This window comes from Papilio machaon, chromosome 13 (genome assembly GCF_912999745.1).
Source record: "Papilio machaon chromosome 13, ilPapMach1.1, whole genome shotgun sequence".
In the NCBI taxonomy this organism is placed as follows: Eukaryota; Metazoa; Arthropoda; class Insecta; order Lepidoptera; family Papilionidae; genus Papilio; species Papilio machaon.
In genome coordinates this window covers 5,231,519-5,350,908 of record NC_059998.1, presented here as the reverse complement: position 1 = coordinate 5,350,908, position 119,390 = coordinate 5,231,519, and the positions used below count along the sequence as shown (strand labels likewise).

The 119,390-nt window shown below is 33.9% G+C and overlaps 14 protein-coding genes across 19 annotated transcripts; 7 read left to right on the top strand and 7 right to left on the bottom strand.

The window, feature by feature from the left end:
- Positions 1 to 14,384: 14,384 nt before the first annotated feature.
- LOC106710643 lies at positions 14,385 to 21,442 on the top strand. 2 transcript variants are annotated; one of them, XM_014502769.2, is made up of 4 exons: positions 14,385 to 14,672; positions 17,077 to 17,159; positions 20,058 to 20,233; positions 21,007 to 21,442. In XM_014502769.2, exons 2-4 carry the CDS (start codon positions 17,100 to 17,102, stop codon positions 21,119 to 21,121), a joined length of 351 nt encoding a protein of 116 aa, XP_014358255.2. In that variant the 5' UTR covers positions 14,385 to 14,672; positions 17,077 to 17,099; the 3' UTR covers positions 21,122 to 21,442. The 2 variants fall into 2 exon arrangements, with proteins under 2 accessions (XP_014358255.2, XP_014358254.2); XM_014502768.2 differs by lacking the exon at positions 17,077 to 17,159 and having other exon boundaries at positions 14,394 to 14,672.
- Positions 21,443 to 23,106: 1,664 nt separating this feature from the next.
- Positions 23,107 to 25,863, top strand: LOC106710594. Its single transcript, XM_014502688.2, has 7 exons — positions 23,107 to 23,285; positions 23,620 to 23,746; positions 23,955 to 24,053; positions 24,178 to 24,294; positions 24,506 to 24,651; positions 24,848 to 25,025; positions 25,305 to 25,863. Exons 1-7 carry the CDS (start codon positions 23,214 to 23,216, stop codon positions 25,466 to 25,468), a joined length of 903 nt encoding a protein of 300 aa, XP_014358174.2. The 5' UTR covers positions 23,107 to 23,213; the 3' UTR covers positions 25,469 to 25,863.
- Positions 25,864 to 27,387: 1,524 nt separating this feature from the next.
- LOC106710601 lies at positions 27,388 to 29,513 on the bottom strand. 2 transcript variants are annotated; one of them, XM_014502692.2, is made up of 6 exons: positions 29,393 to 29,513; positions 29,129 to 29,227; positions 28,796 to 28,918; positions 28,432 to 28,577; positions 28,099 to 28,276; positions 27,388 to 27,996 (listed from the first exon to the last, which is right to left on the bottom strand). In XM_014502692.2, the coding sequence occupies exons 1-6, from the start codon at positions 29,427 to 29,429 to the stop codon at positions 27,830 to 27,832; spliced, it is 750 nt and encodes a 249-aa protein (XP_014358178.1). In that variant the 5' UTR covers positions 29,430 to 29,513; the 3' UTR covers positions 27,388 to 27,829. The 2 variants fall into 2 exon arrangements, with proteins under 2 accessions (XP_014358178.1, XP_014358179.1); XM_014502693.2 differs by lacking the exon at positions 29,393 to 29,513 and adding an exon at positions 29,295 to 29,314.
- A 1,488-nt stretch (positions 29,514 to 31,001) lies between these two features.
- LOC106714032 (transcription elongation factor SPT4-A) lies at positions 31,002 to 32,192 on the top strand. The gene is made up of 4 exons (XM_014506958.2): positions 31,002 to 31,224; positions 31,297 to 31,403; positions 31,592 to 31,647; positions 32,023 to 32,192. The coding sequence occupies exons 1-4, from the start codon at positions 31,156 to 31,158 to the stop codon at positions 32,139 to 32,141; spliced, it is 351 nt and encodes a 116-aa protein (XP_014362444.1). The 5' UTR covers positions 31,002 to 31,155; the 3' UTR covers positions 32,142 to 32,192.
- A 519-nt stretch (positions 32,193 to 32,711) lies between these two features.
- LOC106710592 (TP53-regulated inhibitor of apoptosis 1) lies at positions 32,712 to 33,755 on the bottom strand. The gene is made up of 2 exons (XM_014502685.2): positions 33,468 to 33,755; positions 32,712 to 33,380 (listed from the first exon to the last, which is right to left on the bottom strand). The coding sequence occupies exons 1-2, from the start codon at positions 33,612 to 33,614 to the stop codon at positions 33,282 to 33,284; spliced, it is 246 nt and encodes an 81-aa protein (XP_014358171.1). The 5' UTR covers positions 33,615 to 33,755; the 3' UTR covers positions 32,712 to 33,281.
- Positions 33,756 to 34,140: 385 nt separating this feature from the next.
- LOC106710533 (ESF1 homolog) lies at positions 34,141 to 37,859 on the top strand. Its single transcript, XM_045680578.1, has 8 exons — positions 34,141 to 34,654; positions 34,862 to 34,985; positions 35,294 to 35,396; positions 35,615 to 35,729; positions 36,010 to 36,200; positions 36,348 to 36,549; positions 36,840 to 37,046; positions 37,180 to 37,859. The coding sequence occupies exons 1-8, from the start codon at positions 34,213 to 34,215 to the stop codon at positions 37,857 to 37,859; spliced, it is 2,064 nt and encodes a 687-aa protein (XP_045536534.1). The 5' UTR covers positions 34,141 to 34,212.
- A 187-nt stretch (positions 37,860 to 38,046) lies between these two features.
- LOC106710532 (DNA (cytosine-5)-methyltransferase 1) lies at positions 38,047 to 44,386 on the bottom strand. The gene is made up of 8 exons (XM_045680796.1): positions 44,131 to 44,386; positions 43,687 to 43,789; positions 43,046 to 43,427; positions 42,315 to 42,528; positions 39,214 to 42,220; positions 38,957 to 39,137; positions 38,282 to 38,463; positions 38,047 to 38,167 (listed from the first exon to the last, which is right to left on the bottom strand). Exons 1-8 carry the CDS (start codon positions 44,208 to 44,210, stop codon positions 38,087 to 38,089), a joined length of 4,230 nt encoding a protein of 1,409 aa, XP_045536752.1. The 5' UTR covers positions 44,211 to 44,386; the 3' UTR covers positions 38,047 to 38,086.
- A 471-nt stretch (positions 44,387 to 44,857) lies between these two features.
- Positions 44,858 to 46,844, top strand: LOC106710531 (serine--tRNA ligase, mitochondrial). The gene is made up of 4 exons (XM_014502612.2): positions 44,858 to 45,469; positions 45,583 to 45,770; positions 46,265 to 46,432; positions 46,538 to 46,844. The coding sequence occupies exons 1-4, from the start codon at positions 44,858 to 44,860 to the stop codon at positions 46,842 to 46,844; spliced, it is 1,275 nt and encodes a 424-aa protein (XP_014358098.2).
- On the bottom strand, positions 46,842 to 48,046 carry LOC106710561 (KRR1 small subunit processome component homolog). The gene has a single exon (XM_014502641.2). It carries the CDS (start codon positions 47,893 to 47,895, stop codon positions 46,876 to 46,878), a length of 1,020 nt encoding a protein of 339 aa, XP_014358127.2. The 5' UTR covers positions 47,896 to 48,046; the 3' UTR covers positions 46,842 to 46,875.
- A 2,132-nt stretch (positions 48,047 to 50,178) lies between these two features.
- LOC106710572 lies at positions 50,179 to 52,731 on the top strand. Its single transcript, XM_014502658.2, has 2 exons — positions 50,179 to 50,826; positions 51,603 to 52,731. Exons 1-2 carry the CDS (start codon positions 50,494 to 50,496, stop codon positions 52,068 to 52,070), a joined length of 801 nt encoding a protein of 266 aa, XP_014358144.1. The 5' UTR covers positions 50,179 to 50,493; the 3' UTR covers positions 52,071 to 52,731.
- Positions 52,732 to 54,624: 1,893 nt separating this feature from the next.
- On the bottom strand, positions 54,625 to 74,956 carry LOC106710615 (NFX1-type zinc finger-containing protein 1). Of its 3 annotated transcripts, none has more exons than XM_014502710.2 (28): positions 74,580 to 74,956; positions 70,956 to 71,003; positions 70,001 to 70,054; positions 69,384 to 69,542; positions 68,390 to 68,991; positions 67,873 to 68,098; positions 67,630 to 67,675; positions 67,270 to 67,495; positions 66,534 to 66,710; positions 64,946 to 65,890; positions 64,440 to 64,589; positions 63,962 to 64,109; positions 63,743 to 63,826; positions 63,350 to 63,618; positions 62,740 to 62,886; positions 62,176 to 62,350; positions 61,670 to 61,812; positions 61,255 to 61,406; positions 59,674 to 59,863; positions 59,289 to 59,417; positions 59,017 to 59,139; positions 58,641 to 58,799; positions 58,052 to 58,292; positions 57,705 to 57,864; positions 57,415 to 57,526; positions 57,044 to 57,261; positions 56,536 to 56,819; positions 54,625 to 56,333 (listed from the first exon to the last, which is right to left on the bottom strand). In XM_014502710.2, exons 2-28 carry the CDS (start codon positions 70,981 to 70,983, stop codon positions 55,603 to 55,605), a joined length of 6,078 nt encoding a protein of 2,025 aa, XP_014358196.2. In that variant the 5' UTR covers positions 70,984 to 71,003; positions 74,580 to 74,956; the 3' UTR covers positions 54,625 to 55,602. The 3 variants fall into 3 exon arrangements, with proteins under 3 accessions (XP_014358196.2, XP_014358197.2, XP_045536734.1); XM_014502711.2 differs by lacking the exon at positions 74,580 to 74,956 and adding an exon at positions 71,405 to 71,440; XM_045680778.1 differs by lacking the exon at positions 74,580 to 74,956 and adding an exon at positions 71,265 to 71,347.
- A 4,763-nt stretch (positions 74,957 to 79,719) lies between these two features.
- On the bottom strand, positions 79,720 to 88,066 carry LOC106710631 (serine protease persephone). 2 transcript variants are annotated; one of them, XM_045680582.1, is made up of 11 exons: positions 87,433 to 88,066; positions 86,617 to 86,689; positions 83,789 to 83,883; positions 83,469 to 83,495; positions 83,031 to 83,063; positions 82,763 to 82,854; positions 82,316 to 82,425; positions 81,577 to 81,720; positions 81,243 to 81,358; positions 80,683 to 80,840; positions 79,720 to 79,936 (listed from the first exon to the last, which is right to left on the bottom strand). In XM_045680582.1, exons 1-11 carry the CDS (start codon positions 87,491 to 87,493, stop codon positions 79,760 to 79,762), a joined length of 1,086 nt encoding a protein of 361 aa, XP_045536538.1. In that variant the 5' UTR covers positions 87,494 to 88,066; the 3' UTR covers positions 79,720 to 79,759. The 2 variants fall into 2 exon arrangements, with proteins under 2 accessions (XP_045536538.1, XP_045536539.1); XM_045680583.1 differs by lacking the exon at positions 87,433 to 88,066 and adding an exon at positions 87,008 to 87,067.
- Positions 88,067 to 90,320: 2,254 nt separating this feature from the next.
- LOC106710529 (serine protease persephone) lies at positions 90,321 to 100,035 on the bottom strand. Its single transcript, XM_045680584.1, has 10 exons — positions 99,649 to 100,035; positions 99,498 to 99,573; positions 98,939 to 99,036; positions 95,799 to 95,837; positions 93,690 to 93,781; positions 93,225 to 93,334; positions 92,185 to 92,328; positions 91,458 to 91,573; positions 90,938 to 91,095; positions 90,321 to 90,692 (listed from the first exon to the last, which is right to left on the bottom strand). Exons 1-10 carry the CDS (start codon positions 99,713 to 99,715, stop codon positions 90,525 to 90,527), a joined length of 1,068 nt encoding a protein of 355 aa, XP_045536540.1. The 5' UTR covers positions 99,716 to 100,035; the 3' UTR covers positions 90,321 to 90,524.
- A 373-nt stretch (positions 100,036 to 100,408) lies between these two features.
- Positions 100,409 to 103,012, top strand: LOC106710555 (circadian locomoter output cycles protein kaput). Its single transcript, XM_014502636.2, has one exon. It carries the CDS (start codon positions 100,680 to 100,682, stop codon positions 102,225 to 102,227), a length of 1,548 nt encoding a protein of 515 aa, XP_014358122.1. The 5' UTR covers positions 100,409 to 100,679; the 3' UTR covers positions 102,228 to 103,012.
- The last annotated feature ends 16,378 nt before the right edge of the window (positions 103,013 to 119,390 follow it).

Sequence of the window (119,390 nt, the reverse complement as noted above, 5' to 3'; positions counted from 1 at the left end):
TTTGAAACTTAGTAACTCTTTATATTACGAATTATCGAGTGTTTGAAATATCAAATGGTTCGAAATTTGTGTGAGAAAATATATAAAACTCCGAATTATTAAGTGTTGATCAATCAACTTATTTACTGCTACTAGGGTTGCCAGGTCGGCAAACCTACTAGCCGGACAGACCAGCCTGTTTGGCATGACATTTGGGTAGAAATGTCGGACACCCTGTATTATTTAGGATTTTGTCTCAGTATTAATATAGTATAAATAAAGGTACACTCGTTTGCAAAGTGTAAAAAGCCTAACAAAAGCCGGACAACTCAGAGACCGTTTATTTTGGCCGGACACGCAATCTAAAAGCCTACCTATGTCCGGCTTTATCCGGACGCCTGGCAACGCTAACTGCTACCAATGAAAGAGTAACAATTACTGAATGAAATGACAAATTAATCGTAACAAAAATAAAGGCTCCTGTATGTTGATACGTTGATACGTTGAACTTGTCGCAAAATGTACTTACAATCTTTCCACCTATTTCTCTCTGGAAGTTTGAATTGTCGAATGTTGGACGTCTATGAGTTCGAATTAACGCGTCGTTTTGTTATATAGCAATGATTTTTTCATTCGAATTACCAATTACATAAAAAAGTATTGATTTAATTGGAAATATAAAGATTTTAAATTATAGAGAGTTTCGAATTATCGCAGGTTTGAATTAACTAGAGTCGACTGTATTTGAAAGTTTTACCTTTGAATAATATTAAATTAAAATTTATCATTCGATTCTTCATGAAACTTCTCAAAGCCATAGCTTTAAAGGTTAAAGGTTAAGGAATTGATTAATGTTGTTTAAAGTGTTGGAAGAATGTTCATATAACTTTGTGATACAATATTATTTTCACTTATAATTTGTAACCTTTCTTAATTTTTTACATTATAACAAGAAGGCTAAAAAGGTGCCATTTCGGTCTAGACAAGATCTATCAACATGACACATGATCTGTAATTTTTAATCAATTTTTATATAAACATTTCTAATATTATCGCGATCTCTATAACTTTAGAGGCTTTTTAAATTAACGATGTATCTTTTGCCAAATTTTTGTCTATTCAAATATCTAGAAATTTACATTCGCCTCTACAAAATTTATAATTTTTTATCAATAATCTATATATATAAAAGAAAGTTGTGTTAGTTACACTATTTATAACTCAAGAACGGCTGAATCGATTTGACTGAAAATTGGTGGGCAGGTAGCTTAGAACCAGGAAACGGACATAGGATCATTTTTATCCCGTTTTCTATTTTTTATTCCGCGCGGACGGAGTCGCGGGTAAAAGCTAGTAACTTATATTTAAGGCCATATAAGTAAGTGATTATATTTGCTTATGTATGTTTTGTAGTAAACCAAAGAATTTAATATTTATATAGGTTACACGATTTTTTTTGACGTTATTCTCCTTATACTAATTTCACACGAGGGCAGAACAGTAGACAATGCAGTAGTCCTATTATTTGATAGCAACTGTCAAAACAGTACTTTTCTGTTTTGTTGTACCTTAAAACAATGGTTGTATTTTCTATAACTCTGCCTCCCTCGTGTGAACTAGTATGTGGAAAATTTTCGATTACCTTCATTTTGTCAATGAGTTCCGCGCAATCTTTTTTAGATAAATAAGAATAAAATATGACATTAAAAAGATATGAAAAATAAACTACATAAAAAAAATGAAACAGTGAGTTGTAGTTATAAAAATAATTATTATATTTTACATCGACGTTAGCCTTAAATTAACGTTAATATATTCTAAGCCTTCCTAATTATGTAATAGCTTAAATCGTGATATAAAGAAAAAAAAAATAATTTTTTTCTATTTTTGGAAAAAAAAAAAACATTTTTGTTGCCTATTTTTTTTTTTTAGACAAAATTATGTATCAACATAATATTTACCATCTTGTATATGTTCAAACAATAAAAAATCGAACATAAATTTATAGTTAAAAAAATTAAGAGCCATATTCGTATTTACTCGAATAGAAATCTTATATCTACATAATATTACTATATTTGAAAATAACAATGCGATGTTATTCTAAAATAAAAAAAAGCCTATGAAAAGAAATTAGTTAATATTATGAAACCTATCGGCATTCAATGTGTTAATGAAACGTTCACATTTTACGTTTTTGAAATCATTAATTATCTTTAGAAGATACTTTACGATTAACTACTGAATATTTTATTGTATAATTTAGTAAAAGTCAGTTTTACTATTTACTTAATCCTAGAAGGATTGTTATAAATACATTCCTGTGTTGATTTTCTAAAAGGTATGTTCACACAAACTTGGCCATAAATTGCAAAATTTTTGGATTTTAATTTTAAAAAAATCATTATAAAATTCTAAAAATATAGTCGCTTAATGTTTTGTTAATTTTACAAATACAATTTACCTGTGAATTTCCTTTATCGAAATCTGTATAAATAAAAAAACATTATTATTTTTGTTTGTTTTTTCGAAAACAATGTGAGTTACAAAAATTTTGTACAAGTGTTTTGACAATGGAAACTCACTGTAGTATTGTTACATATCTACTTATATGTTAAAATTAAATAGTAAGTTCGGTTTGAACATTACCTTATACTCATTCCAAAATTATTCGCATTTAATTTGATATCTTGGTGGAACTACGAAATAATTTTTATTAAAATGTATAAAGAATCTCATTTTAAGCTAGTGAGTAAAATATATTTTTTATAATTTTTTTCTTAATTTGTTAAGATTTATAATCGATTTTATTTCACTTGCCATTTAATCGATGTTTTTACCATATCTAATATTCGCCTTTGACTTCAACGAAAAATGTTTTTATGAAATAAAAAAAAAATGGTTTGGAATTTGCCATCGATGTAATAATTCTGATGTTAATATTATTAATGTTGTTGTCTATGAATTAATCGATTCTTACATTGTTGTCTATGGTAAAATGTCACATATACCTATATAAATGTCTAATATACGCTTATTAAAAGGCTCGTATATATTTTTCTTTAATATTAGCTAGATATTATATTTGTTAGCGTATGTGTTAGTTTTTTTTAATGAAATATATACATAATAAATAATGAAACGACTATTCTGATTTTCTATATTGTAATTACAATATAAATCGTTTAATACGACATCAGGTAAAATTACATATCGATTATGATCCTTTTATCACCGGATATTGCGACTAAATACAATCAGTTCTTACTGTAATAAATGATCCTTTTATAATAAAAAACTAAATTTATTTACTAATTTTATTAAATGAATTGTATGTTTCCTTGTTTCTATTTATATGAAGTTCAGAGGGTCTAAATCAGAGATTCTCCAAGGGGTCGATATCGAACTTAAAGCATTGCTAATTCTCACTCTGTCTTCTATTGACCTAAGTCTTAATGAATAATAATAAAAATAACAATAATTGATCTTAAAAGTAGATAATTTGGCCATGGGGGTCTGTAGAAACGGTTCATTTTGGAATAGTGGGTCACTTGTCCAAATTAGTTTGGGGATCCCTGGTCTAAATTATAATATGCGTTCTGTTATATAACTTACCATAATTCTGTATAAATTGGTGCTTATAATCAAATACCGGTTTTATTTAATCTCTTAATCTTCCATTATTGTTACCTTTGTACCAATAGCTCATACGAATTTATAATAATATTTTTTGTATGTACTTCAAAAGTCTATTTTTGGTTTTACTCGTACGAAACGAATGTTTCGAACTTGCACTATAACATGATACCTGAAGATGACGTCACAGTGTACTTGTTAACAGAGTGTAAGAGTCCAAAGTGAGTGTTGCATTTCAAATTAACGCACTAAATTAATATTGAAAACAGATTATAGTGCTTTTCAAATATCTTGGCGGCCCTAGTTTTTGGCTCGCTGCGCAGTGCATTCCCCCCGCGTCCCGTACGCCCTGCTACACCTTAAATTGTGTTTTGTGGAACGACTTGTGCGAAGTTAAGAGCAGAAAAAATATCTGAAAACTACTATAACACTTCAGCTATTATGCTATTATATTGCTTCTATTATTTTATGGAAATTATGATAAATTGAAGCTAATTTGAGAAAACAATGTTACAGGAAATATTTAGGAATATACGAGTTTTAGAGTTAAATGCGCAGTTTGTCTATATTTCTATGAACTTAGTGGTGTGCACGCATTACTTGGGTCTCATGTTATTGTGTTGGAATAGTACCCACATACAAATATATTATGATGTATGATAATAAAAGAATAATTTGTTGTATGAGAATTCTATCTCAAGATGTTTTTACAAATACTCTGTTAGGCTGTTAATGTATTAATCGATGTAATTAGTCGTATTTGAATATAACGTTTGAATTATTGTCGTGTCTTTTTATTTAATAATCCTAATTGAATCAAGAATAACACGTGTCTGAGCGAGATCAGATTTCCAAACTTTTTCTTTTTAAAAGGTTACTAGTTTCGGGAACCTCTTATTATTAGATTTGTTTTTTAACTCGTGAATTCACAGCTTTTCTCCGCCGGTTTCGCGACCGAAGGTACATTATTTGTCTCTCTTTTCTCTCCAATTATCATTGGTAATATTTATAAATGGTCACATTAAGATAACCAAATCTTTGCGCACTTTAAAAAAAGTAAACGTGCCACGAATACTCATCTCAATCGAGTTGTGATCGGATCAGGAATTCGAAAGTTATACACGTTGTTCACAAACAACAAACGATTCTTGATGAAGTAAACAAACAAAATAGTTGTTGAGCGATCGCCATTTTGTCGCGAAATACCATGGTGTCATTAAATACCATTGAACTCATAATTAGCTTTGAGTATAAAACATGTTTACGATCTATGAGAGGTTGTTTTCCTTACTCATAATTTATTTTATTTTATCAATAACATATTTTGTGAAGAATGTTATATCTAAATTTTAAAAATCCTTGTCCTTGTGTTCCTCACGAAGGTTGTGACTAATTCCATCTATAACCTTGTTTGTACAATTGTCATCTGAACTTATTTTCGGTTACCACGAGCCAGACAATAATGGAACTAGACTTTAATGTATTATAATTTTGTACAATGTGAGAATAGACATTTAGATGATGAGCATTCATACATCATACATTCAATTTGTATCAACTTGATTGTAATTACATATATATCATTCCCTTGTCATGTTATTCTAGTAATTTTATTTGAACAAAAATGTAGTCAAGGCTACTCTCTGAGTAGATAAAAATTAAAAGCTCAAACCGTATTTATATTTTACTACAACATTAATAACTTTATTTGAATGAAATAAAAGCACATTCGAGATTTTCTTATGTTTTTTTGCAGGCAAAGCAAAAGTTTTGAGGTAATTGCTTGCAACCGAGAAAGTTGGTCATTAGTGATAAAGTTAATTAGCCTGGTGAGTCATAAAACCCGGTTTCCAAATATAATGCCTCTCAAACTGTGGAATGTGTAATTGGTAGCAATTTGAGATGTGTTTTACAACATCGAATTTCAAAGAGAAAGGTTGAGCAAAGGGTGAAAAGATGATCTTTTATTTTGCTCGCCCTTCCAACAACCGTAGTAATAACTTTTGGAATGTGACCCCTTGAAGGAGAATTACTAAAATAAATTGTAAAATAAAACGAGCGTGTGCCTGCTTTCATATTTTATAAAATTTTTAAAAGCATTGCGATAATGTAACTTCGAATATACAATTTTAGAAACTCAGTGAAAAGTAAGTTTTTAATTTATGGTTTTGTTTACGTCTCACATTAATTACACAAATAAACGGATGGTAATGTTTTTTTTTTAATGTATATATTTTATATGACATTTTGTTTTGTCAGACATAATATTGTCATCCCTCTCATACTCTTACAAGAATCAGAGATAACAACACCTTTTTACAGAAGTTTTGCTATTGGAAAGGCATGATTCATAAATTTATTGGTGTTAGTTGTTACGTTTGTCGATACAGTAGTAAGACGGTGATACACATGGAGGGCGTATAGTAGATGCGTTGCGTGCGTGTGCGTCGCGTCGTCGGTGCGGTTGCGGTTGCCAGCGCCCGGCTGTCTCGCTGGCTGATCGTTTTACTGACACGTGAGCCCACTGCGAGAGCAAGGACTCGCTAATTGACCCGTTTACGTCAAAAATTTTAAATTTTAATTTGTAGTCAACTTCAGAACAAAAAGATAATAAAAAAAACTAACTTAATGATATTTTTTGAAATCCAAATTTTTAAATTTTTGTCTATCTATCTGTCTGTCCGTAAAGCCTCTTTTGTTCCGGATAGTCTATGAAACGGATGGACTGATTTTGAGAGGAATTTTACTAGAAGGTGGCATATGTGTGCGAGAGTACCTAAATCTATTTTTTATTTTGCACTGACGAAGTCGCGGTCGCGGGCAACCGCTAGTATGGAATATAATCTAGTGATTTACTTCGTCTAGTGATGCGCTGAAACATGAAAAACTAAATGTAATATCGCGGTCATTGAACTGCAGTGATGGATGTTGATTCTCGAGCCAAGTTTTTGTGGGTCAGGCGTCGCGGTGCGGTGCCAGCTGCAGCCAGGTGGGTGCGGCAGGCACTAGGTGCCAGGTGCCAAGTACCGGGTGCCTTGCGCCAGGTGCCCGCCGGTGCATATAAACAGACGCGGCCGGATGTTTAGTCTACAGGCCGGCCATCGCTTTTCAAATCTATACATATAACATTGGAGTATGTATGAAAAAATATTATATTTCGCGCACATTATGTATGTTATGCACGTTATGGGGAGGCCTATACCCAGCAGTGGGCGTAACGAGGCTGAATGGATGGATGGACATTATGTGTTTGCGTCAATCCAATTTTTTTAATTTTTGCCGATCTGCTCGTCCTCAAATCCGCGATTATTTAATCATGTGGACGGATTTTGATGGGTTTTTACCATTTCCTTCACGGTACCTTTTACAATACAAAGTTATCAAAGAAACATAAGAGATCAGTTAAGTGGATAACCGTCAAAGTGTATCGAACAAACGTGAAAACTTAGATAGTTCTTGACAAATACTCGCATAAGTTTACTGCAGGTTTATTAATGGTATGATTAGACATGACGTCTTGTGTCATTTAATGTTTTTTTCCATAATATATCTAATCTCATGGAAGATTTATTTACACTTTCCATTAGGAAAGATGCCAGAAACTTTTTTAAGTGTGAGTACGTTAGCTCATCGCGGTTCTGCGCAGTTTGTATCTTGCTATATGTTTTCGCTTTACGAATGTCGAAATCGCGAGCCAATTTACCTGTAAGTAAGAGCAATTGAAACTTTATTCGTCCACGACTTCCTTATAAACTCATGATTAAAAGTTTTAAATTGAGACTTGTCTCGCTCGCCTCGGATGGTACAAGGGGCGGAGGATATTTGCGGCTACCGCGCCCGTCGCGCCCCAATACAATTGTGTCAAAGCCAAATATAAATAGTATAAAGTCACACGGCATCGGATGTCTCGAATCCAGACAGAGCTTTCGAGAGATTTTATGCATTTAGATGCAACTCACTACATCATTACATGCACAGTACATATATGTAACTAGAAAAGTAATTTAAACAGTCGGTAACTGTGATTGTAATTAAACATTGGTAGTGCTTAATGCAGATCAGCTATTGCACTTATGTAACTCTACAGAAGTATCATGTGTAGGTACATGACAACGAATTTGAATCGCCATTGCTAGGGTGAGGTGCTTTTCCTTTCTTCCTTGTAAAATGGGGAAGTAAACCCTCATCCACTTTCGTGTGCTTCATAACGTCGAAAGGTCCATTATTTTAGGACAAAAAGATTTTTTACAAAAGCAAACCTTAAGTAATTTATAGTATGACTTTTATATTGGGGGGTTACATTTCAAAAATGTGCCGCAATTTTGGGATAGTAAAATTTCTATCCCAAAATCGCGCACAGTACGTAACCCAACACGTTGAAACGAAACTATGGGGTTACGTTCAAAATTTCGAAAGAAAGTGAATTTAAGTCCCTACTTAAGTATAAGAGGTACTCAGATTTTTCCAAACAATGAAAAATACTAGTCATTGTTTTACAGGCTTTATTGTGCTAAATAAATAGCGAGTAAAATTCCGAAACTGGCATAAAGACAGTTTTATTTCATTCGTTTAATCGATTGCGCTTTGATAAAAGCCGCCTCAACACATGCTTACTACTTCTTCTGTAAATAATGTCAAACGTTAATGAAAGATACTGATTGAGACAAAATATATTGTCAGAAAACAGCGAATAGCCAAATATTGTATTATGTTTTGCCGTGAATGCGGGAATTAGTCACAATTATTTTAACCGCGAAATCTGAAACCGCGGATTTCGGAATCGCGAACAAGTCTTTACTGAATTTCAATTATTAGGCTTGATTCAAATAAAAAAATAGGGCAAATGACATAGAACCGTATAAAAGGTTATACATACATTGTCAACAAAACGATAACATATGTGCGTCTTTAAATGATAAACTACAATCACTTATGCGTGATGATAAAAAGGGTGAAATCATTGTTATACATTTAATGTTAATAATAATACATGAGATTAGTTATCTCCCTTCTTAGAATTAACTCGACTAAATTATATATGAGGTATATAATCATAAATACACGAAAATATTAAACCAAATATAAATCAAAATTTTAAAAAGTTTCTTCATGTGTATCAATAGTGAAAACCCACACTTATTGTATGAAATGACTTTATGAACCAAGTGAATGATAGTGTAATTACGATAGATCATTACGCGTACTCCATTTGCATGTGAAATGCAATGCCTGTATTTACTAGTGTGCATGCACTACATTTGCCGGTAATAAAACCACATGACGTCATGTTTATTAGTTACTTAGCATCGTACGACAATTGAGAACATTTTACGAGTACCCGCATGCGACTCTAATGCCTCGTAAAACTTTTCGCGCGCTCCCGAACCGTAAAATTGATGACCAATTTAGAGAGGTATACCGTTTATTTTCGTTACTACTGATTTTTTTTACGGTAACTTGTTTAGAGCTTTAGTTACAATTATAATCTAAACAACTCAATATAGAATAATAAAGACATATTTATAAATATCAATACCAATAATACGTTTAGTTTTAAATTTTTGGTAAACGAATATTTTCCTTGTACGACAAAAAGTGACCAAGTCCATCTTTCAGTCACATTATGAATATACAATATTATTCGTTCATAAGACTTGCGCCCGCGCAGAAGCTTCGGTCTGACTCACTCAAAAACCGTAGACGGGCGTTCAGACAGTGAGATAAATGAGCAGCTTTACCGTCTTACCGATCCCGAAGCGCGCCTCACGACAACAGATTTATTGCACCAACTTCGGTTTGTTTGGGTGCGATCAGCGGCTGACGCAGACATCAAAACGATATCTGGCACAAATCCAGGCCCTTTCGAACCCCCCGGCGGGTGGCCAGCGACCAAACGAATGTTGTTTAATATTCGTACTATTTATTCAACTCTTAGGAGTATTTAAAAATATATTTATTCTATGAATGAAACAATATTTACGCGTATGATTTTTTAGCGAATGAAATGCGCTACGATAGCCACTCAAAAAGTTCTTGCCGAAGCTTAGTACCTACTAATAAATAACTACGTCGTAATACGTCATACAGACAATCTATCTTCTATCAAGATAATGTATATTCAAAAGGTAAATTGTTTGATTGATTGACAGATATATCAACTACGAGGCCTAGAGGTTTGAATATAAAGTAAAGGTGTAAAAAAAAGTGGATGGATATCTAGAAATATTTTACCATATCTTAGATATGAAGCCTAGAGGCTTAACATTAAAACTTATCCAAGGGGTTTCTATACCTAAGTCGGTGGGCATTGTAAAAAGCTTTGACGACATTCTTCCTATAAGCGCCTAAAGTCGTTTTCAAATTTTGTATAAAACAGAAATTTTTCAACAAAATTGAAAACCAACATAAACACTCTCCAGAACAAATAATGAACTACATGTTTCAAGCTTTTTAAAATTCATGTTGTAGAGGTCTAAACTGAGGGGGTGAAAGTTTGTTTTAAACTTTTGAACTCTACGATGACAAAGTCGCGGGAAACAGCTAGTTCTTTATAAATATGAAAGCTGCCAAATTTCTAATCAATGATGAATAGCGCAATGACATAGCGCTCGGGTGATTGCACTCAAACGCAATATTTATTATGATGTCATTTTTGTTAACATAACATTCACCTCACCTGTATTCGCTGAAAATACGATGTAAGCATTCGTATTGCGCGTAATTTAACGACGGTTTTCTTAGAAATTTAAATAATATTGTTCGCTGATTAGACTATTTCGAAATATTGCGTCGTCCGATACTAGGAACCGTCCGGAGGTAAGTACATACGATTTAGTACGTGCGTCAACAACATACCTTGTCCCCCCGCGCCTGCTTGCTCTGCTTTAGAACGTTTCTAGTGACTTTGATATTTATAGAGTTGTTGTAATAATGTGAACGGTTGCGTTATGCACTTCAATGCACTCCATTAAGCCCGCTGGCGGCCGCGCTATTCCCGGAATAGACCTCCCTCCGGATACATTTTCCATGGCAGTGACTGTATCAAGGTCTCGTCTCAGACGTCTTCATTTCGCCGTATGCTTATCCTTAATCTATCCCAAGTGAATCTTTTTCTTTGCAAGTTGACTATCTCTAAGGTAAATTGTCTGGTATTAGACACGAAATAGTTAATTTTAAAACCCTATTAATGAAACAAATGACACCTTAAACCTTTAAAATTAATCAAATATGTAGGATACTATAGAATATTCCCGAATATATTTCCTCCCAGTTGGGTTTTTCTTGCGATAACTTTACTTGAATTCGATTCCATAGCTCGAGACGCAATAGCTAGTTTACTAACCTCTGGGTTAAAAGGTCGTCTGTTCATTGTTTGAGAAATATTTTTGTTTTCTAACTACGTCAAATATGTTTTGTGGGCCCGGATCTGTTTACATATTCTACACACATATACACTTTGGACTTTTGGCGCATTAGTTTAAATAAAATCTATTAAATTACGTCATTTTATTACGCCGTAGAATTAACAATCGATACTATACAAGAACGTTATCAATTATAGTTCAAACATATTAAAAACGCTGCTTTACTTTGATTAATAAGGGTCATTTATTCAAACAACATGTTTTTAATAATTAAAATCTTCGCAGAAGCCATTTATATGTGTAATCTGTAGAAATCTGTCATATTATTACGTTGACTGAAAAGCTTTTTATTCATTAAAGAATGTTTAAAATCGGTTTATTTAAACTGACTGAAATTACTGAAATATAAAACTGAATATTGGAGTAAAAGTAGTTACTAGTATTGGGGAAAGTCAACAAGAATTTACGCGAAGTTTTGGAAAAAGACAGAGTGGCATCAATACTTCGTGGTTAATTTATGTTTTTATATTCTTTTTCTACATTTATATTTGGGAAGTTGAAGGCAATGAGGAAAAGAATAGTGTATAAACGCAGCGAGAGTTTTGTTGGTACAATAATGGTGCAGGTCAATTTCTTTGAATGAATTTATCTTAATGAGAGCCGAATGCTTATCGCGGGGTTCACAGAAATGGTGTCGAAACCTTGTGATTCATGCTGATAGTGTAGTAACGTGTTTAAAAATTTCCTAGCATAGATCATAGACCTTTTAACTAATGCGTAGTTAAAGTTCGTTCGGATGTGTGATATAAAAATATCACTGAATTGTTATTTGTAAAGATTTAGTAGTTTAATAGCTTTTAATTTTAAGTCTGTTAATAATATAAGAAATGATTGCAATGATTTGATTTTCTTTTCATTAATCATTACTTTTGAATATCAGAAAGAGTGTAGCAGATACGAATGAATATCTCTCACGATAATATAATGTCTTCCTCCGCCAAGGGAACTGCAAGTAACTCGATTGTACGAGATCTAAGAAAAGATGGATGACCTATGAAGATGACGCAACTACCACGTCAGATGTTGCTTGAGTGTATTTATACTGCCATAAATCACCTCACATGTTATCGTGCACGAGTTACACTATCGAAAAAAAAGTCGATTTATTTTTATAATGTTTTTGAACATAAATGTGACAAAAGATGCTGCTGCTGCTTATACTATGGAAACCTTTGATGAACTTAACCATCATCATCAACCTTCCCTTCCTTAAGGAGGGTCGGCAGAGTTTGTACTGTTTTTTGATACATCTTTATCAGCCGTCATATCTTAATTAACTCTCTTCTTACGCATGTCCTTTCACATGATCCGACACTAATAATGTTTTGGCTTTTAATTTTTTTACATGAACGTTTTAGAATTGGATACGCAAGCAGCAAAATATGTAACTGTATATAGTTGAATAAAACTTATTCTTTTATTCAGAATACGTGGAAAACGTAATATCTACAAGAAAAAAGCGAACATTTAAAGTAGGAATTTTAATTTAAAAAGTAACATAGTTTTATATATTGCGGTGCAGACTGAAATGAAAATGGTAAGAGGGTTGGCATAAAAGTGTCTGTTTTATTACTCGGTCGGCATAAAAGGATGATGCAACTCGCGAGCGCGCTTCGTAAGGCTCTGTGTGACGTGACGGGGACGGGCCGACGATGCGACGGGTGTGTCTCACCCCGTCCACTCTCGCGACGCGACGCTACGTGTGCATCTATTATTACTCTTTATCTATTCTATTATGATATATCAAAATTTTACAATTTTATAGCTAATACTAGCTGTCGCCCGCGACTCCGTTCGCGCGCAGTTAAAAAAAATGAAAAATAGATGTTGGCCGATTCTCAGACCTACTGAATATGCTCACAAAATTTCATGAGAATCGGTCAAGCCGTTTCGGAGGAGTACGGGAACGAAAACTGTGACACGAGAATTTTATGTATCTATATATATATAAAAGAAAGTTGTGTTAGTTACACCATTTATAACTCAAGAACGGCTGAATCGATTTGACTGAAAATTGGTGGGCAGGTAGCTTAGAACCAGGAATAGGACATAGGATAATTTTTTTTTTTTTTTTTTTATTCCGCGCGGACGGAGTCGCGGGTAAAAGCTAGTCAATCAATACATAGTATAAAACAAAGTCGCTTTCGCTGTATGTCCGTATGTATGCTTAGATCTTTAAAACTACGCAACGGATTTTGACGCGGTTTTTTTAAATAGATAGAGTGATTCTTAAGGAAGGTTTGTATGTATAATAAATGCATAATATAGTAGAGAAACACTGATAAATTTAAAGTTTTCTAATGTGAACGCTGTGAACGTTGTGTATAAGGACATTTTGTAGTAGGTATATTTTGCATTGCACCCGTGCGAAGCCGGGGCGGGTCGCTAGTTAGATTATAAATGCGAATCTTTGGATGGATGGATAGACGTTTGTAAGAAGGTATCACCAGAACGGCTCTATGGATCTGGATGTAAATTGGCATGGATATAGAGCATAGCATGGAAGAACATACAGGTTACTAATTAAGTTTGATTTTAAGTTCCGCGCGGACGGAGTCGCGGGTGATAGCTTGTTCTTAGATAAATAGTTGCGCTCCCTTTCGTCTGGATAGCTTTACATATTGCAGGTGAATAATGATAAAGTCTCAAGCTTTATTTTACAGAAATTTATCTGGAGTGTTATCTTCTGGATAAAACGTATTCTGTATTACTAAATGAAGAATTAGAACTTGTTATGCAATTTCAGAGTTTTCATGTTACAAACAACCAAAGCTTTTACCTTTTTTAAATGTTGTATACTTAAATATTTTGTGAATATCTGTTACTCTAAAAGATTCGACAATATTTAATTCTAATGGTTGATATTACAAGAAATTCGATGTGACCTTTATTGTATTGAGAAAACTGAATTCGCATTCGTTATCCGTTTTCCACGAGAGGCCCCGAATATTTCTCTTACGATAATTTATTATTTTTACATAGTAATTTAACTTAATATTTATTATTATCATACGAATGTGCTATTGAACTTTATTATTTCTTTTTGATAAACCTACCCTGTATCATACAGATATACTTAGAGAAATTTACAAGTCAAGAAAAAAAAATACGATAACAGTGTACATTGATGATATAGTTTTGTTATTGAATACATTAATGCAGTGAGTTATCGTAAACCGTATACATTTTGTTGCGACTCCGGCGCGTATCGTATCGCTTATAACAATAACAAAAACAACATTCTCGTACTGATCGATCGCGTAAGGATCAGCAAGTTGATTCTCTTACGCATTCATTCATATATACTGATCGAATCTTTTCGATAAACGTAGTACGTCGTAGTTTCGGTTAGGGCCGGTGTCTATATAGATGGTACTCTGTATAGATTCACGTGTTCGGCGCGGGGAAGGCGGGGAAGCTGAGTAGGTATAGTGAGTGCTACATATAACCGCGCAGAGCCGCCTCGTTGTCACTCGTTACCGCTCCGTCGAACGTTGAAGCGAACGCGCGTTACGACTTATTTTTTTGCAACTTGAACCCTAGTATTCGCGCACATCTTCAAATATGAAACGACAACTAATTATTTTGTTGGCCGCTGTCACATTCACCGTAGCCATGGTGCCCAAATTAAGGGTGAGTTTTTTTATTGTTATACTCTAAATTATGAAAAATTTAAACTTCATGAAGTAAAATAATAAAAAGGCAAGTTTTTTTACTTACATATTTACTTTATAAATTCTTTTATATCTTGTAAATATTTTATAAATGTTTTCAATTAATAAAAAATTGCGATGTACACAAAAAAAATAGTGAAAAAATGGCGGAAGTTTAAGGCGAAATGTTATGTTAGGAAAATAATAATGATTTAAAAAATATTTCTAATAACAAAGAGTACGCGACTTTACAATTAGCTAAACATTGGACACTATTTTGGTGGAAAATTGGCCAAAAATTTGTTTAGTGTGTGCAGGTAGGAAAAGTTACGTCCTGCTAACAATAATATAGAGTGCGACTCTTACATCTCGCAGGAGTTGATGAATATATGTCATAGTAATATTTTTCAAATTCTATCTTCATCATCGTTATTAAAACTCAAATTGGCTTGCATTTTTCATCATATTTCAAATAAATTTAATGTTTAAACATTTTTATATAAACTATTCTGGACTGGAAAAAAAGGAACATTATTTAACGTTATCTTTCTAATTAAGTAGACTTTATTTATTTTGATAATATAATGAACGGAATTATAATTTAATATTAAAGTATGGCGAATAAATAACATAAATAACTTACAAATGTAACTTAAAACGTTTTCCTTCTACCATTTTCCTTTCGTTATGTTCACAAGTATTGTCAAAGCGAAAGTTCTGTTGTTAATATAAGTTAAACTTCTAAAATACTTCTAAATCTTGTAAGTTACTGTACTTGGTTAATTACTCAAAAATAATACACCACCAGCTTAAAAAAACTCTAACAGTTCAATAAAGAAAAGTACAAGTTGCTTTTAAAGATATGGAAACTAACTTAAGTAACTAAGAAAAGCACCACGCGTTACATAAAATACAACGAAATCTATATAAAAGAAAATGAGCTACAGTTGCGTTACATGCATAGAAATTGCTAGAAAACTCTTGAAGAATCACAAAAGTCGAACACACAAAACAAAACTACTGTATTCGTGTATTCTTATCTCTTAGGCCGGCGGGCAGTTATTTAAAAGCAGGTAGTAAGGGATCAAAGGTTAATTGGAGCTTACGTCTTGACTAAGGGAACATCCTTGCATTAAGTATTAGAAGATTTCAAGCTCGTACGTGGTTAGCTGCAAGCGCATTATATCTTCGCAGGGCCTACTACTAAAGGGTTGAGGACCGCGAGCGCACCGTTGTGCCCCAAATGCAATTCTGTTTCTCAAAATTCTGCGCTCTTATGAGTCATAATTTTTTATTTTAGAGAATAGAAAAATTCTTGATGTTTAATCGCTTTTCACAACAATTTGTATTTAACTCGCAACTACGTCCGTACGAAATTAAAAACTTTAATTAGTAGTCTAAGTGTTCTTCCGGCCTATATTCTACATCTATGGAAAATTTCAGAGAGAAATAGTTGATCAGCTGTCGAGATACCGTCTAACAAATATCCATCTAAAAATCCAAACTTTCGTAATTATATTAGTAAGATAGTAAGATTAATACGTGAAGCCTAACTTTGTACCCATTTTTAAGGAAATTACAGGAACGGATGGGCGAGAAATTAAAGTTAATGTAGAGAAAAAGCGCAAAAAAACTATTTTTAATCAAAAATAAAACTTTGACTATGAATTGTAGTCGAATATCGACCTAGTAATGTTTGTGTTTGGCAGTGAATAGTTTTAGATACAATGCGAAGTACGAAGTGTTTCTATTTCCGATGATCGTATGCATTTAACGATCCTTTAAATCCCGGTCCAGTGTTTGTATGATTCACGCCCGTGGCCCTGACTCGGCTAGATGTTTTTCTCATCGAACAATGTATTTTAGTGAGAGAAAAACATGTTGGTCAACGACCCAGTGTTCGTGGAAGGTGCGTTGCTTCCTGTTTACTGCCGGCTGACGCGTGATATGCATGATTTCGCGATACCATGTCACCATTGTAATCATCCTTAGTATTAATATGATCTCACTAAAGATATTGTAATCTGACGGAAAATAGTGAACTGACCTAACCATTTACAATATTATTAGTTTTGTTATTATAAAACAAAACCTATTAATTTGACTATTGTCAAACGTAGCAAGCATAATGTACTTTTATTCAATAAATGTATTTTAACGATAACTTTTATATGTAAAAATAATAAAACCAACCTACAATTAAGGGCAATTAACTAACTCCTGATTATTAACATCAGTCTACAATTACACAATTTGACGGCACCAAAATTTTATGTACTAGAAAAACACGTTGAATTGTAAATTGTGTTTTTTCACAAATATTTCCTAACCTGCTGTCAGTTCATTATATCGCTAGTGGGATTATAAACTAACGATGTTTACAGGTTTACGGTGACATACGTTCAGAATGGGCGGCTACGTAAGGCGTGAGGCGAGACCGGACGCCGGACGCAATCAAGGGCGCGCGGTATGTCGTACGACACTCATTACTATCGAATTCCTAGCCGTCGTGGAGGGGAGGGGATAACTGTCACGTACGCCTAGGGCTGTCATCTTTCAGTAAACTTACACTCGAACAAAGCGGCGAAAACAACTAGTGATGCAACGGAAGTGTCTTACCGGAACCAGAAACGGAAACAGATGTCAAAAATAAATTTTAGCAGAAACGGAAACGGAAACGGATGCGGAAACAGAAGTGTAAATAATAATAAAAAAAACATTTTTACAAAAATTTTTTTTTTTTGGAAAATCAGTTTGTATTCGTTTTTAATTTATTAAGGCATTGGATATCGGTATCCTTTAGCCTTCAATGTATGTATTTTTACTGTGCTTCAATAAGTTAAAATACGTGTTTTTTTTTAAAATTTATTTTCAGGAAACAAAATTACACTATTTAAAAATTAATGTTCGCCAAACCACTCGTGTTGAAAAACAACAAATATATTTTTTTTATTAATACATTCACTGCTGACCACTGTTAAATACCTCCTGAAATCCATTTTGCTCTCCCTTCATTGCCGCCTTCAGAGCTACGTTAGGGATGCGATCCATACCCGGCGCCTTCTTATTCTTTATTGCGTTGTATGCGCCTACGAATTCCTCGTTCGTGATTGCAGGGACTTCGGCGGCGTTTGCGGGTATTTCGTAGTCCAGCTCTTCTTGTTGTGGGAATAATGTAGTAACAATGCTATGACACATGTGTGTATGTGTATGAAATGTTACAAGATCTTGAACCGAGAAGATAAAAGCTGGTTTTGATTAGTATCCTTCAGGTTTTACTCAATATTCTGGAATTTGATGAAAAACTTGACTTTGTCAAAATCTTGTAACATATTAGTACATAGAAATGCAATAGTGGAACAAATATCTACATATTAGTGAACTAAACCATTGCCATCCCTAGTGCTCAAAATGATGATCCCTAGTGCTCAAATGCAAAAAATGTGGTTTTTTTTTAAATAATTATAATAACATTATTAATTTATCTATATGTTCAAACATTCCCAGATACTAAATAAAAATTCACCATAAAAAGTTTTGGCTCCCAGCTGTTACCTTTTTTTATTTTGTAAACAGTGAATGTGCCAAGTATCAAATACACCAAATCTAGATTAGAAAAAGATATAATTATTAGGCGTCGGTGGCTCGTGGCACTTGACTTGCAATCTGCAGGTCCTGGGTTCGAATCCCGCCATGTACCAATGTGTTTTTCGATTTAGATATGTACATTTATCCGACGTTCTTACGATGAAGGAAAACATAGTGATGCTGCCTGCACATATCTGAGAAAAAATTCAATGATATGTGTGAAGTCAACCCGCTGTGGGCCTGTGTGGTTGACTATGGCCTAATCACCCCAAATTTGGGGTAGGCTCCGAGCCCCTCAGTGGGGATGTATACTGAGCTGATGATAATAATGATGATGATATATTGCATGGTTATCACTTATTCAAAAGCACATTTAATAACTCGTAAGTATGAAATAGTCACATTTTGCCAGTTGTCAAATTTTATATGGACAACAACTAGACAGTCAACTCCAGCAAGAGAAGCTGATTGTTTCAAACAGCAGCAGAAAATATTACGCGCTTAAATTCACGAAAAAGTACGTAAACAAACAAATGCGACAAGTGCCGAAAGGCCGCGCGCGGACTGCGCGTCTCGCGCCGCGCATTTAGATCTCTCAGGTGTCGTAAAGTTCCGTTTTATCTCCGTTATAAAAGTTGCGGAAACAGAAACAGAAACGGATGTTGAAAAGGGTGCGGAACTTCCGCACTTGCGGAAACGGAAACAGACATCCGTTGCATCACTAAAAACAACAAGGCTAAGCACCATCTACGCTCTGCCAACTCAAGCCTTGTGTCGCTACATTGTAAAAAAAATCGGCGAAAAGAAAAACGAAGACCAATGCATGTCAACCTCTTTGACAGAGGCCGAAAAAAGTACATCCACCCTTGATTAGCGGACGAAAAAAAAAACAAGATTGAGTGACTTGTTTCACACCATTCATTCTGATCCAAAGACGTCGAGACATCCGTAGCGCAAATAAGGGAAAAATCTTCGTATACCTAGCCCTAAAAAAAATCATAATCTGTTTTCAAAGAGATTATTTACTTTCCAATTGCAATTGTCATTTATCAGTTTGCTTTTACTTTTAGTTACACAAATGCTTTAGAAACACTTTGGAAGGAACATTAAAGCAATATTTTATATGCTGCGAGTAAATGGTTAATTCATATGCGATAGGTGAAAAGCGGATGTTTCGATTCCTAAGATTAATCCGTTTAGTTTAAAATAGACATGAAAGCTCCTTTATAATGTTGCGTAATACACTTTTTACTATCATGAACAACGATTAGGTCGCATTATAATTAGTGATAGCAACTTTGTAGTGAATTATCGTACAACGTTTTGTTGTTCAAATTAAAATTGTAATAGTGCAACAATAGCTAGTTGCAATGGTATGACGTAATAACGCTTGAACTCTGCATTCAGATATCGCAGCCTTGTTGTTCTTTAACATATCATTTATCTTAAATTGCTTACTACAAATGATGTAAAAATCTCGGTCGTTCGCGTATTAAGGCTACATTAGTACATTGAGTACGAGATAAAACCACTATTACGTATCAGTACTTACGGGTCACCTCATCCGAACCCTCGGGGTGATACGTACACTCAAGTTATTAATTAAACATGGCTCTTGTTTCATATTTTCATAGTGTAATTGATATGAAAATATGATCAGTAGTAGCAGTACAATGTATGCAATTATGTTGTAAAAATATCCAACAAGGAAAAAAAGAAACACGCAGTGGGCAAAGTAATAAAGTGTGTGATCACAAAGTGAATGTTTGATTCACAGCGGGCAGTGAACTTGGAGGAGGAGCTGCGGCAGACGATGGCGAGTTCCGCTTCCACCGTTGCTAGTGGGGGCGCCACCTCTGCCACGCTGCAGGTCTGCAAGCCGGAGACACCCTGCGCCTGGTCCATCTACGTCAACAGGCAGAAGATCATCGACACAAATATTGTTAATACGTAGTAAGTTTTACAATTAGTCGTATCGTCTCCACGTACCCTTTTCTTTCTCTCCTAAGTTCAACAAAAGCATATCATGGGGCTGTTGCTGATATCGATTTTCTTTGTAAACATAAAGTAACGTAAATGTGAATCTTTGATCTCTGACCATACTAGATAGTCGCGTAATTGCTTTGTTATAAGTAATACAGTTAGTTGCATTGATAAAATGTTTGTTTATAAAGAAAGGTTCAAAGAGATGTAAATATGACGCAGTGGGCACTATAGTAATGCGTAAATATTTCTCTTGACCAATCGTCGTTATCACTTTCGAAGATATAATGAGCCCCTGACACCGCGACCTACATAACGTTCAAACTACTTTGATGGTTAATTCATTCATAATTTACTGGCTGTATTTATTTGATTTTATTTTCCTCATAAGTGTTTAAAATTAACAGTAGGCGGTTGGAGTTACGTAGGTTGACAGGAAAATGACAGACTGATATAATACTAATAATAATAATTAATTACGAAGTAGTAATGTAAAAGGGGCAATTATTTTTATGGAAAGAGTAACGGGCATGCTTGATGCAGTTTATAATACTCGTTTAGTTGGGTTGCAAATGAGTTTCCACTTTGTGTTGTTAAAAAAAGAATTTAATTAAAGGGTCTGTTCTAATCTAGGATAAATGTACTTAGACTATTTACTCACTCATTGTAAAAAAAATAAGGGGTTATCAGAACATTGTCAACCACGCTAAATAATATTGACTTGAATATAATTTGTTTTCCAGTTGCAACTGTAAAGTCGGCACGGAGTGTCAGTTTGATGAAGACGATGAGAACCTTAACGCTTTCATCCACCGCTGCCGACCGACGAACCACAACGAAGATAAGACGGAGAGCTAGCGCGCACAGAACACAGGGATAGATCATCGTACACTAACGATAAAATCATACCATCGATTCTAACACTTTAATACTATCACGGTATAATAGTTTCACTGTGTCTTATTGTGTCACTGTTGCATCATGACATAATTATGACATTATGAGTACTATCAAGTCAAGCTATTAAGATATTGTGATGTGTTTTTGACGGCAGAATTGAGCGGTATGAATAAAAAATAACGTAACGTTACCACTTGTATTATTGTGGATAAGGATAGTCGTAACCAGACCTCGCGTTTTGCATTATTTTTAAGAAGCTACTGGATGTAGAAGCTTTTTTTGGATAAACTAACATACCAATAAATAAATAAAATCATGTCTACTAACGTATCGTAGATATTGTAGATGTTGTATGTTACTGCAGTCTTCACCTATTGATAGATTCTTTTTGACAGAAATAGTCTCGCAATTGTGTTTAACTTTTAAACTAAACGCCGTAGTTTGCGTTTTAATATTGTTTTGCATGTTACTTTGTACATCTTTAAAATTTAATCGTAATAAATAACGTTATATCGTGTTACGTCGTCGCCTTTGCCTCCTTAAAAATTTTGCTCCTAACAATCTGTAGTAATTTTTTTTTCACTTAAAAATAGGCAAAGGTTTTCGCTAAACGCCCAATTTTTTAATCGTACTATTTCCGCCTTAGTTTGATATTTTTTTCCTTAATTACGTAATATTTTGTACATATTTATTACGTACAATAGATAAGGACATAAATTTAAAAGTACTTATTAGATTGTAATCAATGTACCGTTGTGCGTATAATTTTTAATCTTTTATTTTTCGTAATTGAAAAATATGCATTTCAGTCAATTTTGTTTTATTTTATTTTATTTATAAAAATTTTTAATTTTAAGTGGCTAGTTTTAGTAATAAATCATTGCGTCATAATAAATGTTTAATAGATTTAAAATTACAATCTGGTATTTGTCTTAATAAATAAGTAAAAAAACTATTGTGTTTTATTCATTAGCTTTCTAATTAAACTTGTCACTTGTAGTCCTGACTGTAATTTATTCATCATCATCTCCTTGATGTTGTCCCACCTACGTAGGGTCGGTGCACCAAGTTTCCGTCCTCCAAATCAATCTGTCTGCCGTCATCTCCATTGTCACCCCCTTCTTGATCATGTCACCTTTTATGCAATCCATCCATCTCTTCCTAGGCATAACTGTAATTTATTGCAGTTGCCAGTAATTTAAAATTTAATAAGAAAAAAATCAATACAAAAACAAATATACTTATGAGCATTATTTTACTTTTAAACAATCAAATAATCAGTTAAAAAGTGATCAAAAGTTATTTTGGTAACAATCTAGTTGACGAAACCGATAGAAAAGTTAAGAATTTAGTTATTTGCAAAAAACATAATTCTGTGAACTTAAACTCCAAAAATATCATAAAGATATTTTCCTAGTAAGTACATTTCTAAACCGCCTTGTATTTTTAATATTTTCTTCACAATAAATAAAACAGTTGTGAATCCCCAGTCATGTAAAATAAGTATATGGGATCAAATTACATTTACAAATGTAATTCAATATAATATAGTGATATTTTTTTCATAGAAATCATTGAAATTTGAATAAGCATATTTGTCTTTAAAAGTTTGCATCTCGAAAGCAATTGACAAAAGTTAAAATATATATATATAAAAGAAAGTCGTGTTAGTTACACTATTTATAACTCAAGATCGGTTGAACTGATTTAGCTGAAAATTGATGGGGAGGTAGCTTAGAACTAGGAGACGGACATAGGAACTTTTTTATCTTGTGTGCATTTTTTTTATATTTCGCGCGGACGAAGTCGCGGGTAAAAGCTAGTTATATATAAAAACAATTCATCGTACCGTCTATTTTGTTAAAATTTGAGGGTAGGATGATATTAACACGACGCAACTGTCATTACTTAATTACTTGTATAGATGTATACTAATGTACGAAGCTGGTATAAATTGTGCGTTACCAAACGGCGTAGATCATTTCATTTGCGAGTTATAAAAGTGACTTATAAATTACAAAGTTATTTTATTATCATTTTGTTTATAATAATGAGTACAGTTAATACACATTTGATTCCTGAAATGGATAAGATTTCAACAGTCACATCAACTACGATGAACGTAAGTCTTTGTTTATTTATTTTTATTTAACTAATTAACTAATTATGGTTATAATGTTAAGAAACATTTCAATCTGTGACGAAGTATCTAAAACTTCAGAAATTTGTTGGTACTGTTAGTTTGTTTATAATTTGATTTGTTCATGTTTATATTTTTCACTCGTTGTTTAACATTACAGGGGAGATATAGTTGTTTTTGCTGATCGAAGAGGTGGATGGGATACACTCTTATAATTACATTGTCATCCAATATGGCCGCCAGTCCAGAAAACATTCGATACTAACTAATTCTTTTTAATTGATTTAAGTAATTAAGATAACTATATATTTTACAGAAAAATCTAATAGGGTCGGACGAAGGAGATGCTATTCAAAACAGCTTGTTCTCACCTTTGGCACCGCCATTTGAGAGTCGTTTGAACAATCTACTTCAGAATTCAGTTCAACATTCCACTTTGGCAGGTAAATTTGTAAATGAATTATTTTGTAATTTATGATGTATCATTTTGTGGATTAATATATGTGGATATATGTAACTCGGTCGAAATACACCTGCAAAACATAGTGTCATCCCACTCATTCTTTTTACAAAAAAGTAAGTCAACAAAACGTCGTTACACAAGTCACGGCAATACAATGTAACAGTATCTAACTATATTATTTTTGGTAGGACCAAGAAATTTTTCACAACCAATGATGAGCCTGAGGACAGACCATTCCGACGCAATATTCGACGACATAGGCTCCAGGTCTCAAAACTATTCGATTAGTAAGTAAAATTAATTTATAACAAGTCTATAGCACGTTATAAGTTGAATATAAACGTAGAGTTATTGTTGTTATATTAATTTATTTGATGTATTATTTTTTTTTTTGTTATTTTATCAAATTAGATGACAACGGCGATGCGAATGCGCGTGCGCAGAATGTGTGCAATGATGGCGTCCCTATTGGAGACACTGCGGCTAAAAACGAAAACATTTTCGACGCTTACGACTTCTTACTTAAAAGTGAGCATTTAGAATAACTTTTTTTTAACATATCTTAAAGTTTTTAAGTAGCTTTTCAACGTGAATGTGATCTTTGAGTGAGGCTTCTTGGAGAAGGATCTTTGGAGGAGGACGGATGGAGTTATTTTAAAAAGACAAAGATCAAAAAACATGTCGACCGTTACTGGAGACTTATAACATTTTTATTTAATTTTAATGATATTCTTACTAGGTATGAAGTCAGCACACATGTACATCTCATTACTGAACCCCGAGCAACTGGCTGTGCTGGGCGCGATGCGGCCAAGCGTGCTCTACGAGTTTCTGCAGGGCATACTGAAGGCTAAGACCGGCAAGCGTACCAAGCGACTGCCTACTGTTAGTACCTACACTTTAATACATACCTAATTTGTGTATTGTTACGGTTTTATGAAAGCCTACATGCTTACAACCGTATATTACCTACTAATCGTAAACAACCTGATTCAAATTCAATAATTTCGACTTATTGCCACTTAAATTAGACTTTATTCTTAATAAATTGTTTGGCTCTAACATAATTTACTTTCTATAGGAGTGCGCATTTTGCAAAAACAATGGTGAAAGCGAGGAGTGCTACATGTCGCACCCTCTGAAGGATTTCCGCGGGCGCGTGCTGTGTCCCGTGCTGCGCGCCTTCCGCTGCCCGCGCTGTGGCGCCACCGGCGACCGCGCTCACACCAAGAAATATTGTCCAGAAAACCCCGAAAACAGTGAGTATATATTCACACACTCACACACATTCTTCTAACATAAAGACACACATTCTCAAACACTTCCACTAAAACAAAACACGTCCACCAAAAACATAGAATTCCATTCCCTTAGAATATTATGTTGGGATAAAGAATTTACGAAGTCAGTCGATAAAAGGGCCGACAGTAATAAATAAACATCATTACGTTCTTACTTACTTCTAGTTCTACTACCTTACAGTTCTTACTTTCAATACAAAATAAAAAGGAAATTTCTAAATGTATTTTTTATTGCAGGTGTAAATCGTTCAGGAGACTACCAGTACCAACGCCGCCTTTCTTCCGCGTCTTCATTCTTCATGAGCGATGGTGTCCACGCTCCGGCCGCGTCCCCGCCCATGCCGTCTGACAACGACACAGGCCTGAACACACATTTGTGGTCAAGCTTCACCTTAAACTAACTTAGGAAACATTGAAAAGACTAACCATGCACAATTTTAACTTTGAACTGACAGCATTGTTTGAACTGAAATTGTTGACCCTGATTAGGTTTAGTCTATTAAAGTATTTATATAGGTTGTTATATTGGAACATGAATATTTTCGTACTGTAGGTAAGTATTTAGTATTAGTTGAGGTAGTGCCCGGCGAGTTCGTCTTGCTATATGATATAGTGTGCGCGAAGCTCACCCGGCGCAGGCGCAGGCGCACTCGGCCGCCGGTATGCAGGACATACCGTGACTGACTACATCATACTGAGCGCACCGCCCAAACCAAACATTACCTTTTATTACTTAAATTTTTATTCTTTAACTTTCACTAACTAGCGGAACAGATTCAATATTTTGCATTCTAATCTCAACCATAATTAATTGTCATTTTTATACATTTATTATTCCAAACTAGCTTTTACCCGCGACTCCGTCCGCGCGGAATAAAAAAAAAAAAAAAAGAAAACGGGGTAAAAATTATCCTATGTCCTATTCCTGGTTCTAAGCTACCTGCCCACCAATTTTCAGTCAAATCGATTCAGCCGTTCTTGAGTTATAAATGGTGTAACTAACACAACTTTCTTTTATATATATAGATAACAATGGTCAATTCAAATAGATTCTGTTAATTTTTTTATATGAATTTTGCAGCCATCATTAAAGGCTTTTAAAAAGAATAATAATTTAATACAAATTGTTTACTTACATTTTCCATAGTTTTTCTTTTATTTCATTGTAATACTTTCTAATGCAATCCTGTATACAGTTATAGTAAAATTGAGATTGTTCGAAAATTAATTAAATCATTATTTATGAATAAAACGTATTGCTTATTGTATTCAAGTGCACGAAGATCATAAATATATTAAATCTGTTTCATGAAATAAAGTCATTAAAATTGATTATGGGGTTTTATTATATTTGCCTTTATAAAAAAATTCTCCTGTGGCTCAGCGACGACAAGACTAACTTGTCCCATGTTCCAAGTAAGCTCTAGGAGGGAACCCCAGGAGGCGACAACGTCGACCAATGTTTAAGGTAAATCATTTTGATTGTATAAATCATGTTTTAGTGGGTACTCAACGTTATTTTTTGCCTGACTGACAAAATGTACGTACTCATGTTGTTTCCACCCTTTTATCAAAAACGTCATGTACTTATTAGCAATTCATGTATTTATTGCGGATCTAGGTAGCGGTAGTTAACATCAGGTGATTATGTTCTTAGTCAGCTCTTTTTATTTAAAAGAAAACCCTGAAATTTCTTCCATTTTCCATCTTTCATCCTGGTAGGTCATGGTCAAATAATACAATAAATGAAAAACTAAAAATTTTTACAGAATTTAATTAACGAAACAAAGGGAACAAAGTTTAAAAAAATCTATTAATAGTAACACCAAAACCATAAGAATTTTTTATTCACAAAATAATTGTTAAAAAAATTCGATATCCTAGAAAAAAATTGATCAGAATTAGAACAAAATTATTTGCCAAATGAATGAGGAGGAGCTATAATAAATGCATTAAAATCTTTACACAAAAGTTAAAAATGTTCAAAATGACATCAAATTGATTTATAAATACACACTGAATTCAGTTCAAAGGCCGATAAAATATAATTACTAAAATTGAAATTCAAGTAAAAACCATAACCAAATAAAGAATTTTCTCAAAATTATGCCAAAATCTAAAATTTTACAAATCAAAAGTCTTAGGACAAAATACAAAATGACGCATTCGAAGAAATAACAATTAAATTCAAAAGAAAACTGCTATTATTTTCATTATATTATAATGCACATTAATCGTTCCTTATTTTCAAAGTATCTTTTTTTTGTTGTTTTTTAAGCAACTGGAAAGTAAAATGTTAAATCTTTTTCGATACCCAGTGAAAGTTAAAGAATAAAAACATAAATAATAAAAGGTAAAAGGTAATGTGTAGTGTGGGCGGTGCAATGTCAGCCGCGGTATGTCCCGCATACCGGCGACGGAGTGCGCCTGCGCCTGCGCCTGCGCCCGGCGAATCTCGCGCACACTATCTTACATAGTAAGACGAAATCGCTGGCCGCTACCTTACTAACATTACATACAAACCTAAAGTACCAACAGTACTCATGTTCGAAGATATCAACTTATAAACACTAATCTCCTAAACGTACTTAGGGTCAAGAATTTCCACTGTACAAAGTACACATTTCAAATTAAAACCTGACAATAAAACTGTTCCAAGGCTGATGCTGAGCTTTGCTGAAAGACTTAAACGTAATACCTAACATATAAAGGATACTCCGCAATATCAAGTTATTAGATAAGTCTAATTAGAATGTTGTCAGTCAGTTCATGGCGAAGCTGGACCATATAGAGGAGCGCAAGTTGTTATTGCTGGCAGAAGGAGAGACCGGAGTGGCGGCGGGAGCTGCCTGCGCCGCACGCCCTGCCTCGTTCATCAGGAATGTGGATCCTGACACACGACGCCGGTATAGGAAACCAGCAGAACGCTCTATGAAAATAAAAAGAAACAAATAAAATAAAAATTTACAATTATGTACCCTTAAAAATGTGTAAGTGACAATTCGTTTAGCATAAATCGAAGTGGACATACCAGATTCGGGATTTTCCGGGCAGTACTTGATAGTGTGAGCGCGGTCGCCGGTGGCGCCACAGCGCGGGCAGCGGAAGGCGCGCAGCACGGGACACAGCACGCGCCCGCGGAAGTCCTTCAGAGGGTGCGACATGTAGCACTCCTCTTCCTCACCGTTATTCTTGCAGAATGCACACTCCTGTGGTAAATGTTTACGATATATTTGGCCATATTTATTTGAACGTAGAGCATTTTTGCATGCAAGTCGGACTAAAGCTGTGGTGACTTTAAGAAAAGCTTAAGATAACGGGAAGTAGACTGCTGAAATACTTCGTAAGTTTAAAGTAAACTAACATTAGGCAGGCGCTTGACGCGCTTGTTGCCGTACGCCTTGACGACCTCCTGCAAGAAGTCGTAGAGCACGCTCGGCCTCATCGAACTCAGCACCGCCAGCTGCTCCGGGTTCAGCATCGACACGTACAAGTTGGCCGACGTCATACCTGACATCACAACACAACACATTCATATAGTACATAGTAAGGGTGCTCTTGTTCACGACGTGCTAAATCAAATGACGGTTAATAACAATTCTAACTTTAGGTGCGCTAAACTTCAAGCGGTTACAAGAAGGTTATCGTATCATATCCTGTCATAAATTAACTACTACTATTATAATAAATAAACGAAGACATTTTACAATATTAATTTGAATACTAACTTTTAATTAAGAAGTCATATGCACCGACAAAGTTTTCGTTCCTTACAACAGGTGCGTCAGTTACATCTCCACAAACGTTCTTCTGGGCGGCAGAAGTCGCATCACCGGTCATCGGGTTGCCATCTAAAAATAATAATGTACAGTTATTAAGTAAAATCAAATTATATTTGTCTCTCATACGTTTCTAAACCTCTGGAAAAATTTAAATACCATGACTAAACACCAGAGATTTACTTTCTAAAAAATAAAATTTTGTTTGCACTAAAACATTATTTTGATTATTAAGGATTTCGACTTCATGAAAGTAACAAATAATAAGCTATGTGTACTCACTCAATGTATAGCTGTGAGAACTGGAACCGATGTCGTCAAACTGCACGTCAGAATTATTTGTTCGCATGTTCAACATTGGCTGGTCAAATTCTCTGTTAGCTGTTATGACAATGTTTTATTAAAATCGAGAAATTTAACTGAACGTACAATATTCATATATACATACTCGCAAGATATTACCCTCCTGTCAGTATGGCAAAAGATAATATATAAAATTAAACACATTTCAGGTAACTAATAACAGTGGCTGAAAGTGCAAATCACCTGAAGCATTAGGATACTGCATTTGGGTCTGATGCATATTGTTCAAACGACTCTCAAAAGGCGGCGCTAAAGGTGAAAAAACACTGCTCTGTGTCGAATCCACTATCTGATCAGTAGTTGTGCTATTCTGTTGAAAAATATATAGTTGAGTTAAAAAACTTTGGCATCTGTTTAATTTTATAAATTAGTATTTCATTTGTAAATAATGAAGTAATAACAATGATTACACTCTGGGGACTGTAAGAAAATCAAACAAAGTTATAATTCTGCCCTATTTACCTTACCTTATTTAAATTAGTGGGTACTATATTGAATGAAGGAAAATGTTTTCCAAGCTCAAGTTAATGTTCAAGTAACGCAAAGATAACGATAACACTTTTAATTAAAATAACCGACTTTTAGGGTCAAGTTTTGTGTATAATTTTTTTTTTCATATTAGTTTAAAGTAAAGATTTTTTAAAACAGAGTTTCTTACCTACCACCTACTGAATAAAATTAAAAGATAATAATTTCAACTTACGGTAACCGCAACAGATGTAACTACAGGTCTATTTTCTTCCACTTCATATGTATACTGAACAGTACTCATTATGAAATATATAAAATCAACAATATATTAAACTTTTCTGTATTTACTGCAACGCAGACAAAAATGTTAAACACTAGACCGCATAAGAACGCTGCATTTATAGCTAACGGATGCAAAGTTATACATATATACGGGTAATTAGTTAACGATACGCACTCTTCGTAAGATTTAGTATCGATCTACCCTCAAATTCAAAAACACGCACTTCAACACTCATAACTTTTCTTAATCATTTAACATTTAAAAATACCCTCACGTAAGCAGCTATCAATTTAATAATTGTGAAAACATTTATTTCAGGCAAAATTATAATATTTATCACTGTTCGGAAAACAATTGGTGTATTTTTAGAAGTCATTAAGAATTATATAGCTATCATTATTTAGTTTATAATTAATGTATTCCTAATAATTCCTACTAAGTAGGGTTGGCGACAAGGACTACTGTAAAAAATGAAGACAAGACTTTAATGTTTATAAAACTTTGTGCGCCGACCCATGTGAGTGGGATAAGGCCAGAAAGATGATGACTGTTCGAAAAAAGCTTGTTTTCTTCGTGTAAACAATAAACTCAATCTCAAACGTTACAACATATAAAATGTTTTTCTATCAATTTAATGACCTTTATTATCAGAAGATTGCGAGGTGCATAAGTATTTTTATTCGCAAAAATACTACTATACAAAGAGTATAGTAAGTATAGTCTATATATTTTTTGTACAAAATAAGATTTCTTTTCTACTTGATTTTTTTAAGCGCCATCTACACATTAATCATAAAAACCTGTTAAATTGAATGACTGCAAAGTAAATCATTCACCATTTCAGCAATAGAACGATTTCTATCGTACTCAATTTAATAATTATATCAAATATCGTGCATTAAAAAAACCTTTTTAAATCTATAAATACATATTTGAATAACTTTTTTTAACTATCTTAATGATAAACCATTGGCATAATGTTCACAACTTCAAACAGACAAATACGGACAGTCCCAAAAAAAATTGTCAACTGGATTAGGTGACGTTTGACGTTGACATTCCAAGAAAAAAACAAATTAAAAACCGAGGAAACAATTTTGTTGCGTGTGAGCACGAAAATATTATAATTTTAAGAAATTAAGAAATATTTTATTGCAACTTTAACTTTAGTGGATTGTTATATCAAACAATTATGTCACTTAATGTGGTACCCAAAGATATAAGGGGATTGAGGGCTTGTTTAGTGTGTTCTTTAATAAAGGTAATTACAGCAAAAGATTATTAAATATCGAGTTAAAAATTAAGACTATTGATTAATAAATGATCTTTGCAGACGTTTGAACAATTCGAATACTATGGCTGCGATAATTGTGACGAATTTCTACGAATGAAAAGCAACAAGGACAATGTTTACGACTGCACTAGTAATAATTTTGACGGGTAACTCTTTCCATTTCAATTTAATAAATATTGCCTTGGATTAGCTTAAAATATTATTTTTATTAATGATTTTCAAAATTAATTATGTAATGTTCTTTAATAACAGCAATGATTGTTAATAATTATAATAAGAATATTTCCTACTATTCCATGAAATGTTTCATCAAAATGTGTTATTTAATTTACAGTATGATAGCAGTTATGAGCCCTGAAGATAGTTGGGTTTGCAAATGGCAGCGAATAAGTAAGTGACACCTCTTTGCTGTTTTTGACCTGTTTACCTTTATTGGCAGTCAAAGTATTACTGTACAAAAACTCTTTATATAATCTACTAAAGTAAATAATAAAGTAACCTTAGTACACATTCTCAAGTACCAAATGAGAAAATACCTCAATATGTTGGTTAATTCTTAAGTCAATTTTTTTACTGTGCAAGTATTCATTAACAAATTTAGTACCACAGGCTAGACAAATAAATTCAAGTGGGATGGATTGTGTTTTGTGGTACCCAAGTATAATATTTACAATATTTTTTTAACTGTTTTTAGCTAAGTTGTAAAAAGAGATTGAAGTATGTATGGTTTTTATTTATTGTGTTGTATGAATAAATTTTGTGCAGGTCGATTTTGCCCTGGTGTTTATGCAATATCAGTGTCTGGTCGTCTTCCCGCCGGAGTGATTAGAGAAATGAAGAGTAGAGGTATTGCATATCGTCCCAGAGATACCAGCCAGCGATAATATTGTTATCAAAAGAAGTTTCAATGTATCATATAAAGTAAATTAAATAAATTCAACATAAATATTTGTTTATAATTTTGTAGTGTATGATAATGGGTTTCTCATGTTTATTTTTGCCACTACACACTACAAGATCATAGAAATTTTCAATTCGAACTTTAATAGGTTTTCAAATATGTAGATTTATATAATTTTAAATACACTCCTTTTCTGATTTTTGGTGAAACATGATAAAAATAGCTGTCACCCACAACTTTATCTGTGCGGAATTTAAAAAAAAATTTTATAAATAGCCTATGTGTTCTTTCAGACTATGTTCTACATCTGTACAAAATTCCATCAAGATCCGTTCAGCCTTTCCGGAGATACCTTCAAACAAACATCCATCCATCCATCTAAAAATTCGCATTTATAATATTAGTAAGATGTAATTATATCGCTTTCTGAAAAAAAGTGAGATCACAAAATATTTCAATAGTGCAAACTCAATATATTTTTTAACCAATCAGAGTTCTTTAAATTATTTTTTTAAAGCAAATATTTCTTCAATCAAACTGCAAATTTGCTAATAATCATTTACTACCACAATTCATTTCCAAGCTTGACTATTACAAAATATTAAATGTAAATTTTTACATATGTAAAGCAGGAACAATCCAGTAACAGGTTACAAAGATGGTACTATATTAGTGCATCACTTTTATCTTAATAAAATGGAATGATTTAGCCTTAGCATTATCAACCCTAAGTTAGGGTAAGCTCCAAGCCACTCAGTGGGGACATATAGTCAGCTAATGATAATTACCCAAAAAAAAAAACAATATAATTTTGTCTACTAAATGTTCACTTTCAAATAACTAATGCATAGCCACCACAATTAATTCTAATAATAACAGCAAAGAAAATACTATCATGTTAAAATGATAATCTACACTTTTGTAATAACATTCAAAGCCTTTGACTAAGACATATTTTTAAAATGTTTAACACAAAATTAGAAGTTCATCAACAATTACTTTGTATTACATTGTTTTTTCTGTTAAATTAATACACTGTTTACTCTTGACACTTAAAAATATCCCCGTTTTTAAATACGCAATTCATAATAGGGGTGAAAGTGCACATAACACTGTATTTGTGTCAACTGCTTTCCGTTGGTGGTGCTTTGAATTCATTATCAGTGCCCAGAACGTCCTTATCAATTTCCTTAAAGTCAATATTTTGCTGTTTCATGGCATTCTAGAAAAGAAAAATAATAATTGAGAAAAAATAAAAACTCAAATAAATATCATATAAAAACAAATTAATTACGTAAATATGCACAACCTTTACGCAATCTTGATAAACTTTAAAAATACCAGAACACACAGAATCGTCATGATCGCCTTTTAAAAATCTCTCTGAAAACCAACTATTGAAGCAGTCGTCATATTTTTTCTTTAAATCGGTACACTCTTCGCCTATACTATTCATGTTTAGGATCAATCAATAAATTAGTGTTCTATCGAAGAGTATAAGGTAAGTTTATTAAATCGTGTACTATACGAAACGAAATTAACCTCAAAAATAACTTGATGACATTTGTCTTACCAAAAATTAGATATATTTGACAGTTGGACCTTTGTTTTTTTTAATTTATTAAGGCATTGGATATCGGTGTCCTTTACCCTGGGACCTTTGTTTCGACGTAAACAATTGCTAACATTAAAAACTTAATAAAGCACTACAAAAAATAATTCTCTATTTCGTAATTGACTTTGGCAAACTAAAGAATGTAATTTTAACTTCAACTAATTAAACCGTAATTTCTCGTGAATAGATAAGATAAAATTATATTTGTCATGATTGTATACTGGCTGCGTAGTGTAACATTTTTCTGGGAATGTCGGGAATGTCAATATGGCGATTGTTGTCAAATGTCAATGTCATTTTAACCTGCACGTAGTGCACTGCATCGATGTTGTTTTTAAGTTTTTAGGTTAAATATTGAATATAAGTAGTACCAAAGTGTTGTCTAAAATTATTAATTAATACCATTTCATACAATTTAAATATATTGAACTTTAAAATCATGAGTGATATACTGAAAGACAGTCGTTTTGCAAAGTATCTTAACGATCCTCGATACAAGCAAATACCTAAACATGAGAGGAAAGTTAAAATTGACAAAAGATTTCAGTCCATGTTCGAAGATGATAAGTTCAAAGTAAAATACACAGTAGACAAACGTGGTCGACCAATAAACGAAACATCCACAGAAAATTTACGAAAATACTACGACATCGAGGATTCAGAGAGTTCTGCCGAAGAATCTGAAGATGAAGAAAAACAACTGGAGGAAAAAGAAGAGGAATCTGCGTCGGCAGGTCGTTTTGTACGAAGAGCACCGAGTGAGGACAAGGAAAAACATGAGGAACAAAAATTAGTTAACGATAAGTTGGTTAGGGGAAAATTGGACAAAAAGATCAAGAATAAATTGCTTGATTTAGATATTGATTACGCCCGTGGTGAAGGTAGATAAACATCTTACAATAAATTAAGTCTTAAAACAACAATAATTACAATATTTATTGCATAGTGTTCTGCAAATTGTTGAATATTTATTTTTAATCATATTTTATATTGTTTTTATTGATATTTAAGATGAATTGCTTATATTAAAAAAAATTGGATATATTTCCTTAACATATGATATACTAAAAAAGAAACAATGTTTGCAGGGATACTCCTGACAGACAGCTCCAGTGATGAGGACAGTAGTGAGGAGGAGCAGGATAGTGATCTGGAACATGAGTGGGGGGAACTGGATGCTGATGCTGAGACCACTGATGAATCTACTAGAAGGTGATTTATAGTAGAATGATTTATTATATCTAATATACAATGTATAAAATGAAATAGTCAAATGTGAGAAGGAAGCTTTTCTCTGTAGAGGAGTAGCTGAGGCTCTTTGGAGTTACACAGAGTTGTAGAGAACTTAATCTTTACAATTTGCCCATGCTTGATCAACCCCACCTGTTTTTAAGGATATCATTATAATCCTTCTAAATAAGCTCAAATTAGAGAGTAATTGAACTTGCAATAAAATAGATTTTGCTAAACTTTATAAAATATGTAAAAATAATAAAAATTACATCTTTATTTGTTGTCAGGATAGCAATATGCAACATGGATTGGGACAATATAAAAGCTTCCGATATAATGGTGTTGCTTAGTTCATTTCTACCACCTGGAGGTATAATACATAAGATAACTGTGAGTTGATTATCATCAATTGTAATGTAATGCTTTGAATTCTAGAATATAAGATAATTATTATCTAAAATTACATCTTGATCAATACCAAAATATGGCGATAGCACAAATAAACTAAGCCGTATCACATTTTAATTCTTAGCAGTGATGGTAATTAAAGTTATTACATTCTGAAAGCTTAGTTATTAGTACTTATAACATTATTACTGAATTTCTAGATTTATCCATCTGAATATGGTCTACAAAGATTAAAAGAAGAGGAGGTAAGAGGGCCAATTGAATTAACAGAGGAAAAAGTTGATGAACTATCAGATGATGGGGGAAATGAAGAAGGTAAGTTTTTACTTTACTTTTTTATTCTTAAATTTTAAATCTTTCATCCATAAACTGCATAGACAATGGTAAAAATATACTACAAAATATTTCATAACTCATAACCAAGTGTTGGAATGTCATATTTGATACAAATTGCTATTTTTTTGTGCACCATATATGTTATAGTATACCTATTTTTACCTTATAGTACTTCTTTGGCGGGAAATATATTAGCTTATATTATCTACTAAGTGAGTGAGGTTTTTAGGGCTAGATCCACTTATATAAATTATTCCAGGTTCAACATATCATATGGAGAAACTCCGAAGGTATCAATTAAACAGACTCAAGTATTACTATGCGGTGGTTGAATGTGACACGGTAGCCACCGCAGACAAGCTGTACAGTGAATGTGACGGAATGGAGTACGAGAGTAGTGCAACCAGGCTTGATATGAGATTCATACCTGATGACGTCACATTTGATCAGGTATTCAGAGCACTCATAGCACTTGCTATAACACTCCATTAAAAAATAAAGATTATATAAAAATGTTTTGTCTTTTCTAACAAGTGCATAATGTAGAGTATATTTGTGTGTTATGTTTAAATATTTATCTAATAACAATATTTGTAGGAGGCGCGAGAAGAGTGCACCAAGCTGCCAGATTTGAGCAGATACAAGCCTCGCCTGTTCACAACCACTGCATTGCAACAAGCCAAGGTACAGCTGACGTGGGATGCAACCAACCCCAACCGCACTGAGGCCATCAAGAGTGCGCTTGACGGGAAGATTGATGATCTAGACCTCAAAGATTATTTGGCTTCTAGTAGTGAAGGTAACATTAACATTTTTAATACCCTTTTTTATATATTACGTTAACAGGTAACTATGGAGAACTTTAATAATTTGATTGAACGCAGTAAGTTATTAGTTGGTTACCTAAGGAGACCGAGAGTGTGACAGAAAGTGATCATTGCTATTTATCAATATAGATCTGAAGTTATAGATGTATTACTTGTCTTTATAAAAACTGAAAGGATAGTTCGTGATAGTAAAAAAAATTAGGAAAGATTCTAGAACTGCTAGAGTTTATAAAAAAAGTAAAAAAAAACTATCAAATTGCAGAAGACGAAAATCAATCCGATGAGGAAGAAGATTCACAAGAAAACGTCTCAGATAATGATGACCCAATTCAAAAATACAAAATGTTGTTACAAGACATTGAAAAGAAAGAAGAGAAAAAACAAAATAAAGATATGGAAATGGAAATAACTTGGGGACTTGGTATTAAAGATAAAGCAGAAGAATTAGTTCAGAAGAAACTAAATGAAGGTATGCATTATACATATTTTGTTTTGTATAAAGTTTTAAATCAAAATATTGCATCACTTCTTAAATTGGTTGTTTTAATTTAAAATATTTTATACTATTTTTATCTTCATTTTCATAATTTTACAATTTTCAGACACTAAGGACTTAACACCTTTCGAAAAACTTTTACAAAAACGTAAAGAAAAGAAAAAGCAACGTAAACTGCAAAGGAACCAAAAAGAAAACACCGAAACAAATTCCGATGACGAGGAATCTGACGATATTCCTTCAGACATAGACATGAACGATCCATACTTTGCAGAAGAATTTGAGAATACTGAATTTAAGAAGAAAAAAGACACGAAAGTTAAAAAAGGTAAAAAAGATGAAAAAGATTCCGAGGTCGATGAGGAAGAAGAAAAAAGAAGAGCTGAATTGGAATTACTACTGGATGATGAGGATGATGGTAAACAACATTTTAGTTTAAAGAAAATACAGGAATCAGAAAATATTGATAAGAAATCAAAGAGGAAGAAGAAATTAAAAGCGAAAATGAAAGAACAGAAGGAATCATTGCCTGATTTTGAAATAAACCTTAATGATCAACGTTTTAATGCATTGTATAATTCACATTTGTACAACATTGATCCGAGTGATCCTAACTTCAAAAAGACTAAAAATATGGAAAAACTTATTCAGGAGAAGCTAAAACGACGGCCTACAGAGACCCCCGCGGAACAGAGCCAACCTAAGAAGTCTAAAGAAGATGCTGAATTGAGTGTACTGGTAAAAAGTCTGAAACAAAAAACAAAAAATGTGATCAAAAATAAATAGTGAAAAAACGTTATATTTTTAATTTTTTTCTGACTTTTTACATTTGTAATGTTATTATATTATCCCACTTAATTTTAACTAATACTATATTAATAAAAAATAAAAAATCTTAGTTTGAGGGTAATAAAACTAATTAGTTAAACAATATATTTATTCTCTTAAAATATCATAGCAAACGATGGTCCATAATTAAAATATCAAATCAACATAATATTTACAACATTTTATTACACTTTTGATATACTAAAAGCCTTCTTAATTTCACGACCCAAAGCAGCCCCGAGCGGCGGCGGAACGGCGTTGCCAATCTAGAAATGAAAATATATTTTATCATTCCTTATTCGTTCTTTCGCGTTAATTATTATTTGTGTTATACATTCTATGTTGCGTCCATCGTCCATCTGTGAAAAAATGTTAAATACCTGTCGATGTTTATCTTGTACGGAGCCTGCGAAGAGATATGAATCGGGGAATCCCTGCGAGCGCGCGCATTCCCGTACCGATACAACGCGGCTCTGCTCCGGGTGCAGTACGCGGCCCTGTTTGCCCATCGGCTCGGGATCAGTCACCGTCGTACTGAAGTACCCGTCCCAGCACAGCCGGCCTGCCAATACCACGCTCAGGTAAAAATAGAAATGAAGTCAAGGTCATAGATATCATTATCTAAAAAGTGCCATAAGATCCTTGTCAGAACTGTATACTCGGACAAGGATATCTGAACCGGTGAGAGGCGCTGCCGTCTCGGTTTGTTCTGTCAGAATATACATAGAACCTACTTAGACATCGAAAATGACATGACAGCAAAAGTACAAAGAGGATCTTGTGACATTTTTTTGTCATAATTTATTTTGACTCATTGCCACCGGTTTAAATAGCTTTGTCGGCCTGAAAGTGTTTATGGTATTATATCATGTATGACAACATCACTAATCGGGTCTGATAAGTTTGTGAGACAATATTTTTAGATTCAAAGTTTCGGTTCATGAAACTTTTGCAACAAGTTGTATTGACTAGATTTTTTGGAAATTGCTACACCGGTTCAGCTACTACGCAATGAAGCCAAATTGTGTTTGTGAGTGTATGAATGTACGACTGACCGTAGAGCCCGGCCCAGTTGTTGTGGCGGTTGGCGGTGTGCGGCAGACACCAGGGTATGAGCGTGTTCTCCTGCTTGTCATGCGGCGAGCACGCGCCACCGCTTGCGCACGCGCACACGCCGCGGAGCGCACCGCTAGACGAACGACCGTTCTTCTTATCCTCATACCTGTATTGCAGGACCTGACGACACAATCATTACATAGCGCCTTAACAAACACATCGATTAATGTGCCATCTACAAAGAAAGCATTCTTACCTTGCACTTTGTTCCATCAGACAACATGACCGATATATTAGGAAGATCTCTCCAGTCCGAGCCCGGAGTAGTCGGTATTCTGGCAATTCGTGCCTGGATCAGAGGAGCCATATTCTTGCAAATATGATCTCGTAGTTTCTTGCTTTCATCCTTACTTCTGACTAAACGTTGGAAGTGACTTTCCGGCATCGATCCGTACTCGATTTCTATTTGGTTTGCGCCGTTCGCTATAGTGGGTAGGTCGCTCATGGCGTCGCGGATGGTGCAAGTACGCCGCGGTGCCGACTCGTCCCATTTCATATTCGTCACGAATCGTTTGCCATCGATGGTCGCCGTTAAAGAACAAGCTCGTCTACTAAACACATGAGTCGGCTCCGGATACATAGGTAGCTTGTAACCGGGTGCCGCCGCTAAAATTATAAGCCTCCGCCTAGTTTGAGGTACGCCGTAGTTGCCCGCTTGGAGTATACCGAACGTGCACTGGTAACCCATATCCAGTAACGCACGAAGAGTCAACTTTAAAACCATTCCCTTCTTGAATGCCACAAAGTTTCTTACATTTTCCAGAATAAAGTACTTGGGTCGATAGTAATCGCAGTAGGAAAGGTACGAGGCCACCAGAGAATTCTTGAAATTGGAATACTCGCGGGAGTTGAATCGGTTCATGCCAGAGAACCCTTGGCAAGGCGGGCCGCCGCAGAGAAGTTCCACCTCTCCTTGCATGGGCAGCCTCAGGCCGCCTTTGCTATGCGTAGCTCCGGACATAACATCTTTCAATAGTGCGTTGCAATCCTCATTATAAACTGTACAATTTCTATTATTCAAAGAATAAGCGTGAGCGGCCGCCTCGACGTTCTCGACGGCCCATTTACATTCAGCAACGCCCGATCGATGCAAACCTTCCGATAGTCCGCCACACCCGGCGAAAATGTCGAGGGTTCTTAGAGGTCTTATTTTGACTTCTTCGTGTTTGTTAATATTAGTTTCCACAGGTTTAGAAGATTTCCCTTTCCCTTTACCTTTATCTTTGCCTCTGTCAGTTCTACCGACGGCCGCGGCGTGATGTGGTACATCTTCTATTTCTTTAGTCGCCTTGTTGTAGGCCATTCTGAAGTAAAATCTACTCGGATCTCTTTCGAGCCATTCATGCAGCGTTTCCTGATGCGGTACATTCCTTTCGTACACCAAATGACACGGTCCTACTACAGAAGAGAAGGAAATTTCTTTGATTTCGTCGCTCCAGTACACGACATTTAGATCTTCCTGTTGAGGAAAACGATTCGAAGTGTTTTCGGGTCTATACAAAATATTAACTTTGATATAGATATCTTGTGGGACGACGAGAGGGCCCTCGCCGGCCGCTGTCACAGCAGCGATGTGACCCAAACAGAATGGTTCGCCCGTGTCGACGTTAGAACCGCGTAAATTACTATCACTCTTGCGATAATACTCCGGATAAACATCCTCGTCCATCTTATCCAATTTGGTTTTATTGTTTGTATTTGCATTAATAAAGTTATTCTTAAGTTTAAAAGTGCCAGGTTTAAGAAAAACGCCCATTCCCTTCTTATATTCATAATCTTGCCATCTAACACAAGTCCATTCAGTTCTGTTAGTTTCGGTTACAAGCGATGATTTTTCCATCAGCTTTCCGATCACTTTAGGAATGTCTTTTGCATCCTTCCTAGTTTTTCGTTCACAAGACGGACAGTATCTATGTTTTCTTAACTCATTAGGACAAATCGGATCCTCCGGCAAGTCTTCGAAGCGAGCTGAAAACCTTTCATAGTATTTGTTGTAAAAATATGTTTTTCCGTCATCATCGAAAAATTCATCATCGACGCTTTTACCGCCCAGTTTGAACCAATCTTTAGCGGTCTCTCTTCGCTCAACATTAGCTTTTCTTAAAATCGAAGACAGCGGCGCTCCGTGACAACAACGATCAGCTAAGTATACTTCTCTTGGATCACCCACTTCACCTAACACTGTATCAGACGATCTTATAAAAACTTCGCCGTGAAAATAACCACTCTTTAGATTAATAGATTCTTTCCACATATAAGTCACTCTAGTAACTAATGCTGGTATGTTGGCTTGAGAAGTTTCGACCATCACAAAATCACCTATGCAAAGCTCTGAGCCGTCAATTTCTACTTTCTCATAATAAACTTTGGTAGCGTCCGCTTTAATTGGTTCTCCTATCCATGATATCTTTCTATTACTTGAGCCGGTGAGTTTGACAGGCACCGCGTCATCTATTTTATCGCGTTCCTTCCGTTCTACCATTTGACGATATTCTTCTTCATCTTCCGGCTCCGAGTCCTCGGCTTGTTCTACAGCCATGTTGGGGCAAAGTCGACGTACGCAAGCTTTCTTAGTACGTCCATGACCCCCAAACTTGGCCATCGCACGACATGCGTTACATTCACCGCAATCTGGCAATTGGCAAGCTTCACAAACACCACATCTCTTTCTTCTTAACACCAATTCATGGTTTGTTTTGTCCAACTGATTAGAAAAGAAACTTTCAAAGGTCTTCTGAACCAGTGGGGTAGTAGTAGCCTTGGTCCAGGCCTTTTTGTCAACTTTTTTGTAGTCGATCTTTGCTCGAATTTTTCTCTTGCCAAATTTAATACCCATCAGCTTAATTAACTCTCTGATGCAGGGCAAAGTAATCAATGGCTCATCATCTTCTCCGGTTTCCAAACTAACAACCTGGTCACATACAAACTGTGCATGCTTATGCAACATTTCCTCTGACATTTTTTTATCATTAAGTTCAGGAATCACTGACTGACATATAATGCCAACCAAGTCTTCATACGTAGGTTGAAGATAATGATTTTCTTCCAAATATTCAACCACAACTTTACTGAGCCAGATTTTCTCATATAAATTGTCCATTAGGGGTGTGTAAGCCTCGCTTGGCTTTAATAAATTATATTCACCAAATTCTGTAGATAAAGTTATACAATTTCTGGTGCCACCATCAAAGCCGTGAATGAACCTGTAAATGACATCATAACATGAGTATTTTTTTTAAAATTCACCGTCATTAATAGATTTAAACTTAAAAAAAGATTAATCTTGTTAGAACTTACCACTCAATAATTGGACCTACATCTTTAACTGGAATAGAATCCTCATCAATTTCCTGAGAGTCAGCACAAATAGATTTTAAGTACCCGGACATGTAGATCCTAACATCACTTTCAACCAAACCACCATCAATTGGACAAAGGTGTCCATGTTGATCAAATATTGAGAACCCCGTTATGTTTGTTTGTGGTCTTTCCATTATGTCTCCATCATCACCTGCAAAAAATAATATCAATTTAAATTAAACCCATGTCATGCTATAAAAGCTATGTTACTCTTTATTATTTCTAGCTGTTTAGGCTGCAGAACATCAAAATCTTACTAATATTATAAATACAAATGTTTGGATGGATGAATGGATGTTTGTTTGAAGGTATCTCCAGAATGGCTCAATGGATCTCATTGGAATTTGACATAGAAGATCATAGTCTGAAAGAACACATAGTCTACTTATTATGTTTTTTTTTAATTCCGCACGAATGAAAATTAGTGGGCCCTAAAAACATACCCATTATATATAATTTCCTATTGTCAATAAAACAAATATCAGAAGTTTTTTCTAAATTAGTATCTGGCTAGAGCAGTGATTCCTAAGTCGTCCAGATGGACCAAGTAAGATAGACAGGAAAATATTTCTTAAAGATGTACAATGGCAGAAAATAAAGTTGAAACTTAACAAGTTTAAAATAAAAATGTCGCAGTTTTAGACGCAGAATTGGTATTTACAATTTACCTGAGGCTAATAATAACTTTTCATTGGTCAGTGCAATAAATTCTTCAACAGCATTTTGAGGATGTCCTTGATAATAAATGATATCTGAATTGTTTAAATATTGTCCACAAATATCACATCTTTCTGTGTCCGCAGGTTTTGTTGTGCAATTTTTGTTTATATCAGTAATTACTTTAGCATTTTTTAATTCATTGACATTTTCACTACAATCACTATTATCGTTATTAATTTTTTCATTGCTGTCATCTTCGTGTTTACATATCTCATTAGAATTCGCTTCTTTAACTTCAATTTTAGCAGTATTATTGTCAACCGTAGTTTTATTTAGATCATTTATCTCATTATCTTCAATGGTATCGGAATCATTACATTTGATCTTTTTCTGAAAGTTGATAATGTTTATTCAAACCAAATGATTACAGTTACATATGTAATGTTAAATGTTATCAATCCACAGCAGTCAAAACACATGCCGTATTTTTTAGAATGATTTTGGTCAGATACCAAGCCTCACTTTTTCATTATGTTTTTGTGTTATTCACAGATTACACAAATCAAGTTCAAAAACAAGTAACACCTTATTTTTAAAAATTCAAAGCATTTTTTTCCAAAAGACATACATATATTGATTAGTTACTTACTTTCTCACTATCTTCATCCTCTGCAGAACTTCTTTTTCGCTTAGCACCAAACATATTTGTAATTTTTAATTGTATTCCATTCTTAGTAGATTTTTGTGCGGAACTGGAACATAAAGCATAATGAGAGTTGTTAAAATCATTATTTATATTTTTTGTGATGTCTAACATATTCATTTTTATAACTATATTTCAGGAGCAGTATCCATAAGAGAAAAGACTATAAAACCGAATCCAGCAAAACTTTGCTTCTGCCTAGAGTCCAAACTCAAATACCTTTGTGATTTAGTATGTAATATAGTACAATATAACTATTTTCACCTACGGCATACGATATTACTTAAATTATATGGAAGAAAATATATGGAAGGAAGACAATATATGGAAGGAAGGAAAGCTATTTTATTACTTCACAAACAAAGCTATGTAAGAGTTTTTGTATCTTACCAACTTGAAGATGTACTTTCTGTATCACTATTGTCAGTCGTGATACTTTTATTAAGACTAGTTTTGATAAATCCAGGCATTTTGAATAGAGTGAGTATCAAGTAACTCTAAGTTCTGTCAGGAAACAGGGAAAGATATTTTTAGGTTACCCAAATTATAAAACATGTTATAGCTATGACTAAACGCTATGAACGTTAATTTAATAAATTAAATTAGACACTAATAACTTTAAATTCTAATACCAAAAAGACAATTTACAATTTGAGTCAGATTGTCAATGTCTAAATTGGCGCGCAATCTTAAAAAAAACAACAAATTTTGAAGTTTGGAGCAAAGACATAGAACACAGAGTGTTGAAGATTGCACTTTTGGAAACATGAACTTAAAAAAAAGACTTGAAAGATTTCAGTATTTGCAATATTGCTTTTCTCTCTCTTATTGTTTTTCCCAAGAGTCGTTTTTTTATATATCAAGGCCGTTCGATTAGAGAATTTGGCTTTACGATTTAGATAACACTAATGCAATACCAAAGTGGGCACTACTACTATGCGTGCAACTTAACATACATTGATTTTACGTGATGCTGTCAATGTCATCTACAAAATTAAAAAAAATCTAAATAAGGTTGTAATAGCAATAATATAGGTGTATAAACCTATTTCTGAATAAATAAGGAAATAATTCAGTCACATCTTTGGATATTTATAAATAAGAAGATATTTTTGCAATGATTACACATAATATTTATAGGTGCAGTAGTTTTAGTTGGAAAATCAATAATTCAATCAGATTATTTTCGTCAAGTATACTTCCTGATATTGATTTAAACTATTACTGCAACATTGAAAATATAAATGAAATTAAAAATAACATTAAAAGAAGGAAAGGTATAGGGGATATTGATAAAGCTTTCAATTTGTACAATACTTTGAAAACAACTCCAAATGGGGATAATTCTTATGACTCAATAAAATTAGACCTTTTCAAAGAATTAAATATTTTACCTAATAGAACACATCCGATTGTCGGAAATTATGCTGACGAACCACAAGTCATTCTGGAAATAAACCAAAAAAAGGACTTTGGTATGCACAAACCTCTAGAATTTAGTAAAATCACTGAGCTTTTAAACCTAATGAGAACAGATAAATTAGGAAATACCTGTGGTAATAAAAGTTACTATTACTTTGGAGCATTAGCAGAATTAGAAGAAGCTTTAATTAAGTATACAGTTAGTACATTAATAGGCAAGGATTTCTTATTAATATCAGTACCAGACATATTACCAAGGAATTTACTTGAAGGTTGTGGAATGACTATTAACACCGATAGAACCCAAGTAAATATATAATTCTTTGTGTATAATAATCAATTAAATTTTTTAATAATTTTATTTTGAAATATCACATGAATATATATTTAAAAATAAATATATTTCATACATTTTTACAGATATATTCTTTGGATCCTTATCATCATGGACATGATATGTACTTGTCGGGAACATCAGAAATGTCCCTAGCAGGGTTACTGTCTAATTCTGTACATAGTGCAGAGAAACTACCCTTGAAATTAGCAGCTGTGAGTAGGTGTTATAGAGCAGAAACATCAAATGTTGTCGAGGAAAGAGGTACATACAGGTGTGTAATTAAGAACAAGTAGTTTGTTTTCAATTTAACTATGGTTTATTTACCCAAGGCAAGCAGTCTGCTGCATCTTCCCAGGTATTCATTAATGCCCTGTCACAAATAAAATTATGTTCTACATGACTTGTGCTAAAGTCAAAATGTTTTATATGCCCTATCATCATCAGCTCACTATACGTCCCCACTGAGGGGCTTGGAGCCTACCCCAAGTTAGGGTTGACTACGCCATAGTCAACCACACTGGCCAAGTGCGGGTTGGTTGACTTACACATATCATTGAATTTCTTCTCAAATATGTGCACTTTGTCATGATGTTTTCCTTCACCGAAAGAACGTCGGATAAATGTATGTATGTAAATCGAAAAACACATTGTTACATGGCGGAATTCAAACCCAGGACCTACAGATTGCAAGTCAAGTGCTTAGCCCCTGAGCCACCAACACTCTTATTACTCCCTTATAATTACTCTTATTTACTTCTCTTCTAGAGTTCATCAGTTCACAAAAGTTGAGATGTTTTTAATAACTAAACCACAAGAATCTGATGAGATGTTGGAATACATAAGGAATATCCAACAAGAGCTGTTTACACCGTTAGGGCTTCATATGAAAGTGTTGGATATGCCACCTCATGAGTTAGGGGCACCAGCTTATAGGTATTAAATATTTTTCTGATAATTAACAAATTGATTTAACTTCCAACTTTATGAACACTTATCATTATGTAACTTATATGTGTAAATATAAAACTATTATTTCAGAAAATACGACATCGAAGCCTGGATGCCAGGACGGAATTCTTATGGAGAAATTTCAAGTTGTAGCAATTGCACAGATTATCAATCAAGGAGATTACATATTAAGTACACTGAAAATAACCAAGAAAATTATGTTCACACTTTGAATGGTACTGCATGTGCTATTCCTAGAATGCTGATTGCATTGCTTGAAACACATCAAGATCCAAAGGGTAAAATAATTATACCCAAAGCACTACAACCTTTTATCAATGGAAATACATTTATTGGGAAAAATACTCAAGTACCAAAATTAAAGCTACGGAAATAAAGTTTAACAAATTATTTATTGAATTGTAAAATCATGATTTTGTTACAAGTTTTTGTTGCTTGGATGCTTTTTTCATTTTAGCCTTAAATTTATTTATATCAACAGTAGGTTCATTGGTATCAGGGATACTGTCTTTTACTTTTTCTTGAGGTGGTATGTAATCTTTCTTTCTCTCTTCTTCTCGTACTTTCTTATTTTGCAATTGTTTTTCTTCCTTTTCATGTCGTCGTTTAGCTCTCTTCTGTTCATCCTTCAGGAAGTATTCTCCACTGGCCAGTTGTTGGTCAATTTTACTTTCAGGCTGCGGTGGTGGGAATGGAGTGTAAGGCTTCTTCTTGACCTTTTGTTTCGGTTGCTTCCTAGGTACATTTTTACTCTTAAATTTAGGCAAGAACCTATCCCAGCTTTCATTTTTTAGTCTAGGGTCTTTCATTAATTCTCTTTTAATCATTAAACTCTTAATATTGTACATTGGGTGAATGTTTTTCATAGTGTCTTCTACAATACGCCTTACTTGAATAAGGCCTTTATATGGACCAACAGCTGAAACTGTGTTACCTTGCACAAGAACATAACATTCAGTTAATAGTTCTATAGATTTAAGTGTCACTCCATTTGGACCAATAAGACGTTGCCTTCTTTTTAAAAATGTTTCCTTTTTGCGAACAAATGAGTTTATTTTGATAATGTCACATCCAATTTCATCATCAAGTACTCTGGAAGCTTGTTCGAATGGTACACTTCTAGAAAGCAGTTTCATAAAGTCTCTTGCTTTGATAATAATATAAGGATCCCATGTTTTCTTTGTTGTTTTAACGGTTAGGCTTCCTTCTATGAGATCTAATTCTGCTATTATATGATGCTCTTTTAAAACTTTTTGCACAAGTGGCCAACATTCTTTTAAATATTGTTCACGATATTTAGGAAATAAAGTCGCAAATTTGCTTTCTTCTAGAAGACCATGAGGATTATCTTCTGGGGTAAATTTCGGAATTTTTATCGCCCACGCATTATCAACAGGCCCTGTCTCTGCCGTAGTCTGATCTTCCATTTTTAAATCAAACTCAGCTACGCTAATAATATCAATTTTATATATAATTCATTTTCACAATTTTAACTTTTATGAAAAACTGTTAAACTTAACCTCACTTTACTCAACCATAGATAAAAAAATAGCTATGTTTTTTAATAATTTTGTGCTGTTCCAACTCAGATGAAGAATTATATAGATATGGCATGCGCGTTCACCCGTAAGGGACAGATAGAGAGTACTATAGACTATATCTATATATATGTAAAAGGATTGGGGTTACCAGTTATTTGTTTTGTCCCGAAAATGAATAATTACGATATAATTTAATATAGACCAATTTATATATTCCCAATTAAATTGTAATTAATAAACGTAATAAATATAAAAAACATTGCGTAATTTTTGTTTATGTGACTAAGATTACATAAACAGATTTTTTTAGTAATACTTAGTCAGGTCATAAATTCTGTTACATGTTTAATATAAAATAATTGAAACAAGTTTATTCATTATGTGACCATTTATATACCAAAATGAACTTAACAAAACATAGATTCTTATGACACTAAAGTTTATTCAAAATGACATCCGTGATTTTGAATACAGGCCTTCAATCTGCTCGGCCAGTCGTCTATCACAGCACGAACGAGGTCCATGTCAATATCGGCGGCTGCCTTAATCAAGGATGTCTTGAGTGACTCCAAAAAAAGAATTTCCCGATATTTTTTTCCCGCGTACTGCTTCAACAAAGCGCGGCATCTCTTCAGTCTTAGGTCCATTAGACGAGCATTCAAACGATGTCCTATTTTTCTTCGATATGCACGAAGCCCTAAGTCTTCATAAAAAGCTACAAAAAACATACCAATATTATAGTCATATAATTTTAAATTACTCTGTATATCATTACAGTGAACACTACATGTAAAACTACTTAATATTAAACTATTTTGATTGTAATTTCTAAGAAACAAAATTTACATGGGACAAATTAAAAAGCATACTCTTTAAAATCAACGGGATAAGAAAGTATCAAATATTTAAAAACACAGCATATACCAGAATTAAAAACTCCTTTTGAAATCTGTTGAAAATAGTATAAAAAATGTGAATTGTTTCATTTATATACATTATACATACTATAATTTATTTCCCCTAAATTCAGGGTAATTTTTACAACAAGATGGTGGTATTATTTTTACGGGTAATAACCAACCAATTTGAAAAGAAGTTTAATATGGCCGCTTGTTTCCCAGATCTACAGTATATTATTTGACACAAATGACATCTGCGTTTGGGCGCATAATGTTCGAAAAATACTATTTTATTTTAGCTGATTTTACCCGTATTTTAACATATTAGTTATTACAAAGACTGTAAAGAACAACTAGTTTGTATTTTCTTCCTTATTTTGTATGAATACATGTGAATAAGTGCGTAGTTTCAGTACTTACGAGTGAAAGGTTATGTTTTTCTCTTTTCGCTCACTACGGCTTTTACAACCGACGATACAGCAGTATACCATGTTTTATAAACTTTACCTTACTAAAACTGTAATATCAAAATATTTTTGCACAATTACAGCCACTAAGTACTCACAATTTTCGAAAAATAGCACGAATGTCAAACTTTGTTAGGGACAACCTAGGTTGTTTGTAGGGGACAACCTTTGTTCCAAACAAAGCCCAAACCCTGGTACGCAGAAAGGGACGGAAGATAGTTATCCCTGTCTTTGTCACGTCACAGGAATTGTGTATAACTGTATCTCTCTCACTCACGGTATTATTATTACCGTGTCATAGACTTGTGTTCCAAGGTTACCAAAGAGCAAATAAAAATTAAGTGATGCTTAATTCTTAATCTCAGGGATGCTGCCTTTTTTTATCTGTGGTCGCAACTTTGACAATAGATTAACGGACTAGGCATAGAAGGCATAGAACCACCCTTGCATTTTAACTTTTGAGTTTAATTTTACGCGAGGTGAGGAAAAGATGACATTCACACATGTGCATATCATACTACACTAAATTGAAATTAAAACTTCTTAATGAAGGCATGCATACAAAAATCGCTGGTGTGCGCGTTTTTTTTTAATTTTACAACTTTTTGTTTATATTTGACAAATATTTCTTCTTCTTTTAGAATTCGTATTTTGAAACGTATGTATAATACCATCTCAAATAGAATATTAACATAAAAGTTCATTTGCTTTTCAGATCAGTCTTGTTAAAAAATGTTTAAACTATTTCAGTACAGACATTCATTCATATCACTACAGTCTGTAATCTATGGAAGCCGGACTTTTGTTTTTAACTCTTTCTCTTTGGTTTACTGTGAACTGTGAAGTTACGAAACACACACATAGTATGGAAAAATTTCATGACATGTTGTGATTGTGTTGTGAGACTAGTTTCCACCTCGTACAAATGTCGCTATTTTGATTTGAATATAAAATTTGTCGATATCTCATTCCCTCTTTTTGCTTTAGCGTTGATAAAGTACATTTAAAATATAAATCAAATAAATGAATTGTTATTGTCAAGTTTGACATTCACATTGCACTTTGATTTAGTCGAAACTTGTTTGAGAACGTGTTTCTTTTGTTTACGCAACGTCGCGATGAACATGGAGTGGACAAAAGCCGAAACAATAAAATTTATAAATCTTTTAAAAGGATTTCCATGTTTATGGAACAGTCAAAACAAAGATTTTAAAAACCGACAGAAACGTCGCGAGGCTTTGGACTATATAGCCCAAGAATCAAATACAGATACAAGAGCTGTGGAAAAAAAAATGGTATCTTTAAGAACTCAGTACAATAGAGAGATAAATAAAATTAGAACGAAGACACATGCGGGCTATGAACAGCCAACATCCAGTTGGTATGCTTATGATCTTCTGCACTTCTTAAAAGATAACAGTAGTCCCAAACCTGCTAAAGATTCGTTTACAGTAAGTTCAAATATGTATGTACAAAATTGCGTGATAACCAGCCTATGCAATAAATAACCTTAGAGGGATTACTTGTAACAATAGCATATTATCAGTAACCATAAAATTGATGGTTTGTACATAAAGATTAGTTTTCAAAAATTTTCCTATTAGCTTAATGTTATTTTTTTTAATGAACTTGTTCAAAACTTCTTTGTTATTTTGATTAAAAAAAATTACAACAAATTTTAAATTTCGGTTGTTTATCGTAAATTGCTTTTGCATAGAGCATACAGCATACCTAATGGTAATTTGTAAGTTCTGTCTCCCTAAAAATTGTATTAAAAATATAGGACTATTAACATAGAAACCAACAACATGTCTGCATTAAATATGTAGATTTTATTTGACTTATAGATTAAATAGTGTTTATTCAAATATTCCGCCGTAAAATTAACGGTTGCTACTTCAAGCACTGGGTATTGTTAAATTTTGAGGTTGTCATTTCTCTTTTGGCTTTCGGGCCACAAAATCAACAAACCCACGTACATCTGTTCAAACAATCTGAATAAACACACCTATTGTTGCTGCAGGTTACTGTAACTTCTTACTGCTTTTGAATTAAGTTATTTTGACGCAAATATAGTTGGGAAAAATAAGTAATATACTATTGAATGTTTTTTATAACATATTTTTTTCAATTAACTAGAAAAAACTAGATAAACTTCTTTTCACCCTGTTAGGCAAACTTGATTAAAATGAAACGATTTTATAAAATTAATATTTGTTATTTTCAGATTACATTCACTCCAAATAAAAAGGAAGAATATGGTGATCCTTATGACTCCAGCTCAAATCTATCCCCAACAAACACACAACAATCACAGCTGTCGAGAAGGTCAAAGATGAGAAATAGTGTGAACCAGATGAAAACATTGAATTTATTAAACCATGCATCAAATGCAATAATAAACAGACAGAAAAAAGATGAGTTTTCCATTTTTGGAGAAGCAGTTGCGAGTGAACTACGTGATATAAAATCAAGAAAAGAAGTGATAGAGCTGAAAAAAAATATAATGGATATGATTTACATTACGAAGATGAACATTTTAGACACAGAAAAATCCACACCGGCTTCACCTCCTCCAACCACAGAGGCAAATTTAAATGAAAAAGAAAATACATCTGGTAGTTCTGATATACATTCAATTTTAGGAAAGGTTGAAGTAGCTATGGATGGTGAATGGATGAATGGAGACTCATAAAATATGACTTGTGTATGACAAATGGTGTGGTACACTCTTACATTCATATCACATACCCAGTAGGTGTCGGCCACATGGGTGCTGTGGTAGTTCTTTGTCCTTAAATTAAGGAAAGGTTCATGAGAAATAACTACATAAGTCTAAGATTTATTTTCATCTTATCGTTTAATATGAAAGAATTGGTCTAGATGTCAAGTCAGATAGCAAGATCTGGAGGAAAGATGTTGACTTACCTTTCAAAATGTTTTAGTAATGGAATAATTTATGATTTAATAAGTATTAAGATTTTTATTATTTTTGCTCCACTGACATGTAATGTTTTTATGTATCTGTTCATATTATACAGAGCCCCAAGCTAATCTGGGTCGGAAAAATCTTGTGTCTGTTTGCAATTCTCAGGAGGGCGCTAGTGGGCTGTCATAATTTTAGTTTGATTTAGGGTCTGATAACGGTCTTTCTATAAATATTATTTCAAGTCAAGATTAAAACTGTGTAAATATATTGTCGATTTAAATAAAGCATTGCTTAGAACTTGAGTTGAAATGTATGTCCATTTCATTTGATCTGTAGCTCAAATGATGTAATCAAGTATGAAGTTAATATGATTTTGCTCACTAGCATTTTAGGGGCACCTTCAGTGGGGTTGTTTTTTTAATGTTAACTATTTCTTGTTTAAGTTATTCTTACAATATGTAAAGTTATAATAGTAAATTAAGTGAAATTGGAAGTTTTTTTTCACCTACCTTAGTTATTATGCCTGTCTGACAGGAAGATGTTATTCTTGCATGTACCCATTTCATTGCAACTAATAGTCAAACAAGGATATCTGAACTTAGAACAATATATATATATATATATATATATAAGATGCCCAGCGATTCAGATAGTATTATCGGCAAAACATCGAGACCAATTTTGAAGGTCTAGGTTTCGTTTTATATTCTTACGTGGACTTATTGTCGGTTAGTCGGGCTTATTCTTATTTTTATATCATTTTGTAGGCACTGGGTTTTTTTGACTGAGTAGTCACTGTTTGCCTTGAAAAGGGCGCAGATGGCGCTTAGTCTTAACTTATTTTAAGAGCAACTAGGCTAGAAGGCTCGCTTAGGAGCCTAGGCTCGTTAATTACTTATTATTACCGGATTGAGAGGCCGCCGGACAGCATTGTCGAATACCATGACACTTGAATACATCTTACTATTATTATAAATGCGATGCGGCATTTCACTAGTGATGGGTTAGTAAAATCGGTTATGAATCATTTCGATTTCTGAAGGTTGTTCTCATAGAACTTGCAATCGAATATTGTGAATCGTGATTGTTTTTGAATTACAATATAAATAAAATTGTTTCTAATCCTACTTTATTCTTCAAACTACATAAAAAGTAAATCATTAAACAACATTGAGGTGTTGGCAAACAAAAAAGTAATGTATTTAATGTTTTTAAGTTTAGTGTGCGCACATAGCCAACTGTAATCAATTCAAAAACTAATAAAACACCTTAATTGTGATACTTATTTTTTAGATTATTTTTTTTTACAAGACAGATTCTCGATAGTTCGTAGTTGTTCGTTATGCACACACGGCCGACACTATGACAACCGTCCAATAAGTACATTTAAACCTCATTCAAAATTAATTCGATACTTCATAAACATCATCAAAGTAAATTAATCATCCTCAGAGACACTATAATCTCATTGCAAGAACACCTTAAGATTCTGATTTAAAAAAAAACCAATATAGTTGGTATGCGATGTGGTATCCAAACTGATGAAGATTTAAGTACAAGTACAGAATATAATGGCCAAGGTCAGTTCACTATATGTATAGTAATATCATATTGTGATTTACATTTTTACAATGTATATCACAATATGATATAAAAAAATTAAAAAATATTTTTTTCAATTTATTAATTTTATTTAATCACTTACATTATAATTATTACATTTTTTATAGTAATTAATAACTGTTTAAAAATAGAGCAACCTAGGATTTTCAAATATTTTTTATAAAACTTTAAATGTGCTTTTTGAATAACTGAAGATAAAAATGATGCATAACATATAAAAGTGCCTTGCTTGTGTGTTAATTTATTAAAGTGGATAAAACATTTGTTGTTTTCAATAATTATAATCATAAAATATCTGAAAAATATTAACTTGTACATAATGCCTAATTCTAAACAGCAGGCTTCGCGAAGGTCGGCCATAATTTGTTATATATAATTTTTTAATAAAATACATTTTTATCTATAGATTATTAAATATGGAATATTATTAGTTTTATGATTTTCTAAAAGATGGCGTTAGAAGTAGAATAAAATTCTAATGAGATAAAAGCTTCTTTTTTCGTACTATAAAATAGATTTTTAAGATAGATAAACCAAATCTGAAAAAGAAAAATTTTCTTTGTAAGATACCACAAAACTGAAAACAGTGTGGGCTAGAATAAGGCTCGTTGCTTGCTTTTTACCGTATTAAAATATTTATTATATCGACGCCGGAAAGCATAAACGCTGTAACCTTTATAGCAACTCTTACAGGGTTACAGCGTTTATGCTTTCCAGCGTCGATATGTACAATTATGTATTTAATTTTCAAGTCTATCTCAGTCAAGTATACTGAATTAAATTGATACTGCATCTATGTGTATAAGTAAATGACTTTTGTATTAAACAGGAAGACCGAAAAAAGTATGGTTGAATTGTGTAAAAGCTAATATACCACAGAAAGAAAATAAGTCATATGACGGCTGATAGATGTAAGAGTAATATATACTATGACGTCACTTTATAGGAAAAAGGGAGATAATGAATTGACGTAAAGTAATAAAATCTACAGACTTAGTGATATTAAAAATAGTAATCATTTCGACGCTCCCAGCCAATATGTCCGTAATCGCAAAATACAAATTTTATAGGAGAGACGAAAAACTGTTTCGATTCATATTTATTTAACGCCTGCAAATTATGATGACAATAAGGCATCAAATGAAAGCTAATTTTTTGGTCTATCTAGTCATACGTTTAATTTATCTCAATAATAGAATCCAAGCTATTAATTAAAAAGCATAATAAAAAATATAAAATAAATAAAAATATAAATGCTTATCATTTTTGACCTAAATAAAACACAGGAAAAATACGAAAAAAATTCACAAAGGTGTATCCCAACCCGTAGATGCCAAATTTGATATAACAGCAAAAAGTCCGTAATAGCACATTACCGACTTGTTGGCTGGGGGCTTCGAAATATAGATACAATATGGACCGAATTGAGAGTACCGATTTATTTTTTATCGCACCATTTCTACAAAACTGTAATATTTAAATGAAAATTAAAATAGTGTAGAGCCGCCTTATAATTTTATCGATATTTGTTTGCATATTTAGGCCTTGTCTTGTTAGAATGAACTAAATTAATAATCTACGCTAAATACGTTCTAGTCATGGTGCCCTTACTATTATAATATTTAAAATTAAATGATGTAATAATAGGATAACATTTGAAAATGTCTGGTGCAAGTTAATCGATTAAAAAGTTGGCCATATTATTATATTGTTCCGACCAAGCTGCGTATGAAGAGCCATCCATCTCAGGCGCGTGTCTGTTGGTGCCGAGTAACCTGTGGCTGGAGCCGCCGATGCGAGCTCCGCACTCCACACATTGACCCACTTCCATGGCCCCGCCACATTCCCCGATGCAATAGAAATGGCCGTTAGGGCATTTGTACCAGTGACCGGCTTTAAGACCTATAGCTTTAACGATCAAGTCGCGTTCCTCTTTGGTCACAATACCGGAAAGTTTTACTTTTTCTTGTAGTTGTCGTAACGCGTTCAGTGCTTTTTCTTCGTCAAAAACATTCCATCCAAGTATGATTCGCTTTGCCGCGACCGCATATTCCACCAGTGCAGAATTAACCGCAACCACTCTCTTGTATTCCAAATGACCTGTTATTTTGTTAAGTTGAACTATGTAATTCAATCTCTTTATTTCTTTTCCAATATCTGTTTGTTGCTGTTGGCTTATTTTCTGTGTATTTGTGATTAAATATTGACATATTATTTCAATGTGCATCTGCAGGTCCGCTTTCGATTCATTCATTTCAGTGGCAAGAGATTTATCGTAAACATCAGATATCATATCCAATATTTCTAGAAAAATGAAATCCATCTCCAAACTTAACAGTGATCTCTTCCTATTTTGATTACATTTCGCTATTAACATTGAGAGTGATTTTTTCCATATTGGTATATCTGAAAGATTTTTTTCTTTTATAATAGGAAAGAAAAATTAAACATTCTATATCAAGAAACATCAATTTTGTTTTTCGTCTGACAAGTTAAATATAAGGATTTCTTTAATATATTACAACCAAAATCTTATGTTGCAACAATTTAATAGAATAAGCAAATGTAATGTTTAAATCACAGTTTTAAAAATAAAATAATATGTTACCTGAGCTAATTGCTTTATTTTTTGCTGTAAATTCTCTCAGTGCTGCTTTAAGTTCATTCTGTTTAATTTTTATCTGTTCCGTGGTTCCATAGACACGTTCTTTGACCGGATTGATTTCAAGAGCGAAGGTTCTGTTGACGAGATCCTTGTATCTGTTGGTGTTGATGATGGGCTTCCTGCAGAAGGGGCAGGTACGGATGGCGATGGTCTCCCTATCCGCCGTCATCAGGCTGTCCATCTCCTGCACCTCCATTACGTGCGGACAGTCCTGCAGCTGAATGAACCTGCAATACATTGCATGCCATATTACTGTATGGATTCGATGTGTTTTTAATTTAGTCGAGTTTTAGGTACGAGTAGACATACCAAGATAGATCTTTTTCCCGGTCCCTATTTAAAGGCTTTTTAATGACCCGATTTTACAAAGCTTGAATGTTTTAAAACAGTCACATTAGTTTTAAAAATTTACAAGATTAATGATCTAGATGAGGAAATAAAGATGTAATACTTGGCATCGTCATCGTATTCCTCGCCGATGAAGCCCGTGGGGAAATGTTCGGGGCGGCAGACTTTGCAGATGTCGGGGCAGGGCTCGCCGCATAATCCGCGGCAGGGGTGCCCGCAGCTCAGGGCCCGCGGACAGGGTGCGTCACATGCGGCCCGCGAGCACGCCTCGCCGCAGCGCCCCTGGCACGCCCCGTGCGAGCATCGCCGACAGCACGCCTCCTAGCCATCCCGAAATGTACGCATGTTATCATAATTTGCAGTTGCAACTCCCAAGTCCCGCTTTAGGTTTCTTAATTTACAACTGTGGGTGGAAGCTTTACGTAATGGAATAATGTTCATTGGTATTCAGAGCCGAGGCGGTATTTAGTGTACCTGGCAGGGCGCGCAGAGCTCGCCGCACAGCTTGCCGCACTGGGAGTGTGTGCACCGCACCTCACATCGCTTGCTGCATGGCGGACACACCTGGTTGCACGGTTCTTGGCACCTAAACATTTCATAATACATTGCAAATCAGTACCACAACCATTTTTTTATCACACTAATATTATAAATGCGAAAGTTTGGATGAATGAGTATTTGTTAGTACTTTTCTCAAAAACGGCTTAACGGATCTCGATGTAATTTGGCACAGTTGTAGAAACAGAGTCTGGAAGAACACTTACTGATGTCCACAGATGTTGGTTTGGTGACAGGTCTGGCTGCAGGCGACATGCAGACGGCCCTGGCGACACTTGGAGCACGTGCCCCCACACAGGTGCCCGCACGCCAGCAGCGCTCCGCACGGTGCCTCGCAGTGTCGCAAGTATACTTCATCCGTTAGTTCTTACAAAACAATTTATCGTATTATTAGTTGTTAATCGAGACATTAATAAAAGTTATAGACAATAACGAAAGAGCCGGCATTAGCACCCATTGCACAACCGGACATACCACTTGGTACCCAGTGCTGATTTTTCGCGAAAACCCTTAGGATTTTTATATTATCCCTTATTACTTTACACAAACTTACCAGTGCCCGCAGATCGTATGACGTTGCACGGCAATCGAACTTTATGTGAGCAAAGCGATTTGTAAAGTTGATCCGTGTGTTCGGTACAAGTGGTGACGTCACAGTCGTCGGCGCAGCGTCCCCGGCAAGTGTGGCCGCACGACAACTTGCGCTCGCATATCTCAGTACAGAGCTCGCGAGTCGCCGCCTCCTTGCATTGCACTTTCACTTTGTGCCCGCACTCCGGTATGACCTTTGTCATCTTCACACAAAATAATATATCTTACTTCTTACTAATATTATAAATACTAATGTTTGGATTGATGGCTGGATGTTTGTTAGTAGGTATCTCCAGAACGACTTCATTTATCTCGCTAAAATTTGGCCTTATACTAGTTTTAGTTTGGTAGTAGTAGTTGGTAGTTTGGTTCTAACAAAGCTTGGAAAAACAAATAGGCTACTAATATAGTTCTTTTTTAATTCTGCGCGGATGGAGCCGCGGGCGACAGCTATTTTTGACACAATTTCAAGATTTCAGCTATATTATTTGTCTATGTACTGTCTATCTATTTAGGTTAGTTGTGATACATTGTAGTTGTACTGTATTTACCATTTGCGTGCAGTCTCCACATGCTTCGAAGCATTTCTTCTTGCAGAAGTGTCCACAAGGCAGGGAGCGGGCACATTTCTTTTTGCACTGTGTGTCGTCTACGGCTTTGTTGCAAGCGATGCGTTCAGAATGTTTACAGTTGGCACGTTTCTTTACAACCTTAAATTAAAATTATAAAATGGCGTACGTAATAATATTAAAATCGGTAATGTGCTTTAGACTTCAACTAACAATTGAAAAGACATACAGAACTCACAAAAATATTAGGTAGTAGAGAGAGAGTAGTAGAGATTTTGTATTATGTAATCCACAAATTCAAAGTTTTTTTTTTATTCAAAGAAAAATTAAGAAATAAAAAACATTAAGGCACACATACTTCTACAACGCATGGGTCACAAGCTTCATGACATCTCTTGGGGCACTGGTGGTCGCCGCGGTCGCCAATAAGACCCGCCATGCATCCTTCCTTGGCTTTTGCGCAAGGCTTTTGACATACATACTAAAAAAATCAAAAAGATTTTTGTAATAATTATGAAAAGAAATAGGAGACGAACGGACTCATACGCTACAGCGCCGTTACTGGTTTTTCGTATTAAAGTCATTCATATGTAATTATACGAAAAATCACCATATTATCGTTTTACTCACTTTTTCATGACGAGGATCATTGTTGACATGGCAAGTACGCTCGCATTGGTGGCCACATTTCTCAACCCTGTACACGCAAGGCACTGGGCAAAGCACTAATTTCTCATCCAAGTAACAGGTTTTCTTTGCCTAAAAATGAATGATTTAGTATTAAAAGTGACCATAATAATCTTCCTGCATGAAATACTCGTGTAAAATATTCCCGATTTTTTACTATGAATAAAGCAGCACTTGACTACGATCTCACCGTTGTTAAGTGATGTGATCTTAACATGGTGCTACTTTAGTAAATGCTTATTCTCTACTCTTTAAGGCTCCCGTCGTACTTGGACGGTAAGACAAAGAACGAAAAATTATAGATTAAATTGATAAAATAAGCAAATACCTGATGTTGACAATCTTTCAAGGTAACGGTGACGATGGTATTACACTTAATAGAAGGATCTGTGATCTCCAGATGACAGGGCAGCTGCATGTCGTGTGCGCAGGGCAGGCGGCGTGTCACTGGCACCACGCACGGCGCGCACTTCGCCGCGCACATCAGCGGGCACACGTGCCCACTCTCACATAAAATTCTATAGACAATATAATTCTAAAAATAACAAGTCAACAATACACTTTTTGTGGGAGTGTCCTCGGTATGAAGATCTGAGAATGTTATGGATGGTATTGTTCTACAGAACGCAGGGACGATTTATTAACCGGATCTTGTCAGTAACGGGAAGATCCTTGCTAGGCTGTGTGCGTTCGCGCATCGTTGATATCAACGAAAATATAGGCTGGAGTAGGCGCTGGTGTGGATGCCCGACGAACATGTCCGTTAAGGGGAGACTTGTCAGAAATTAATAGACGATATTACTTGAAGGCCAGACCGTGTCTTCCCGATGTTCGGCCACTATGGCCTGAGGGTCTGTGGGGCCGTCGGTGGGATAAGGTATAGCGTTACTCTTCATATTGGTTGATTGCATTTAATATACAAGTGTAAAACTACAGAAGATAGATATATGCTATCGCGGACTTTTATTTAGCACATTTAAAGAGCTACAATTCGTCCATGCATCATTTTTATGTAGGTCCTATAGTTTAGCCTACGTAAGCGCTAAAAGCAAAAATGTCCCTAATTTTCACAACACATTTTGAAGCTAAATTCAAAATCTACTAGTCTTCTAGTTATTTAAAAAAAATAAAAAAAATGGGACCCATCTGCAAGCACTTCCTTTCGATTAAAATAATTTTTATTAAAATCGGACCACCAGGGGCGGAGTTCCGCGGTAAACAGTCGAAATGATAACCTCCTTCTTTTTGAAGTCGGCTAATGACTCGTAGTATTTTGTTTGTAAACATTAAAGTGTTTTATAGGATTTTTTAAATTCCAATTTGTTAATAACTTTATCGTTGCTTGGTAATAAAATAATGAAAAACATTTAAGATCGTAAAAGTATTCTACATTAGCTGTATTTTTTTTTCTGGTAATTTAAAAATAACCGTGTTTAGTGAACTGAGGCCTATCACGAACAATTGCGAGAAAGTTTTCGTAACGTCATCGACAAAATTTGTATACGATTCGTTGGTGACATTAGGAAAACTTTCTCGCAAATATTCGTGATTAGCCCACTGTAAATGCTGAGAATAGTTAGACGTTATATAACCCGTTTTGATTCAACGCGGAAACTAACGAAACAGAGCAACATCAAATTCTATAAAAACATTTCATCTTTTCAGTTGTATGAAAATTGTGAGGTAAAGGTAACTTATATTGTAAAATATGTCTAGCTAATGTTATAAAATTATGTGAGACAAAGAAAGATTTTTGATTCGCGTACATTAATTTTACTCGTATCTTTTTTTCTCACATCTAATTCATAGCAATTACATAGAAAAGCAATGACATACGTATTGAAAATTATGCAATTGAAAAATGGAGTTCTAATCCGTAGAATATTTTCATATTAGTAACCATAATTACCTTTCACATTTCAATGTGCACTTTGTATTGACATGTCCGCGGTCGTAGCCATGACATATCATTGGACATGGGTGTCCGCAGGTCAAATTGTAAGTGCATTTATTCAAACAACCGCCTTCGGGAGATTTCTCAAAGTCTGCCGCATCTGAAATCTGAACAATCAACATATTTAACAAAAATATCTAACATTTTACTCGCATTCACAGAAATTCTTTAATTTATAGTCGTCCATTAAACATAATTAAAGTTAAAAAAAATAGCTTTATGCATTTCTCCAAATTAATTTTTTAATAATACTTGAGGTACAATATTTTCGCTTCTTGTATAAATATAATGTTGTTTATAAAGAAATTGGTAGAAGCTTCGATCATATGTTTTGAAGATCTATGGACAGAAGTTGTAATTTCTATCTTACCCAAGTAATTTCATCAGGATGCCGCTCGCAACGCAAACGCAGTCTACTCCCCAGCGATCCATTGTTTTCCAAAGTTGATGCGATTTTCTCCCAAAGTCCAGAATTCGTTTTCAATATGTCTATATTTCCAAATAAGTAGAAACCTTAAAGAAATAGGATTAACATATTTTTTAAAAATATCATTTTATTTGGATTTAACAAAAACGGTATGCTTAGATGGTTTGAACACGTTAATGGGATGAATGAAGGAAGATTAACAAAGGAAAATTATATCGCGGAAGAGAGCGCCTTAAAATACCGCCCGTTTTAAAAGCAACCGAAACCGACGAGCGCATATGTGTAGATGTATGAATGTAGAAGCGAGTGAAGTGTGTCAGGACCGCATCAAATAGAAGTTTATGGTCTCTGCCAACCCTTCTGGCTTACAGTCGTGATTATGTTATTATTGTTATGATGTTACTTCTTTAGATAGCTTACTTAGACATGTTTTTAAATTAAATAGTTACCTTCTCGGGCTCTGGACAAAGCCACGCAAATCCGGTTTACGGTTCCCAAGAAACCAATTTTGTTGTTATTGTTATTCCGTACGAGTGATAGGATAATAATTTTAGATTCCTCGCCTTGATAATTGTCAACGACGGTGATTTTAACATCCGTCAAGTGCGAGTATAATGCGCGTTGCTGAAAATCAACATTTATCATTATTGTTTTATTTAAGTACCACTTTTATTACTTAACTAGCGCGTAAATAAAAATAAATACCTCACTACATCTTATTAATATTATAAATGCGAAAAAAAATTTAGATGGATGTTTGTAAGATGGTATCTCCAAAACGGTTTAACGGATCTCGCCGAAATTTGGCTTAGATATAGAACGTAGTTTGAAAGGACACATATCGATTTTTTTTTCAATTTCGCGCTAACGGAGACGCGGGCAACAGCTAGTATTATATATTTAAATCCTTGCAGTTAATGAGCAAACAAAAAAAATACAGCAACGTTTTAACAAAGTGTAAATGTGCTATAAAAATGAAAATTAGTTAATAACTTTTTGGATGCTTCACTTACCTTCCTCAAGTAAAACATTTGTCCGGAATAAGCGGAGAGAATTGTAACATCCTCCGCGGCATAATCCTGCTGCAAGAGATAGTTGGCCAAGCCGAGCACTAAGTCCGCTTCCTTTTCATTGCATTTGCTTGAACTTTCTTCGACTTCCTGCATACAATTCATTTTCAAGTTCAAACGTTAAAATCTTTGCAAAACGAACTATGATCAAATCATTTATAAAGTACCGTTCGTATTGAGTCTTAATTAAGTATAGATAAAACCTACAGATACCTAATGCGAAGCACGAAAGTGAAGCGAAAAAAAGGTTAGATTTAGAGTTAGTAAAAAAATGATATTTTGAAAATTGACTCTGGATTAGACGTCAAATTTGTACGAAACACCCTTTGGTTATATCTACCATCATCTCCCTGACCTTATCCCACTCACGTGGGGTCGGCGCGCACAAGGTTTTATAAAACTTACAAGATTTGGCTTAATTTTCTACGTCAGGCCGCCTGTCGGTCACCAATCCTACTTGGGAATCCTTTGCTTATATCTATAGTAGTAGAAATATAAGTTCCCAAGATGGCGATGGAAAGATTTGTTAAAAATAATCAACATCATCCCTTACATTTTCTTGGAAGTCGTGACTGAGGAAGAACAGGTTAGTCGTCATCCCTCTTACATCGGGGAAGTGTTCGACGGAGGGATGGTTGAGGAGGTGCGGGTAGATGTGGGGGGAGATGAGCGAGGCGATCTCTGGCCGCATGCGATGCTGCACGCCCAGCCGGCTACTGTGAATCTTGTTGTTGATCATGCGCTCGAACAGCGACACTTCGATGTTGTAATGTTTGGCTAATTTCATATGAGCTGCGGATGGCCGCAATTGTTGATGGTCACCTGTGCAAAATATTATTTAAATTGTAGTTCAAAGCTCATCCCCATCCTGCGCCGTGTCCCCGCAGTAGACCCGCGAGCTACCCGTCGATGACGGGTGGACGCAGCGCTCACAATGATAACATACCAATTAGAATGAGATGTTGACAATGTCGTGTGAGCGATGTTATTATGTGCTGTTCAAGAACTTCTGCAGCTTCCTCTACTATTACTGAAAACAATAAGGACATAAATTCATAAATAATGCTCATCAGTAAACATAATGAACTATTAAATGTGTTGGTGACAATTACTTAATGTGTTAATATAAAATCTCTTTAATTTCGTTAACATCTATTGCAGTTACCTATTGGATGTGCCAGAGCCTGTAACAATTTCCTTAACCTCGCAGCCCCGGTTGTGGTCATGCCGATGACCTTTGTATTTTTTAAAATCTCAAGATCTATTGCCATCCTCGATTCTTCGTAAATCTTACTCGCCTCCGCAAATTTTTTCTGTGAACGTGAGTTAAGAAATTCACCGGTAAGTAGGGGAAAATAATTCACGGCTTTCAAATAAATAAGACGTATATTCCAGTTCTCTTTTCGTGGGCAAATGTTAAGCAAAGTGGAATCAAAAAGCACAAAACATTATATACAACAATTCAGGATGTTAACAAGTTTACATTTATAAATGGTCATGAAACAATTTTGATGATTATTACGCTTCACTTCAGAGACCTGATACCTTCACCACCGCCAATAATTAGACAATAATTAAATAACAATTTTTAATATTAAAACCACAAACTTTTTTATATAAAGAATGTCTTGATTCTCACTTACATGTAATGGGATTATGTTTTCCATGAGATTAGCGATAACAATTTCAGCCCAAGAAAAATACAGGAGCCAGCGATCTTGAGTGGACATCTTCGTAGGATTAGCTTGCAGCCGGACGTTGTCGTGTTTGTGCCGTCGATACGAAGACATTTCCTGTCACACCATAAAACCATTTCGAATTTACCAAACAGTGCTATTTTAACATCTAAGTATGAATGAAATATTCAAATTATTTTCAGTTTACTTAGATCCATTTCACCAATGTCAGAGTTTAGGTTAAATACTCTGGGATTGTGTATGTATGGAGTAACAACTGGTCTAAACAACAGGGTTTCAAACTTTTTTGACTACGGAATCTTTTTGGGAAGCTAAATATTTGATCACACTTTGAGATTCCCAAACCCTTGTATCGAACTAGACTACTCTACAGACGATCGCAACCTACGATTGTTTGTCTCTTCTCAACCTTAATGTCGATATAAAATTTATCAAAACGAAAAATAACTTACTGTGAAAAGATGTATGTAGCTATTATATCGACAAATTTCTGAATGGAGCTTTTGTAGTTCTTGCGGATTTTTACATTTCTGATATTCGTGTCGCATATTTCTCATCTCCGTAATAGCTTTTGGTAGTGAAAAACTCGTGGACACGTACGCCATGGGCTCAACGACGTTAACATTCAATTCGTCGTTATCATCATCCAAATCATCAATATAAAAGTCATTCCTATTGTTTTTGGGTTCGTTGTCGTTTAATACGAAATGTTCATTATCATCATCATTGGAAGGAAGTTCAGCGTCAATATCTATATTTTCAAATAACCATTGTTCCAAAGGATCATTATTGCCGTGTCCATAAAATTGTTTCAACACTTTTATTTCAGCAACGTATTTCTGTACACACGTGTAACTGAGTACTTCATTGTGTAAAGAATGAAGACGCTCCTGTGCGTCTTTTAGTTTTTTATTCAACGTTCTTAATTTATCTCTTTCATCATAGAAATATTGTTTCCCACGGTTGTGACGACAGAACTGAAGCCTTAACTCGTTTATATTATACTTCTTCATAACTTCGCTGCGCGACTGGCCGCCGATACGCGCCACGGACTCGGTCACAGGCAGAATAGCTTCCAAAAATTGATCCAATGCATGATTCGTGTAACAAATCATTAGTAACAGGCATTTGTTGAAATTACTTTTTAAATTCTCAATCAAGGTCGTGGCAACTTTAACACCGATAAAAGTCTTTCCCGTACCAGGTGGACCTTGGATGACTGCGAATTCATGAGTCAACGCCAACTTGAACGCCTCGTATTGTGTTTCATTGAGGCCCAACTGATTATTAGTCGGCCAAGTTTCCTCATGTTCCACTACGAAACTGTGATCAATATAATCACATTCGATTTCGTACACTTGTTGTGGTTTTAGATAACGAGGTAGATTCGGTGTCGGCTGTAATATTAAAACAATTGCTTTCATCTTATGCTTTTTATGTCAATCGGAGACACCTGAATTAACGAAAGCTATCTATCATACTAATATTATAAATACGAAAGCTTAGATGGATGGATGGATGTTTGTTTGAAGGTTTCTCCAGAAAGGTTTAACGGATGTTGATGAAATTTGACACAGATGTAGAACAGTCTGGAAGAACACATATGCTACTTATTGGAACGTAGTTCCTTATCGCGCGTTGTGAAAGGGGGCTAGACGGAAAAAATTCTTACGAAAAGTTGTCACGACACTTTTTGCTATAGTAACCTATTGTAAGCTGTGCGGCGTCGCATGTTTCTCTCTCTGTCTCTCTCTCTCTCTCTTATAGAAAGCAAGCCAGATATTTTCATTTCTATTTCGCATTGAACAGTGTGGTGTCGCGACTTAAAAAAAATATTACAATTCCTTCACTAATTAATTGAATGGAACTTCGTTCCATCCGGGTGTCCCTTGACACCTCTCAAGTTTTTATATTTTTTTAATACCGCGCGGACGGAGTCGCAGGCAAAAGCTAATACATAATAATAATGATTAAAAAATAAAATGTCCTATGATTCATTACATCAAGAAAAACAGAGTTATATTGTTTAAATACACTTACATCTACATCGACAATATATTTGCTCAAGGCCAAGTGTTCGGGGAATTTGGGATCCTTGATCGCATTGAGCACGTGGTAATAAGGTTCGAAGTAAACTTCGCTTTCTATCATAGTGTATCTGTCGCCACTGAAACAAATGTTCACTCCAGTCGTGTCGTCCACCAATGCTACCGGTATCTAAAATATTAAACATAGTTAAATTATTTCCATCTTGCAATCCTAGAGAAAGCCTTAGTCAACGTGAATCATAAATATTTTAAATTGGTTAATTTATTCGGAATGCTAAATTTTTTTTTTGAATCATCAGTTGGCAAACGAGCGAGTGGCCACCTGAATACGCCTAAATAGCGAAGCGGTCCATAGACGTCCGCAATTGTATATGCGTTGCCCTCCTTTAATCGACAGAAGAGGGGGGCATAAAAAGAATATATCCCCTTCCTCTGTAAAATCCATTTCTCTTTCCCATCCTTTCCTTATAATAAAATAATGGGAAGAGAAAAGGGACTAAAATTAGGCCTCCGGCACCACACTCATCCGACTGTTCCCGCCTGTATTCTGTGTGGTCGTGGTATTTCAAGGGGCGAGCAAGTCAATTCGAACAACAGATGTTGTTGTTGCTGGCGTCTACCACTCTTAAATTTGAATAGTTTAATTTGTTATAACTTAATTAATTATTTTTTAAATTGGTAAGATCTGTTAATGCCCACCAAACTCAAGTGCCGTGTACTAAACCTACCTTTCCTTGCGACAAGTATTTGACATCACGATCCAAAATTGTGCCAACTATAAAGGTTTTACAGTTATCTTTGGTGAACAGCACAAGCGAACCAAACATAAAACGTTTGCTATGTGTCCAATTAGTCTTTCGGAAATGTGTCATATCTTTGGATCCTACTTGCACGAGATAGCCTGATTTCAATTGGGAAATGAATGGATCCACAAACACTACGTTACGTAATAATCTGAAACCACCAGTAATAGTTAATATTAGTAGTTTGTGGTTCCTATATACATTCAATACATATTTCATTTACTTTAAGTAAATATAAAAGAAAACAGTCATACTAATCTACATGCCTTATTAATAAATACTAACCGGATGTGATCATATTTTCTCTTCATGGGCTCCTTTATATGTTGATCTGGAAAACATGTCAACACTAGCCTTAGATTACAGTAACAGATGTTGTGACGAGCAATGTTAATGCACAGTGTAGACATTAAAAGCTTTCAAAGCAGAAAAGAGTACGTCATCACTACATAAGAGTGGTTGAGAATAAGTATCAAGTATAAAAAAACATGCGTAAATAAAATTATTTAAAAATCAAATATTTGTTACTTATTCCTTCGCGAAGTGGGCCGTAACAATCTTCACGCAGCAACCTGAATTGTACATCGAGATAATGTTCTTGGTCACGATAAGCGCCGTCGACAATGTTGGGCCTCACGAACGGCCGCTGCTCCAACAGGTCCTGGTGACTCGGCACAACGCTCAGTTCTCGAAAGTTCTCCGGTGGTTCCCCATCATCAATTTCCAACTGGTAGGAATTAGTTTTTTGTTTCACCTATGAAAACAAACTGAGTTAAAATATATACAATTATTAATTTTAAAATCATTTTAATCTTTAAGATTATCGGTCTTATTCATAAAAAGTTATAGAACGCCTAAAGTGTTCTATAAAGCTTGCTATAAGAAGATTGGTAAAAAATTGTATTCATAAAAGCATTATAACGACAAAGAGTTCTATAAACCTATCATAAAGTTATGGAGGCCAGGACCCTACTATAACAGTGCTATATATTTATCCTATATCTACTGAACTGATATAACATAAAAAAAATAATTAGAGAAATACCTCAACTTCTTTCTCCTGATTCGTTAAGGAGGTTCGTAGCTGAATTAATTTCAATGCACATTCATCGGGAAGCTGAAAACCGTGGCGCTCGCTCAGGCCGTCCAAACAAACTTTAGAAGTTGCCTCGATCAGAGCCCTACAACTGCGGAGCGCCGTCGACGGCGACACAGTTGTCACGCATTCGCAAAATTGTACAAAATTACTCCAAAAATCTATTGGATCATTCCAGTACAAGTTATTTGCCCGCTTTTCTGTGCCATATGGTAAATTTAGTAAGTAATTTTGCAAGTAAAGCAAAAATTGAGAACTGCATACTTCTACTATAAATTTTAGTCTAAGATTATCAAACGATGTTTGGCAAGATTTGGACAAGATTCTCATTAAGAGCGGAAATACATCGGGCCGATCTATCGGTGAATTTATAAAATCCATAAAAGCTTCTCTCTTTATGCTGATTTTCATCAGTATATCTCTGCTTTCCGCATTAGCTAATTCTTCTAAGGTCTTGAACCCCATTTTTCTTTGGCTATTAATGGGATTACCACTATCGTTCATGTCGAGACGCCGTTGAATTGATCGATTATTATTATTGGGAACGAAACCTGTAATAAATATAATACAATTCGTCATAATCATAAGGATTAATGTGAAAGACGCCAAAATAGTGATGCGAGTGTGACCGCTGCCCATAAAAATCCGCATTTACAGATGCATTGTTTACCTTCAACAAACAAAGGAGGGAAGATAGAGGATATTCCCATTCCGTAGCGTCCCCTCAGGAAAATTCATCCTCAAAAAAGAATGGTAATGAAAGGATGACTAAAATTAGTCCTCCGACACGCACATTCATCAGACAAAACGTGAAGTGGCTTCCAATTTTAGCCTGTCTTCTGCGTAGTCGGAGTATTGTACCAGTGCAACATGCCATTCGTACAGATATCTTGTTGCGGGCTATAACTCTTTTAAAGTGATTCTAAACCAATTGCATATTTACCTTGACTATATCCAGCACCCCTTTCCTGTTTTTTTCCCCGTTTATTTCCGGGGAATTTATGTAGTAAGGGCGCTATTGGTTTAGGCCATATGGGATAATTTTGAAAAGTATTTATATTCTCATTTCGTCTCTGTCGTGAATTCGAAGGTATAGAAGTTCCTGATAAGCAGAATAAATATTTACCATTTTATTTTAATCAAAATCCTCGACGTCTTTTAATAAAAAAAATGCACAGTTTATAAAAATCAATCAGCTTAATTTAGTCTGCCATATCACATACTCATCATCATCATCAGCTCACTATACGTCCTCACCGAGAGGATCGGAGCCTAACCCAAGTTAGGGGTGATTAGGCCATAGTCAACCACGCTGGCCAAGTGCGGGTTAGTTGACTTCACACATATCATTGAATTTCTTCTCAGATATGTGCCGGTTGCATCACGATGTTTTCCTTCACCGTAAGAACGTCGGATAAATGTACATATGTAAATCGATAATCGAAAAACACTTTGGCACATGGCGGGATTCGAACCCAGGACCTGCAGATTGCAAGTCAAGTGCTTAACCCCTGAGCCACCGACGCTCCGATACTCGTGTAAAAGTAAATTCACATTTACCTTGCGCGCGTCTTCTTTGTCCTCTATTAGAAGGTACGTCTTTCACTCTCTCTCCTGAAAAAAATAAATATACAAAAAAATGTACGCATATACAACATGTACATGTACGAGATATAACTTATTGTATGATAAGTTGACATTTATCTCCCCCTACAAAATATAATAATTAAGGTTGAACTGGATCATTTTGTAAAGTATTGGTATTCTCATTGAGGCACTGTCCTAAATTCGAAGATATCGATTATGATCAGAACAATTATTCAATTAATTCAAGCCTTAAAGGTACACAACTATCGCAGTAGTGAGTCAAGTGTTACCTGTTGGTTACCTATCGGAATAATGTCAGAATCAGTATCGGAGCTAGTATAGGTCACGAATGGCCGAACGCCCAGAGCGCTGGACAGGCTGGATAGGCGCTTCAGATCTGCGCCTCACATAACCTTGTTAGTATCATTACAAAGGCATAGTGAAAACAGCTAGGAAAGCTAACACCGTTACTGATCATAATTAACGACACGTGGCTCGTGAGTTAATTAAAGTCATTCTGATGTGCCCAGGGTGTACCGACAATACCGACTCTCAAACTTTAAGTACAAACAGCAGAGAATGTAACGAAGACGATGCGTATACGACGATGAGTTTCTAAAGACCTAGCGTGCGATTCGCCTAGTATTGAAAACCTGAAAATACGCCATTTGAAGATTTCTAATTGTTTGGTCCATTAATGTGGTTTATCAATATGTTGAAGAGATGTACTAAAATCATATTTAAGCAAAGCTTTTATTTAATTTACACTTTAGTCATAAAATAATTCTAAATGTCCATTGTTTTCTGGCGTTTTTGTTTGGCGAACTTTTGCGGTAAATATGTAGTTGAAATTAATATTAGTTTTGGAAAAATGTTTTCTTTTATAATTCGTCTTAAATAGTTGAAGTGTAACTATAAAATTTCTTACGTGCATTGTTCATTTCGTCCTCGTCCATTTTAAAAAACTGATCTGGATCTGAAAATAAATAAAAGTAATTATTCTTTGATTTTGTACAATAGCGTTGACAATTATTTATAATACACACACACACACACATTCCGACAAATAAAAGAGTTTTATTTTTAAGTTTCTATACCTATACAAACACTAATCAGTTATATTTGTATGACATGTATGGATATATATTTTTTTTTTGTTCAGGTCAGAATGAACTCTATTTTTCTTTACAAGTTTTTACATTTTTTAAAAATAAATACAACATTTATTTCTGGCTACCTTCCAGTGAAAGCCCAGTCAAAATCGGCCCAGCCGTCTCGGAGATAGCGATCGACAGCTACTTCGTCGCAGCAGCGCAGTATTTAAAAAAGAAGCCTATAGTATGCCTGCACACATCAGCTAGCTTCCAGCTTAAGTACCTTCAAAATCGGCCCAGCCGTTCTGGATGTTTCCCGGAACAAAAGCGGCTTGAGGGCAGACAAAAATTTTAAAATTTGGTTTTTCGTTAAAGGTAAAACAAACATTACATCACGTACACGATATGTATATATATATTTTATTTCGATAGAAACACTAATTTTCTTATATGTATAGAATATAGATATTGTCCCACAAGGAACTTATGGCATTTTTTTGATTTTATAAAGGAGGCGCTTACAAGTTTTAAGTTGTACCAAAAATTTCTAACTTCTTCCGAAAGTCGTCCATGTTAACTCCAAGAAATTGATTTGCAACGTATGAGCTGATTTTTCTTAGTTATTCCTTACTATGAAAATTGATGCCTATGGACATCCGCAATTGCAGATGTGTTGCTTACCTTCAATAAACGGATAGTCTAGAGCCTGAGAAAGGACATAGGCTATATTTTAACGCGAAAAAGGGGTTGTAAGGGGTTGAATTTTTAAGGCTGCTAATTTGATATAAATAATTATGAAATTAATTTTTTGTAAAAATTTTACCCCCAAGGGTGCTAAATAACAATAGGGGATGAAATTTTGTTTGGCAATATGTGAGGTTTTGGTGATTGTTTTGTTTAATATGTTTTGCTATTACCCTTACCAAATTTTAGTCTAGAGCCTGAGAAAGGACATAGGGCACATTTTAACGCGAAAAAGGGTTTGTAAGGGGTTGAAAGTGGGTGTGAAAATTTGTATAGAATTATCGTCATTTTTACAGTTAGAAGCTTGAAACTTATTTTTAAGGCTGCTAATTTGATATAAATAATTATGAAATGAATTTTTTGTAAAAATTTAAATAACAATAGGGGATGAAATTTTGTTCGGCAATATGTGAGGTTTTGGTGATTGTTTTGTTTAATATGTTTTGCTATTACCCTTACCAATATTTAGTCTAGAGCCTGAGGAAGGACATAGGGCACATTTTAACGCGAAAAAGGGTTTGTAAGGGGCTGAAAGTGGGGGTGGAAATTTTTATGGAAGTATCGTCATTTTTACAGTTACAAGTTTAAAACTTATTTTTGTGGCTGCTAATTTGATATAAATAAATATGAAATTCAACGTTTGAAAAAATGTTACCCTCAAGTGTGCTAAATAAAAATAGGGAATGAAATTTTGTTTGGGAATATTTTAGACATTTGGCACGGTCCTGGCAAACCTCTCTCTATGTTCTTCTACATCCATACCTCAAATCATAGCAGGTCGGTTAAGTAAAATAATTAGCCTTAAAAAATTCTATCCAAAGACAGAATTTCACGCGGACGAAGTCGCGGGCACAGCTAGTACTAAAATAAGTCATTTTAGTAAAAGTTTTTTTTTTTAAACAAGTGTATTTAAAATTTGCTCTATGTTAATAATTGTTTTGCTGTTTGCTCATCTGCTCTTTCGTGATTTGATAGCTATAACTGACACTCCAAATAAGATTGACCTAAAGGTCTATGTAACCAGATCATAAAAAAAAAAATATAACTGACACTGACAGACAAGTCAGTGGCACTGGTGCCTGTTTTTTATTTATTCATTTTGGTTTGCAATAAGATTCTCATATACATAACTTTTTTATTGCTTTGAACAAATAGCAGAAATGACTATAATTAATAAGCTATCTGTATTAAACTTATTAATATACACACTATCTGCATTATTCATAGGTTTTCAACGAGTATAACTCAATTTGAGCTAAGTTAGAAATTTTTAACTTATAGCAATAGAAGCCTTCTCCTTTTTATTACAGGTTTTTAAAGAAAATGAAGAACCCCTAATCTCATTAAATAAGGTAGAGCCTGTCTTTGTTATATTATTAAATTAGGTATAGTCTTATGGGAGGAAACATATTTTATTGCAGAATAGAAGTTTAATGTGTAAAGATAAAATTGCACTACATTACAAATTAAACATGTTTTATTTGCATTACAGAAGTTTAATGTGTATAGAGATAAAATTGCCTTGCATTTATTATTTTCATAATGGTAAGAAGAAATAAGCGCATTACTCAAACAGATAGTGATATTCACATAATGGGGAGTCCTTATTTGCATAATGAAATTAAAATATTTAATTTTTTTATTGGACGAAATTATTTTCTTTTGCAGCCTTTCTATAAATGTGATCCGCACAACCCTGGGTCTCCGCAAAACCTTTATGGGGTTCACAAAACTAAATACTGATCACAATTAATATAGCACTAAAGGGGTACCATTAATTATGATTAGTATTATAGGACTTTTAAGGTTACAGAGGCAAAATTCATCCAAAGTTTAATATTATGTATATATGTAATAAACAAGGGACACAAGAAAATTATTACAAATAATATATTAGTCTTATTTTTCCAGTGCACAGATACCTAGAATAATCATACCTAGAATCTAGGGTTCACATAGGGAAAGGAAACTTAAGGTTAAGTGGTTATGCTCCCAATTGGGGAGAGAATCACACATAACTACCATGTCTGCCTCAAGGCACGGAGTATGCATAAAGCATTAATTTTTGGAAATAAGGGTTTCATCATACTTCCTAAAAGGGTTCAGTAGTCAAAAAAGGTTTGAGAACCACTGTTCTATTGTTTAACTTTTAGAAATATCGCATATTTACAAGAACAACGCGGTATATTTTAAACCACAACTTTACAGACGAGCAATTTTAAACATTTGAAGGTTGATAAATTAATTTTACACATTAATTACTGCAACAATTGATTTGTTTTATGATGGTAAATTTATCAATATTTTAGGACATCAACAAATTAAAGTAGCCACATACATACATACATACATAATGACGGCAATGGTCCAATGGCTTCTTCTGGCCTAAAAATTCTCCTACTTCTAAATATAGTTAACATTACTTTAAACGAGGCTACAGACTTGTAGGAGCAATTTATCCAATTATGACTGGATTTTTTTTTTCTACATTTAAGATTCAATATGATTTTTTTGGATCACCCCCATCTAATATTATAATCTATAATAATAAAGAAATAATGTGCTTAAATTACGAAAATAACGCAATTATATAACGAAGTTCATCGTAGTCTGAGCCTATTGTACCATCGCTAAATACACTACTCTAAAATTATAGCTAGAAAGACAGTAAATTATTTAGAAACCTTCTATCAAATATGGAAATAATACTTTACCAGCTGTTGTCCACGTTTTTCAATATAAATCTCTTATTTTTTTAAATGTGACAAACATTTAACTCGACCGATCACTGCAAAATAATAAAATTACTTTTACACTTGCATCACTCGAATGCTGCTATTTGACATCGTCTACGTATTTACTCCGTACTTTAGAACAAAGGTGGCTGCTGTGGTGTTTCAATAATTACATTAAATTTTCCCCGATCCCCGATTAGTCATCGTATTGCTTTGAAATACAAACAAATTGAAGAATTTTACAAACTGATATAATTAAGCTAAATATTAGCTATCAGCCATAGTTTATTTTCACCCCTCATGAAAATAAAATACCTAAGACAATTTTTTGAACACCAGCTTGATTGATATGTTGTAACGACTTAAAGCTCTCATCGCTGTGATTTATTGCGCATGGAAAAATGGTTGTCGCCAGTTTTATTTGTACAAACCCTGTTAGATTTCTATCGCCTGAGAAAAAAAAGATGTCTTGTAGCACACAGAGCACCATTTAAAAAGTGTAACGTGTGTATCACTAATATGTTATTTCAACGTAAAATTCAACTCGAAAGAAGAAATCAGAACTATATTTGGAGTTTTTGGAATCAAAATAATATATTTAATCTTTTGTTCAATTATTTCGGTGACACAATTGCGATTAAAATAGTTACGACAAATTATTAAAGTATTATTGAAACTAAATCAAATTAAAAAAAAACAACCATGCGATGATTTACCAAAATTTGTGGAAAAGGAAATGGTGTTTAATATGACAACACTGAGCATTGTAACTGGGAATAACCTAAAATTATGGAACTAAAATCGGCCATGACCGAGAATGTTCGTTCAAATATTATATGGTCTATGGAATGTTTCAAAGAGTATGTAACTACTTCGTAGTAATAGTCGGGACTTAGAACAATTTTCATTTCCTCAATTTGTGCGGCAAATATTGCCAGAATCTAAATGTTTTATTTCAATTTTCTGACGCACGAAAAAAACATGGATACCAACATAAAGAGCTCTATAGTGAAGTGTACTGATCATCGATATCTGGATATCGAAATCGATAAAATACGCGGTGGTTAGGGTGATCCTTCTTACAATATTAAATAATAATAATATTTAAAACAAATTTACATTTAGGCTCAAAGTTAAAACATTTTTAATTATAAAATTATTGTTTAATGACATTGAACCTAAATGAGCAAATGGGAAAGAAAAAAAAAATGTAACTAAATTATAATAAATCATATTTATTCATATAAAATACTGTATTTTTAAAATGTTTGTAGTCAATTAGTATTATGTGTAGGAGCCGATATCCGTGGTCTTCACATATCCAAGATAAATCACCAAGTTTTGCCAATATGATTGTGATAGCCTGATTATAAATGTGTCTTTGATGAATAGTATGTTTAACATCTACATCAAAGCATACCGTAGCTGTATCAACTAGGTGGCATTAATTAATTGTCGGATATGTAACACTTTTTTGTCATGCCACCACTCCCTAAGCTTTATGTAACAGTGTGTTTTTGCCTGTATTAGTCCAGGATTTTCATTAAGTAAAATAAATTATCGATAGTACGGTCAATTAACAATATCAATTGTAAACTAGGTACATCACTATCACAAAATAAAATTTACAAATTTAACTTTATAAAACTAATTACAAGTACTATGATGACTCATCATCATCATTATCTCCCTGGCCTTTTCCCACTCACGTGGGGTCGGCACACAAGGTTATAAAACCTTAAAGTTTTGGCTTTATACAAGTACTATGATAACTACGTCTACAATATTTTAATAATTAAATCCTGAACAAACTGTTACCGGTCTTCATCTAAAGGGAATTTCGCCATAAAATCCCTCTTTCGCCTATTTTCCATACTGAACAAAAACCGCATATCTCGCATTTCAGAAATAGTTTTCTAGTTGGCATTTTATATAAAATTATTAAGACCTAAAGTTAAAAATACGATCTTCAATTAAAACTAAAAATTATAAATTTTTAAATAATTTAGTTAAGTTAGGACGTCAAGTCAAATATGTCAGTTGTGATGAAAAAGAACGCGTAATGATGGAGTGAGAAGTGTTGGCAGCCATGAAAACGCCGTCAAACTCATACAAAATAATTTTGTTCGAAGTTTCGCTAGCCTGGAATGTTCTTTGATAATGAATAAATGACTAATGACGACCATGATAGAGATGTTGAAGTTATTTTTAGAGACAATATGTGTATCGAATAGATTTCTAAAATGAGTGTTTATTGTTTAGCATTTTTGCGATTATCATTTTAAATTAAACGAGATATAATGTTATACTATCAATAGTACTCTAAGTAATATTATATTGAAAAATAGCTATTTATACGTATTAAAAAATAGTCATTAAGGACCGGTGTTACAAGTATAAATAAATATATTAAATTTATATAAAAATTAAAATGCAAATTGTATAAACATAATTGAAATTATATGTATATTTACTAGCAGTCGCCCGCGGCTCCGTCCGCGTTAAAAATAACGTAATAAGTAGTCTATGTGTTCTTTCAGACTATGTTTTACATCTGTGCCAAATTTCGTCAAGATCCGTTGAGCTGTTACGGAGATATCTTCAAACAAACATCCATCAAAACATTCGAATTTACAAAAAAAATCATATCTTTTGATTAAAGCAGATTTGAACAACGGGAGTTCTACTCTTACTTTTGTAATGATCTATTCTACAAAATCCTAACTCATATTATAAATGCGAAAATAACTCTGTTTGCCTGTCTCGCTTTCACGCCAAAACTACTGAACCGATTTAAATGAAATTTGGTACACAGATAGTCTAGAGCCTGAGAAAGGACATAGGTTACATTTTAACGCGAAAAAGGTGTTGTAAGGGGTTAAAAGTGGGGGTGAAATTTTATATAGAAGTATCGCCTACCATCGTTTACTGAACCGATTTAAATGAAATTTGGTACACAGATAGTCTAGAGCCTCAGTAAGAACATAGGCTACATTTTTAACGCGAAAAAAGGGTTGTAAGGGGTTGAAAGTGGGGGTGGTAATTTGTATGGAAGTATCGTCATTTTTACAGTTAGAAACTTGAAACTTCTTTCTAAGGGTGCTAATGTAATATTAATAAATACGATATTCATTTTTTTTTTCAAAAATTTTACCCTTAAGGGTGCTAAATAACAATAGGGGATGAAAATTTGTTTGGGAATATGTGAAGTTTTGGTGAATGTTTTGTTTAACATGTTTTGCTGTTACCCTTACTGATATTTTGTTTAGAACCCGAGAAAAGACAAAGACTACTTTTCAACGCGAAAAAGGGTTTGTAAGGGGGTAAAAGTAGGGGTGGAAATTTGTATGGACGTATCGTCATTTTTACACTTAGAAGCTTATAAATTATTTTTTGGCTGCTAATTTGATATTAATAAATAGAACATTTAAAGTTTGTAAAAGTTTTACCCTCAATGTTGCAATTTAACAAAAGGGAATAGGGGATGAAAATTCTTATAGAAGTAGTCAAAACCGTTTATGGCGACATCGTTTAGAACAACATACCGGTTAAATTGACCAAAATCAAAGGTCCTGGCTGAATGTTATATAACCGCTTTATCGAAAACATTGGTTTTTACGACATTGTTTACTACGACATACCGCATTAAGCGACCACATTTGGTTAATGTTTTCGGAGAATTATATCTGTAGAACGACCGGCTCAGCTGTATTGTAAACAGTTTGAATAAGTAACAGTATCCACATCTGGCACAGTATAATAGTCAAGTTTCACAAAAAACTATAGCTAACTGCTTTGGGCATGCAGGTTTTAAAGATCTTACAAGTCTTATAATAAGAACCTCAGATGATGTGATTGACGATGATGAAGAGGACAATATTTCTTTGGCTCAATTAGCCCAAAATTTACGACCTGCTTTATCTACTACTGAAACACACGAGTTCATTGATGTAGATCAGTCTATTGCAATTTGTGCACCAGCTACGGAGGATGATACTGTACGTGAAGTTCAAGAGGAAAATGAACAGGAAGACTCGGACAATTACCAGTGCCAACTTTGATTGACGGTCTTAATGCTGTTAGTGTATTACGAAAGATTGTTCTTTTTAATGAAGAGTTCCACATGCAGGGAAAGTGTGACGATACGCTGATTAAAATTCAACGTGAATTACAAAATGTGTATGCACGACAGAAGTGTTTCAAACAAACTAAAATTACAGATTTTATGCATACAAAAATGATGGAAAAATGATATTGCTCTTTTATATTATACGTTTGTATTGAAGTAAATAAAATGCGGTTTAATTTCCTACATGAATATACATATCTCTCCTATTAATACCTGTCACCGGTTGTTACAACTATCGGTTTTTACGACTCAATATGAGTAGTCCCTTCGATGTCGTTATAACAGATTTTGACTATATATGATGTTTATGTGAATATTTTGTAAGTTTAATACGTTTTGTTGTCATTTTTTATAAGTTTAAGTAAAATACCTCAACAACAACAACTAAATTCACGCCCGTACCCCAGAGGGGTAGGCAGAGACCAAGCACCTACATTTGGCGCGGTCCTGGCACACCTCGCTTTATGTCTACATCCATACATCAACGCATAGCATGTCGGTTAAGTAAAACAATAAGTCTTAAAAAAATACTCCCCGAAAACAGTATTTCACGCGGACGAAGTCGCGAGTACAGCTAGTAAAAATATAAAAAGAGGTGTTGTTTTTTGGGTCAAAAAACACACTGTGTGTCTCACACCGGTTCAGATAGCTTTGTTAGTCAAAAAGTAATTTTTTTGACAGAACTAACCGCGATAACAGCTCCTTCCTTCCAGTCCAATAAGCCGAGTATGAATATTTGTAATAATCGCTTTCGTATCGTCATATTAATTACATCAAAGCACTGGCGCTGCACAAATATTTATACAAATTTTGTTCATCAGGATATGATGGCGATGGTCAAAAATAATCGTACTGAGCCCACAGATATATATGTCGCACTATAAGTCGGATTTGAAAAAGCATCTTACATAAATACAAAGGGAAAACTTTAACCCAATCCAAAAAAATCATTAAATAAAATAAAATAAGGTGGAAATAACAAGATTAATGTTAGATTTTTTTTTATTTCAGTGTATTGTAGCATTATTAATTATTCTGCTAAGTCTGATGGCCAAACGAGGCTCTCAATCCAGTCGAGGTACTTGTAGATACGAGTATAAACGCCGGGTACAGCGGAGCCACATCCGCTGCCAAATGAAGTTACACCAATGATACGGTAATGGCCGTCCTTATGTGTTAGTCCTTGTAGAGGGCCGCCTGAATCACCCTGAATATTGCATGACTGTATGAGAATAATTGTTACTTTCTGTTTAGCATAATTAAATTGAGGTTTTTGTTTTATTGATATAAATTATTTGGTCAGTAGCGCAACACTACATCTATTAGTGTTGTACGTTTACGAAAACATTTCTTATTAATTGAAGTTTTAAATACAACTTTATAGTTGTTTTTTATTATTAAAATAACAAAACAAATGTCCTAGCATACATCTGTAAGAAAATATTAGTATCGTCGATTTACACAGCGTACGTATCATTAAAAGTAACTAATAAACGAGCGTGTACAAACTTCATTATGGTTACAGTGAACTTTGGCGTCAAATCAGACGTTTAATACTTATGTTTTGAAAGCTTCGAAACCTTCAAATGACAAAGTATTCGATTTTGCTTGATGACCAGCCTACATTACTTCACCGTACGTCAATATGAAGTTTGTGCTCGCTAGTTTCTTAGTTAATTTTACGTCCAATAAGTGCACAAATCTCATATTTAGTCGCCGACTATAGGAATACTTTGTCTCAAATGTTTGTGCTATGACCTCAGATATCTACTACTACACAACTCGACAACCAGCATTACCGCTCACTCACTCACTCATTCACACTTACACCACTCACTAATATCAAATTGTCAATGTCACTTGATTTGACAATTGTCAATGTTTACAAAAATAAATATACTAACGTTTAATTTTGAAAATATTTTACAAACCAGATAAAATATAAACATTTACCTGACAAGTGTCCATGACGCCGTTTGAGTCTCCAGCACATATCTGAGTGTCCATGATGCCGTCTGGCAATTTTCGTGATGTTGTGTACATTGAATTGCAACTTTCACGTGGCACTATTTGTAGCGTAGCCTTTAGTAAAACGTTACTTGTGCCTGCTCCTAAATTAAATAAAAATAAATATAACACAAAGTTTCCAGCAAATTACTCTTTGTGTTCGTTTGTCAACACTTTCACATCGAGAGATTTGCACATTTGTTAAGTTCACATAGGCCTTCCTCGAAGCCATCAAGACTACGAACTTTACTGAAACCATTTGACGTTATTGAAGATTACGAATGTAATAAAAACTCGCACTCCACAGTTAAATATACGTTATTCATATACAGATGAAGCTGAATAAGCGCGAGTCCAATGGATTCGTAATATTCTCTCGCTTATAGAGGTTTCTCTCTAACTTGTTTCTCGCTTACCCAGTTCTCGCATATCAAGGTTCCACTGCATCACCCTTTTTAGGTTGATTAAATCACAATTGAAACGAAAAATTTACACAAAATACTTACGTGTTACATCCGTTTTTCCCCAACCGGTAATATAAAGTTGTATGGTGGGCTCTATCTCAAATGAGTACAGGCAAGCTGGGAATGCGGTCTGCGACGTACGGATCGGAGTGACCAATCTAAACAGGTCGCGTATTATGTTAGAAATTAACAGTATTCTATTTTTTATAATTTAAAGGATTTAGTAAAAACATTAAATTTTATAAGATTGGGATAATTAAGAAACTAGGCGCGCGACTGTTCATTGTAATATATTCGCGACTGCACCAGTGGAACACGTTACATATATAAATAGTCGCGTTAGTGGAAAAAGGGTCCAATAAATAATTGTAGCTACCTAATTAGAGCCAAGTCATGATACTTTCGGGATTTCTTGTAGTTTGGATGTACATGAACTGTGTCCACTTCGTAATCCGTGTCATCGTTCCATTTGGAGCCAGTTATATTCACAACACCCACTCGTACGATAGTCGGTTCTATCCTGAAACGTGATTTATTATTCCGCAACAATAACATGAGGTCTGAGACCTATGACGTCATTGCTATAGACAGTATACTCAATACCCAACAGTGAGACAATGACAACGATACGATGGCGCTTGTCACATTGTCATTGACACCTCACACTTCAAAATCAATAAAGCCTGACTTAATAGAACCGACATACATTCAAACCCCAAAACCTATTATTTATCTGTAGAAAAACCCTCCCATTAGTGGGGCAAAAAGTAAGGAAGACGTGACAAAACTTTCATTTCAGTGATTAAAAACTAGTTCAATTTATAAACTCGTTTATAATGTACTTGCTGTCGCCCGCGACTCCGTACGCGCGGAATTAAAAAAAAAAACGCAATAAGTAGCCTATGTGTTATTTCAAACCATGTTCTACATCTGTGCCAAATTTCATTATACCTTCAAACAAACATCCATCCATCCAAACTCTCGCATTTATTAATATTAGTAAGATTATTACCACATAAAATTGTGGTACTATGCCTCATAATATTTCGTTCCTAATTTTTAATTCGTCGTTGTTTTTAATGTTGTAAATTAATAATCAGAAATATTATGCTCACCGCTCTATTGTGTGAACGCAATGAGCTGCTGTCAATACATATTGAGTCGTTATCAGAGAACCACCACAAATGAAGGAGTACTCTTTCGAAATAAGGTATCCTAGCGCCACCTAAAATAGATACAAAATTATTATAATAACTTTATTCATTAACTTTTCTAGTAAGTAACTTCTAGGAATTTAGAAAATATTTATTTGTATACATGGACCATTAGAGAAATGACAGGGGATTGTCTGTATCTGTATCCATAGCCTATAGCTAACTAGCTTTTGCAGGCGACTTCGTCAGAGCGGAACTAAAAAACTAGTAACCAATACGAGTATAGCCCATATTACTCAGTGATAATGAAACTTTAATGGTAAAGAATTTTTGAAATCTGTCCAGTAGTTTTTTTAGTTTATATTCTTTACAAACAAAAATACATATCTTTAATCTTAAAATATTTACCATATGTGGAAATTCCCCTGGCTCTGTAGTTACGCCACCGAGAATGTGTACTTCGGACGGTGGGTTGTAAGTTTTAGTAATTTTTTTACATGCTGAAATTAATAATGATTTAAACTGTTAATAAGCAATATAAAAACGTATTATAAGAGTGATGTGTTGCATGTCTCAAATTTATGTTTATTTAATGTCTACGTAACTGTACCGTTTACTGAAATAGGTAAAAAGGCATTTAACAAGTACTAAAATTACACGACTTATGAATACGTACCTTGCTGAGCGGGTCTTAATTTTTTAACTCCAACTGAAAACAAAAATATGCAATTTGTGAAATAAACAACTTACATTTGTGTAAGATAATGATAACACATTTAATTTAATTTTATAAGTTGGGCTCGATCGGTAAAACAACACGATCACACAGAAGACAGGCGTAAAGTAGAAGCAATTTCAAAGTCTGAGGAGTGTGCGTGCGGAGGTTATAGTGTCGTTAGGGTTAATGAATTCGGTGGAGAAGGAGCCACATAGGAAGAGAAAGGAATTCTTATAGTCTAAAGGTCCTCTATTGATTAAAGCAACGCATCTGCAATTCCAAATGTTTATGTGCGGCGGTTGTTTCACTGTGTTGGCAGGTGGCCGCTTGCTCGTTTGCAACCTTATATGTACTTAAAAAAACTGTAGAAAAGGTACTAATGAATATCATACTTACTTCTTGGAGAAAATATTTTCGGGACGTCTGAAAAAATCAAATGTATTTCTTAGTAAAAAAAATAATTGTACGTTAATTAAAAACCAATGATATATTATACATATAAATAAGAAGGATCAGTTTCTTGCCCTTTTCCCTATGGAGGATCGGGACAGTATGTTTAAATTCACTCCCTACTACATAATTCTATGTCACACAATCCATTCCCATTTTTTCGGTGTGTGAAGAATGTATTCATTTCTGGTCATTAATTTTGATACAGAAGTCGACATACTTATGAACAACACATTAATTTCTACTAGTTTTAAGTAACAACTTACTGGCCGTTGCTGGTTCATTTGGACAACAAACGACTTCTGCATCATTCTTGAAGCCGCACCTCGGCAGGTGATGACGATGAGTCAATCGGATGTCTCTAAAAATATTTGTAATATTAATTTATATAAATAAGAATCAATGTTAGTATGTTCTGTTCATGAATTTCTTAAAATACATTTTCAGATTGTGATAAAACCTTCGCTAGTTTTCTGCATTACATATGCGATGGTTTAAGACTATAATAGATGCAAAACTGTTTTTGTGTTTTTAAACGTTGCTTTGATGCATATCACTCTAATGGTCATTTTTAAAATTTTTCAGATAAAACTTTTGTACGGCGCGGCGTGAATACGCGCCTGTGTTTTTGAACCAAAAATGAATGAAGTGTTTTTATTGCTAAACTTTTAACACTGATATATTATTATTTCCATAGGTGGGCACAGTTAATCAAAAAATTAACTTCGTTAATCGTTAATTCGTTAAATAAAAATTTAACTTCGTTAATCGTTAAAGCGTTTAATTTACGAAAATTTAACGCAAGTTAAAGTTAACAGTTAAAGTTAATTTTTGTTTATATTACGAGTATAAGGCGCAAGCGGGAAATGGCCATATGAATAATCTCCGAATCGTATGGACCGATTTTGTCGAGACTTTCAATAGAACTTAGGCTTTTTTTTACTGCGCTTACGAAATCTCGGGCGATCGCTAATCCTATCTATAGTTTAGTTATATAATATACTAAAATATAATTTAGACAATAGGAGCGATGTACTAATCCCTGTACCATAATAATGACATAGCATGCACTAGTTACACACACTTATATACTACACTGACAATGATGGACAATTGACTTTTTCAGTCAATTTTTTTATCGACAATCCGACGTCACGGAATTAGAGAGCTAACTAAATTTAGACAACACAAGTTTTCTATTAAACAGTTAAGACATGTGATAATATTAAAAAAAAACAATCAAAACTTTTGTGCAGTATTTACATTTATATGTTACATTTGCTGCCGGATATTCATTTGCTCATACTCCAACAACTGAACATTTAATTTTATGTATAATTTGGTAATATTTTATTTTTATTTTAGCTAAGGACCCACGAACAGACTTATCATTTTTTACGTACTTTTTATTTATTAATATAGATTTATTAATAAAACTTCTAACATCAGAGGAAACTTATTATAACATTGATAAATAAACTATATAACCAATCCAGTGATACATCTCAACACATCAAACTATACAACTGAGATGCCTTCGATAACTTCTATCATCTAATGATCTATCGTCCGATCTATTGTTATATGTTAAATCAAGTTAAATTACTCTCAGTGTATAGAGCATAAGATACACGACATAACGAAAACAACCGATCGCGGGTGATGTCTTCTCTCTTTCTTATCACCTATAAAATCGTTATAGTTAATTAGTAAGAATATGTTTTGAATTATTTTCAACGACATTCGATTAATTTTAAAATAAATTTTCGATATACGTAAAAAAATCGATGTCTTTTTGTAAAGGTCACTTGTGGCGACATTTCATACCTATATTAAATTTAGTATAACACAGTTTAACATTATTTCACTAACATAATTATTTTATCTTTTTCCTCATTCTTTCTCGTTTTGTCGTATACTTTTTTTGTAAACAAACAAATTATCTTCGCTATTGTCTTTGCGCAGCGCACGTGCATCCCCGACCATTAGATGGGTTGGGGCCATAAATCCATCGAGTTCGTTATCGCATTCTCTGTGCGGCTGTCCATTTGATCCTTTGTTCATATTTTTGTTGTTGTTAAAATTATTTTTCGTTGACTATGAAGAAGCCCCAAAAAAACAAACGACGGTAATAAACACCTAAATCCCTTTTGTTTTTGAGGAACGTTTATTGCGTGCACATTTCGTCTTTCGAATTTTTAAATTTATTTTTCATTGTTTGTTTCTTATCTACGCAATGACAAAAAAATCCTATTTGTACGCTTTTTCAAATGAACCATAAACTATTTTTTTTTATATTTTTTGTTGTCTTTAAACTCCAAAATTAAAATAAACATTTTGTCTGCAACAAAGTTTAGTTGTATTTTAGGTACGACGTTGAAGAGTAATGCACTCTCGATTATGTTGATTGCTATTCAACGCAGAGTTTATCTTTTTTAATAGATTTTGCGTCTCACGTATAACAATTATTGTATTAAGAGTAAAGTGTTTTCGAACCTTATGTTGATTTTATAACAAAGTCTTGTTCTAAAAAAAGTGATGTTAAATAAATGAAAACCAGTTTTAATGTGAATAAAATGTAATAAAGACTTTTCGAGACATTTGTGTAAATATGAAATAATTAATAAACTTTGAAGGTGTCTAGCGCCTAAACTTCGCAATATTTGATAGAGGTAAGTTTGTTTAAATCGTCACTTTTTTCTAACAAGGATTCTGTGGTACTCTTTTGATCACGTCTATCCCGGCTGCTCGGTGTATTGTATAACATGCATCACACTCGCTCGTTCTCGTTCTCTCTCGTTCTCGTTCACCATTCGACTCGCCGACGGTCGCCGAACATAGCCGAACTTACGAATGTAGCCTGATGCATAATTTAAATAAAATGACAACACGTCAATAAGTGTCTATTGTAACAATTAACGGACTAAATTAACGGAAGTAGAATTTAACGGAAGTTAACAAGAGCGTTAACACTTTTTGAATTTAACTTAAAAGTTAATCCGTTAAGGAATATGTTAACTTCGTTAATTAACGATTAACGGATTAACGAGTTAATGCCCACCTTTGATTATTTCGTATTAGCTCTCTTACTAACCTCAAGGCAGCGACACAGTTAGTAATTAACATACAGCTTCCTTGTTGATTATTGACTGTACATTGATCGCCAACTAGAAAAATTATATGTTAATACAAAGTACACATTATATGGTCATTTTAAAACTTAGTTCTGTAGTTCAGCTGAGTGTGGACCTTCCTCAGCATGCTTCTTCCATCTTATATAACGAAGTTGACGAGAAGAATGCATAATAGTAAGCAGGTACTACTCTTTTCGTTGGCAAGAACTGCGGAAGGAGGACCCTAAGTGACCGCGAGTGTGGCAGTGTGTTTAGTTTTAGACAAATAGGATTTTCTTTGTCTGCAAGTTTATTACCGACATAACGTAATTTGCTTAGAACGCAGTCTAATTAAAATAAATTAAAACTTACTCTAGATCATTTTCTATTTATATCTTTTTGAACTAGAGTCTAGAGTATTAGGTATTTATGAATGCGTGAACATCACTAAATACCAGTTTTAATTTATTCATGTTAGTGTTTTATATGTATAAAAAATATCAGACGACACAGAATATTCATAAGTAACGTCGATGAACTTTAAGGTTATGTTATCAATTTGATTACGTGCGTATTCATCTCAGTATGAACAAATCAAGGTCAGAATAAAAATACAAATCTGTATGAGCAAAATGTTTAAAGATATAAATTTAAATTATGTTTATAAAACTTAATTTATTATTTATTAACCAAAAGAAATATATTTAAACTATATATTCGTTGTGATACGAAAATAACAGCATAATTTTAATGTAAGTGTACTTAATTTTAAGAAAATTAAATAAACTAAAACTCACCATTTTCAGCATAATTTAATTTAAAAACTAAACAGAAAAATAATAATTTGTATATCCACATTTTAATTCAGTATTTTCACTTAAAGTTCGCTAACATATACGAGCACTAGTTTTTCGAACAAAAACTATTAGAGGTATTTTAGATTTAATTATAAACGACCATTTGGTTCATGATCTGCACAATTTGTAGACGGTATTGCAAACGCAATGGCTTTGCTTATACACTGTTCTCTCTTATCTTGTAAAGCCAAAACGGGAAAAAACGTTTTGTGTATTTACAATTCCTTCGGGGTTTTTCCTGTCTTCATATCGTTGTCCCGTTATGCCAATTGATATGATGAAATAATTTGTAAAACTAAGCATTTTTTTTACTAATTCATATCATAGTTTTTGAAAGTGGGTGTTACATCTATTGTGACGATTGAATTGGAGGCCCTAAATAAATAAACTAGGCTTATGTACGTTCAGCAGTGGACGAACTCAGGCTGATAATGAAATAAATAAAAACTCATGGGACTGGAAGGTGGGTTGGGTTTGGTAATGACAAAGCCAACGCCTAAATTATATATGTCGTACTTTGTTTTTCTTTGAGTGCCACTGAAGATTAATGAGGGGGAGTATATTTCTCTTTACGGAGGTTAATTTTCACCCATGATAGATCAGAAAGGTAAATTAAATAAAATAAAATTATAGAAGTTAAAAATTTTATTCATTAATATTTAACCTACGTTATTTAATATTAAAAAATATATATCACATACCGTAGCAATATTTTCTATTTTGGAAGGAGTATGACTAACTTTGTAGAGCGTTATCTCTGTCACACAACCCACAATATATGGCTTTGAGTGGTTTGTGCGACAGTGATAACATTCTATGGAGTCGAAAGTAGCAATTTCACAGATTTCTAATTGTCGTTGTGGTATAAACTAATTAAAAGCTTCTAAATTTTTTTTACAAATATAGAGTGTTAAACACTATGGCACGATTTTAAAAAAAATACTGTCTTTCTTCGATTATTTTCTGACTTTTGTTTTTTCTAAATCTATAAATTGGACCTAAATCGGTCACAATCGGTATTAATGGGCATATCACTACAAAAATTGACTTATTAATGATAAGCTTAACCATAGATATAACACTTGTAGATGGAGTGTTTTTATACAAATTTGACATTTAATGGTCATGTGATGTTCGAAATGTGACATAAAAATGTCCTGTATAATAAAAAAAATCAAAATTCGGTTCGGAGATTTTAAAACTAAAAGTGAAATAAAACAATTTATAACAACTACGAAATAAACATTAAAAATAATAAAAGCGGTTGTTACTTTATTTAATTCTTATGTAAATAAATATAGTAATGTAAGTGACAACACTGGGGAAATTAACCACAAAAGGCCTCCGGTGGCCATCACGTCTCACTTTTGAATTCCAACCACTCCATCTAGAGATTTTATGAGCTTAATGTTGTTTACATGTCACAGTCATAGACCCAGGCCATAAGCAGGGAGCCTAACAAAATTACTGATATCCAGGCCATAGTCGTCCACGCTAGTCCAGTGAGGGGTTTACTTCATACGTATCTTTGAATTTCTTAGCCGTAAGTGCAAGTTGCTTCACGATGTTTTACTTCACTGTAAGAACGTCATCTATTTGACCCGGTGGGCATAAGTCAAACTACGTCACGATAGCTCACTAGCGCCCCTCTGTCAATGTCATTTTTGATACAAGATCCTTTTCGTATGACGTTTTTTATACTTTCTATGCCCGTGTAGGTTTTACATATTTTCTGACAGAAGTAAACGCGACAGCAGCGCCCCTCATCGGCTCAAATATCCTTGTTTGATTACACATGAAATAGTTACATGGCGGGTATTGAATCTGGACCATGGGAGTTTTTTTTTATTTAATTAATTTTTCGCAGAACTTTCTTATGACATTAGGTTTTTCTAGACACTACAGCTATAAATGCTAAATCACCACAGAAAGAGTCGATCACACTTAAATACTAATGATGGGATACAAAGTCTTGTTTATAATAAACAACTTCGATATCAAACGTTGGCAACACTAGTTTGATCTGTCAAAAAATCTTCAAATATATTTGCTCTTAATGAAACTATTTGCTATGAATTATTCGACTTTTGAGATTTCTTTACTACGTATATATAAACATTTTATGATAGAATAAAAATTTTTGTGCCAAAATAAGGCTAATTCATATATTTATCATAACTGGTGTTACATAAATAGATACGTTAAACAGTTTTGTTCATTTCATATTATTCTTATAATGCTAATGTAATTATAAATGTGAAAAAATTATATATATTATCTTAATTCGATGTTATTTTCTAACTATAGTCGGTTATATATTTTTAGAAATTACTGGTAAGTCAGTGAGTAACATCCGATACCAACATAACATTGTATACCATACAACATAATATGGTACGGTGCGACAATGCTTTAAATTAACGTGGGTGAGGGCGCTGCAGTTGCTTAAATGTTGCCATTGCAATATAATCACCTTACTTTCGGATTTGTCGAGTTTTTCTTTACATATTTTTACCAGTAATGTACATGAAATAAATATTTTTATGTAAAAACGAATGACTGAATAAAGTGGGATGTAATTCTATGATATTTACTAATATTTCGATTGATTATTTGGGTATAAACATTTCTATAATTAATTACTTAATAATTTGGTAAAACGGAGCACAAAGAGACAATAGCAACGACTCAAAGGGAGAACTGTCAAAAATGACGTTTCTTAAGATGGCGGCGTTAGTTCCTTTTTTCGCCACGTTCATTTAAAGTATTGTCGCAATATATATTGGTATCAGATTTTATTCCATACTTCCTTTACCAGACCTTTAAGAAACCAGACGTTAGTATTAGTGATTGCACTTCGTATTATGTTGGTATTAGTGTCGGCACTTCATATTTTTTTATAGCATAAGGGGGCAAACGAGCGGTGGATCACCTAACATTAAATGATCCGACACCCATTACGTTATGTTGGTATTAGTGACGTCTTTCATGTTATGTTGGTATCAGTAGGTGTACTTTATGTTATGTTGGTATTAGTTTTGTGGCCACACGACGCTCTCTATCCAGTCGAGATATAGCGCAAGGCGCGTGTAGACGCCGGGCACGGGGGAGCCGCAGCCGCGACCGAATGACGTCACGCCCACCACGCGGTAGTGCCCGTCAGCCTCCGTCAGTGCTTGCAGCGGTCCACCGGAGTCACCCTGATCACATCGCCATCAAATATGTTATACAACAATATGTTTTCAGGTTATTTGAAAATTTTTACATATCACCTGATGAACGAACTGCGGTAATCACCCTATTACTGGGCTGGATAAATTTTAGATGACTGCGTCAAGTCTTTGGGTGAGTAAGGCGGAGAATCGCATACTTTGTAAGACATTTGGTAATGCTTATGTCCAGAAATGAACAGACGGTATTATACTACACTATACTACTAGTTCACCTGGCAGGTGTCGCGTAGTCCCTGAGGGTCGCCGGCGCACAGCTGTTCGTTGGAGATGCCGTTGGGCAATTTACGCCACATAGAATAGTTCTCGTTACACTTTTCCCTCCCAACGATGGACACCTTCGCTTTTAACAACATGTTGCTGCGGACGTTTCCTGAAAATTTTACATTCAAATTAAGTATAATTTTCTGCACAGAGTATTGAATGCAAAGAGAACATAGTTAAGATCCACAGAGTAATATAAATACAATTTAATGTTAAGACTTGCGACTTTGTTTGACGCTTTTGTTTATAATTAACAAATATATATATACACTAGCTGTCGCCCGCGACTCCGTCCGCGAGCAGTTAAAAAAAACTTAATAGGTTTATGAAAAATAAATGTTGGCCGATTCTCAGACCTACTCAATATGCTCACAAAATTTCATGAGAATCGGTCAAGCCGTTTCGGAGGAGTACGGGAACGAAAACTGTGACACGAGAATTTTATATATTAGATATATATATAAAACTAACTTGTGGTGCTAGTTTTCCCCCAGCCGGTGATGGTGAGCGGCACGGTGGGGTCCTGCAGACTGGTGTAGAGACACGCCGGGCTCAGTACGCTCGAGTATTCTACACGCTTTGATAATCTACAAACAAAATTGTCATTTATAAATATATATTTATATATAGACTTTTCTCTCCGACTTCATTAAGACCTTTCATAAAAAAAAAGAAATTTAATACTACCTACAAACCAAGATTTTTTAAGAAATCCTCATTTGAGTCCTAAATTAATACAATTGGAGTGTCTCTTTGTAATAATCGAAAAAAACGTTCATATTTCTTACTCATGATATTTTTTTGTTGGTGATAAAAAAAATATTTTTAAATGTCTGTATGTCTGTCCGCAAGGTCGCGTTTGTTTCGAATAAATAAAAATAAATAATCTCCGGAACGGCTGTACCTATTTTGACGGGTAGCTGAAGTACGAGGGAATGTTACAAGCTATTAAAGCATTTTAAGTCAGTCTGATGAAGTTACGCTCGACTGCTAATATAATAAAAAAAATAGATGTCTGATACCAGGCAAAAGCCTTGAAGAAATTAATAACATGTGAGCACCGCAAAAATTATACCATTCAGTTTTTTGCCTACTAACAAACTGGTGTGTATGTTTGTTTAAGAACAATGTCATACAATTTTCATTAGTTTAAAGGAAAATAGTGTATTATTCTTTTAATTACTTGGATTATATATACCTTATGAGAGATAGATCGTGGTATTTATACCGTCTGGTATAATTAGGATGTACTATGATCTCCGCGACGTCGACATCTGTTTCGTTGTTGCGAGCAGTACTACCCAATTCAACAACCCCAAGCCTCGCTATCGCAGGCTTTATTCTGGAAAGTGTATTCAATTTACAATTATATTACTGTGGATTTTACTAGATTAGTATTTTATAATAGTAAAATGTTAATTTGTAGTATGCTTCTGTTCTAATATTTTTAACTAGCTTTTACCCGCGACTCCGTCCGCGCGAAATAAAAAAATAATAATAATAGAAAACGGGGTAAAAATTATCCTATGTCCTATTCCTGGTTCTAAGCTATCTGCCCACCAATTTTCAGTCAAATCGATTCAGCCGTTCTTGAGTTATAAGTGGTGTAATTAACACGACTTTCTTTTATAAGATGTTAAACAGTGCACCTTGACAGTAAAATTAGTATGCCGTGATTTGTGATGGCAAAAGGCGTAGCGCTTCCTGATTGTGTCACCCACATTCTTTTTACTGCTCAACGTTTCCATGTCCTGGGTTCAGCTAAATATTATATCTGAGATGGATATTATGGATGGATTGATGTTTGTTAGAAGGTACCTCCGAAACGGTTCAACGCATCTTGATGAAATTTGGCACAGATGTAGAACATGGTTTGGAAGAGCACATAGGCTACTTATTATCTTTTTTATAATTCCGCGCGAACAGAGTTGCGGGTGACAACTAGTATTTTTATAAATGTAAATGTTTGGACGGATGGATGGATGTTTGTTAGAATGTATCTCCAGAACGGCTTAACGAATCTTGATGAAATTTGTCTAGGATATAGAACATAGCCTGGAAGGACACATAGGTTACTATTTTATTTTTCGCTGACAGCTAGTATTAACACATTCCATGTCGCAACTTTTTACGATGTCCTCTAGTTATGCCGTATAAATATCGACTCTGTAAGGCATTCGGCGTCACTGAGCGTGTTAAATATTTAAATGTCCGATGTACAACAATGTATAAACTTACTGATCTATCGTATCTACACAGTGAGCTGCAGTTAAAACAAATGTATCTGACAACAGTGTCGCACCACACATAAAATTGTACCCATCACCTTCAGGGTAGCCCAGCGCAACCTGGAATTAACATTGCAATATTATAGAATAAATTTAACATACTTCTAGAATCAGCATTATTACTAGTTCCGTATTAAATAATAATTATTATTATTTATTTATTTTTCACGGGAATTTGTCACGGTTGAATTTTAAAATCAATGTGATCGTTTGACTAGGTAGAGATAATAAGTAAAGCCAATTTTGGATACTTTAAATCAGTGCATGTACTGTTTTCCTACTTCATGTGTTGTTTTCGTCTGTAACTGAATGAATTTTGTTAAATGTATGTTTTAACTTCGTTATAATAAACAAACAAGAAGTTCCTTATGTTAACAGATAAAAAAAATATTATGAAGAAAATAAACAAACTTACCATATGAGGGAATTCCCCTACTGATACGGCCTCCCCTCCAATGATATGTAAATCCAATGGTGGGATGACAGTATCTGTTATTTTCTTGCATTCTATTAAAAGAAGAAAAACAAGTTAACTAGTGTTACTTAATTAACAAAGTAAGATAAAGAAAACAATAAAAGTTGCAAAGTTTTGATGACAATGGTTTTATGTTAGAATTAACACTGTTATTTTATCTTAAACTAGCTTTTACCCGCGACTCTGTCCGCTCGGAATAAAAAATAGAAAACGGGGTAAAAAATATCCTATGTCCTTTTCCTAGTTCTAAGCTACCTCCCCATCAATTTTCAGCTAAATCAGTTCGACCGATCTTGAGTTATAAATAGTGTAACTAACACGACTTTCTTTTATATATATAGATTCGATGCGTTAAAACAATTTAATACCGACGTTACTTTAATTCCGAGTGATAACCTACTATATCCAGGTAGTTAATCCATTTTGAATATTACCTCCAAATGAAAGAGCAAAACGGATAAAATACGATAAGGTCTTGGTATTAGTTTGTGTAGAATCTAGAATATTTATGTTAGAATTTATCAAAATAATCCACGACTGTTTTTTTTTGTTATGAATAAACTAGCGCTTGACCTCGATCACATTAAGTAGAGATGTGGTCGAAATATGGTACGCGCTGTTTAGTAGGTGCCTATTCACTCTACGCTTGAAGGCACCCACGTCATACATACTTCTCCAAGTAACCCTCCGGAAATTCTGACGTCACAACTTGTTCCAATAGATATCAAGTCTTGCTTCTATCATTTGAGCTACTGGTGCTAAATTTTAGCGTTTATAGAAAAATTATATTGGCAATGGCTCGAACTTGTTATTACATTTTCGCGGAACTCCGATACAATACATGATCAAATGTAAATAACATAGTAACATAGGTATTTTTATATTCAAACAAATCTTTCCTACGGTCGTGCATCATTTAGCATTTTTAAATAAACGCATTAAAAAATAACAAAGCGGATTATAACAAGTTTTTCAAGTTTACGAAGCAAGCAAAGGTGTTCAAGTTTTAATTTTAAACGTAAAATATATAAAAGGTTATAGAATCTAGTTCTGAATACAATGAATGTGATGATCTTGAAAAATCGGAAATGAATCGGAAAAATCAACTAATATTGGAATATGTTTACCGATTACTTTTCAGTGATGTAACATAAAACAAATAAAGATTTACGGTTTTTCAATATCATTAAATAAATTTTACCGATTCACACCATTAGCACAAACGACAGCAGAAAAAAGTGTGAACACTATGATAGCATAATTACCTATATTTTTACAGACTTAAGAATTTGTACGACGAAACTCATTAAAAACCCGCACGCAAATATCCGTGAGATGATGTTGCTGATTTTTATGCAGAAAACAAAGAAAGTTGTTCCTATATTTATTGTGACGTATTATTTTGTTGCATTTTTTGTTATCTAAAACAAATCTTCATAAACATCTGTATTCGTAAATCATTTTACAAGACAGAACGGCAAATGATAAAACACCAAAATACTTTACGAGGTTCCAGTCAAAACCCTTAACCATATAAAACTGTACCCTAAAATTCGAAAATGACAAAATATTTCTGATGAAAAACTTTTTCTCGCATAACTTATGTTACAATATCACTTCAGTTTGTTTCACAATTTTCACAAGAAAACTAAAATAGTTAAATTTAGTATTATTATGATTTTAATAATTTGATATGTTTTTAGAAACATAATAATCTTGGCGGATCTTAACTTCGCAATTATTTCTTAACGAATAATTACGCAGAACAAAATTTAAGGTATTGCGAGAGCACCGCACCGCGCAGCGCGCCAATGACTTTGGGCCGTCAAGATATATGAAGTTATTATTGCCGCCAAATATAAAATTTGATATGCCTCTATTATTTCTTTAGGCTTTCAAACTAAATGACATATATTATGTATTCTATTATTATAAAAAACTGAAAGTGTTATAGGCCTTCAGTAGAACCATAAATGTAAATTCTTACTTTAATAATTTATTATCTAATCTAAATGCGAAAAGGATGTTAATAGAAATAAATGTACTTACCTATATCCGCGATCCTCGCCTTTTTCCGAGTAGTTTCTCCTATAAAAAACAAATTTCTATCACTTCTTGCGTATTTAGATTGTTCGGAAATTATTACAACAAACGTTATTCGACAGACTTACAATTTTATGCGAGCGTAAAACTTCTTAATAAAAGTAAAAACCCAGAAATGACAAAATATAATTTCATTATTAGGTTGTTGTTGGCGTTTACAATAATATGGAGATAGAGACTACGTTTTTGAATAACTGTAACTAAGTTACGTAGTTTTAGTATATTAACGTTAAAGCGTAAAGATCATCTATAATAACATCATATCATCTATCATAATATAGCGCACGCACTACAGGATATGTTAACCGAGTTATATTATATTTATCGGGCGAGAATAATGTTTGCTCAACAGATATATAAAATATAGAAGAGAGAATACATTTACTTTTGTAAAAAAATGTGTTGAAACGCGTGAGATTAATTAAAAAATAAGTAAATACTGAGTCAAATGTATGATTGTTACACACGTAATTATAAAGTTTCATTTACACATAAACCGAAATCGTACGTACACAGTTCGAACTGTCCGGCGATGACGTCAGAAGCGGTATAGCACTGTCATGTATTCCACTAAGTTTGTCTCACTCTGAAGCGACTACCGAGCGTTATTCGTACGATTCCGGCGTATGTCTAAATGAACCTTAATAAACTATTGAGCGGGAAATACGGCAGTCTTCGTTTTTTCCAATGCGCACGCCGACTAATTGTAGGGATTTCCTGTGATTTTACCGGTTAGTTTACGTTACATGACATTTTTTAAGACCGGAAAATACATACGTCATGTATAGTGCGACAAGTTCGTATGGTTAATTCTGTTAGAAAGCATATAAAACCTATAGGTTATATAGAGTGATATAAAAGAAAAAGCTTAAGAAGTAGATCTTGTGAAACTTTTTTGACATTGACATGGGGGTGCTAGCAAGTAGTGATGCAACGGAAGTGTCTTACCGGAACCAGAAACGGAAACAGATGTCAAAAATAAATTTTAGCAGAAACGGAAACGGAAACGGAAGCGGAAACAGAAGTGTAAATAATAATAAAAAAACATATTTACAATTTTTTTTTGGTAAGAACAGTTTGTATTCGTTTTTAATTTATTAAGGCATTGGATATCAGTGTCCTTTAGCCTTCAATATATGTATTTTTACTGTGCTGCAATAAGTTAAAATACGTTTTTTTTTAATTTATTTTCAGGAAACAAAATTACACTATTTACAAATTAATGTTCGCTAAACCACTCGTGTTGATAAACGACAAATATATTTCTTTATTAATACATTCACTGCTGACCACTCGGATCCGAGTGGGCAGAGCTATTAGTAGCGGCGCCTCCCCCTCGGATCCGAGCGAGAGGCCCGTTTACTTTGTAGTAGCCAGTAAACCACCGGCGTTTGAAGCGAGTCCATGTTGCTTTGTGTGGCCACTCTGGCAATATAGTCAACTAACGAAAAAGAGTATTAGTTTCATTCTTACAGTGTTGTAGTGACCACGTTCGTACGGAGGCAAACATACAAATATCTTGTATCACATGAAGCTAAGGCTGAACTTTATATTATGTATTTATATTTTTTAAATATATGTATGTCCTGTATGTGTGTGTACGTGTGTGTGTATACGTGTGTGTATGTGTGGGTGTGTATGAAATGTTACAAGATCTTGAACCGAGAAGATAAAAGCTGGTTTTGATTAGCATCCTTACATGTTTTACTCAATATTCAGGAATTTCATGAAAAACTTGACTTTGTCAAAATCTTGTAACATATGAACAGAAATGCAATCGTGGAACAAATATCTACATATTAGTGAACTAAACCATTGCCATCCCTAGCGCTCAAATACAAAAAACATTATTAATTTATCTATATGTTCAAACACTCCCAGATATACTAAATAAAAATTCACCGTAAAAAGTTTTGGCTCCCAGCTGTTACATTTTTTATTTTGTAAACAGTGAATGTGTTAAGTATCAAAAACACCAAATCTAGATTAGAAAAAGATGTAATTATTAGGCACTTGACTTGCAATCTGCAGGGCCTGGGTTCGAATCCCGCTATGTACCAATGTGTTTTTCGATTTAGATATTTATATTTATACGACGTTCCTACGGCGAAGGAAAACATAGTGATTCTGCCTGCACATATCTGAGAAAAAAAATTAATGATATGTGTGAAGTCAACCCGCTCTGGGCCAGCGTGGTTGACTATGGCCTAGTCACCCCTAATTTGGGGTAGGTTCCGAGCCCCTCAGTGGGGATGTATAGTGAGCTGATGATAATAATGATGATGATATATTACATGGTTATCACTTATTCAAAAGTACATTTAATAACTCGTAAGTATGAAATAGGAACATTTTGCCAGTTGTCAAATTTTATATGGACAACTACTAGACAGTTTACTCCAGCAAGAGAAACTGATTGTTTCAAACAGCAGCAGAAAATATTACGCGCTTAAATTCACGAAAAAGTACGTAAACAAACAAATGCGACAAGTGCCGAAAGGCCGCGTACGGACTGCGCGTCTCGCACCGCGCATTTGGATCTCAGCCGTCGTAAAGTTCCGTTTTATCTCCGTTATAAAAGTTGCGGAAACAGAAGCAGAAACGGATGTTGAAAAGCATGCGGAACTTCCGCACTTGCGGAAACGGAAACAGACATCCGTTGCATCACTACTAGCAAGCTATAATTATTTAGTTTGACTTATGACCACTGGGTTAGATAACTTTCTTGGTCTACACGAGATATAATAATATTCATTGCAATTTTGGTTTTTCTGAAATTTTTGTATCTTTTTAACTAATAACAATTGGGTATTTTGCCACTTTTGATTTATTTTCTTATCAAGTATGACAAATTGAAATATTCCGAAAGGTATTTTATTTACATGTGCATTTGATACCAAAAAATGGGGTATAATAATCCGGGAATTATTTTATTGTAAGCTTGATGTGTCACAACAAAATACAGCCATGTATGTTTCATACATAAAATGAATGCAATTAAGTTTTATTACGCAAAATAATGGGATAGTCATACTATGAACATTCATCATGTTTAAAGTTTTAAAAATAACTCTAATGTTACTTACCGTATTTGTCAATAGGTTTTTGTGGGCAACATACAATTTCTGTAACACCTTTGAACCCACATCTTTTGTACTCATGATACTTTCTATTATGAATTTCACTGTAATAAATACATACTGGTTAAAACTCAATGGTTTACTTGAAAATCTAAATAGACACATGAAACACTATTTACAGTTTAATATAAACAAGTAATTAAATTTTTAGGAATACAAAAGTAATTCAATTTAGAATTACAGTCACATTCTTTTTTTATAGATGGAAAAGGCTATCTGAACCGGTGGGTATAAGTTAACCTAAATTATGACAACTCACTAGTGCATAAAATGTCATAAGATTCCTTTTCCTACAGTAGCTGTCCTGTCATTTTTTCTATTAAGTAGTTTTGTAGACATAGATGTTAGAATTAGTTGCAAGTAGGTTTATATATATTCCGACAGAACCAACCATAATAGCAGTGACTATCTCTGGTTCAGATATCCTTGTTAGTTTATATAGATAGATATAGATATGACAATTGAAAATAAATTCAAATGTTAGGTTTCCTTTTTAAATACTTACTTTAAGGCAACGGCACAATCTGTAATTAGTATACACATTCCATCCTCATCATCATTTGTTGAACATTTATCACCAACTGAAATTTTATAAATTATTAAGTAAACTTTAGGAAAACTTTGATCATGAAAAAAAATATAAAAAAAACACTTACCGTCACCAACAGCTGTACAAAAACTAAATAATATACTGAATATAACTATACTACATAATTTAAACATCTTTATAGAAGTCACAAATTACTTCTTTCGTCTTTTATGTTTTCCTTAGTTCAAATCAGACTAACAAATACTAGCTCGTCTGTAAATAGTGATGTAAAACCGGTCCGCACTTTGACTTACTTGATCAATCTTCACAAAAAATATAATAAATGTTTTATAAAATACTGGTTTACGTAAAATATACTTGTTATTATATATTACAAACTAAACTAATAGGTAACAAGATAAATTTGCAGTCGAGTACAATGGCACTCAAACTAAACAATTATTTCAAAACACATTTATCCTTAAATACGGGACACGAAAAATGATCTAAAGATAAAGAGTATGTAACTACTTCGTACATAGCAATGAAATGAAGTGATATTAAAAATTCGATTTGTGTTTTGAAATGTGACAATGACAATGACAAATGGTGACAAGACAAGACCTCAGAGAGTTGTTTAATTAAATTTATAGTCTTAGTCTAAGAAATTAATAACATTTTATAAATAATTAATGTATCAAATTGATAGTTCAAATGTAAAAAAATAATAATTTAAAAATAATAAAAATTTAAATCCATGATTATTTGAAAAATAAAACAATCTATGGATAGTTGTCCTTACTCTTTGTATTTGTGATGATAAATTCCATAGATATAGCTCCTCTTTGTTTCTTTCATATTTCTGACAACTTCACATTTCACAACAGTTCGGATCAGTCCGTTTTGTGTGTGTTGTAGCTACGGATAAGAGATTGTTACTTTGAAGTAATTATATGCACTATGAAGTGTGAAAAATTAACGATTTATCATTACATGAACGAATAGAATTTTGTTTTACTCAAACATTTTTTCAAAACGTTTGAACAATGCAGAAAAGTTTACTTCGGTGATCAGTGTGATAAGTTATGAGCTGATTGTAATGAACGAGACATAAACAAGGACATTATAGTGTTGAATAAAATTGTGTTATAATTCAAAATGACCTCTCCTGGCTCATCGAATGCTCGACTTGCAATGCATTCGTCAATAACTAGTCAGGTAGGTCCCGAATTTGCAATGGCAGCTAATGTGTCGCCTCCTCAAAATTTCGCTGTGCATGCGTCCGCGCATGGTGCTGGAAATTGCACTGATTCCTCGTCGGATTCTCGATCACCAGAAATGCCATTAGCGAAGGCGAGCGACCGGGAATCACGCATTATAGCAGAAAAACACCGCAGAAGTCAATATAAAGCAGAAATTGAATCCATTCATTCTCTTCTAAATGATATCATACCTACACAAAGAAAATTAGACAAAACAAGTATTCTAAGACTAGCAGCTGACAAGCTTCGAAATGAACATGTTTTTGGGGACACTATTAAATGTGATCACCTAGAAACATGGTCTTCAGCGGTTCTGAAGTATTTCGATCTCTTTGGTGGCTTTATGATTGCTGTAACTTGCCGTGGTCGAATTTTTATAGTTTCTCCGAATATTCAAGAGAAACTGGGATATTGTGATATAGACTTGTTAGGACAAGACATTTACAAGTATGTGCACAATGAGGACAAGGATATTTTAAGATTCCACATTTACCCTCCAGAACTGCAATCAGGGTTTGATGATAATTTACTGAAACAGCATCACAATTTTAAAATTCGTTTCTTGAGAGCAGGAGCCAAGTCTGACCTGCCAAGATATGAACAGTGCCATATTAATGGTACACATAGACGTTCAGACAAAGCAACAGCTAATGGAGTTCAAGATAAACAAATAATTAGAAGGCAGAGAGTTAGGCATAATCGCACATTTTCCTCCAGCGGAAATGACTTTGTTTTTATTGGAATGGTACATGTACTTTCCAATGTAAGGCCAGTGTGTTTGGTATCACCTACTGCATATTCAGAGTATAAGACCAGGCATTTGATTGATGGTCGTATTGTGGAATGTGACCAAAGTATATCCCTTGCTGCCGGTTACATGACAGAAGAGGTAACTGGCACATCTGCTTTTATATTTATGCATAAAGATGATGTGCGTTGGGTAATATGTGTCCTGCGACAAATGTATGATCAAAGCAGAGAATACGGCGAGTCCTATTATAGACTGATGACTCGTTCAGGTCACTTCATTTATATGAGAACACGTGGATTTTTAGAAATAGATCCAAATACTAAAAAGGTGCAAAGTTTTGTTTGTATCAATAGAGTCATCAGTCAAGAATATGGACGGAAGATGATGGAGGAAATGAAGAGAAAATATTCTGTTATTGTTGATATGGAGAATCAAAGCGAGAGAGTGTCATGTGTTGATGAGGCTCCCGTGGAGCACCCAAAGCACTTGGAGCGCATTGTGATGCATCTAGTAGAGCCCCCGGCCAATGAGAATATTGATGAATTAAAATTAGTCCCACCTTCGAAAGAAAACATCATATCTGCTATTAAAAATAGTGAAAAGGTCGTCCAAGAGACTGGTATAAGGTTTGATACAAGAAAAAGAAAAAAATCTGACCCTGATGATTTGGAAGTACTGAAAAGACACAGTTAATTTTATTGTGAAAAGTTTGTAATAGGTTTATGTAATATGTGTACCTTAAACTATATGAAATAGGAAAGACAATAGGTGTTTCATGTTGTGTTCTGATATGTGTCCTTTTTTGAACTATGTGTATCGGCAAATACAAAGTATGTGCTGCACATTATAATTGTTTTCTACAAAATTCATGCAAAAACATGTCACAGTTTTTTGAAAGTGTATGAAAGGGATGGCAATTTATTTTTGCATGAATCCTTTAGACCAACAGTTATATTATATGTACTCTAATCTAATTCTAGTTAAGTAACACATTTTATAAGGTGTTTAAAAAATTATTAAATGTATGTGCAATTCTCAGCAATTATTTAATGTGGTGTTATTCCCTAGCACATATGAGGGTCCATTTTTCTAATTCAACTTTGTATTGTACATTTTATAGCAACGCATATGCCATAAAATGTATTCACCACCTTATCCATCCTTTAATGAATATAATTATGAGGATGTGTAGTGTTTCTTTGCCAGATAATGGAATGTAAGTCTGAAAACTGTGGTATTTTCTTTTTAAATTTACATACTGACTTAAAGAGTATTTTTCTACTGTAGATTGTGAAAAATAAATTCACATTAAAAGTGACCAGTTGCGAAGTTATCAAATGTTTTTCTAAGTCAGATATATTCAGGGGTTATTAGTAAATTGCTAGCAGTCAGACTCGTGTTATTACCTTATTTTTTTGCTTGTAACTGGTTTGTTGCCTAAGGGCTTTTGCAATTGATTGGTGGAATTAATTAAATACATTTTTAATTTTATATTTTTTAATTGATTTATTTGACATCCAACTAACATATAAAATAAACCAACTGACCATTTAATAACTAATATTGTGGGCAAATGATAAATTGAAAAATTAATGAAATCTAATAATGTTTTGGTAAAAAAGGTCATATAAATGTATTACTATTATGCCAATGTTATATTTTATTGACAAACCACACTAGGAAACTAAAATCATGAGGTTTAGATGAGTGGTCCACCATCTTCATTCTTTTCATGGCAATTATTATCAGTTGCCTATTGAAGTTAAGCTTACTGTTTCCAGTTCCAATTTTCCCTGGTTCATCAATAGCTGTAAATGAAAAAAAAGAATTAAACTACGTTACGTCCAATTACAATCAGCGGCTTTGATGCTCAAGACATTAATCTTCGATATAGTCTACTTAAATATGACATATAAAAAAATATGGATATACTTTAATTTTTCTTTCTTTATTTGAAAAACATATAAATGAAAAGATTTGAGGAGTCTTAAAAAATCAAATTAACTCTTGCTCAAACATTCTAATTATATTAAATGAGTAACAATTAGGGTACTTCACTAATGAGCATTACAGAGATCAGGCGTTTAAGTAAATATAAAAGTGTTGATCCCAGCTAACCAAGATCAGCCATTAGCCAGGAAAAAATTGTAAAATAAGATCAAGTTCTATCAGTGAAGTGGGTAAACAGATAATTATCGTATTAAATACTTAAGTAAGAAATATAATTTTTTTCTTAACGACTACGTGCACGAATAAACTATGTTGTTTAACTACATACGATTGCATGAAGTATAATTACTTGTAATGTTTTACATTCGTAGTTGCATTATATTGATGGTTGTTCATATATGTATCTGTAATTGTATATTCAAATTATCTGCAAAAAATATAGTATATAAAATATAGTATCTGCAAAAAATTCTAAATTTCTTGATTGAATGAATTTGACAAAGTATCATATAAAGGAGTGCACTGGCTTATAAATTAGCTTGCGCTGCATCTCATAATCTGTCAAGGACATTATTCCATTGAATCGCCAGGGAAGCGGGTGGGAGGAGGCAGCTCGATAATTTTAAAAATGTAGAACTGATGAAAAAATACATCAAACAAGACCATATTAATGATAGCCGCTAGACATAGCCTAGATCATCCTTCCGATGCTTTATCTTGAATATACATACCTATTTAACTATGCACGAAAATTAGTGTTTTTTTTACATATTTTATCGTACCATCTTATTATATTTGATTGTTTAATTCAAATTCAAAAAATACTCGGGTTTTATGTTTGGTTTCAGTAATTGAAAGTTTTATTGATATTATACTGCTAATAAAATGTCCTATTAGTGTGCCAAAAGCTTATCTTAGTGTTTTACGGATAATGTACGCTTGTTATTTTTATTATTTGGTTATATGTAAATATTAATAGAAACGTAGCTATTAGAAAAGTTATATCCATACTCAATGCCTGATATTCGACACATAGTTGCTCATACCCTCGTAAATATAACGACAACTTGAAGGACAATTTTGATTTTAAATAAATATTCGTTTAACTTTTGCCCTAAGCTCCAGCTCCACCGCGAAATACAAGTACCGCTGGATAAATTCCCCTGCGATCTAGTGTAATTTGATTAGATTTGAGTTGTGGAACTGGACATCGGAAGAATTTTTTCTGTAAAATCAATGTCCAATCTATGAAAAAAAATGTAGTTTCCCTTTTATATTTGTCGTTTGTCACAAATATGGATGGAAGTAAAATGCGGCGCCGCAAAAAAGTAGCGACGGGTGCGCGGAGGTGTGGCTTGAGTCGCGTCGAAGCAGATCGACGATACCGTGCGATCAAGGAGGTAGAAATCAAACCTATGCATTGGAACAGGCAATTTCTCTAATGTTCCGCTTCTCATACATTTTGACAAATATTAACGAAATTACCGCGGTTACGGTTCCGCAGCGGAGGTGTGCTACAGGGAACTTGGAAAATTTATATTATTATGTTTGATATTAGGGACTAGACGAATCGCCGGAATTGAACTTGATAATCAACAATACATCATTGTAATGTATGTTCTCTACAGAAGTATATGTTATCTATGATAGTGTATACTATGTGTACGTGTGCAAATACCACCGTTAGGAATCGCGCGGCGCGGCGGCGGCCTCGCTATACACGGCTGTTACCTCGATAATCACCGCCACAGCTTTCCGCCGGCGTCGCCGCCGTCTATTGCGGTAGGTCGGCTATTGTGCGTGATTCACGAAACGTTTTGGGAATTCCATAATGGCAACGCTTACTTAATTTCTGTTTACACCCCAAACTCATAACATTCACTTTTGTTGATATCAACCAGTCTTATAAATGACTACGTTTGCTTTTTTAAAGTTTAGACGTGTATAAAAATTTAGTCAGTTGCCATGGTAAAAAAAATATTGTGTTTGTACGTCCAATTTGTCCGTTTATCTTTTTAAAATGTAAACTTAGTTTTATTCATAAACTAGCTTTTACCCGCGACTCCGTCCGCGCGAAATTAAAAATAGAAAACGGGGTAAAAATTATCCTATGTCCGTTTCCTGATTCTAAGCTACCTGCCCACCAATTTTCAGTCAAATCGATTCAGCCGTTCTTGAGTTATAAATGGTGTAACTAACACGACTTTCTTTTATATATATAGATAAGATGTACAAAATATGATATACAGCTATTACCTTGGGTATTGTTCAAGTAAAATCTTGGACATTAGGAATTGGAATCTCAACCGTCTACGATTCGATCAAGTTTGCGCCACTTCACTGAGTTAAAAGACCGATTTAAACACTTGCTATTCAGATTGATGGTGGATTTAGATATAAAACTTCATCAGTGTAATATGGAGTGTTCAATTGAATAAGGGGTTGGAGATTGTCTAGAAAGGACATATCGTGGTATCAGTTTACTCCACAGGGTAACTAGTGTAGGACAGAGAGAGAGAGCGAGTTATCTATCAAGACAAATTAACAGATTTTTAATGTGAGACAATAATTTCTCAAAACGTATCAATATAACTTGGTGATTTGTATATATCTTGAAGTAATAATGAAAGGAAATAGATTTTTTTGCCAACCACGTGAAACTGATCTTAAAGACACTATCGTTAATCGACGCGTAATTGTACTCAGATTGTTTACGGCGATTACGTTTTAGAAGTTTGTTGATTCTTTTTCTTTTTAAACGACTTCATAAATGAGAAGTTTCTTAATTCGTCGGTATGTTTTTTTTAATATAATAAGGGAGCTCAGACAGAAACGGCGCGTTTTACGGATTGAGACATAAAATTCTTTATTAATTGTATTTGCTGAACATTAAAATGAGTGAAAGTGTATTTAGAACATAAATCGAAAGGAACATAAAGTTCGTAACTGATTATTTTAGCAATTATAAAAGTAATCAGTAATAGATCAACAAAATTTAAACCCCTAAAACACAGCTTTGGCTGGCCTGTTACAGTTATGGCCCACCCTTAAATTGTTATGAAATATCTATAATTCTTATTTGTCATTTCTCATGTCCTTTTGTATAAATGAAGTCGGCTAAAAATAAATTTCTATGTAATCAGTAACTACATAATAATTTGAATAACTATTCTTGGGGTCAGTTCGGAGTGCAGATTTATGAAGAAAAAAAAATGAAACCTTGCCAGATGTTGATGTAGGGAAAAATCAATATCACGTTTTTTATTGTACCGTATCTATGTATTTGGAATATACTTGAAAATTATATTAAATATTTATAGATTTAAGTGTACTGCTTAATTGATGTAGCTTTTCGGTGTCATTTTTCTTTATAGTTTGTGATTATTTAGTAAATAAGAAACACTGTAATAATAAATTGGGTCCTATAGTCTACATCTAGAACAGCTGCTTTATAACATATTTATGATGCAACAATAGTGTTATATTATTTTAATAAATTCTTTATTAGTTTTTTGGCAATATTTTAGTATGATATTATATGATTGCTGTTAGTTTATGTGAATTGTTATTTTATTTTGGTCTAGTTACAAAGGTTAAAAATTAATTTCTCTTTGGCTCATCTCGAATTTAATTTATAGTCGAACAAGGATATCTGGCCACATGATAGACGCGCTGTCATCGCGCTTAGTTGGCTGAATAAATCGATATAAAATATACGAAGCCATGTCTTAGTTCAAAAACACGCTAGGTTTAAAATATGGAATCGAATTCAAGTAGTCATTATAAGCTTATAATTGTGATTTGTGTAGATACAGCCTTATCGTTAATACTGATAAGGCGAGTGTTGTCAGTTGGTTACTGCACAGACCCCATTTGGTTAAATTGACAAAGACTGCTATTATAAATTTCATTTTTATTATGTAAAGTGGTACTCCTTGTTGTTATTGTTGTATAAGGTTTGATTTAAATTGCACAGAGCATAGAAAATGAAAAAATTAAACATTATTGTTGTTGTTTAGATTAGGTAAATGTTTGGGTAATTTTTATGCTATCGAACTTGATTTATTATATGGCAAACTATTTGTGGCATAAAAATAATATTGTTGTGGAATAATTCTGCTTTACTTTTAAAGGATCCAGTCTGTAATTTTTTATATGGCGATTTTATCTTAGTGGTGGTAAATTCCTAAAGGCCAAAACTTCAAATTGGAATTTAAAAACTTAATTATCTAAAATGTGTTGCTTAATTCTCAATTAATTATTTGTAAACCCTTACTTAATATAAATGACTTTACATTTGTTATGGAATAAAGTAGTAAAAGTAAGGTTGTGACGACTATATCTCAATGTCAATGAAATTGTAAAATATCGGTGATTTTAAAGGCGTGGAACGAATGTCTAATTTAAACGTAGGTATTTAATGTAAGATTTTAGTGTGTGTTATTAAACACGTTTTTTTACAATCCGTGTCGTTCAATCGGCTAAAATTGTACGTTGCAATGATATATTGATGTATAATAAAATGGAAAATTATACTATAGTTGTTTTATTGAAGAACTAAAGTTTTATTCAAAATTAATTTTCTCTAAGTTTCCCCTTGCATACTGTAGACTGTCTACTAACTATAAGTTGTACAAACCTTTTTATATTTTCTTTGTCTTTTGGTGATGAAATTCGAAAAAGGAATTTGGTGATTTCACTAGATTGGTCGGAGGAGTACATGTCTTTGCGGCGAACTATGGAAGCCTAAAGCTCTTTGTACATAAGGCAACATAAATTTTCGAAACCCAGCAAACACACAATGTAATAAAGCAATACAATGTCGTAGAGATTCGTACACAGGCACGCGTCGCCTACATTTTATTATTTCGTTGTCAAAGCCGGTCTTACGCTTCCTGTTTGTTGAGATCTTCGTGAAAAAGGATTCGTTTAAAGTTTATACAGTTGTCATTATGTAAATTCGTGTCGACGATTTAATGTGTGTACGTAGCGCGCGCTACGCGATACTCGCGACGCAAGCATACAATATTAGTTTCGAATATTTACGTTTTCTTGTGTATCAACGGCTTAAGTTGAACTCTGAAGTAACTAAAGAGTATTTATAATATTTTGTTGCGCCTAGAGTATAATAATATCTAGGACTATAACATTTACTGCGCAGTAACAGTCGTGACTTAGTATTTACAAATTGTATTTTTATGTCTTGATAGTACATAGCGCACATTTGTTTACGCTTGAATAAAATATTTTCAGTTGAAGATATAATAGGTATTTAACGGTAAGGAATGCTATTAAATGAACGTAAAATTAAAACTATATACCTATATTTAGTGTTTTTGTTCAATTGTGACCACCAGTAGTCTTAAAAATTATAACTTCAAATTTTATTTTTCTATCAACCTGTGCGGCGACCGATGATTGTCCCGCTAATTAATATAACATTTAACTGAATCGTTTTTGTTACTTTCATTTGAACTTGACACAATATGCACTTTAATCTAATAAAACATTTATATTCCTGCTTAACATTATCATGCAAAAAAAAATTACATAATTCGCGGTAATGTTTGGGTAAAACAAAATTTGTCATCTTTTTCATCGGCGTGCTTCTTTTGTTTTTTCCTCCTTTGTTTTTTTTTCTCCACAACATTGGCAATGGCGTGTCACGATAAATGAATATGAAATACAAAGTAGATAAATATTTTTCTGTAAGTCCCAGGAAAATCTTCTGCATTGTTGCTATTTTATTTATCAACGGACGTAGCAAGCTCCATGATTGCGATTTTGTTTGAAATATAGGGTAGTAGGTAGCCATTTTATTAACAAAGCGCCCGATAATGACAAAAAGTTTGATTGTTTTCAGAGCCTTATGTTTGTAGTTTGTAGGCTCGTATCTATAGCATATTTGTACAGTATTTGCGAATATATAGTACGATGTTATAGTGTATAAATGCGAATTTTTAGATGGATGTTTGTTTGAAGGTATCTCTAAAACGGCTCAACAGGTCTCTATGAAATTTGGCATACATTTAGAGTTGAGTCTGAAAGAACACATGGACATGGATTACTAATTAAGTTTGTGTCGCGGGCGATAACTAGTTAATATGTGTTCTACATTTTTCAATTAATTAATCATTAGTTATCTTCTTGATTCTAGCTGATGAAAATGTTGGTTACAGTAATGTTGTTTACTTTAGCCTACTATGTATCGTTATATGGGTTTCGGATTAGCAAGTTCCAGATTTGGCTCGACTGTCGTGACGTTTAGTAATTAAAAAATATATGTTGCAACACTAACAATATATAAGTACATACTTATTGTTAGCACATATAAATTGCTTGCATTGTTTTGCAATCGGTAATTAATTGCGTTACATGATCAAGCCAACTTCTCTATTGTATTATTGTATTTACATAGTACAAAGTCAAGGCGTAAGCTATTCACCGTACAGCTATGCTAATATGACCTCGATTGCAATGTACATAATACATCTATGTTTTTACTGGCATTTCTTTTATTGTACATACAGGACTATATCTTATAATTTGAATGAATATAATATATGAATGAAGTATACATAGGTACAAAAATTAACACGCTGCGGCGGTCCCTTCAAATCTGAGTAACCTAACACCCTAGAGGGAAAAGTACAAACTCTTCAAATCAGGCAAGGCGCTTAGGTTCAACGAGATCGCAAATACCCATACTTCCTTATCCTCTAGCGGACAAAAGGGGTGAAGTATTCGTGTTAGTTAACAATGAATCTGTATTTATAAATGGTTCGTTGAGATTGTAGTTACATACATCAGCGCGGACTCACTCCGCTAGCGCCGAATGCTGAGGCGCGGTCAGGGACGCGGCCATGACCACGGTCAATGGCGTCTCAAGGTGCCCGCCAAAACGATCTGTGTTGCCAATATACAAAATAATTTTTGTTTTCCCCAATAAAAATTTTACCAACAAAATTAGGTAAATAAGTTAAATTAATTAATTCGGTACTGTTTTAATAGACAAAATATATTCTATGAGTTCTTAGGCACTTTCTAAAAATTTTCCAATAAAATTGTTGTCTCTAATATTTTATGGCAGGGCTACATTATAAGTATAGAAGATAAAAGCATAATACTCTCTACAGTTATAGGTTTGCCGTGTCACCAAACCTACTAGCCGGACAGACCAGCCAGTTTGGCCGGACATTTGGGTAGAAAGGTCGGACACCCTGTATTATTTAGATTTTTGTCTCAGTATTAATAGATCTCGTTTGGGAAATGTAAAAAGCCTAACAAAAGCCGGAAAACCGTTTATTTTGGCCGGACACGCAATCAAAAATCCTACCTATGTCCGGCTTTATCCGGACGCCTGGCAACGCTATACAGGTAAGTACAATCGATCCCTGGTGATTAGGGCCGATTAGTGCCTGAGCCGTGATTTCCTGAGAAATAACATTCTCGGAAGGGTACGACAAAAAATTACTTTACCAGTATCCTGTCCTTGACAACTTCCAAGTTACCAATTTAACGGTTTCTATGACGCTTCATTCATGTGTAAACGAAAAATATATTTCTATTTAAAAATTCCAACGTCAAAAACAAAGGGAACAACGCGTGACTACCATAATCGAGCAAATAGAGAAAAGAACTCAGATTTTGAGAACAAATCAGAAAATCCATACTTTATACATAGCACGGTTGATCCACTCTATTTGATTTTATAAATTTGCGGTGTTAACAAATTAAAATCCACATTTTATACTTTTTTAAAACCTACCAATAATCTACTAATTTCTACGAGACGTTTACGATGCCCGTCCATTTTATTTGATTATCATTTAAAATTTACGTTAACAGGTACAGAATTAAAAAAAAATGAATAGGTATAATTTATATTATGCATTCCATGACTTGAACCGTTCGAAGTTGGTATTCTTAGTGACCCATTCGTTCGACCTGTTCATGAGATCTTGTCACTTACTTCAAATGCACAAGCTTTGGTGGCCAACTTCACACATACATTTGTAATGGAGGTCAAGCAAGTTCATAATTATCGTGTTTGATATTTACTCTTCGCTTAAATGGAAGATTCATCATGCTTATTATTAATACAACTAGGGTTGCCAGGTCGCCAAACCTACTAGCTGGACAGACCAGCCAGTTTGGCCGGACATTTGGGTAGAAAGGTCGGACACCCTATATTATTTAGGATTTTGTCTCAGTATTAATAGGTACAATTAAGGGTAAACAAAAGCCGAAAAAACCGTTTATTTTGGCCGGACACGCAATCAAAAAGCCTACCTATGTCCGGCTTTATCCGGACGCCTGGCAACGCTAAATACAACTTATAGCAATCATTGGTAATAAGATAAGAAATATGCAATTAAAAAAAGTCGGTAATCGCAACGTCGCAATAACCTATACCAACTTTATTAGTCACGATAACCGATTTCTAATCTTTAGACCGAAGTCCGAACGAAGATTACGAAGGCTTTGATTTGTTCCAAGTAAGGGATCGAATAGGACTTTTTATGCTTCACATATTAAAATGGTGTCCCGAACATTCCTAGTAGTAGGAATTGAAAAAAGAATTATCAATATCGGTTAAGCAGAAGCGGAGTTCGGGGGGTTCACACATAAAAACCTACCTAAAAATAAATTTAAAAAACATTTTAAATTTATAATAGCTTAATTTATGTAAAACTAGCTTTTACCCGCGACTCCGTCCGCGCGGAACAAAAAAATAGAAAACGGGGTAAAAATTATCCTATGTCCGTTTCCTGGTTCTAAGCTACCTTCCCACCAATTTTCAGTCAAATCGATTCAGCCGTTCTTGAGTTATAAATAGTGTAACTAACACGACTTTCTTTTATATATATAGATTTACATGGAGAAAGTAAAGGAATATGAAATTTAAATGTCAATGTGAATACATTTATTGTTATCGTGATCCTTATTAGTCGAGTATTCTGTTGACCCGATTCATTATCGTTGTATTGTGTGTGCATTCTAGATAAACATGAAGGCCCTTAAATAACATCTCGAAATGATAACAGCGTGGGGGCAGTTCGCGCGGAGTCCATCGTGTAATTGCATCGCTAGAGGTGACATTGGTCGGTCATCGAACTCGACAACGGCCTTGTATTGTGTCGGTTGGGCTGCCGCTGCCGCTACCGCTACCCCGCCCCGCTGTTCCTCGCCCCTCACCACATACCGCGTCTTAATTCCCCGCTATTAGTATTACCAGATATAAATTTTATCCGTATTATAAGCAGATATTTAATGCTATTTTTTGAAAAGCACAACAGTGTAATCTATGTATTAATGTATGTAATAGTGTCAAATATACTGTATAACACGTTTGATGGATGATGTAAAAACTACCAAGATCTATGCAGTAACAATGGTACTACACTGGACACGTGCTATTTATAGAGGCATTTAGCTGGTAAGACTAACATGTAAATATGCACTTCGCTTACGTAACGCATGACAACTATCGTGTGTGTGTACACAATGTCAACTATCGCGCGTGTGTGTGTGTGTGTATTTATCATGAGCAAATAGATCGTAAGTACCTACCGATTGCAAATTAATAAATACTTATGTTGACGATAAACAACACCCGGTTTGCATTACGTTACAATTTAATACTGTTTTCATTAGTTTACTTAATTTATAAACAAATCAAGTTATAGGTATGATACCGATGTACTTCGTTTTGAATTAAATTGCGCAGTATAATGTTTTCTTATTATTAAATCAAATGGGTTTTACCAAAGATGAATAACTTATAGGCCGTATACAGTTAACCAGTCTTGAGAGATCTGTTAATCATCAACATGCAGAATGCAGTTAAAAAACTGATGTATTTGATAATAACAAAAAAAAATCATGAAAGAAAAATGGACAATGACTTTTAAAAAGCCTGATGTCATTTTTAGCAATTTTTATTTAATAGCGTATAACAGCAATCTTGGTTAACGTTATCCCAACGTCAAAAAATCGTACTACAAAATAAAAACAAAAATTACCTACTCTCTGATTCACACTAAAGAAGTGGCAAACGAAAGCTAGTAGTAAGTACAATATGAATAAAATTTAGTGTGTTGATGTGCGATTTATACTATATTTTGGCTGTTAGCCAAATGATGCACTTTCAGACTATGTAAATTGTAAGGTGGTCAAGCGTCAAATGATCAGCTTTTTTAAAACATTGGCGCATACCATATTACATTACATTATATACATATAACATTTTCTTTATAAATAACTCAATAAATAAAGCAAGAATTTGTACTTGAGCACTAAAAATTTCACCCGCATATATATGAAATTAAATAAAGTTATGTTGACCACATAAAATTAAGGAATGTTAAGAAAAGAAAAATAAATAAATAAATGATTAATACGCAGGTGCAAATTAATAAAATTTCGCTGTATTTTGACCAGGTCACCAATGAAATATTTGGATAGATTTCTGACGAAGTCCACTTTGAAAGATCTTATGATCTATCTGGTGGTTTTAGAAAATGGTCCCCTTGTTTTTTGATAAGTAGAAATCTTTTCAAATATCTCGAGAGCTCGAATCATCGCAAGAGTCGCTGTGCAGAACACAAAATTAGTACACGAAGGGATGCGGGTAGAGAGCAATGCGCAGCGCACAGCTCAAGGTCAGCCGCCAACATACTTGAAAAATACTATACTTAGCGACAACGTTAGACCTTACGAAAAACAGACATTGAAGTCGGAATTTTGAAAGTATTATTAGATGATGTTTTAAACCGCGTGAATATAATGGTTAAATAGCAGTATTCATTTTGTGCACTTTTTATATTTGTGGTGTCACCTACATATATATATTGCCAGACGAATGTGGTTAATTTTGAATATTACAGAAATATGAATAATTTATGGAAAAGTGTCTGGTCACCCTGACTGTTTAATGTCGAACTAGCTAATTTGTTACTTTGCTCTTTTGTTATTTAGGAGAAAAAAATTAAGTAGTCATTTGTTTTTTTTTCTGTATTCTGCCGTAATAAGTAAGACCTCGTTATCAAGTAGTTAAGATGTGCATAGTTTAACTTTTTTTGATTTAATGGATAAAAAATACTGAAGAACTATACGACGAGAGACTGGACCTTGGCAATAAAAATCAGATTTGATATTTGTCATTTTAAAACAGCATTATTAAACTTGCTCTATTTGTTTAAAATAACAACTTATAGAAATAAAAATGAAGGCATGGTAAATATTGTTTTTTCCTTTGTTAATGAAAGCGTGCTGAAACTGCTTTGAAAACAGAATAAATAGCTCTTCGAATTTACTCTGCATACGTTCTGTTTAGAACAATAGAATATTCATTTTAATCTGTAGACCATTGTATCTTTTTTAAACGTTTTCTATGAATTTAAAAAATTTTACTTTTTATATCTTAATGTGACAAACGAGCGAGCGGCAACCTGAATTCGTACCCGTACCGAATAGCTACCCATAGATATCCGCGATTGCAGATGCGTTGACTACCTTTAATAGACGGAGTAAGAGACACAAAGAATATTTCTCCTTCCTATTCATCTTTCCTCCGTCAAATATTCTCCCTCTTCTTTCCTTGCCTTATAAGAAAAGGATGGGAAGGGAAAGAGGACTAAAATTTGGTCTCCAGCACACACACTATTCAGTCAAAACGCGGAATTGCTTCCACTTCACGGCTGTCATCTGTGTGGTCGTTATTTTGCGTTGGGGAAATCGGCCAATTCGTGCAACAGGTTTTGTTATTGCTGGCATCTACTGATTATTAAAGTTTTCCTATGTCTTAAAAGTCAAGTTTACTTAACGTCTTTTTTTTTTTTTTAGAGAATATAATATTAACCTCACTTCTTATTTATATTTTTAATGCGAAACTTTAGATGAATGGATGTTTGTTAGAAGGTATCTCCAGAACGGCTGAACGGATCTCGAAACGGACACGGAGTCGAAAAACACATTTCTTCTGTATGTAGTTTAAACAAAAGGAATAATGTTTAGTGCCCCTCGGCCAGACGAATAATTGGAGTGTAACAGTATATGAAAACAGATGGAAAATTATCCTTAAAGTAGCTGTCGCCCGCGACTTCACCGTACGGAATTAAAAAAAATGAATAACTAGCCTATTTGTCCAGCCAGACTATATTCTACATCTGGGCTATCATCAAAATTTGTTGTGGCGTTACAGGGATACCTACTAACAAACATTCATCTATCCAGTCATCCGTCCAGCCATTCATCCATCCCTCTAAACATTCGCATTTATAATATTAGTAAGATTATAAATTAAAGCATACCTACACGAAAAACACAAATTGATATGCCTTCTTTTATCGATTTACACTATACTATTCGTTTCATTTTTACATAATAATCAATAAATTAAATTTTCATACATGACGTCATAAAAATCATTAGAATTAAACACCTTGATAGCTACATAATGTTGAAATTATGAAAAAGCTTGAATTTTAAAAGTAGCGTGTCTTTATTTAAAGCTCATCCGTAATTAATAAAACAACAAAACGGTACGCAATTTACGTATATAATTAAAATTCTTTTGAGAAAACATCTTTAGAATTTCAATAAAAAAACCTTGAGCGTCGCTTTCACGTGCGTCCTTGAAAGAGCTTAATTCAAAGCAAAACAAAAATAGACATATTTAAAATAGAGATTTGGTAATACGAAAATTTTTAAATCTGCATATTGTACAATAAAGATAAATTGCAATACGCAGTTGGGGGTGCAACAAGAGCATTATGATTCAAGATGGCGGCTGGCGCAGCTGGCTCGGCCTGGATGGTTGCTGGGCAACGCCCAAGGCGCTGGGGGATCGCTCGTACTAAGGAAACTCGATATTAAGTAAGTAATATTTTTGTAATATTTGTGACGATGAAGATTTTAACAACACGAACTAATAATAATTAAACTACAAACATTACTTTTTATCTGCACCAAAGTGTAGAAAATATTTTTTCTAGTAACGCCTTAAATAATTTATTTATTGTTGTAATATAGACTATCATAACTATTATAGCCTATCTTTCAGAAGAAAAGTTATTCTTTTTGCGAAAATACTCACAGAGGTTTTATTTAAAAAATACCTTAATTCATGATACATTAAAATGTGAAGGAGATTTAGTTAATATCACATAACAGTGGTGTGCAATGCCGAAACTAGATACAAAACAACATCATGTTTGTCATACCTTACTCTCTCACTTCCTTTATATTAAATTCTAAGGTAACAGTAGTTCTCGTGGTAGGATCTTAATTTCCCGTTCCCGGCACGCGCTGTCTGTTGCCTAAGAGACGATGTGACCTTACCTTTAACTTCTACGTATAAAACACTTCAATAGACTAAGGGTGTCTATCTATTGCAGCTTCAATAGAGAAACTGAACAGTAAATCAATGTCAAATAACCCTCTTTGTTCATTGCTTTTCTACGTTGACCTACTTTAATGATCCCTCATTAAATTGTTAAGTAAAATTATAATGTTCTTTATTCAAATAGACACGCTTAAGATTTATAATGATTACATTAGATTTATATTAATTTAGGATAAAAAAGCGTTTGAAATATTTTTAATAGAGTAATAGAACCGACGTTTAAAAGTGGTAGAGCCCGCATCCCTCATATGCTGAATCACGAATGGCTAGATCGCTCTATACCATGACTGCACAAAAGACATATGTGAAGTGGAAGTAATCCCGCTTTTCGTCTCATCAGTGTGCGTGAGTGAGGCCAAATTTTAGTCCTATTCCCCTTCCCACCCTTTTCTTATAAGGAAAGGTAGGCAAGGTGAGATGGATTTGCCGGAGGACGCATAAGAAGTGAAAATCTCCTTTTTCTGCGCGTCTTCTCTTCTGCTGATGAAAATACATCTATAATTGCGGATGTCTATGGACAGCGGTTACTTCGCTTGGTTTTTTGATTTTGATTGATTTTGGTAAATTCAGGTCCAAAAATTTTCGTCCTCTCAAAGATTTGAGCAAAACCAAAATTGATAATAATAAAAAGATTCCACACCACACTCCGAATCCGGACAGTAAGTACATGAATGCGTTTGTGAGCCCCAATAGAATAACAATCAGGTGAATTGTGAGCCGGCCTCAATAATTTGAATTGAATTTGGACAAAAAAAATATGTTTCCATAATCCGAAACCAATTTGGTTTGTAAATTGTATTTGATTTAGAACACGTAGGCTAGGCATAAAATACACAGGTCATTGATTTGATACTGTCAAAGCTAGTTTGTATTTTATAAAAACTACTGATTGTTCCTTAGCCAGAAAATCTGGACTACGATTAATTTGTATCGGTAATATTCCACGCGTTAATATATCTAAATATCAATATTATTAATAAACATTTCCAGTGTTTACCATTAACATTGTTTTGAAAGTAACATGTGTTGTGAGATAGCGTTGTTGATACCTAAACGTTGTAAAGGATGTTATAGCGGGGTTAAATATACACCGCACTTACAATGTAAGCTGGGACGTTTTGAGTGCAGCGTGCACCGCGGCTATGCGTGTTTGTACTCTATACGTAGTTATATTGAGCTCTGGGTTACCACATCTGTCTTTAAAATATCCAAAACGTTGACATTTTCTTATTATTTGTAACCATATCGTTATACATCTTATCTTGTACTCTGTTTCTTTCTAGATATATAAAAAGAATTTAAATTTTAACAAATACTATTTTTCCCTTTTCCACATTCAAGTCATTAAGGTAACCTTCGAACCGTACATCGCTTCCTGTTATTTTTGAAGACATTTTCATATTAGCTGATTTCCATCGGCTTTTGATATTACAAATTTTTGTTCAGAAATACATACATATAAAACATCAATTACTATTACCATTTTGTAATCCAATAATATCTCTATAAATAAACAATACGTTATTAAGAAATTTAACGAGATGTTCTTAATTTTGAAAAACAATTCCTAAAAACTTAGGTATATTTAGGGTTGGCAATACCATGTAATGATGTTTGTTTTACGACGGCCATGTTTTTGTAGGTGGCGAGAGGGGCGTTAGAGAACGCAGGAGGGAGGGGGGGACGCTCGATGCAGCGCCGACCTGCACGTTCTTCTACCTCGCCTCCACATAGTTACACGTTGATACCAACTTTACATTGAACGAGGTTAAAGTTGTATTGCTATGAGCTTTGAAACTTTAATGTTACAATGTATGGGTACATCTAATAACATTAAAATTAATATACAACAAACATATTTACCATCATTAGCAGTTTGAAGTCCAATCGTGGACATATATATATATCTATGTGTCATAATGATGAATCTCTGTATAAAGATACTTCTTTTGTTGCCGTTGTCCAGTGAACTTTGGCCTGACCAGAACAATGGTAAACCTTCTTGAGATTGCTATCCCTGTCTTTTTTAGCTCTATCCTTATTGGTTCATTATCTAATTTCTCATTTTTTAAACAATAAACTCAGTAAGTTAGGGGATTGGAATTTAGAACAGTCTTTATTGATTGTACTGACCCTTTGTCAAAGCTATTAGCGAACATTGTAGGGCTTCAGACGCTGCAAGCTCTTGTTAACAACCTTTTATTTCGAGGTAAAAATCATTGAATGTATGTTTGTAGTTCTTACCCATTGGACAGATTTTAATAAAACCTTGGCAGATACCATGGTTTGGTTGCCCCCAAAAATCCAAAATCTCGTGCAAAAAAAATTACCATCCTGCAAAATTTATGATAAGTGTATGGAAGGAAATTGACTTGGTGTCTGTTATCGGATATATGAGATGTAAAACGTCGATACCTGTTATATTATGAGGCGGGGCGTATTGCAACAACATGTATAATGCATGGCCAAAGCCGGCGCCGCGCCACATTATCATGCAG

Bases quoted from the DNA above. Each gene is read 5' to 3' on its own strand.
- LOC106710615 (XM_014502710.2), bottom strand. From the start codon at position 70,983: ATGGACGAGGACGAAATGAACAATGCAC. The intron at 68,099-68,389 runs GTATTTCTCTAA...TTGTTTTCATAG, and splicing joins ATCAGGAGAAAGAAGTTGAG to GTGAAACAAAAAACTAATTC. The intron at 67,496-67,629 runs GTTAGTATTTAT...TGGTGGTTTCAG, and splicing joins AGAAAATATGATCACATCCG to ATTATTACGTAACGTAGTGT.
- LOC106710531 (XM_014502612.2), top strand. From the start codon at position 44,858: ATGATTACACATAATATTTATAGGTGCAGTAGTTTTAGTTGGAAAATC. The intron at 45,771-46,264 runs GTGTGTAATTAA...CTTCTCTTCTAG, and splicing joins GAGGAAAGAGGTACATACAG to AGTTCATCAGTTCACAAAAG. The intron at 46,433-46,537 runs GTATTAAATATT...CTATTATTTCAG, and splicing joins TTAGGGGCACCAGCTTATAG to AAAATACGACATCGAAGCCT.
- LOC106710592 (XM_014502685.2), bottom strand. From the start codon at position 33,614: ATGAATAGTATAGGCGAAGAGTGTACCGATTTAAAGAAAAAATATGAC. The intron at 33,381-33,467 runs GTTGTGCATATT...TTTCTTTTCTAG, and splicing joins TTTATCAAGATTGCGTAAAG to AATGCCATGAAACAGCAAAA.
- LOC106710643 (XM_014502768.2), top strand. From the start codon at position 14,604: ATGAAACGACAACTAATTATTTTGTTGGCCGCTGTCACATTCACCGTA. The intron at 14,673-20,057 runs GTGAGTTTTTTT...TTTGATTCACAG, and splicing joins CCATGGTGCCCAAATTAAGG to CGGGCAGTGAACTTGGAGGA. The intron at 20,234-21,006 runs GTAAGTTTTACA...TTTGTTTTCCAG, and splicing joins ACAAATATTGTTAATACGTA to TTGCAACTGTAAAGTCGGCA.
- LOC106710529 (XM_045680584.1), bottom strand. From the start codon at position 99,715: ATGTTTAAATTATGTAGTATAGTTATATTCAGTATATTATTTAGTTTT. The intron at 95,838-98,938 runs GTAAGTAACATT...TGTTTTTTATAG, and splicing joins AAAACCTATTGACAAATACG to GAGAAACTACTCGGAAAAAG. The intron at 90,693-90,937 runs GTGAACTAGTAG...CGATGTGATCAG, and splicing joins GACTACGCGACACCTGCCAG to GGTGACTCCGGTGGACCGCT.
- LOC106710561 (XM_014502641.2), bottom strand. From the start codon at position 47,895: ATGGAAGATCAGACTACGGCAGAGACAGGGCCTGTTGATAATGCGTGG.
- LOC106710594 (XM_014502688.2), top strand. From the start codon at position 23,214: ATGAGTACAGTTAATACACATTTGATTCCTGAAATGGATAAGATTTCA. The intron at 23,747-23,954 runs GTAAATTTGTAA...TATTTTTGGTAG, and splicing joins TCAACATTCCACTTTGGCAG to GACCAAGAAATTTTTCACAA. The intron at 24,295-24,505 runs GTGAGCATTTAG...TATTCTTACTAG, and splicing joins TTACGACTTCTTACTTAAAA to GTATGAAGTCAGCACACATG.
- LOC106710572 (XM_014502658.2), top strand. From the start codon at position 50,494: ATGAACATGGAGTGGACAAAAGCCGAAACAATAAAATTTATAAATCTT. The intron at 50,827-51,602 runs GTAAGTTCAAAT...TGTTATTTTCAG, and splicing joins CTGCTAAAGATTCGTTTACA to ATTACATTCACTCCAAATAA.
- LOC106710532 (XM_045680796.1), bottom strand. From the start codon at position 44,210: ATGCCTGGATTTATCAAAACTAGTCTTAATAAAAGTATCACGACTGAC. The intron at 43,790-44,130 runs GTAAGATACAAA...TTTATGTTCCAG, and splicing joins GAAAGTACATCTTCAAGTTG to TTCCGCACAAAAATCTACTA. The intron at 42,221-42,314 runs GTAAGTTCTAAC...TGTCATTTACAG, and splicing joins GTAGGTCCAATTATTGAGTG to GTTCATTCACGGCTTTGATG.
- LOC106710631 (XM_045680582.1), bottom strand. From the start codon at position 87,493: ATGTGGATATACAAATTATTATTTTTCTGTTTAGTTTTTAAATTAAAT. The intron at 83,884-86,616 runs GTTAGTAAGAGA...AAATATTTTTAG, and splicing joins AACTGTGTCGCTGCCTTGAG to AGACATCCGATTGACTCATC. The intron at 79,937-80,682 runs GTAAATGTTTAT...TGCAATATTCAG, and splicing joins GCGTCATGGACACTTGTCAG to GGTGATTCAGGCGGCCCTCT.
- LOC106714032 (XM_014506958.2), top strand. From the start codon at position 31,156: ATGTCACTTAATGTGGTACCCAAAGATATAAGGGGATTGAGGGCTTGT. The intron at 31,225-31,296 runs GTAATTACAGCA...TGATCTTTGCAG, and splicing joins TAGTGTGTTCTTTAATAAAG to ACGTTTGAACAATTCGAATA. The intron at 31,648-32,022 runs GTAAGTGACACC...AATTTTGTGCAG, and splicing joins TTGCAAATGGCAGCGAATAA to GTCGATTTTGCCCTGGTGTT.
- LOC106710555 (XM_014502636.2), top strand. From the start codon at position 100,680: ATGACCTCTCCTGGCTCATCGAATGCTCGACTTGCAATGCATTCGTCA.
- LOC106710533 (XM_045680578.1), top strand. From the start codon at position 34,213: ATGAGTGATATACTGAAAGACAGTCGTTTTGCAAAGTATCTTAACGAT. The intron at 35,397-35,614 runs GTGAGTTGATTA...CTGAATTTCTAG, and splicing joins GTATAATACATAAGATAACT to ATTTATCCATCTGAATATGG. The intron at 36,201-36,347 runs GTATTCAGAGCA...CAATATTTGTAG, and splicing joins ATGACGTCACATTTGATCAG to GAGGCGCGAGAAGAGTGCAC.
- LOC106710601 (XM_014502692.2), bottom strand. From the start codon at position 29,429: ATGCATCAGACCCAAATGCAGTATCCTAATGCTTCAG. The intron at 28,578-28,795 runs GTTAGTATTCAA...TTGTGATGTCAG, and splicing joins ATATGACTTCTTAATTAAAA to GTATGACGTCGGCCAACTTG. The intron at 27,997-28,098 runs GTATGTCCACTT...TTATTTTCATAG, and splicing joins CCCGGAAAATCCCGAATCTG to AGCGTTCTGCTGGTTTCCTA.